The 144,179-nt window shown below is 38.1% G+C and overlaps 1 protein-coding gene across 1 annotated transcript; it reads right to left on the bottom strand.

The window, feature by feature from the left end:
• Positions 1-56,595: 56,595 nt before the first annotated feature.
• On the bottom strand, positions 56,596-143,796 carry INSC (INSC spindle orientation adaptor protein). The gene is made up of 11 exons (XM_036384545.1): positions 143,746-143,796; positions 111,847-112,192; positions 111,288-111,340; positions 109,559-109,682; positions 107,046-107,159; positions 73,488-73,659; positions 71,136-71,314; positions 60,612-60,678; positions 58,871-59,026; positions 58,151-58,227; positions 56,596-56,777 (listed from the first exon to the last, which is right to left on the bottom strand). Exons 2-11 carry the CDS (start codon positions 112,189-112,191, stop codon positions 56,649-56,651), a joined length of 1,416 nt encoding a protein of 471 aa, XP_036240438.1. The 5' UTR covers position 112,192; positions 143,746-143,796; the 3' UTR covers positions 56,596-56,648.
• Positions 143,797-144,179: the final 383 nt, after the last annotated feature.

The raw sequence follows: 144,179 nt of genomic DNA, 5'->3' as shown, positions 1-144,179 counted from the left end.
TTTGGAGCTATCAATAACCTCCTTAAAAATAAAGATATCATAGCCAGATAATTCATTTCATTCTAGCAATAATTGATCTTTATCACTGCATACCACCAGAGCAGTCTGGATACCATCTAGGAGCTTCACTAAAGTATTTGCATAAATCATCAGCATGGAGCCCCTCTAGGCATCTGTTGGGTTTGAAGTAACTAAGAGGCAAAAAATCCTCTTTGACTAATAGTCAAGAGACAGCCACTGACACCAGTCAATGTCTGTAACTGAATCAGGTGCCACAGATTTCTCCAGAAGCCTGGGCAAATACAATCTGGGAACATGGAAAGAAATCAGGAATGGCACTGGGAACATGGAAGAGAAGAAAATGCTTGCTGAAAGTACTAGCAGGGAGTGTAAAATGTATGTGAGAATGCCAAAATAGTATGGATTAACCAGAGGAAGCCAGAAGAGATCAGAATTCAGTTTCTGTACTCAAAGAAGCTTTTAGTCTTTCTTCTCCATCTTCCTCTGATGCATCAGAATTGGCCACAGCTACAAAGAACATCTTAGGTAAAGGTGGACAGCTCTTAGACTACACAGAATACTAATTTTCCTAGACACGTAGCTTGAGGTATAAAAACCAATAAATTAAAAGCCTCTGCTACTTAGAGAGTCACGTTAGATCATCAAACCATTTCTCTTCTCCTGATTCTAGTGGTTAATCATGCCATTTAGCCACTTTCCTGTCTGCTTCATTCACTGTGGCTGTGACACATCATATATTGGGTATGGAGAACAGGGGCACTCAGAGCAGAAGCAGCAAGAAACATTAAGGATTTGAATTCCATCTTGCACCAATATCCTTCCATTGCCTTGAAGTGTAAAACCAAGTATGCCACAGGTTTACAAAGGTTAGAGTATTCAGATTTACCAAGTTTGAACCCAGAGCAGGCATCCTGCACAATACTAGCTTAGTGTTTGTGGCAATCTTTCACAAAACCTAGGGCTGTTCTTGTTTCTGTAAAAGGTATTGCCTCCAGGTGCACAAAGCCCACAAAATATGCTTACCTTCCTCCCAGCACAAAAAAGGGGTTGGCAACAATCTGAGACGCAAAAAAAAAAATAAATTAGGGAAGTAGTTTTGAGACCTGTAAATCTGGGTGCCTCACAAACCATTTGATTAGAAGAAGGTTTGACCCACACTGGCAGATATACAGTGAAGACATCAACATGCTGTAGGATCATCCCTCCACTACAGAAGGGAAGCTCAGCTCACAGTCCTAGGACTCCGCTGGGGAAAGGATGAGCACCAAGCAGTTCCTGCTGTTGCTGGACTTCAAACTGCCAGGCCAGCCCATGGCATTTTTCAAACACCACTAAATCAGTTCACATCTGTACAGCAGGCTATCAAGGGAGTTCAATGAGGCCACTGACTGCAGGTGCTGAGCTTTGACTTGCCAGTCTCTTTCTCTCCACCTGGACTACCATAGTCTGCATAGCCATGGGGGGAAGCCTCTCCTGAGGAGCAGTTTCTGGGCAGCTCAAGTGAACTCAAACTCACTGCAGGTTCCATGTGGCAAAAGAGTCAACTCTGCTGGACAACTTGGAACTTGCAGAAATGGCTCAGATTGAAACATACCCAACTTCTGTGCATGAACCCAGTATGTGCCAAACCTCAAGTCTTGTGGGAGCAAGGGGAGGCACTTGAAAGATATTTTTTGGGAGAAGAGAAAGAAAGAAAGAGCAGCTACTTCTATGATCAGCTTCAGATGACAAAGCTATTGTCACAAGAAGAAAAAAAGCTAGGGAGTTGTTTCACTTCAAAATATTAAATTTAGATGAACCTTGACGTTTCTAGGTGAGAAACCAAAGTCTAGCTCCAGGTAATAGCATGTATGCTATGAATGTCACCAATGAAATATACACAACAACTAAGACACATTAGTTAAGAGAGGCCCATTAGTCATTTGTGTGTTTACAGCACAGTTCCTGCTGCTTGAACGTAGCTCCTCTGACTTGATGAAGTATATGCAGAACACCATGGCGATTTTTCTACAGAACACTGTAGAGCTGGTACTGAGGAAATGCAAATACCACATAGCGCCGCGAGATCCAGATTCACAGAGTACTGTGGTAGCTGAATTGTTTGAAAAGACATATGGCATCCCAAGTGTAACAGATAGTTGAATCTCAAGGGGGAACCATTGTTCATTCATCTGGACCAAGTGACATTCTTTATGCAAGAATAATTCCTGATTAAAGGGTGAGTTTTAATGGAAACTAATTAGGCAACCTCTTTAGCCTGGGCATAATGATCAAATGAGCTGTCACACAGTACCTGATACAATGATCTCACTTGGTACAAGATTTTATTCCTTAGCAATTACACTCCCACGTTGCACTGCATGTGTTTATTGCCTGGAGCACACATGTCAAATTAAAGAGCAGCTTATGCACCTGATATTTAATTATTGCCTAGCGCTACAGACAACCGGGAAATGTCAAAGCGAGCAGTCCTGCACTGGAGCAACTAAAACAGATATCTTCTCTGGCAAAGAAAAAAATAGAGATAAAATATGTATGGATGATTCAGTTGTCTTACAATTCACAGTTACAAAAAATGGCCTCCCAAATCTTAAATAATTTACCATCCTGCTCAATGCAGAGAATAATCCCTGAGCAGAAGGGTATGTGAAACAGGTTCATCAACTCACACGATTATTTGTATTAGATGCATTTTTGCATGATTAGAGTGTTTAAAAGAAAATGTTGAAATTTGAGCTGGTTTATATCAACTTCAAATACCAAAGGGATCATTTATTTATTCAGGTATGGACTAATTCACAGGTGTTAAAAGAAACATTCATTTCTACAACCCTGTTATCCTGCAGTTAACTTAAAATCATCCTTAGCTTACTGGAAATTTTCCTAAATTCCTTCATAGTCAAATCACCTCCTTAATCCTAGCTGTAATAAGGCTGAAATGAAAAGCCAGCAATACTAAAAGAGATGCAAGCAAAGGGTTTCCAGCAAATTGAGACAAGCTAATCAAAAAGGAAAGTTTTATAGCTCCAACAGAGGTGATGACAATAAGGTGAGGAAAAATCCATACCGCCCCAAGTCTGGAGCACAATTTTTAATAAAGAAAAAATGTGTGCAATACAAAAGAGTTTCTCTTAGTCATTGATCTGTACTGGAACACCCAAATAGAGATACGATGCTATCCTGTGGCTAAGAAAGTTGCGCGTGTGTATCTTGGACCATTCTACTCCCAATAAAGGAATCTAATTACCCGTAGTCTTAATTGCACAGTCTAATACTAAAAAGGCTTAATAAGAGTGCTTTTGTATTTACAAAACTGCACAGCTTGTGAAAGAACCCTCAAAACATTTGGCAGGAATCCCAGCCGAGGTATGACTGACTGGAACCTCTAATGACTACAACATGTAAACAAGTGTTTTGTTTCGACTGATAATCATTAACTTCCAGTGTCAGACTTATCCCACAAGGTTTTGTTCACTCCTTCACCAGGCTGCTTTACAAAGGCATCTGGTGCTAAGGGAAAGGATGAGGGGGGGGAGGAGGAAAGTGCAGAGTGCTATACAGTGTTGTCACTCTTAAACTAAAGTGGCAGTAGGCAAATGAAAGGGTCATGAGGTAAATGCTTCTAACAAGGAGCAAGCTGCTGTGATAATTCCCACCATTCTTTGATGGTCCCTCTTACTGTGTGACTTAGTGACATAATGTGCTAGACCTCCTGGTTATTTTATTTTATTTTTTAATGAAGAAAGGTCATTTGAAACAGAGGCTCTCTGAATTATTGTTTCACGCCAAGGTGGCTTACAAAATTAAACATGGGCAAAAAGAAAAAAGAAAGAAAATGGAAATTTGGTTTCCCTTACTACTGTAGTACTGGAACAATCTGCCTCTAAGTGCTGCGTTAAAATAAAAGAGGAGCTGTTGAATACAAGTCCTATTAGCACAAATCTGGTTACACACAGAACAGAAGGGAAGCAGGTCAGATATTACACAAACTGCTCTGACTTGCTAAGCAACAGTCATTTTAAACATGAATTTCAGATGTCCAGATCCTCAGCTAAAATGCAGGCATCATGGAGAAGCCTAACCTGGACGTCTCATCATACACTTACTTTATTATTAAACTACTTCCCATTCAAATAATTTCATGTAGAAACACTGAAAAAGTTGTAAGAAATTACGCCCATTATGTAGAGCATTTAGTAAAACATCGCAGTCTACAAACAAAACACTGACTAGCCCATATTCACATTCTCAACCCTTTCTTAGCCTGAGAAGTGCAGCTATTTTGGAGATTTTTAACCACAGGGCTGTGGGCAGCCAGTGGTTTCCAAACCAGCAGGAGTAGCTTGCAGCCTGCAGATCTAATGCTTCTGTGGCTACCTGCGAGCAGAAGGTCGTTTGCAACACCCCTTTAACTATCGGGGCCACGGAGGCTCCTTTCAAAGGTTTACACTCATTTTGTGCCCTGTGAAGGGAGCATCTCCTGCCCAGCCTCAGCAGAGCACGGGAGCCCTGTGAGGAGCAGGCTGCCCCCAGCTCTCACCAGTGCACCCAGGAATTCCTGCCTGCAGCTCCCCAGCAGCTCTGCTATAAACCCCGCAGAATCAGGTAGGAGCTGTGAAGCAGCTCAGCTGAATTTATTTGAAAAACACTTGGCAAAGCAAGTTTGCCATTGTTTAATTTTCATCATAACTGCTGCCTCACGAGATAATGAGCCCTCATAACAGTGTTTTATATAAAAGCACATTATGCCTTTACCCAGCACACACAAATGGCCAGCGATTATTAACAATGTTAAAATGTCAGTAGAACCAAACCAGCAGAAAGGCATAGATTTAGATGCCATAAAAGCTGCAAATGACTGTTACATTGTTTAAAGAAAGCATCTTTAAAAGGCTCTAATAAACAGAGAAAAAGAAATATTTGTTACGTGGAATAGAAATTTATGATGAAATGTCAATCAAATTTGACTTCACGACAAGCATTAGGCACAAGAAGCAGCTAAGCTCATCCCTGCTGCCACTTTTCAGTTTTAGGATTAGAGACAAAATGCTCCATAAATAATTTTTGATTTTACCTTTGGCTTGAATTTTTTTTCCCTTGCCATTCCAGGATTTCAGTGTTTTGGAATGCTTTAATAAAACATTCTCAAAGTAAAACTTCAGAAAGTCCAAATCTGCACATTTGCCACTGATTTACAGTCAGGGAAAAAAAAAAAAAAGATTCAACATTTAAATGAAAGTCTAGTAAAGAGTGTGAGGTCTAGACAGGATAATCACTATCTAAATTATTACAAATATTTTAGAGACTTTTAGCCTCAAAATGTCACTCACAGCATCATCTCAGATACAAGTGGGTCTTATTCCCATTCACTGAGGGGAAAATTAGTGTGGTAAAAAGTCAGATTGACAAAGGATTTATGTTTGGCTGTTGTTGGTTATTTATGTCGATTCTCCAAAGTTATTCACACGAATTTGAGATCATTAAACTCAGTCGGCTCTGTTTAAGTTATTTCAATTTTTAAATTAGAAAGAAAGAAGAATCGTGGGGTGGGGTTTTGGGGGTATTTTTTTCTTTGCTTTGGATTTGAAGTTTTGGGGGGAGTGAGGGAGTTTGCTTATTTATTTGTGTTTTTAAGTTACCACTACCTGGCAAAGAATACAGTATCTTCCAGGATTTGTCAGAAAAATTACTGTGTTTGTCTCCATGTAACTCCAAAAGCTCTACAAATGCATGTAAGTTAAATAATTTTTAATTTTAGCTAGTTCAGTTGCCAGGCCACATGCTACATTTCATTACATACATTAACAAAAGGTGTTCAAGAGCAAATGAGTTGTGAATGTCAATGTTTTCCTCACTAAAGACATACTTCTATAAATATAAACCTTCAACCTCTTTATTAAATGTGAACACAAACAGAAATGTGAAATCAAGAATTTTAGACTTGATCTATGTAATTTACTGCCAATTATATTATTTTTTTCATTTCCAACTATTATTATTTTATCTTACACAGACAGTAGCCTTTTCAAATGCAATATTCAATAAATATTTGTACATCCCTCTCACTAACCACAGGCCTAATTTCTTCTCCTCAGTTATTATAAACCAAATACTTTAGAAACTGATTTAGATAGCTCAAAGAATAAATTGGTATGTCTGTATAATTAATATAATATAGATTTTTGAACCAGATAGATGGGAGATATTTCAAACATTACTCTAAAATATTAATATTTCATTGCTTTCATTGGGCACTCAATTGTGAGCTTAGTTTAAGGCAATAAACTAGTCTTCCTTAACATGCATTAGATAGATATTGTTTCTTTAAAGTTGGAAATCTATCATTCGTCTCCAGTCAGCTTTAACACTTAACAGGTCTGTAATAAATACACACACAAACAACCAAAGTCTGAACATTAGCAGAGATGCTAAGAGGGCTATTAATTAAGCCACATTAGTACAATGTGATCAAAAACAAGGCATCAGTATCCTTAGGGCAAAACCACATTTCAGGTCAAACTTTACACACATGCACGCATATAAATATATTAAATAGATATAGATATATACACCCCCACAAACAGGCACACATAAAGAAGTATATACCAGACAGACCCTTCCTTTATGCTAAGTATAAAAAAAAAAAAGGCTTCAAAGTAACTATTTGCACTGGCTGCTTCGTTTATTTGCACTGTGTATTATTTGAGATCAGATTTTAAAGCTCGTTTGGTTTCTGATCTGCTCAAAGCCCAAACCATTGTCTCGTACTGGATATACTGATGGCCTGGCACCACCCTATGGCAGCCATCAGAAATGCAGATGGAAGCTCTTCCAGATGCATGGAGAGACATTAGCAACAACTAAACATATTAGAGAAAAGAATCAGTGAGTGTTTTCTCAAAAATAATCAGCAGGTATTTATTCAAAACTAACTAGCTTTTCTTAAATATGTTTTAAAGTGGTTCAACAAGTGTGATTCTTGCTAAGAGTTTAGTGCTGCCTAAAACCCATAGCAAAGAAAATTTGTTAGTGAATGCTGTATTTGGTTGGTTTGTTTGCTTTTTTTTAAATACCATTAAATAATCACAGTTCTTGTGGTATCAAAGCTCATAACCAGATGGGAATTATTGTCAGGCCTTCTGTGACAGGAATGCTGACCTACAGTGTGTAACTACAGAGTAAAGGGTAAAAGTTAATTAATTCTAGCAACTAGGGAAAGAGAAATAGGTGGCTTCAAAGCAGACAAGGAAAAAAAGTCTTTAGTGATTTCTTAGCCACAGCAAATTTATTCAGTCCTTACTTGCTCCATGACATATATTATGGATAACTTATAAAAAGACACAACAAAATGCCAAACTCCCTCCTCCTGCAAAAAAACCCCAATGCACCGACTCCTCAATCAGATGTAAGAGGGTAAACAAGTCCCATGGCTCCTCCATTCCTCAGACAGAATAACAAACATTACTGCACTATCAGGAAAGCTGGCCATTCCCAAAGAGGAGGTGAAGTCACAGCTTCACGCCCAGACATCCTACTCTGTCACAGCCTTTGTGCAAATCTAAATTAGATTTCCAGTGCACAGAATTACAACAAAATGTAAAGGCAACATAAGAAGCCAGCAAAGCTTGCTCAAAAATCCTTTGAAACAAGTCAGGTTCTTTTTCTCAGAAAAGGTTCTTCTAGAAACCTACTTGGTATTGCAAGTTTAAGCTGTCTTATGCTCTGGTGCATAGTTTACTCTTCATTGCCTTCATTATGAAGGTTGAGCTTTATCAAGTGTGAAAATAATTTCCTGCTGCTCCCAGAAAATTATAAAAGAGAGCAAACAGCATTTGGGCTTACACTTTTTTTTGTTTTGTTTTTCTTTTTCTTTTTTTTTTTTTTGTTTAAACACATACGTAGGAAACTTGAAAAGGATGAACTGGTGAGGCATTTTCTTTAATTGACAGATTGCTTTACTATAGGCTTTGCATGAAACTGACTGTAACAAGCATCTCTAAATTTAAGACCTCCTGGATTTCACAAACACAGAGCACCTGCAGGATTCCACAGAAACTAACAGTGCTTTCACAGGAGAAATTAAGTCTCAAATGCCATCATAGACTAAAAATGCTGTGGAAGCTTTATCCAATTTCAGATAAACTGGATTTTTCACATGTAAAATGAAGTGAATGGAATAATGTGTAAAATTTACTTGCTCCTGTTCCTGTGTTTAGAGAGATTTTTCTGGACATTTGAGTGCTAGAAAAGGAAATATTTGCACAATATTTTTTTGCTGCTGTTCAATGCTGACAATTAAACCATAGATTCTTGACCACAACTCCCCATAAGGAGAGTGTTTTTCAAGAGAATTCAGAAAACCACAAAACACCTGTGCTCGTGAGAGTAGCACTTGTATTTTTAGAAAAGCTTTCTTAGGACAGAATCAGTTTTCTTCAACAAATTAAGACACAAACAACACTCCAGAATGAGCAGATCCTACTACTTGCCTTTCATGGATAGAATGGAGGTGCACAGGGATTTAATACTTCCTCTGGATGAAATGGCAGATCTGAACTATCTTGTGCCTCACTCACAGAAACAGCCTTTCTCTCTTTTCTTTATTCTCTAGGCAATAAACACACTAATGACAGAGGTTCACTGAGAAAAATGGAAAAGATACAGAATGTGTTCCTTCTATGGTGGATTTTAACTCATAAGATATTACTTGACAGAAATTCCACATCTTCAAAAGGACAAAAAAGCTAAACAGCAAGAGCAAAGCTTGCAACACTAAATATACTAGTACAATTTATATGTTATTTTCACAAGGATAAGCTGTTTTCTAAGGACAAGACAAAATAATCAACTCTATAGAAGCAGCTTGAGTAGTCTAAATATGTCCCAGTTAAAATTTTTAATGAAGCTGCAGAGTGAATGCAAATCTACAAGTCCCAGAGCTGGTGTAGCACCACGTAATTTCTAAGTAGCAGTGCCTGAGCAGTCCCCTAGCACACCACAGCTCCTGCTGAAGAACTGAGTACCCTTGTCACACATTAGGGTCTGCACAGCAGCATCCAATCAGTCCCTTTAATCTGAGCAGTGCCTTTTCACTTTGTGAGGAACCTAAGTCTGCTGGGCAGGGGGGGGGGGCGTTGAACTGGAGGCTTTGGGACCCAAAAGCAGCAGCATTATCAATGCCAGCAAAGGCAAACCTCCAGGACCTTTCAGGGGGAGTCCTGAGAGGACTGTAAAAACAGTGAGAGTCTCTCCCTTGCAGGGATACCAGTCATAAAGGATAAACCCCTCAGCCAGGTTTAACCGTAACAAACAGGGCAGGGAGAAAAACCCACACAGGAAAAAGGGATGCTAAATTATAGAGGAACAGTAGCACATATGTTGTATTCATTCCAGGTCAGAGTTCACATGGAATTAAATCCTGGCAGAGCCTGAGTGCTTTTCAGCTACCATCAGGCCAAATCCTCCTGTCTTTCATGTTTCCTTAAAAAACAGCAAAACTGCCAGGGACTCCCAAATTATTTTTCCCTACTTAGAAGAATAGCTGGAGTGCTAAAATGAGAGGAAGATATGACAGAACTATTCTGGCTTAGTGACAGAGGTTTCTTGGCATATCTTCTTCCCCTTAAAAAGCAGGAAAGTCAGAGGCATAATAGAACAAGCCAACAGGAGAACAAACATTTCTCATAAAAAGTCAAGGCAAAAGATGCCTTGTTTCCCTGCTAGCTGGGAGGACAGGTTTCCCTGGCTGCTGGAGGACTTGGAGACCTTGCACACTGCTTCCTTGGAAAGAGCTGTCCCTTCCCCCAGCCTCGTGCTGCTGTCCTATTCCAGGTGAGATCAGCAGCTCTGAACCCCAGCACGCTGGGCTGACGGGAAAGCTGAAAGGCTTTCCTGGGGTTTTTGGCTCACGACCTCTAACTTTTTGGGATGATGCCAAAGTACAGCTCTTTCTGTGCTTGTTGGCTCAGCAGCCCTAAGAGGGTGAGCTAAAGCCCAGGCCTCTAAAGGACAATTACTCATTTATGCACATTGAACCTACAACCTCATAACAACCAGGACAAATACAGCACTTCAGGGTCAGACTCTGCTTTTGGGTAAACACGAGGCGAGTAGCACAGAGTGCGTGTCATTCAGATGGCTTTGAGCAAGCCCACAAAAAGCACGTGCTTGTACAGAGAAGGGAGCCTTACCCCCACTTGACACCACACAGCAAACATGGCTCTGGCCATGCTCTGTTTCTGCATGGAATCTGTGGCATCAAAAGGAGAAGTTTTCACTGCCAGCCAGAGCTCTCCAAGAGACACCCAGGTTCAGGGAACAGAGGTCATGCTCTGACAGACAGCCCGATGGCTCCTCAAAACCCCTCTGAAAAGGCTGCACGATAAATAGGGAGCACTTGGACCCAACATTTATGTAGTAATATAAAATATTAACTACTCCAGCCAGGGTGTGCAGACTTTGCCAAAGCTTGATTGGCGTTAGGTGATTTTGGCACCGTGGCTTATAAAGGATTTCAATAGAAACCTGGGCAACTGAAAATTAAGTGTAAAAAAATTATAGAGACTGGAATCTACCTTCAAGTCCTTGTGCAGCAGAAGGGGTCAAATAGGTAGCTGCTATTCTAAAGGCAAGGAGGTAAATTTGAAAGCAGCTTGAAAGCTTTGAATAAAGAAATTATTGGTACAGAAAATACCATGAAACCTCACCTGGCTAACAGCTTATTCTGAAAAGCAAAACCAAAGAAGGGAAAAAATGTCAGAGGACATGGGAAACCAAGCAAAAAAATATGTAGCTGTCATTTCAGTTAATTTCTGTGTTCGTTATTCATTAAGTCTTTTGTCTACATCTACTGATAAAAGGCTTTAATCTCTACACTTCAATTCCAGATCTCTATGAATGACAATTTAAGGCATTTTATTTACCCCATATTTTTAAAGATGTGGTAATTAAAATAATCTGTTTTACACTTATTAAAAATAAATTATTGCATATTTTAATGTTTTTCCTCCCTGCAACTTTTTCTTAATTAGTTATTTAAACTGCGTTGAAAATCCCAAGCCAATACATTTCAATATTCATTTTTCTATTTTAATTTTTCAAACAAGAAGAAAAGTTTCCCTCTTTAAGCTGAAAATTCAATTTAAAAAGCAGATTAAATACTCATTGGTGTTATTTTACATCGTTCACAGAGAGCTTTTTTTTTTTTCTTCAATATTTATTAATGACGACATTCTTGCATGTACACATTATCTTACATCTATTAGCATCTTTTATCTGGAAGGAACTTGGAGAGCTCTAACAAACAGACACTTTTGTAACTACGATCAGGGACTCATTCACTATTCGAACCCAAACCTCCCTGGAACAGAAATCCTCCAAGTGTTTAAAAGTCCTCAGCAATGCTGTGAGAAGCAGCAAAGAGCACCTTAGTGAACATCAGCAGAATTTAGAGCAACGTAGACCCAGTGAATTCTATTGAATCTTACCATAGAACTCACAAGGTAAATAATTCAACTATTGAGGCTGATTTATTTGTTCTGTTGGATATCAAGCCTTGTTTACCTAAATAAAGGATTTGTAAACTGCACATTCCCCAATCAGAAATGGCTGCACATACTTTACATAATTTTGTAGCACATATCTTCAATCACATTGCTGTTTTACCCTCTGAAGAGCACTGGACTACTTCACTATTAGCAAATAATAACCAAAAATACAACAAAATTCTGGCTGCTATCTCAGCCAAGATCCTCAGCAGATGTCAGCATGTTCTAGGTGTATGCCATGGCCACACAGCAATGCTAGAGAAGAGGCTTCACAAGGATACACATATATATGTATGTGCTTTAAACTTAATTGTAATTACAGACTTTGTGAAAACAAAGCTTCAGGGGAAGACAGAGGCTTAATTTCAGCTCAGCTGGAACTGAAGCAATCATTACACAGTGGGAATTGGTACAAAGAATGAACTCAGTAAACTTATGCAGAAATTGACTGAGTTTAAAGGGTCACTCTACATCTTAAAAAATAAAACCATTTTTCTCTTTGACTGTCTGTGTTTTTCCACCATGACATAGACTTCTTCCAAAGTGAGACACATGCTACACTGTGTTTGGCTGGGATAGAGTTAATTTTCTCACATCTATAAGCATGAATATTGAACGCAGCATGTATTTTCTACAGTGCAGCAATACATGTTTTTCATAATATCTGGTTTTCTAAGTAATGTGCTATTAGAACAGCCAGTGTGTGATTTTGGCCCCATGATATCAGTGGTGACTGAAATACTTCTAGTTTGGCCAGCCTGTTTCTAGTTTTTCAGGTAGACACCCAGGCCAAATTTGGGGAGGGGGGGAAGGTGGGTGGAGTTGGTTTAGGTGTGGTTTTATATTGTTTGGGTTTGAATTTGATTTGGGATTTTTGTCCCTTCTATTCCACTGGTTTCCCTTGTGCAGACTGGTGTTTTATTCACATAGGCAGTAACGAGGTGAAGTATGAAAACACTGCCTTGGCACAGGGTGTTTCCCAACTATCAGCATCGTTTTTACTACCTGCACTGTCTAATGCTTCCCTAATAAATATTGTCCTGCTCTTTTACACTAATCATATAGTGGGCAGTGTACATCTCTCTCTCTTCAGCTGCCTTGATCTCTTCAGAGTTTGACTGGTACAGTATCTTTCCACGTCAAACACAGTTTAATTCAGGGCAAGATGCCACAACTAAAGATTAAACTTTTACTTAATTGCTGTGAAGAACATTCCAGAGGTATATAAATTCAAAGTTTTTGTGTTCCAATGCCTCCTTCCCAGTTGTCATAGAATTGTTTATGTTGGAAAAGACCTTTAAGATCATTGAGTCCAACCATTTACTCAGCACTGCCAGGGCCACCACTAAACCAAGTCCCCAGGTACCACATCTGCAGGACTTGTAAATACCTTGAGAGGTGGTGACCAGTGCCAGAAAGAAGCAGCAGTTTTCTCAAGTTCACTTTAGAAAGGAGGAGCAGAGAGAACCCAGTACTTGCTAACACATCTATCTACAGCAGTGCAAACTCCACATCAATCTGACACTCAACAGTTCAGCAACAGGAAAATTGGAGCCACACAGCTATGAATTCCTTGTTGGGACTGAAGAGACCTCCCATATCCTGATGAAGTAATCACAGCAATCCTCTTTGCTCATACTTCGAGCACACAGAATAAATATCTTTTCTGATGCCCAGGGCTAAGGGTTAAAGAGCAAGGCAAAAGAACCCTGATTAAGTTTTGTTCAACTTGGGATGCATTATTGCATATAATTTTCCAGAAGTGCACATTGTACTAAACCTGGAAAAAAAGAGGAAATAAGAGATTTATAAATTTATTATATTGCTCAGTAAGCGATGTCTTCTCAGTCATCAGCCTTACTTCCTCTCAAAAAGGGAAAGTGTGATGGTCTAGCCACAGGGAAATGACAGAGCACATTATATCCACAAAAAACAACTTTAAAGCCCAACAGCATTCCCAAGCCAATGATTATTTTACTTTATATGTTCAACATGTTATTCCTGCTTTTGACTCCAAATTAACTCCCAATAATTTTGCACATTTCTTTCTATCTATCCATCTATGTATCTATCTCAAATGTAATACTTGTAAGAGAATGGTAGCTAAAAAACTTGGGTTAGAACTGGACCAAAAGTTTCAGTCTAATGCGGAAGATCTGGGTTTAAAGGTTTTGATTTCTGCACTGTGACCAGCTGTCTGCTCCAGTAATTTTGTGAATTTACAACTTTGAATGAGAGCAGAGAGCTGCAGATTCCATTGCCAAATCAAAGCCAAATATATCAACTGTCATCATAATGTCTTTATTCACAGAAACGGGGGCACATTTGTGCACACAGATATTCTATGCTCTTCATGCAAACTCTCTTTCTATAGGAATTACATTGTTCCAAAGCAGAGCTAGGAAAGCTCTACACTAAGGCTACATCCCTGTGGAAATACTGGATGAAAAGGCTTTTCATTTTTAAAGATAAATTAATTTTTTTTGTATAATTGAGTCACACTTTTCATGTAGCACTCAGCCTAAGGATGTCTGCAGGAGAAAAGAACAATATCTTACTAAATCCTTTTAGGATCATTAAATTTAGATCACAAAACTCTCACAGGCATGCAATTCCAAACATGTCACAGAAACAAAAGGAACAACAACAAAAAATGACAAGCTTCTCTTACATTATTTTCCTTCTTTACAATGATGTTTAAGGTAGCAAAGTGTTAATGAATTCAGTACAATGTATCATGCATTGTGTTAGAACTTTTATATTGTTGAAAAATTGTCATATTTGGCTAGGCAGCTGCATGGAGAAAAAAGCTCTGACAATATCTAATTGAGTCTATTTTTACTGTCTTTCAGATAACATTGTTAGAATTATGTACTGTACATATTTCTTATTTTTAGTTTCATACTCCCTGCCCCCCCTTCACAGCCCTTCTCTGCAACAGTATTTTATTACTGCTTATATAAATCCAGGTCATTTTCACAAAAAAAAAAAAAAAAAGAGTGAGTCCTATTCTGTAATATTGAAATGGGGCTACAAGCTGTTATGTAAATCACTATTAATAACAGAGTATTCAGGACATGTGCCTCTAAAAAGCTGGTCCCTCTTTAGAAGGCTGACTGGGACACAAAGGCTTCGAGCTCTGTCTCCTGCTTTATCATGGGCTTCCTGGGCATTTCTGAGCTGAGCATCTCATACCTCACTTGCACTTTTCAGTAAAATGGGATAGCAGAATATTTCCTTAGGTTTTTTCTGCCTTTGGAAACAAAGAGTGCCTCAATGCAAAGCCTGCCTGGGATACTTTCAGCACAACAACCTTGAATCCCTCATCCTTCCCAATCAGCCTATTCACTGGGGATTTTTCATGAGTTTCCAAAGCCCCCACAGCCTTGTAGGAAAATCAGGTAGGTAGGTTAGTCACACAGACAGAACAGTTTTCTTCAAGGATAGAGAAAGAATGTCATGAGCCTCTTCCTTTGCAGTAGCCTGGTTAAGAATGTGGCAGGACACTAAGCAGGGATTGTCAGAAAGTCTTTTTAAGAGGAATCAAATTGTCTGGGGCAGCACACACCAAGCAGCACCTCCACTGATGAAGGCCAGGAGCAGAAAATTACTCCACAGCCAGCCAAGAGGACTGGCTCTTCAGCCTTTGCAAATGGAAACAACATAGCCTGCTTCCATGCAGGAGAACAGCGCACCAAACTAGATAAAGTGAGCTAGCCAGGGGAAACAGCCTCAGGTCTCCCCATAGAAATATATATATATATATATATATATATATATATATATATATATATATATATATATATATATATATATAAAATATATATATATATATTCTATATATAGAATATATTATATCTATATATGATATATATATGATTATAGATATATATATATAATATGGGGAGAATACATTTGTTTAAAAATACTACTGTTGAAGAGAAAGTACTTTAAAAATATCACACAAATTAAAGACAACATAAAACTTCACACCAACATCACCCCATTCCCCACAATTGTTGTTTATACATTATTTTATACCCAAAGGCTCAAGAAACAGACTTCTGGGGACAAAACTTTTTATGAAAATTTCAACCAGCCATGACCCAAGAGAGCATTTTGCTATGTGTGCAGTAGGGACACTATCAGTAACTGGGGATCACTAGGCTTTGGAGGAAAACATTGTACTGAGAAGAAAAAGAATTATTTCAGCGACAAGGTACAGGAGAATAAAGGAAGCAAATGGGACTTTAAAGATGGGAAAGAAAACCACATCACTAAAAAAACCCCAAAACCACCAAAAAACACTTCTCAGCTTCTTTGGTTAGCTCCTGTTAACACCACCAGGATTTCCCCCCAGAATTCAGAGAAAAATATCTCCTCTTGAAATCTGAATGACATACATTCATGTGGGTAAAATTAAACACTGAGCAAAAAGTCAAAATTCCAGAAACTGAAACTAGTACATTTAGTAGAAAAACTAAACTTTTCCTTTCTATTACTTTTTTCCTCCCAACAATAGAAACATTGAGTTTAGAATGAAAAGCAAGGTACCATTTTGCAGAGGACTGACAAAGTAAAATACATTTTCTCTATACCTTTCCCTTGGCCCTTACCCTCCAATTCTGTCTCTATAAAAACATATTTTTATTATTTTTCTGCATGACACCTCAGAGTCTCATGACAGGAACCTAATACTGAGACATTGTTCTGAGTGATTTAAGCTTGTGTAAGCTTTTAGGTGCCCACGGGGGCACTGATTATTAGAGAAACAGGAGTGAAAAAAAAGGAATGAAAATAGAACTTGGAAAGCATGGCATTCTCAGGGAAGAATAGTTGGGATCTAATGAGGAGCTGTACCTGTGAAACCTAATGGCCAGAACAGAATTGGCCATTCAGGAGGACTTACTCAAAATAGTTCTTAGAGCAGGTTTAACAGCAGAAGTGCTCCAAACCAATATAAAGTGCAGCTGCAGATACGAGTAACAAGTGCATGAGTTAGTAGGACCTGCTCCTCTGTTACAGATGCCCAGAGGCTATGGTCAGACATCCAGGATATGAAAATGGATACACCATATAATCAAGACCATAATGCCCACAGCATTCACTTCCATTTAGCCTGCAGGCTTCTGAAAGTACAGGGAAAAGTCTGGTTGATTATGGGAACTGGCATTATGCATGTATGGCCAAAGAGAGCAAAATTCTCTAATATGATAACATCACTTTTCATTTTTCATGAGTTTCCTGATTTACAGTGCATAACATACTGGTTTGAACAGATGGATTTAGGAATCAATTGGCTTGTGCACAAACTTTCCCATTATTAAAAAAAAGAAATCAGTATAATTTTCATGTGTGGATCCACACAAAGACTCAAAATGGAATGTCACCAACTTTGCAGGCTGAACTATAACAACCTTAATAAAGATTCTGCCCATGTACCTCTGCCACCAGAGGTGAGGACTGGGTCTCACATGAAAAGTTCTTAAAAAAACCTAATTAAATCTGCTTGACTACTACCACTTACTGTCTAGAGTTACTGTGTGACTGCATATAAAATAGCAACTGCTAATGACAAAAACCCAGAAATCTTAGTAAAGGAGGTTTCCACTTTCTGAATGCAAGATGAGCTGTAGCCTCATAATGATTGCTATGGCATTTATTATTAATCGCATATTTTTGGAAATAAATTACTATTTTGAGGGGGGGGTTGTGCAACATTCAGTCTAACCCTTACCTGTCTACAGTTCATACTCACGTTTGCAGTTTAACATGGGAAAATAAGTACAATATGGTCGTTTTCTGTTCAGTTTCAAGCTAGACACACAACAACCATATGGACAAACCTCCTGCAGAAACACAGAGTGTGAGAGTGCTACCTGGACTATCAGCTCCGGGCCTCACAGGTGTACACTTCACATAAATCATTCCAGAAGGGGCTAAATGTCCATCTTAGAAACTGCACCTTTGGTCCACAGGGCTGGTGGGAGGAGGTTCTAATCTCCCACTGGTCTGATAGTTTAGTTCCTGATTTTAAACCTGAATTTACTCATGGCCAACTCATCCCATTTGTTCCCAAGTGTTCAGTGTTCTCAAAGCTTCACTTCCTCTACTGTAAAATTTTTCTCCCTCTTCTTTCCTTCCTGTTTCCCTGCTGTCCTTGAGAGTTTCTAGGGTAAATTACTGTTTGCAAGGACCTACTTGGCAACAAATTATTCATTTCCATTTTCCACAATTATGCAAGTAATTTATTTAAGGATCCTGTTGAATGTGTGTACATGTAACACGCACAATTGTTACTAGTTACTGAATTATCAAACAGCTCAACATGACACAAGCCAAAATAGAGAATTTATTTTTGTGTCATTAAGAACACTTACACTCACTAAAATGGGAAAAATATTTTTTTGGTCTTAGTTCTGTTTATGGCAAAGTCTGACTTCAGGGTGGTTTCCTACCACAGCGGAGTCACAGAAACAAAGACTCTTCTCTGAATTATCTCTGCTTCTGGCAATTGTCAAAGAAAATACACCGAAATAACAGACCATTCATTTGCCCCAGCAAGTGTCATGCAAGCAGCTAATACTGCAGTGTCAGTCCTGGGCCAATGCTCAGATCTGTGAATAAGTTCCTGACACAAGTGTCAGTCCCACACCATCCTTCATTTTGAGAACTACCTTTAATAAAATTAGCAGAGACTGACTGTACATTCGTCTCTCTCTAAATACTGAAAAATCATTACAAGGAAACAAGAACATCCATAAAGTGGCAAAGGTTCAAAGAAGCATCTATAAGAGGATGTAACCATTTCTGTATTATTGTCGCTGCTTGTAACCCTGGAAACTAACTTGGTAGGACATGAAAGATGTACTAGAAAGTAAACTCAACTCTAAAACATCAGAAGCAAAGTTGAACTTCATTAGCCAATGTACAAGCCATCTTGAAAATATGGAAAAATTAAGCCCTGTGCATGGTTTGAGGCTTTATGAAATTTACACCCTTAATATTTAAAATTATGCAATTGCTGCAAGGCCTCCCTCTATCTCTTTTGGAAAGTCTAAAACAAAACTTTCATTAAAGGAGACTGCAAGCTTGCCTGTGGAGCCAAATAATTTTCTCATATCCCATTTAAGAAAGCTCTTATTTTACAGGTCAGCTTACCATACATGCCCATTTTGTAAGGGATACAAGTCCTGCCAACTAGACTAGTAGATGGGATGCAATAGAATAAGGAGATGATCCTGGTAATTTGGGAGAAAGGAGTTAATCTGACAGCTCCATCTGATTAGAAAAATGTATATTTTACATTTTAGAATGACTTCATTTCTCCCATTACAGTTGCTTTTCCTTTTTTTTGTTCTTTCTTCTGTTCACCTTCCTCTCTTCTAATGAAATACTCTTCTCCTGACTCTGTACACTCTGTATCGTCGCCCTTCCACCCTGCCATGTGCTGTCTCACTGGAGACACTCATTTCTTGCCCTTCTCTCTCTTTCAAGTGATTCCCACAAAAGTGAGTCCTCCTTCCAGGAGCATCTCATTCCCACCAAGAAGGGAAGGGCTTCCAGCCCGATAACCACCTTTCATCACACACACAGCACAAAGAACCCCCTGGATTTCACTCTGACCTTCTCCACACCAGGTCTCTGGATTTGCCCAGCACTGGGGTGTCCCATGCATTGTGAAGGTATCAGCAAGACTTTTTCTCCTACAGGCCAGGTCCTTCCCTGCCAGGATGGAGAGCGAGTAAGAGTACATGATATTATGTCACTGCTGCTTTGATTCACCAGATTCCCCGGATGTGGTGCCAGAAATAAATGCCAATTTTGTTCTTCAACCAGAGGTCTTACAGCCCACAGAAGGGGCTGCTAAGTAGGAGTTTTGGAATGTATTTTCTAAAACTAGGAATTTTTCCATGGAGGGCAGCCCAAGAAAGAGAAGGAAAAGCCAACACCCTTCCATCGAACCCCAAATTCTGCTCCACTGAAGTGAAAACAGACTTCAGTCTCAGGCTACCATGTTTGATGCCCCTAGAGATCATTGACCAAACGCAGACTACAACTGTTGTACCATTCTCTCTTCTCACATCCCCTCTTCTCACCAGGAGAAGCCCCATGTACTGGAGCTTACACAGAATAAAACCCCTCTGGGCTCTCTCTCTGCGTCTGCGTCCAGATGGGGTGGCTTTTGTCCCTTTCTGCTGCTTGAAAACAAAGCAAAGAATCTTCCCCACTTATTGATTTCCAGAACCCTAAAGGTTTTGAAATAATGCCTTTGCCTTTCAAGCCAGAAGGGTTGGAAACCAGGGCATAGGAAACTGGCAACAAAGAAAACATTTTTTGAAAGCATTCACTCAGCAATTCAGAATCGATCTACAGAGTGTGTTCCACTTGTGCTTGCTTTTCACAGCCATTAGAGCAAGAAAGCTCTTTTTGCACTCATGCCCTGCCTAAGGGCTGGGAGGCTGCAGGCTGTGGCCTCGCGGACTGTGCACACCCCAGCTCGTAGGGCAGCCTGGCAGAGTTGGTGCCTTTGCACAGAAAGGAGCCAAGGTCTGGGCGAGAAACCCACCCTGGTTAAAGTGGAAAAGCAAACAAAAAGGTCACATGTTAGGGAATTTCTGTAAATTAGGGCCATGCTCTCTCAGATAAGAAAAAAAGAGGAAAAGGCAGATGAACCTTTCCTTACATCACCTGTTTGTTTATACCTGGAAATTCAAACAAAAAATTACAGCATGGAAACACACATCTGCCCCAAGGCAAGTAAGGGAATAACCATCTGTTTAACCCCTAATCAAGGCCAGCTCAAATCACATCTACAACATGCAATCAACCACAGAAAATAAGTTATTTATCTCAATGATCTCCTGCAAACTTCACATTTTCTGTTGTAATCTGAAAAGACTGCCAAGATACTGTTTGTTTATTTCCTAACACAGAGGCTGCTTCAGTGGACCTTCCACAGGCAGAAGAAAAAACCAAGCAAGCAACCCTTTCCCTGGTCACAGAGCAGACAACTTCCTCACTTCTGGAATGCAGGACCCCAAACTTCCTTGACATATCTCCTGCACATTGAGACAAAACAGCACAGGAAGGAATAGCTGTTTGACCTCTCTCTCTACTGACAATAAGCACAACAAACATATGGGATGTATCTCTGTGGTTAGAAGAGCAGACAAATTCTTAATTTATTTAATGTTATCAGAGGCTGGAAGCATTCTGTGACTTAAAGGTCCCCTAAAACCTCAGGCTTTTGTTAAGAGATTATTTTATCACCATGGAAAGAAATGCATTCAGAGATCTGTTGCCCTGAGACTTAGGAGAAGTGTCAAGTTACAACCATCTTCAGGAAATTAGAATCAAATGGGACTCAAAAGTACAGCTTCTCAGAATCCATTTCCTACTTGAAAATTTCTAGAGAAAAAGAAAAGAAGTGTGCAGATTTCAATTTTTTAAAAAATAGATGTTTCTCTAACTAGTAGTCCAAGACTCCATGGCAGGAATATTTGACAGCACTCCCTCATCTTTGCTCTGTAGTCTTTATACCATGCCCATGGCACATCAGAAACCTTCATCCTTCACAGCTGCCACTCTTTCAGCAACCATTACTGAAAATATAAGAATACTGTAAAAAAATAAAATATAAGTATAAAATATAATATATGAATATTGTAATAGACAAAAATCAAACAATGCAATCACTGGAAAGACTCACTAAAGAGTTGGACATGTGAAATTCCATTGCAGCAATCAATTTGTAGGCACCTGATCTTCAAGGTGGAATCCATAACCCTAAATTACACCTCTGGGTAATGACTAAGGAAAGGAAATCTTATCAAAAAGACAATCTTCAAAATAACTGTCACCTTGCAGGGAGCTGCTGAAGCCAGGGAAGGGTGTTTGCTCCCATTCTGCAGCTATTGCAGTGTAAGGTCCCAGGGGATGGGGAGAGGCTGCCATCCATGGAGATCCCCATTGCAGATGGGCTCATTACACATATGTAAAATATTGAGTGTGACATCTATGTATTCTGCTGCATAATTTGTCACACAGAGTCAAGTCAAGTCTCTTGTACACTTGCTGACTATGCTGCATAGGTTTTTGGCATCCCATTCACACTATTACCTGGCATTTTTCAAGTTTGTTCCCTCTGTTGGCCTAAGAAACATCAATGTGACAAACAAAGGACAAGAAGTAATTTCAAACAGGTTAATTTCTACATTTGCATCTACTCACAAATATTCCTATTTTTACAGAAAAAAGTCATCATTAAAATTCCACGGAACAACCACTGTTGTCAATAACTGTAATGGAATTTCAGAAGATGTGCTGTTTCTCAACAGAGTCTAGGTCATAGGACTAAACTTTGTTATCAGCTCTAGGAGAACAAACCAGAAACCAGTTAAACAAACCTGAATTTATGCTTTCTTCCTGACAAGTTGTGACTGTGCAGAAAGATCTTTTTAATGCTTTGGTGCTACCACCATAATTAAACATCACAGATGTTCACTCAGATTTACAGCAACACAAGTGTAATTTTCACCATGTCAAAAATACAATATTGTACTTCCTACTCATCCTCTGGCCACAGCACGACCACAAATGAAAAACAAGAGAGAGAAAAAAAAGAAAAACGGAAAACAAAAAACAAAACCCCGTTGTGGGAACTGTCTCCTTGGGAAAAGGCTGGAATTTCAAGTCTTGTCACTATTTATGCATGCTGTGATTTCTTATGCACAGTCTCTATAGCATGAAAAAGCCTACATCAAATATGACCATCTTCTGAAGATTCTGTGTGGGTTTCGAAAAATCACTTTGCACATTCCAGTGCTCGTAGGTACCCACACTGAGTTATGAATAACTCCCAACATGTCTCAAAGCCAGCAAGCCTCTGGCACTACTTCAGGATATTCCTGGCAAGGGAGAGTTTTCCTACAACCACCATATTAGACTCAGGTAACATTTTGGAAAAGGATATTCTACCTACTGAGCAATTTATTTTTTTTTTTTAGGAAGGGGTCATCCAAAGCCCTCTTCTTTGTATATAGAGATATGCAAATAGATTTTTAATCCTGGTTTCCCCAGAAAACAAGGCTGATGCAATCACATTTGTTTATCTGTTTTTCAGGAAAGCTTCCCACATCAGCACATTTGCAAGTAGAACTAGTATCAAAGACATGTTGAGTGAAAACAGGCTGTCAATAGAAGGAAAAGTTCCAGGCTGGGCTTGTGCACTGGTCCCTAGAAAAGTTTACACTCAGGAGACCAAAATAATTTTCTCCTGTTTAAAAAATATGGATGATAACCCTAGAGTAAAAACAGGGGATCCTTCCAAGCCATGGGAAAATGTTGGATTTCACCGACAAGCACTTTTTGCAGTTCCATTGCAAACCAGTCCACAATCATTCTGGTACTCCTGAAATTATTTGGTTTTAGCTTTTATGTTGTTCTTTTGCATCAGAGTAGCACAGCAATATTAGAGCTCAGAAACAGCCTGTTCTTGGTGCACTTGTGCATGTCTGTACATTGGCAAAGCTACCTCATTGTTCGGTTTTTTGGTTTTTTCCCCCATTTAGAAAGAGAATTTGCACCAGATCCACCAAGAAGCAATCTGGGCAGACAAGTCCTGTGCATCAACCTCATTTATTACACAGGCCTCCAGGAAAGAGCCCACATTTTCTAGTTCCTTTATGCATAAACATTTTCTGAGGATTTGTTTTTATAAAACGTATTTCAGTGACACTACAAATGGGCAACGCTCTCAGGCATGGGGTGTGATTTTTGGGGACTCCTGTGCAGGGCCACAAGTTGGGTTCAGACACTCTGATGGGTCCCTTCCAGCTCAGCACATTCAGTGATTCTATATGACCTTTCTTCCTTCTCAGTCAACGTGGTAAAATCAGTATGACCTGACTTCCAAAAAGCAAGGCCCAACACCAGTGTTTTGTAGCATAGAGGAGAAATAATCAAGAGCCTTAATTCACTCTTAAATCTAGTTTAGAGCTCTGAAAATACATCTATATTTGCACTGAGTTCTGGTTTTGCAGATAAGTGATAAAAACTCAGTTTTCTTCATGCTTTCAGCTGATGGTAGGCAGATTTTACATGGTTTTCTTCATCTGATTCTTACTTTAAAAATATATATATATCCAGGAATGAATGAGAGCATTAGCCTCCACACATTCTGTACTTTATGCTATTTACTACCGGATAGCCCTGGAATATTTGCAGCTGGCTGTACTGTGTTTTGTACAATGTAGCTCTTTATCATGTTTTTTATCAAAGAGCTGTGGTTTAGCACAGAATGAGGCAGAGATGCATTGAAGCTGTAATGTGGTTCAGGTTACCAGATTGCATTTTTGATGATTTGGTATTAAAGTGCTCAACATACACACACAAAAAAAATCAACATTTAAGAAATGCAAGTGAGAAAAGCTCTAAAGGGAGGCTGTATAAACTATACCATTATGGAGATTTTGCCTTACTTTCTATATTAAAACAAGTAGCTTTGAATCAATACAAGTGAATCTCCCTATTATTTTCTTTCTGAGGCAAATCTTACACTAAACTTTTGCTAGCAAAAAGTCAGGGGTGTGAGGACATGGGATTTGCAACCAGCACAGCTGTGCTGGCAAAAGGCCCTAACATAGATGTGGTTTTACTGGCAAAATTGAACTTTTGCCAGCACAGCTAATTTCTCTCTTGGGAGTTAGTTTTGCCAGTACAGCTGCGTCCAGACTCAGGATCACTGAGTTAGAGGCATTTACAGAGCTGCTTTCCAAGCATGGGCACGCTCTCAGCCTCAGCAGAGCACTGGTTTGTCAACACCTTGGGCTGATACTGCAACCATGACTGTCTAAGAAGGAAACAGCCAACCCAACAAAAGACTTACCTGGCTCCTCCAGGGCCATGAAGCTCACTCCCTTTTTCTCTCCTTTCTTTCTTGTCCTGACTCCTTGCTGTAGGTGCAACCCAGAATAACTAATTTAGAAGTTAAATTACCCTATTACCACTTCCCTCTCTGGCAACCTCAAGCACATCACTTTCTCCCCATTCCCTTAAGCCTCCATGAAGCCTTTGTGTTCCTCAGCTCAGCTCTGATTTCAGCTGCTGCCTGTGATAAAAATTGCTATCAGCTGCAGTTCCATCACCTCGTTATGGTCCTTGCACAGCTGCCCGTCTCTCATCCTGAAGGACTTCTGCAGCATGGCATTTCTTGTGTGCTGCTGAAAGTGCTCATCTACTACCACCTACACGCCCTTATTCAGCTTTTCTGTCTTTCTCAAGCATTATACCAGCTTGTAGTCCTCTTTCAAACTGGGATCTCTCCTTTTCCAGTGGGAAACAATTGTGGCTCCTGCATCAGATATCAGGCAGGACTGCTCCCCCTGCACATTTAACACAGTATTTTGCTCTAGTCAGAGTGCAGCTTTTGTAGTTGGATGATGCAGAATATAATTTCCCCCAGTGCCTCTTCATCACTAAAAATCTGAAGAACTTGCTCCACATCAGTATTTGCAGAACAGTATTCTGATTTTTCAATAATTCCTCTGACCTTAACCTTCAGTTAAAAAAACCCCACCATGGTACTATTCCTGCTGGAAGAGAGAAAGACCAATCATAAAGTAAGGGATTATTTTACACCAAAATAAGTCCAAAAAAGTGTGAATATTCTGTTTTTTACCACTACTATGAGCAGACCCTAGTGAAAATGGGAAGCTGTCTTAAAAAGAGATTTCAGCATCTTAAGCAGTTGGCAGCAGGAAAACAATGACACTGTTAAAATATTGAATGTTTTTCCTTGAAATATTATTTTCAGTGCTTCTATGTTTAGCTGATTTAAACAACTATGACATACTCTACCTTTTAAAAAACTGTTCTGTTCTTTCTTGTGATTTAAACTGACCCGTTTAAATATGTCATTTAACTTGAAGTTTTGATAATCAGAGCAGTGTGCAATCATAATTCCTAGCATCTTTTGAGGACACCTGTTTTTGTGTTTGGTTTCATACACAAACACACAGGCAACAATTAAATTCCAGCAGGGCACTTTGTTCTGTGTCAGCCACCACTGAGAGTGGCATAGCCAGCAACTCCAAAGAGCTCCCATACTCAGCAGCTGTTGAGCTGCTCTGCAAACACGCTCAAAAGGTTGCTTTGTTAAAGTCCCTCAGCACAGCAAACAAATGCCTTGGTTGCTGATGTCCTCAAACAAACAAAATCAACAAGTTGCAGTGATAAAGAGTAAAAGTCTTGAGCGGGATTTGAAAATGTATCAAGTGTTTAATAAAAGGCAATTCAGAAAAATATTTTTCCCCCTATCCCAGATATGTCATTGTAGGTAATTTACAAAATTGTTCCTTAAGAGACCAAACTAAACTAAAGTATAAAAAACAAAAAGAATTTAAGAATAAAGTATAAAACATAAAGAATTCAGCTCTGATGCCAAGCACCTTGCATTGGTTTTGGCACAGGGGTACAGAGATGACAGAATAGTGCTTGCCCTGACCTTGACATTTTTATCACCATGACTAGGATAATCTCCCAGGAGATGAGCAATGTGTTTGCACATCATCTGTATGTGAACTGGCAAGGAGAGCCAGCCCTCAGTGAGGCTGCACTGATCCTGAAAGGCAGCTGGAGGCACCACTCTGCAATGGGGATCCCCATGGATGGAAGATGGAAGCCTTTCCCCATCCCCTGGGACCTGACACTGGAACAGCTGCAGAATGGGAGCAAACACCCTTCCCTGGCTTCAGCAGCTCCCTGCACAATGACAGTTATTTCGAAGACTGTATTTTTTTGAGATAATTGACTTTCCTTAGTCATTACCCAGAGGTGTAATTTAGGGTTATGGATTCCACCTTGAAGATCAGGTGCCTACAAATTGATTGCTGCAATGGAATTTCACATGTCCAACTCTTTAGTGGGTCTTTCCAATGATTGCACTGTTTGATTTTTGCTTATTACAATATTCATATATTACATCTGCCTCTTTGAAATTGCTGCCATATAATCTTGACCCTAGCTCTGCTTTCTGCAGTGTTTTTTCAGAGAAGCCCCACAGTTATTTAATATCCAAACAAAAGCAGTAAACAAGCACAGGGAACAAGCCTGCAATGCTTTCAATTATTTGCTATTTAGTATTGGCATTGAAAAAATTTTATTCATTTTGGAGGTTATTAACTAATTTGCTAAACACACCAATAGCTTGTTGGTTATCAATAAGGCTTATGGCATTTTAGATATTATAGCAAGCACATAAGACTACCACACTGCACAGGTAAATCTGGCCTTTAAAATGTAAATCTATTTTCTTCTCCCTTTTTTTGCAAACAATGGAGTTTGTTCTAATTCCATTGTGCATGTGCTTTTCAGAGCACGCGGACAATGGAGTTAGAACAAAGCCAGTTTCCCTGTTTGAATTTTTTTTTACTTTTAAACTTTTTTTTTTTAATGCTACCAAGCAGTGATTGTGTAGCCTTGAAGACTTAAAAACCAAGGGAAACCATCCAAAAAAATCTACCAGGAAAAACACTGCGTGCTATGTGTATGTTGCCCTCCACCCCCTGGAGCTCTTAGAGCAGAATGTGATGCTGTGTTTCCTTTAGCCCCAGGAAAAGGGCACTGAGAGAGTCACAGAGGCTCAGCTTGGGAATCCTCCACTCAGAGTTCTCCAGGCTACTGGCCTGGGCTGGGCTGTGAACAGCTTGGCTTTATCACACTTTCTTTTCTCCAGATTTAGTGAAGATGCACAACTGCTACCAAGTAACAGTTATTCAGTGTTTTAAATGCTTTCCATTACGCATTGTCAAAACCGTTTGAGGAAATTAAACATATTATAATGTTGTGTGATTTGGTTTGTTTTGCTGGGTATTTTTTTTTTCCTTAGGGAAGTTTTCATTTATATTAATTGCAAAGAAATTAAGGCACTGATTTATCAATTCTTAGATATTTATTCCTACCTTCAAGAAAAAAATACTGCATGTCCAGGGAGGATATTCTGCCTTTTTGGGGGCTAAAATGAAAAGTTGAATTCTAGCCTAAACCTCACCAGTTCATCAATTTATGTTTTTTGGCCATGTGAAAATGCACACTTGATTACATATAGCTTATCACATGGGACAGGTAAGGACAGACCTGTAGTTCAGACCAACAAATACTAACAGATTTTTTGATAATTCTAGGACTTTTTACATGTATTTGTGAGAGAGTCTCACATGAGACACACCCGCAGTAGCAACCATATATTCCCCAAGTATCTTAAAAGTACAGGCTGCAGATTCAATTTCTCCTGAGCTTTGCACTTCTCAGCTATTGTCAATTTGCATCACAAGCATAAAGTTATTTAATATACAAAAGCTTTAATGCTCTTTCCACATCATATAACAACACATGTTATCTGAGTGCTAAATAAAAGCTTTCAGAACTTTAAAGTGACTTTATGAATTGTATGTACCATAAAATAAACATTAGAGTATAATAATATTCCGTAATTTGGAAAACAGCAACAGAAACCAGTAGAAGACAAAAGAACAAATGCTTGAATAATCTGCTGCATGTCAGAAACATTAAATTAATTTATGCAATAATGTAAGCACAGTGATGTTAAGGTAATATGGAGACATAAATTATACATTATTATTGTCAGTTCTAGCACTTATCTTAGTGGTATGTCAAAATAAATCCTGATGTGTTAATATTTATAGAAATGAACAAGTGTTACAGCTCAGGGATTCATCTGTGATATTTTTATATATAATTTGCATTCGCATATATGGGTGTCATTGTCTTTTCTGTAATTTGAGAGGTAAGCATCATGCAATTCATTTCTAATGCATTTTACATTACCATGAAAGCACATTATGCTTCCTCCACTAACACTTTTCAAATAGATGGCCTGCAATGATTTAGAGATTGCACAAAACCACTCAGCAAATGGGTGACAATCTACCTGCGAAATCTGCAGTAACAATGGGTTACGGTGAGCAAAGTGCACAATTTGCTAACAACAGATTGTCTCTGTAGAATAAATACCTCCCAAACTTCTTGCAGTGGCACATTTGTTAGGGATTAATATCTCCAAAGGATGCATCTTTCCATTCTTCATACTTTCACACAAATTGGGGGAATAATTCACCCTTCTTCACATAAAATATGAGAATCTGTGTTTGCCTCCTTTTATCATGCCCATTTTCATCCAGCATATCAGTTTCTGGATGAAGATAACTGTAAGTGCAATACAACAGATAACTGGACCCCACTTGGTATTTGAAGCTGACAGGAGAAGTTTCCATGAAAAAATGAAGATTTTCCCCCCTGGATTAAGTACAGTCCCATTTGTTGGCTACCTCAGAAGCAAGAGGCACACATTCTTCCCTCAGCAAGAGACCTTGAGTAAGGGTGGTTGGGGGTTTGGCCCTGGGCCACGTCTTCTGGGTTCTGGGAACCATGCTTTGGACAAAAAGGTAGCTGTAGAGTTCATACACTGCTGAGTCTACAAGTAAGGCTACTGTTTCTAATTACCCAAGATCGTTTTGGTGTTTTCCAGAAAAGAAGTGTGAAAATACTTATACTCCCTGGTTCAGCAGTAAAAGACTTATTCTGACCCTTGGGTTCATGTTCTGGTTTTGCAAGGACTGCCATGTCAAAATGATTTGGCTAAGTCTGATGATCTTGCCTTTTTCCAATTGCCTCATGCACAACTGAAGTTTTTTGCTCTGAAGTTCATCTGTCAAGATTTTCAGTATGCAAGAGTTTAAATTCAGATTTTTGTATTTTTATTAGGGAGATGCCTATCTTTAAAAAACTCAAAAACCCAGTACCAACCCTTATGCTTCATCCTGTCTTCTGAAAGAGCTTATCTGGAAAAACAGCTTCATGTCTTTCTTTTTGCTTCCCTCCAAAGGTATTTCTAGGGTCTATCTACAAACATCAGCCTAAAGAGTCATTTTGATGCCACCATAGGCACAGAATCCAGAGGACTGGAGAAACTTAAAGAATAAGCCACAAAAAACTTGTAGGCTGTGGCCTTATGCACAACCAACTCCACTGGGCACAGTATGAGCATTCAAGAAGCTGCAAGAGAAAATATGGGGAAGTGTCAGAGGATAGTTTCAGATCAACATGCTGTAAAATCAGCCTTGAATGAAGAGAAGGGGCTGCACAGCCATGAATTGAGAGTATGAATCATCCCTGTAAGCCTTTTGTCAGACAACATGGACAAAAAGTCCTGCTTGATTTCACTCTCGAACAGGAAACAAAAATAAAAGAATTCAATGACCACATTCTTGCAAAACCCATGTACAATTCAGGAGAGTGAAAAATGACACAAGAAGTACAGTCTTTTCACATATGAAAGCCATACCTGAAAGAATATTGCCATGCCAGTACAGGCAGCACACTGTATACACAGAAAATATGCAAGTAAAACATAGTGTGTGGGTCCAATTTATCACTTGCCTTTTGTTTATAACATTTTATGCTCTACAGAAGTATAGGATTCTCTTCCATCACTGAAATGGAACTCGTGTCAGCACTCCAGTGAAATGAAATACTATAAAAGGCTTCTTGAAGGTTCTGGGAACAGAGAGGAAATAGTCTTGGGGTAAATGTGGAAAAAGCTTCTAAGCATGCAACTTTACAATAGCATTCAGTCTCTATGGAATATGTCTTCAGCTACAATAAATGTTATCACTTCACTGAAATCAGTGGAAGAGTAGCAATCGATATCAGCTGAGGATTTGTCCTACTGACTTCAATGGACATACTTACAGTGTACACATCTAAAGGAAATGTATCAACCTTCCCAGCACTGGGGACTTCCATGTAAGCACACCAAATCCTGAAATCCTTACTTCATATTTTAAACTACTTTTATTCAGAAAACTCTCATTGGAATCAATCAGGATAAGTAACAAACAGAGCACTAAAAGGTATTTTCAGACCAAGATAGTACATATAAGATTCTTGCATGTCAAAGATCTTTAGCAGAAAAAAGTGCTTAGTCTCATGTAAATTTGTACTCTGGAAATAAAGTATTCTTTATTTCTTTGGCTTACAAAAGAAGGGGATTTTTTATTATTATTTATTATAACTTTCCCATTGTAGCTGAAGCAAAGAAGAGAGACTGAGAGCAGGAGAAAAGTTGGAAGTAAGCATGTGTAGACAGTATGGATTTTAATGGACTCAGTACAAAAAGGGAAAAATATGAGCAACAGGGAAAAAATTGATTTGTAAAACAGTGACTGTGTTTTGAAAACAGTATGCATTTTTCTACCTTATAAAACAGAAATTATGTCAAATATTTTATAGTATTCCATAAACTGTTCTTCTACTTTCCAACCAGATCTTAAACACATAACTTATAGATTTTACCTTTACTTTTAGTAAAACTTCAGGAAAATATAAGATAATGTTAAAGGTGTTTAGTGTGGGCCTTTCCTTCTTGAACATTCATAAATCCTGATAAGGGAATGGGGGCTTTAAGTATAAGAGCATATTGTGTATTCCCACTACTTTCTTACTACCTTGGTTTCAGCCAGAGTTCTGCTTTATATATTTATATGAATTCTGCAAAGTTACTGGAAAATTCCAATAATGAGCATACAGAAAAACAGAGTAACTAGCATTTGCCAGACAGAGGGGAGGGAAGGAAATGTGCAACTTATAGTGTGCTGTAGTGCTAGAACTGCTTCTCTGTCCTAAATCTAAAGGACCCTTTACAAAATGGTCACTACAGCATATTTCATCTTGCTGCCTAGTGGGGTTAAGTGGCAGCCTGATGCTTGTTGCTTGTTTCTTAGCTTTCATTTCAGCTTGCTACCACTGCACTGCAATATATTTTTTCACTCATTTCTTCTCCCCTCTGCAATGTCTCTAGTTTTTTTGTTTGTTTGTTTGTTTTCACTGCTGCTTAATACGGCTTCCTTGTTGCCTCTGGCTCTGTCCATCACACAGCTTCTCTATTTCATCTTCCTTATCCTCCTAAACTCCTTTTTTCTTACTTTCTCACATATGACCTTTCTTCTTGTTTATCAAACAAAGTGGGCATGCTAAAGTACCCCACAGTGTCCAACAGCACTCTTACTCAAAATCTAACAGGACACACCCTAAGCTGTGAGGAAACCAGTAGGGCCTCCCAGGAAATGCTCCTGCATGGAGAAAATCCTTAACTGGCATAAAGCTATTAAATCATTACATAAGCACTGGCCTTTCCTGACCATGGAATACAGGATATGTTTAGTGTAAATCCTGACTGGACAATCCTGATGCAGCCATCACTCCTGGAAGAATCTGCAGGCAGTCAGCCAGCCATGAGTTAGCACAGTCTGATGTTATCCTAAATTATACTGGCCACCAGAAAAGGGCTATGTGATTTGGGATGGGCAAACACACACAAACCCACTGCTGCTTCAGCATTGCCAGCTTCTAAAAGCATTTCCTTCTGCCTCCCCACATGCAGCCATCACAAATCTGATTATTTAGTCTGATACAGTGCTCTCTCCCCAGAAGAATTCTGTTCTTCTTTCTCTCCACAAAACAGATTGCCCTGGCTTTCTGTTCTCAAGCACAATTTTCAGTAGATCACCTCTTAGATCTCTTCAGGGTCTCCTGACTGTTCTAGCTTGTCTAGACAAAAGCAGTTGAACACCACAGGGCCGAGAAGCACATGTGTGGCTAGAGAGGAGGATGAGAAGTCAGAAAAAAACAGAAAAGGTCTAATAATCCAGCTACAAAACAAGCTCTCCTCTAGACAGTACCTACTGTAGTACCAAATCTCTATGTAGTGAGCTCTAAAGTGACACATCCCTTTGTGAAGGAGAGCAACAACATTTCTCAATTTCACATTTATTTATCCTCTTTTACAATTCTCTCCACTCTCACCTGTGGCTATGTTGAGACAAATCAGTTTGCTATACTGCTTCACAGTCTCACAGTTACTTTTCTCCCTTCCTTTTTTTTTGATCTGTCATAAATATGGTATAAATATGGAGCAGTCCTAATACCACTGGTAAAAAAAAAAAAGAAAGAAATAAAAAATTAAAACAGAAATACAAGTTCACACTGAGTTTATTTTATTCCAGCTAGAGAAGCAGCATGCTTAGTCATGTCACATGCACCTGTAGCTCTCCCTTTTCCTGTCTTTCACAGGTATCAGGCTTTGGCTGTAAACACACACACTCCAGACTTTCCCAGGGTGGTATGGGATGGGAAGGGGGTGGTGACATAGCCTGTGGGTGCTGAGAGCAGCCAGGCAGGGTTGTGTGTGTCAGCACCAGCTGTTCCCTGCAAAGAATGCGTGTTATCATGCTAAACAGGATGCATCTTTTCTGCATTTGGCTGGTAAAGCTTTGCAACTTTGTCAACCTTTTTAGAATTCAACAAATTCTTTTAAACATATGACTTTTAGTAAGTTAATCCATTCATTGTCTGGAACTGTGCAAAGTGACATAAAAGCACAATGAAGCCTAATTAAACTTGTTCTGTGAAAGCTAATTTGTCAAACCCAGAAGCATAGTTCATAGATAAATGCTAATATTTGAAAGTCAAATTAAAGTTGAAAAGGTTTGTAATAACAGTTAATTAACTCTTGTTTTGTTTTCCTCTCACAAACTTGAACCAGCTGAAATATTGCTCAGTTCATCTTTAACATTTTGGACCACAAAGATAAAATTCAAAGCTTTGAGATAAGCCTTTGATGTTGGTATTCTCTACAGATTATATATTATTTTAAGATCTCTTTGTTTAAAAATTCATTTTTATTATCCCTGCATGAAATGCATGGCAATTCCCCAAATAACTAACCATCAGGGCAATTAACATCTTCGATCGACACCATATTCCTGATAATTAATACAGACTTTGTACCTCCCCTGTGATAGCTGCAAGGGTTTGATTTTTCAGAGCAACTGTTCATTTACAGAATCAGTTTCATCCTAATGAAAATGGATTGTGAAACTTTAATGAACAAGACTTTGCTGTCATAATAATAAAGACTTTGAAACAACACGAAGACCTACATAACAAGCATCCCTCTACCCTTGTGTTGCTATTCTGTATCCAACCAATTAAGCCATACAATGAATATTAACACCAGTGTTTGTCTAAAGTATGTGACATCAGGTAAACTCATAAAAACATGCATTATTTTGCTCTGACAACTTCTGGCATGGTGGCTTAATAAACTTAAAGCATCTGTAGAGCAGGATGCTTTGGTCTGCTCTCCTCCCTTTGGTTTAACACAGGTAAATCAAAGTCTGGAAAATCAGTTTACACACAGTGCCATTGTGTGTTTGCTGTGACAGGCAGAGGATTGCCTCTCCTGCTTGATTCCAGCACCTTAGGAAATACTCACTAAAGCAAAAATGCTGTTTCTGGCACACATCTAAGCACCTTTACCAGCACCTTGCAGGATAAATAACTCAACTATTAACAAGTAGGCTCTCCTGAGGAAGGGGTTTGCTGTTCCAACACTAGTCTTGGATGGCCTTGCCAAGGATTCCCTGTCTGAACCCTGAAGGGTTTTCAGCTAGCTGCTGACCCCATCAGCCTGTGGTTCATCTTGAAAACCAACCAACCAAGCAACCACCTGCTGAAAAAATAAAATAACTGGGGGGCAGAGACGATTAATATTTTCATCTGCTGAACCAAGATGTCAGGGTTTCTCTCCAGCTCATCTGACCCTTGTGCAGGGCTCCCTGGAAAACTCAGAAAGGAGTTTTATGCAACCTCTAATATCTTGGCAAAAGGCCTTTCAAAGTTGTGATCTGAGCTATAATATGCTCATAGTTTTCCTTTGGCTAAATCCCCTCAAACATGGAAACGGCTGATAGTTCCCACTTTTAAAAAATGGTGCACAGGAGAGAAGGGATAGAGTCATTAGTAAATAAATGAATGGGATGATTTTAAAAAAGAATAATTTGCTCAATCAAGAATAATTTGAGCAGCATCTAAGTAGTCATGGAAAATCATAAACTATTACCCTACATAGTGCTCTGTTGACTATTAAATGCCTCCTTTTTCACACCACTGGCCTGAATGAATAACTTGGCAGCACAAAATTAGCCAGGTGGCAAAATGTGCTTGTGTCAGCTATTGGCCAAACAAAACAGCAAATAGCAAAGCTCATTTTGCAATGTCACATTAACTCCTTCAACACTGGGGGCACATATTTTATATCTGCTGTTTGGAAGTACCTGGGAGCAGGCCAGGAGAGAGCTGCTCACTCCCTGCAGCACAGGTGGCCCTGCTCTTGCTCCACTCGTTGCTGTCGCAGGTTGAGCTGATGTTCGTGGCTGTTTCCAGATGTGGCATCTGAGATTGCATGGAAAGGGCTCCTCTGTAACATCTGTGTCAGCTTAACATCCCAGTTTAGAAAAACTGTATTCTGAGATGCTTTCTACTGGAGGGGATTTTATGCACAACTTCCTTTACCTTTATTAGAGCCATCTCTTCACATTATCATAATACTTACCCATTTTTATGTTTTCATACTGCCATTATCTTGTGTTTGTCTTCAGCTTCCAAGTGACCTTCAGGAAACTGATGTAAGCAGCATGAAGAGAAGAGTTAGATGACCAAACTTAACTGTGATCATGTTCCCAGTAGCTTCACTGGAATCACCTCAGGGATTAATCTGGAGTTTCACTTACACAGCATTACTAAAATATTATATATGACAAAAGCAGCTTATCTCATTGATGTCAGCAGGATCCTTTTGAGAGATTTCACAGAATTTATCAAGAGCAACCAATGACCTTTTTCATTCTAGAGGTTAATACAGGGGAACAAAACATGTTCTTTTATAATTAGCAGTCTTTCCTGCTACAGAAACTCACCTTCCCATTGCACAGCTAACAGTCAATCCCTAAAGTTAAGACTGGGCCTGGTTTTTGTTAGCAGAGAATTTATTTAACCTTAGTATGTAATATTTCCCCGAAGTACCATGGAATCCATTAAGAAAATAAAGGCAGTATTTCATAATTAAGTTGCTGGTTTAATATTTTTTTTACATGAGACATGCTTTATTGATAAAACTGCCCATGTCATTCACTGTGAACCCAAAGCAGAGAAGGGTGGGATATTGGCAGCTGTATTTTTTACAAAGGATATTTATAGATTTTTCTTGGTCCACAACATATATATCTCATATTTCAGATCCACTTTATTTCCAAAAATTATAAACACATTGTACCTAGCCAAGGATGATGTCCTGTTCTCATCCAGGCAGTCTCTTTTCCACAGGGTTATTTCACATGCCCTAGGAGAAAGACGTGTGAATATTTTCCATTAAAAACACCAGTGGTGGGAGGAGGGAATCACCAGTACTGTAAGTTAATGAGATGGGGGGCTTTAAATACACTTAATAAACAGTCACTTAGGCTGAGCATAATAAGTCATGGAAATTTATAAACTATTACCCACTATAGTACTTCATTGACTATTAAACATCTATTTTTCACACCACAAGCCTGAGTGAATAGCTTGGCAGGAAAAAAAATTGGCCAGGTGGCAAAACGTGCTCAGTACAACCCATGTCAGATATTGGCCAAACAAAATAGTCAAATAGAAGCTGATTTTCGAATGCTTTTTAACCCTTGATAGCCTACAATGAAAATTTCTGGTAGCAAGCACACTTATTTTCCTGGAAAGAGTAATCTGTATAAGAACTATACACTTTTTCCAATTTTGGTTTTGCTTATCCTGGATACCTGTTCTCAGTACAGCCCCTCTGTGATCTCCTGTCCTGCTGATAGTCACAGCCTGGGGACAGAGGCACTCTCTGTCACCCAAGGTGTGAGGGTGCACCTGACAAAGTTTTCATTGCAGGTCTTTAATGCTGGGGTTTGGACTGTGCTCTAATTTGGGTTCTCTCCTGTTTAATAACAAATTCCGAGGAGGACTGGGGAATTTCCAGGCTTGTTAAACACATGGCAACCCCTAATCACTCCCCCATGAGCAAATGGACTTTTTCTGGTGTAGAAGCAAGGGTCTACCTGTGGATTTAAGACTGTGATGTGCCTGGAGTCACACGGGACAAGGAATGTCTGAGGAAATCTCTGAGCTCGGTTACATTGCTGTATATTAGCTCTGCTGATCTCTGTGGAGGGACCAAACCACCCCATTTTTAGAAATTCATCAAACTTGAGCCACTCCCAGGCTGTTTAAGCATTCTGAGGTATCTCATGCCTGGCTGAAGAGCCCCTCCATAAAGTAGGGTAGAAGGGCTGAAGCTGGTGCCATACAGCACATTGGAAACTATTCAGTGTAGATGAAAAATGAGAGGTTTACACTGTGTCTGACCTTTCATCATCCTTTGTGACTTCAATTAGGCACAGCAGCAGAAAGGCAGCAACCTTGTTTTCCATTATGTCCTCATATCTGTCAGAGTATAAGATATAAGATTTGATTCAGCTTCTAATGCATTTCATGTGCCTTGTGTCTCTTCCTTTCTCCCACCTAACACTGTACTTTTGCCTTCAGTTTGCTTATCTCCTATCTCCTCTCCGATGAATTTTGGAAGTGTTTTACCAGATTACACAGAGAGACAGAATTATCTTTATTTCTTGCTGATACCACCCATCACTACAAATCCAGCACACAGTGGGTTACACCTCCTGCCACAAGCTGACTTGAGAGTGTCCCTGTGTACAGAGCTAAAAATCAGTGTCAGAAGAATGGTTGAGCCACCAGTGTCCTGTCCCTAATAGATAATCCATTCACCTTTTGAGTTCCTACTGAATATGGCCTTCTAGAAATGTCCCCCTATCAAATATTGCTGGAGAGGTGGTAGAGACACACTATTGAAAGCACATCTGAAAAAACTTTGTTAAGCAGTAATTGTGTTCTTGGGATAAGGGGCTATATGGGAGGGGAAAGAGAGCTTACAGTTGTCTTAGTGTCTGTTTGCATCAGTCTGGCTAAAAAAAAAAAAAAAAGAGGGCCAATGTGGCAGCACTGAACTGAGCCCAGCACACAGAACTAAATGAAACTGCTGAAGGAATGTGTGTAAGTTAAAAAAAAAAAAATAAAAAAAAAATCCAATTACTGGCACTGGAATTAGGCCAGAACACCTTCACTAACACCTCTATTCATGAAAAAGGAAAAAAAAGTTATCCTTAATGACCGCAAATGATCACAGACTCTGTTTTACATCTCTTACAAAAGCCAGCATATTCAGCAGCATTACATTCCCCAGAGCTAGATGGATAAAGGGGGAAATATGTCATTGATTTTTTTCCCCCCAAGAAACCCATGATACTGTTTGCACTAATTTGAACAGTACAGTGATTTTCAAAAAGGGAATCAGTCTTGTTTAACCTGGAAGCTAACAGTATTGAAAACCTATGTTGTCTCACCGCTTTCATTTGCAGAGGCAATCAGGATCTGCGTCTTCTCAAGTTGTATTCATAAAAAGCCTCTTGACTCTTGGACTGTAACACTATTACCTGCAGCAGAGGAGAAACAGCCTCTCTTAAGGTTCCTTGTAGCCTCATTCAAACAGGGTGATGTCTGCACTGTCCCAAAGCCCACTGATGTAGATGGATAGGGTTCTCTGGGTCTCAGTAGTAGATACATGTAGAAAAGAATCCATGTTTTTAATTTCTACTAATGAACTGTCAATTTATACCTATATCCTTCCTTTCTCCATATATCTATTATTCAGTTCCTTGCTGCCTGAATTTTGGGTACACAGGAACAAGGATTAACTTTCTTTACTCACCCATCCTCTGCTCCACTGGAAAAGAGGAATGAAGAATTAGGAGATGACCTTTTCCCCTCACTCATTTGCCAGCCTTACTTGTATTCAATGTCTTGCAGGACATTTCTTGGCACAGTGTAATCTTTTTCCCAATAATTTGCTCATTCTATTGCCTACTAAAACCTCACCTTTGCTTTACATGAAAGTTACTGAATCGAAACTAAGAGAACAGCTCACATGGTTCTACATAAATTCCTTGGATTACTTGTTCAAAGAGATTGATATAATTCTGCTGTCAAACTTACAATTGGCTTAACTCAGCTTGGAGCCTGTAGTGTTGTTCCAACATGTGCTACTGGGAAAGTTTTCTCTTTCTGAAATTTTATTTTCCACTGCCAAAGCACGCAATGATCCAGTACTCAGCTATGGAAACTTAATGAATGAAAGGAGAATGCTCCTGAAATCCAAATAATTTATTTTATTTCATATTCCTTTTCAAACTGGCTACTCCGAAACACTTCTTCCACTTTAATGGGCAATAAAAAATGGCCAAAATCCTGCTGTCCTTAGACCTGTGTTGGTTAAATAAAGCAAAGCAGTATTACAGCCTACTCGTTGAAAGGACACACAAGCCTTACTCCCAAGGCAGAGAAGTAATTTTGCTCACGTGCTTGCAAGGGAAGACTTTTATGGTACCATCATCATAAGGTTTGGTTTAAAGTTTCTTCAGCCTGTTTTCATTATTAGGCTCACCATTCTTAGGAAAAAAATCCTACATTTGACACACTAGGCTGGCAGGAGAAGTAAGCATGAGGACTTCTTGCTTAATTGCTGAGAGGGGTCATCTTGCTGCTGCTCTACCAGGGCTCCTGTGATCGATCTGACCAAAATGTTGGTGAATTTTTAGAGTGAAGACCCACTGAGCCCCTTCTAGGAAATGGTGCTCTGAAATGGAGTGTTTGTTTTGTATTTAGCTTTTCTATTAGCTTTTTCATTTCATCTTTTGTCAAAGGAAATAATTAGTAGCATTGACCAGATATTATCAAATTGAATAATTTCTAACCCTGACCATGCATTCCTGGTTCTGGCAACATGATTTTTTCCTTACCCTTTATTTACTGTTATCCTGGAACCCAATGCATTCTGGATTTCATTTAACCAAAATTCAGAAGATTTATGCTATGATGCTTGTGGTATTCCCTTTTTTTCCCTTATTGTATGCCATTTGTGGCATCTACACAAACTTGCTGTTTCAGCTATGGAACAAATCCGTAAGACACCACTGTAGATGCAAACCATGTACCCAAATGAGTTGATTTTGGCACCCAACTTGCTGATGAAATTTATGCTTCATTAACAAATGCCTAATGTATATAATGCACATATTTTAGAATTGACCTCAACCTGGCCAGGGAGGCTGGCTGACCCCATGAAAATACAATTACCTAATGAGAGATTAGAGTTTTGCTTATTGTATTTGCTATTTGTAGGAAATTACTTTTTGTCTCTGTAGCTGCGTCAGCCTTCTTGCTTAAAGTATGTTTTAATGTTGTTAGAGCTTGCAAGCTAAACTAGTGGAAAGACAGGGAAAGGCAGCACAATTTCCTTTCAGATCAGAGCCAATGTTTCTCCAGAACCTTAGCAGGCTGGGTTTGCCACAAGATCAATGCAGCTGAACACTCCACCTGCAGAATGAGCTCACTGTCTGTGCATTACACCAGCCCTCTGCCAGTCCAAGTACTGAGACTCCTGGGGTTGGTCCTGAACCTGCTACTCCCCACACTGGAGTGCTAAGCTTTGCTGCCAAGACACCAGGCCAGGTATTAAATGCATTCTTGTTCCTATTACTTTCCAGCACTCCAGAGGACCACATTAGAAACACCAGGAAACTTAATTGGAAATCAAGGAGAATGCAGAATGCTTAAAGGCCTTTTACAGACAGAAATATGTTCTTAAAAAAAAAAAAAAAAACAACAACAAAAAAAACCACTTCAACCAACAACCCAACCCATATATGTATTTAAGTATTCAGCTCACCTTTTCCTTACAGAGGCATCAAAATGATAAATCCTATTTGAAGCAAACAAAAAAAAAAAGTATCAGGACTAATTTCATCTTTGTCACTGTGTTAAATTTTATGTGGGCTGCTCATTTCAGCATTGTAAAGCCCCCATCTTTTGGAGAAGGGGACTTTGTGGACACTGTAGCTCAAATCCCCAGGTGTAGGAGCCCTGGGCTATGAGCTAACCAAGGACCTCCAGTTTGGTCTCACTCAGGACTTTGGATGGAGCATGTGCACCTTGTGAATTCCTTGGAAACCACAGTGAAGGGCAGAAGTGCTGCTTTTAATTATTTGGAGTAAAACTAGTGAACAGGAAAGTGAGGTCCCCATAAAAGTGATTTGGCAGGATGGTTTACCTTGGTTTTTATAGCTCTTGCAAGGGAGAAATGAAAAGCCCATTTGTGGTTTTCTAGTTGTGATTATTGGAGGTAAAAACTCGAGCACCTCAGGTTTATCATTGTATAGACTGCAGGCATGGGAAATAATGCATAGTAGAGATTGACCACTATGCTAAGTAAAGCTTTTTATAGGTTTTCTTAGGATCAAGCTACCAAAAAGAAGCAATTCAAAGATTGTGAGATGCCATGAGGAACTCAGAGGCACATAGGCATGAGGATACATTCTTTCAATATAGCAGATTGTTTAAAAAACAATTAGTAATTTAGTGTTTCCGAATCAGAGCTAAATGTTAGTCTTCCATTTTTTCACAGGAGAGTTGAAAGTAGCAGTTTGTTTGTTCCACTACAAGGGGTTTCTCTACTATCTGTGCTTCTCTCTCTGTACATTTCTCTAGCCAAAGAGGAAAAAGAAGTAAAAAAAGACAAAGGAAAAAAATAAAAAGAAGACAAAGAAGAAAACCCTTCCATTTCTAGTAATAAGTCTTAAGAGAAATATTTTCATGCTACTTTAAGCTCTCCTAAACATGACAGTCCCTTCAAATAAGCCATACAAGTCAGGGGGAATAAAGAGGAAGCAGTTACATAAATTTATATAACTCCCCTTTTAATAAGGGAACTGCATTGGTATATCCCTTTAACTGTGTTGTTGGGTATGGCAGGGAGACACTACACTAAAAAATTATTTAACATGCAAATAACAAACATTTGTGAAATCTATAAACCTTCTTCAAAATACATGTCCGCTGCTCTAAACAGCAATTTCAAGTTCTGTACGCCTTGGTTTGGAAAGGTTTTCCATCTTGAACAAGAAATGATGAATGAACAATAATTAATCTGATGGCTTTGACAGCTGCTGCTTATGTTGAAGTTTGATATACAGCCCAGGTCCCTTACTGGTGGCTCCACAATAAGGTAATTGATGTGGATCCAGACAGAAAGGCAACTGTGTCTCATCCCAGCCCTGCCATGTCAGTCCTCAGTGCAGAGGGCAGCAGTAGCTCAGAGAGCCTGTCAATATTTTTGAATAACTTACTTGAAGTGTAAGCTGATAAAGTTTTGCTATTAACCCTAATATATCAATCAATTTTCATCTGGAGGAGAATAATGACTCTGCTTTCTCCCTGAGTCAGCAAGGAACAATGCCAAAGCTTGGGGTGTTTGCACGTTAGTGCAAGGAGAGGGGAGAGCATTGCAGCACAGCTGCTCTACACACTTGGAGGAACCATGGAGAGGAACATTTCTCAACAGGATTGATGCGCCTGTCTCCTTGGGTAAGTAGGAAAATACCAAGAAAGAACACCACAGGTGCTTTGTTCTCAGACCTGACATTAGTGAGGTCTTTAGATCTAAAACAAACAAACAAAAAAACCCCACCAAAAAAATCCCCCAAAAATGCAGAGTGGAAATATTGAAATGGTTATAAAATTATAGAAATTGATATCAAAAGGAAAAGACACACAATGAGAAACACCAGAATCTTTATCTGTGTCATTCAAAGATTTTGATTACAGCCCAGTCACACTTAGGGAAAGTTCTCCACTAACACAAGGTTCTCTGATGCAGCATGACAAGACCTCAAAGATGATTAACTCCAACTTTTAGCTGAAAGAAACTCACATTAGAAATAGAAGGGATTTTTTTTTTTTTTTTTTTTTTTTTAAGCATAGATCACCATCAATCACTGAAGCAATTTAAGAAAGTAATCAATTTACTGTTAACCCTACAGTAGTTCAGACAATCTAGGAGGATGCCTCTCTAAACAACTCAGGACATGTAGAATAGATCAAATTTGTTGTCTTCAAGTGGCAAGACAGACCAAAACATCCTAAAATATCCCTCCAAAACCCATGAAACCAAGCAAAACAAAATCAGTTTAAATCAGTGGAGTTATGTACATGATGCCCCTTAAACATGAGAATCATTAAAGAAAAAAAAAAAGAGAAAACAACACAAAACCCCACATAGTCACTGGTTTTGTGTACTTGTGAAAAGAGACACTGAAAAATATTCCTAGGGTTATGTACTAGGCAAGGGACCTCCCATCCTATTCTGAGTATTGCAGTGTTTGGATGTTGACAAATAAATTACATTAATTGCATTCATTCTAGCAACCACTTAAACACCATTAGGGCTTATGCATACAATAACTGTGCCATTAGTCAAATCTGGATACCTCACTGCTGGTAATCAACATTCTGTCTTCTTCTAGTACAACTATCTTAATTTCTTTTTGCAAGCCTCCTTCAGAACCATTCAGCTTTTGAACATGAAATTAAGGACATTATCATTTTGCCTAATAACATTACATGGTGTTCTCTCAGAGTTACAGTCTACTGAGCTACTTGTAATTACTTGCAGTGAAAAGCTGAGGTTTTCTGACTATTCTACTATTCTTTTTTTTTTTGCCATGCTGCAAACACCTGCTGCAATACCATTCTCATATTACTGTTATAATTGTTGCTTTGCTTCTTTCTTAATCCAGGGGGAAGTAAGAATCCTTCTTTTCCTATCTCTCTACCACAGGACTGACAGCCTAGGCCAGAAGGGACATGAGATACAAAGGACCAAATACTGGGAAAATATTTGTCCCTTGTATACACTTTGAAATAAAAAATAGTGGACAGTGATTTCTTAAAATCTGTTTTCCTTCCTTACTCTTCAGCTGGCAGTAGGAACTGCCACCACAGTCCTGGGATTAGGAAGCTGATTCCTTGCCAAAGCTGCTTGTGCATCCTCTCCCAAGGGCTGATCCAGGGACATGTGGTCCCAGCAGTGCCAGGGTACCATCTCCAGGAGTTCCCAGCTTTGTCACCAGTACAGCTGCTTCTGCACACAATGACCAGGGGACTGTGAGCCTTCTTTAAAGAGCAGGCTTGGAAAATTCACCAGTCCTGCATCAGTCCATAATCACAGGACTAAGCTGATTTATTTTTAATATTGACACCAAAAACTCATCAATGCACCAGGGAGGAATTCCTTGATTACTTGAGTTAGAGAGCTCCTTTGTATAAATGCGGGAAAAAATTAAAAAGCAGGCTAAGAAGTTATAAAACTGATTATTCAGGTCACAAAGATCTCTATTTTTATCATTTCATTAGCATTTGTTTGTGTTTGATCAAGGCAATAAAGAAAGGGATGAGCACACTCAGCATAGCAAGAAACATTTGAGAGTGTGGTTTGCCCACAGCTTTCAGAGAAGCTCAGCAATAAATCAGCAAACCAGAAAAGGTGAATCTTAGGGAAAACATCTCACTATTAGTTCAAACTCTTCATTCCACAGCCAACACCTGGCCGAGATTCCTAAATTAAGCATTGATACAGCATGGCCCTAAATGTAACAGTTGTTCACTAAAATCAAGTTCTTTCATTTATGTTCATTCTCCCCCCTCTTGTGGTTCATTATAAAATCACAATTGTTGCTTTCAGAAACCTTCCATAGTTGGGCTTTTGTGCAGAAAGGACAGAAAAGAATCCACAAAATCTAAACAAATTAATACAAAGTACAAAAAATGAACTCAACAAAATACAAATATAGTAAATAATGAGCTTGTTATTCAGGGTAATTCTCACAGATAATTTAAATGTTCTCTGAAACCTCCTATTGAAAGCAACTCTTGCCAGAAATTATATGGAATACATTTCAGACAGATTTACCACAACTATTAATTGGATGTTATGTGCTATTGTCTGGGGAAGATTTTAGCACTTGCACCCTCAATCATTTAGTCTTACTAGCTTAACATAGGAGTATTTTTACTTTAATGCCTTCAGCCACATCTTCAGCTTGTGTAAGTTCATGTAGTACTAAAATACCACTGAACTTGTGCCAAAAGTTCTGCCAGCATCATTGTGCAGGCAGCTTCTGGCATTTCCAATATACAGGTATGTTTCCCCAGCAATGACCTGATCCAGTAAAGTGTAATTATGAAAAGTACTAATTGAAAATACGCAAGGACTTTGTCCACACATCTTGGATATTGGAGGGTCTGCAATAGGAGTAGGTTTAAGCCTCAAAAATGGTTAGAAATAGATGTGGATATGCATACAGACTCAGGGAATGTCTTTTCAATTAAAAACATGTTATTTTGGATAAATGTAGGAAACTTGGGAGCAGCAGGCCAACCAAATGAGACTGATATATTGATAGAAACATGTCAGTTTAGTAAATCAGAGACACAGTGCAGGAAAGTCAACACTTACTAACAAATCTGGAGGATTAAAACTTATTATTAAAGTCAGAAAACAGTCATGTGAGCATTTCTCACCATGATGCTGACAGCCAAACTGTCCCTAATGAGCAGCAGGTAAGTGAGATTGTCACTTGTGATCTCTTTAACCAAACAGTCTCAGAACCAGAGCACACTGCAAACAGTGTGCAAAACAACCCCCACTTCTGAGAAAGCTGTGGTGACTGGGATCTCCTTTGAGTCCCAGGACCCAACTGAAGGTTGAAAGAATAGAATATTAAGGGTAAGACTGATGGTAAATGTATGTTTTGATGAGCTTTTGTCATTCCAGCAGAAAATCCTTAAGAACAGTTTGGTAGAAAGCTTTACAGAAAGTTTCTCACAGATCTGACAATTTTTAACCAACAAACAAAAATATATATATATATAAAATGAGTAAAAAACCTAGCACAATTATATGAACCAGTAATATGAATATTACGATGTGTAATATTTAAAGCAATTCTTAGTAAGAAAGAAAGAAAAATGGTGATGGGACTTACAGGAACGACATCTTCCATTTTGCACGTGGCATTTCTTGTGCCTGTTACTCTAAATATTGCTGAGCAATCATTTCACATTACCCACCAGAAATCACACAATTTATTTAGTCCATCAGATGCAAAGGTTGAAAATGCAGAGCCCAGTAAAACAGAGAGTTTGTGAAACTCTGTGGACCAGTCTGTGAAGTACCAATGTACTTCAAACATTGGTAATTTGGCTTTTAGTTTAAGCTGAGTAGGAAAACTCCTGCTTCTCATTTTCAACAACTTTTAATTGCATGACACAATCACATCATTCAATCAGGTCATAAACTTTGTAAAGACATAAAAGGTCTTTGAACTTTAAGGATTAAAATAAAGCATAGACTGAAGGGCATGGGACAGGCAAATTGCAGTGGCACACAGATAACACTGGAAAACATCCCTTCAGGCCAATTTCATCGACACCTTCCTTGTCCCAGCAGGAATTATTTATTCACTGGTTCATAGCAGTAAAATTTTGGGAAACCCTGACCTCCATCCAAATGGATGGAGTTTGTCAGAATTTTTTGGAGCAAGTCAGAATTTCTGTATGAAGAGGGACAGCTTCCCCTTCTGCAATCTTATTCCCCTTTCCCTCCCTTCCCCAGGGTCTCTCTGAGGAGAGAAAGGGAGCACATCCATAACACTGCTGCTCCTGCAGGCCCCAGTCCCAAGGTCCAAGCAACTTACATCAGGATGCAGGAACAGCCTTCACACTCTTATTGGGCATGCAGGACACATCTCAATCTAGCCCCAAGAAATTAGGAGATTAAAGTTAGAACATGCTTTAAATGGATCTGAGTGAATAATTTTTAATGAATGCATTTAATGATGGATGAGTTTCCTTCCTTCTTACCATGAAATGTGGGGAGTGGGTTGCAATTTCCTTCACATATTCCTTCCTCATTGAATTCTTTTTTAATTTCTTTTAAACTAAGGGGTTGATACTCCAAGCACAGACTCACTGTTCAATTGCAGTTAGTCCCATAAATCACTTAATATTGTTTCCATCCTCCAGTCTAATGAACGTAACTCATGGAATCAGCTTTGTGGTACACAGGCTTACAGAAAGCACATTAGAAATTCACTTTTCATAGTATTCCTGTGTGAGCTTAACATTTATTTTCTGCCAACAGTTATGCAATTAAAGTTTAATAACTCTGAGTGTGTGCAGGAAACTACACCAAAAGCAACCCCAAGATGGCTGAAGATTTGCTTCCAAATTTGCACAAATATAAGTAGAAATTGTTTCTGCATTATTCATCCAACTTTAGACCTAAACCAAATATGTCTCACTAGCAGCCTTGGAAACATATGATGAAGTGTTTTAAAATTCCAGTAGATGTCCCCACTTCTCCCCCAGTAAGTCCTTAAGTACATCTAAAAGGAGCTTTTGAAAACTCAGTTTGCACTTCATCATGAGTCATGAAAGCACAGAGACTCCTTTTGCTTTGGGTTACATTGTGTTTTGACAGAAAAAGAATATATCCATTTTTCTAATCTGTGCCAATGAATTAATGAGCTTCCAGAACTCCTGCCACTATTGCAAACCAAGGCACGTGCAGATCAGCAGCCAATGGTGATGTTGTTGCTAATACAAAACAGCACCTAGTGTTGTATTAATTTTTTTCATTTTTCACTTGATACTTCATAAATATCAAAGTTTTAAATGATACTTTGATTGTAACTGTAACTCTGATTGTGACTGCAGTTAGTTTTCCAGCTCTCATAACCACTCCCTGCAACGTTTCATTTGCTTTTGTTTCCCAAGTTTCAACAGGCCCCAATAGTGTCTCCTTCCTAAACATTTGGGTTCAATTCTTTTCAGCTTTTCCTTTCTGTTATCCTCTCCTCTCATGAAAAACGAGGCCTCGTGCTTCAGTTCACCTGATATTCATGGCTACATTTTTCTCCAGTCCCACTGGGAACAGGACACCCATGAGGCCTGGAGTTCTCACATCATGGAAGAAGGCTCATGCTTCTGGTCAGCTACATCCAGACAGACATTCCCAGTACTTCCCCTCTTCTTGCACACTAAGTCTCTATGGAAGAAAATATCTTTAAATTAAATTAATATCAATGATGAAACGCAATTCCAGATAAAATCTGCATCCTTGAGAAACAACATAAATGGATATTCATTGCTTACACTGACCTTGACTACTCATATCTGGCAATTAATACATTTTCTTAATTAACTTATAATAATTATTCTAAATTTAATAATTAGCAAATCCCTTTATATTTCTCTGCATCATGAAATAAAACAAAAAAAAATTACTCTGCTCTTTTTTAAAAGCAACTCAGATCCACAGGACATTGTAATGCAAAAAAGCAAATTAAGAAAACCTTATTCTGCTACAGAAAAAAATCTTTAGTCTACACTTCATTTTCTGAAGAGATTTTAATAATCTTTTTCTTTAGAGACAAATTTTACATTTTCTAAAGAATATTAGAGGACAAAATTAATTCTCAGCAGTTCCCAGGGCAAGAAAATGTTTTGTGTGGCTTCTTTTTGTCACTTTAGCAGGTGGCCCCAAGGGAAGCTGATGTTCTGGCTACATTCACCCCTCAAGACTTGGAAGAGAGTTTGGATGCATAACAGTATATAATGATCATATATTTCTGATGAGTTCAGCAGTGGTTTAAAGATTTCTGAAAGGTTCATTTGCAGGTCTCTAGATTACTTGCTCTCATTCAGATTTCACCCAGATTAAAACAGCCAAACTGACTAAAGACATTCCAGATGTAAGGAAAATTGGTTCTTAAGTATTTTAGGAAGTGAGATAAGATTCAAATGCATCCCTTAAACTTTTTAAAATGTCTTTATTCATGGGATCAGGTCACCAGAACAAGTTAAAAAACCATCAAGCACTTTTTAAGAATATTTAAACCATTATTGTTGCAATTCCTTTCCCACCCAGCTGCAAAGGGGCCTCTAAATTACCCTATTGTCCATGGGATTTGTAGAATAGCAGCCAGAACTAACATGAAACTGAACAATAGCAACACTGTACTCCTTCTCAAGAAAAAAGAAAAATGCAGTCTGGGGCAAAACATTGGGGCTGCTACATGACAATTGACTCTTTTGGAAGATTCTCTAATTGCTTTCTAATTTTTAAAGAAACAAGCTTTCATGTTAAGCATTTTGAAATTTTTTCCGTGTTTGAAAATAAGTTAAATTTGAAGAGAGATTTTTTGCTTGAACTGTTAAAAGCAGCTTATTGATAAGATTATGTAAATGGAGGAGAATAATATGAGCAACTGTTCTGATAAAGTTAAGTTTTTGCAGAAAAGGCTTTAGTATTACCAAAATAATGCTGTCTTTACACAGAAGAAAGGGTATTTTATTAATTATGTGGTGAGTTTGACTGCAGTTTTGTTAGATCTCAGAAAAGCCTGTCATGAGTAAACAAACAGTAAGGAAGATGATTCTTCAGCAGGCAAGTGTTACAAATAAAGCAGAAAGAAAGAGCTATGCAGACAAAATCAGAATTATCCACAGGGTTGCAGCTCTCAGCTGTCATGATGGGAACAGAGAGAAGTTACCACTCAAGGTTTTTTGAAAAACTGAATAAGCCCAGAGGGTACTGAGTGAAGGCAGGGGACACCTGAACTCCACAGGGGCCATGGGGCACTCTCCAAAGGATAAGGGCTTTCTGAATCTTCAGCAAGAGGAAACACTTTGAGCAAGATCTTGGCTTTTGCTTGTATTTCATACATTTCCTGTCCCTTGGTCTCACACCCAGAGCACACCTCCAGTCTGCAGCACAGAACTACCACAGTGCTGCAAGTAAAACCATACATATGGTGTTTGGTCATTTGCTTGGAAAAGTAGCCCCTGGGTGAAATTAGATTTTTTTTTTTCTGAAAACACTGTCATTTCTGGATTCAAGGTTAAAAGGGACATTAAAACTTTTTAAATGTCATGAAAGAAAATAAAATATAAGAACCACTTAGGTAAAATATTTTGCAAAATTTTTATGGTGTTTTTAATAGAAACATTTCTAATTTTTTAAAAAATCCAACTATTTAAGAAAGATTTTTTCAATAAAAAATATATCCATACTTCATAGTGAAAGACACTCTACCTTAAAAGTACCTTCAAAATACTTAAAGCCTGAGATCCTAGTGTCAATAACACCTCTCTTCCAAAACCATATTTTAATGATTACATTTTCAAGAGCCTTTTTGATTATTGCTCACAACAACTGATAGCATTTAAATCTGAATTAAAACAGCTGCAATATTTTATTGATACACAAAACGAGAAAAGTGAACAAATTAAAAATGTGATCAAAGGATAAATGAAGAAGGCAGAACTTTCACTGAGGATGAGAAGCAACAAAAGTATTGCCATATGAAAGGGGCTCTGAGATGAGCTTGCAAGCAACAGAAGTGCTGAAATAATTTTCTATAAATGAAAACAAAAGTTTGAAATCAGCTGTTTTTATTCAATGAAAGCTGCAGATGAACAGGTGCTGGACACAAAAGGCATTTCTATTACAGCCATGTCAGATTATTAACTGCAAAAAAGCTCCAAAGACATTTGCACACAAAGAATATCCAAGGGTCACAAAAAAAAAAAGACCATACTGATACTGTCAAAAGAATTGGTCTTTGTTTTTAATATTTTTCAAAATAAATTCACTTTAAGTGGCCTCAAATGAAAGGAACAATCTTAGAGACCTCAGTATCATACAAAAGGATGGAGAGGAACACTTCACTCCTGTAGTTTTTAGCTTAGATAGGCAAGAGAAACAAAAAATGAGAATGGCAACAATTAATGAACATTCATCTGGTCTTTGCAGCAGAATCCCAAAATTCCATCTGAGTGCACTACCCAGTGTTGGTTACTGTAAGTATGATGCTTTCAAAAAAGAAAAATAAATAATATTTGAGGAGAAATAGTTGTGAGATGGTGATAACAGTGCAAGTTAGGAAACAGACAAAATTTTAGCCAAGGTGTTACACCCAGAGATTGCCTTGATGCAGATGTAAGAGAGCAGTGAGACAGCACCTGCAAATACCTCGTAAAAAACGTCCTGTCCAGTTTCACAGATGTTGGGTTTGAGCTCTCAGTAGCTTTCCCTTGTACTGAGCTGAGCTAATCCTTCACCTGCCATTCACTCTCAAGGGGAGCATTAATCTGTTGCCATCAGGAGGAAAGGCCTAGAGAAAATTAGAGAGGAATGAAGTTTTGAACTACCACGTATCTGTCATCTGCAACATTGATGGAAAGCATATTCTTGACTCAAGAAAGGGTTCCCAACATTTGCCAGCTGAAAGATTAAGCCACAGTAAGCACAGCAACAGAGACTTCTATGGGTTTAGCAATGGTCTGGATAGTAAGCAACTTCCAAGCCAGCATGGGATGCTATAGGATAGCCTGGAGCACCTGGAAATAGTCCTCATTTATCTGTGTCTTACCTGTGATGCTGTTTTGTTCCAGGCTCCACCTTGTAATGAAGTGTCCTTTCTTCTTCTTCCAGCTCAGCTGATTACTTTTGGGAAAGAAGGTGCACTGGGTTTGAGGGGATTTGTTTGAGGGGATTTGTGTTTGTTCTCTTGTTTTCTGGGGAGCAGTAGCTTTCCTGGCATGTGCAATACTATTGATGAGTGCAGTGGTATTTCAAATATTGTCTAGAATAGCTCACTTTGGAGTTCTTACTTAGCGTCTGTTTTTTTTCTCCCTTATTTTCAAATACAATATATTTTTCTGTAACAATAAACCTATAATCTGGTACATTATCATGAGCTTTATCAATGAGTTGGTGCAGCTATTCCTTGTTTTAAAACAGTGGCAAACAGAATTCATCAGTTAGCACATACCAAACAAGCAAATTATGTCTTTGTCATTTTAAAAGTCTGATCTTGCAAACTTTTCTGGTTTGAGGGAAATTGTGCTTGATATGTAAACAGCATGTAAAACCCCAGTTCGAAAAGTGCCTCCCATTTGTCTCCAGACTGAGCCTGGAATTCATCTCCCCTGACCTGAACTAAGAGTCAGATGTCAGGGTGTTTAGACAGCTCCCTCAAAGAAATCATTATTTCTTTGAGGGCTATCATTATTTCTTTGAGCACTATTTTTCCATACTTCTCTCTGTGGTCTACAGAAAGGACCTAAATTACTTGTCTGGACTATGCTTGCACAACTGAACTTCTAACAGTTCATAATCCCCCCCTAGATAAAGCACATGATAATTTCTTCTACTGATAGGATTAACTTTAAAATCATTGATTTTTGTTAATTGCTGCTCTGAAAAAAAAAAAAAAAAAAGGGGTTTTATTCTTAGTTTCATATTGTAAGATTTATTTACACTTATTTTATGTGTTAGACCTCTACACATCTAATTCTAGCAAGATCCTGGAAACCTTGGGTTACCTCTGGCTCTTCTTTACTTCAGTGCAAGCAAACTGACTTATAGAAGTCAAAAAAGCAGCATCAAATAAGATTCCCCTAGATTATTTGGACCCATAATTATTCTTTTGATGCTAGTGAAAACATATATGTCTGGTTTTGGATCCTTTTAGATATACCTGCTTGATTTATCATAATCTTTGTCTCACCTGAGGAGCATACATAAGAGACAAAAATTGTTAGGTTTATCCTTTCAGAACTATTCAAAAAAGGAAATTTTTACAATATGGGGTATTAAATATAAATAAATCAGACTAGATCACTTAGAAGACATATGCATTATTAGGCCACATTGTAAATGTTGTGAGGAATGTAGACAAAATCTGGTTAAAACCCAGAGGTAATCCAGAAAGTTTGAAGAGGATATGATCAGTGATTTGTAGCACAGGTGATCAAACAGTGATAGGTGAGGCACTGCATTATACACGCCTCCTTCTTCACATCATTTAAGCCTTTTGATCCTTTTAAATTCCTTTCCAAAGCAAATTAGCAGCATTACTAGCTACTTTTTTTTCCCCCACTGGTTTCCCATAGGTTTCTTTGGGTTCTAGGCACACTTCAGTTATTAAAAGAAGTCAGCAATTGGCTGTTGAAAATTAAAGAGAAAAATCTTTGATTTTTCAGCGTTTGGTCTGTAGGTCTAGTGGCCTTACTTTTATTTCTCTGATTCAATGATTATTTGGTTGAAAACTGATTAATTCATAAAATCTTAGTTAGCAGGTCTGCTTGTAAAAGTACCAAAAACATGAAAGTATAAGCTGACATCCCATGCTTTCTCTCAGGCTTTTTGGAGGATATGTTGTCCTTCCTCTTGTTGTAAGAACAATAAACATTTCTTTATGTTCTAGGTGATCCTAATTACATTTATTTAACAAGGTATTTTTGTTACTTAGTTTCTCAGCAAAAACCTTATCAAGATAATAATTAGCAGGACTAGACCTAGGAATGCAAGTCTCTTAGATAGCTAGCAATTACACAAATACACTCCCAAGAGGAAGAAATTTGTCACAGCTGGAAAAAGAAACTCAGATCCAAGAGCAAGCCAGAAAATAGAGATAAGCATGTCCACAAAGCACATAAGTATCTAGAATAGATGATCCTGTGTTTTTCTTGTTCCCAGTTCTTTAGCTTGTCAAGGGCCAAAAGTATTCACTCACCTTCCCACCAGTTCTGCACTTCCAGCTCCAATTAACAAATTCACTCTGGACCTTTCTTTCAATGCTTAATGCCATCTTCCCTCCCTCCCCTTAAAAATGAGAACATTGGTGAATAATTTACATTGTCTAGTGTGCTTCTTTAAATACATTAAATTTAATATAAATCAGAAGTGAATATCAAAGCAGATTCCTCAAAATACAAAAGCCAAGGTTATTTTGACTGTTCATTGCTGTTATCTAAAAGGAGATAGTTGACACAAAAATTTGGAACAAGCCATATAAGAGAACAGAATCAGTCTTGTACAAAGGCAAACCCTACAAATGAAGTAATCTTTTGGATACTAACAGGCAAACCCAAAAAGTAGTTAAGATATGCAACTTACAAAGACATTGTTTTATTCTTTGTAAATACAATTTTAAATTGAAAAGGTCAGACGAGTAAAATTCCACATAAGTGATTCATGTACCAAGTACACAATAAACAGAGAATAACCAAACTATTCTATGAATGAAACATCTGGGCCCTGAATATCTGTAAACAGTTTGAAACCAAAGCTGAAATTTGAAGACATTGTCCAAAGTTTCTGGAGTGTAAATCAAAATTACAAAGAATCCTGTAGCTCACTGCATGTTTGTTTAGCATTTCTAATCTCATACAAAACTGAAAATGTTCAGAAGAATTTAACGGAAACAAGAACATTTCTAACAAGTTTGACATTCATTTTCCAGGAAGAGTAAACCAATACCTAACCTACATTCCAGCTCTATAGGTCAATGAGTCCACATAAATGAGCTGATTTGGGAATGTATTACACATACTCTCCACTCTTACTCCTACCTGTATTTGTATATACGCAGGGAGTCCGCGGATTAAGCCATCACAATACTTATTTTAGTGAACATTTCTTGATATTAAATATTGTATTTTATACTACATTTTGAAAGCAAAAATTTTTATTCTGGCTTAAACTGTTCTTTTTTGTTTGTTTTGTTTAAAAGCTGAAGAGCCACTTTCAAAGCGAACGTTTCAAATCAAGAATTCATTCGGAATCCAGAATTCTCATTCAGAAGTAATGAGAAAAATAAATCGACATTTTTAATGACTTATTATTTCCAAGTGAATCAAGAAGTAAAATTAAAGGTATGTTTATCTTCCCATAAACTTTAGCATATACAAAAATAAAGTGCACAGCTCTAGGTGAAAAAAATCAAAGCCTAAAATGTTTTTGAGGACACTTAGGTGACAAGAGGTCTGCTAAAATGGCTCTTTCAAGATATATTTTCTGCTGCAAATATGAGTTTCACCTAAAAGTTCTCTTCTTCTGTAATATAAACAGCCACATCTGTAACATGAACACATTTAAATGGAAAATATGGGCCTAGAATTATGGACCCATATTGCAGATTGAGAGTGTCTGTAGTAAATTCAATCAATGTGGGTTCACATTCCTGTATTTAAGAGCAAATTAGTTGTTACCAACCTGCTCACTGAATATTTGATTGATCTGTTAGAAATTACATTAAAACATTATGAGCCATGATGGCATCTTCTTAATAGCCCTTTCAGTTCACTATGCATGCATGTGTGGAAAATTTCTTTAAAAGAGATTTTAAATTTACCTATTATGGGATAAACCCTACTCTATCTAGAAACTCCTACCTCTGCTGTTCTGAAGCTGACAGAATGAGGTTCTGTACAGAAATTCAGTACAGAATTTGATGTGTTTTATCAGGGACTGCCATGCTATCAGAATGATAACAAGATTTTTTTTTTATTAGTTTTTTTTATGAAATTTATTAATTTATTGTTTCTACCAAGACAACCATGGCTCACACATGTATTTCTGCTTAGGAAGGAAAGTGTTGAAGTCCATCACTAATACAATATTTTCATAGCTTTACAGTATCATACATTTCAATAATCTTAGAAACTTAAGAAGCTGTCTCAAAGTAAGCAAAAAATCAGAATTCATCTCTGTGCTTACTAGAACATCTGATCCAACACTTTCCTTTGAACAGCTGCTCATGACAGAGGTTATTGTAAGTTTTGTAAGGTTTTAAAATTCAGTCAAGATAGAGCTGATTATATGAAGAGCTCATAAGAAAGACATTAAGGCAGAGACTTCTTAACTCATACAATCACAGGAGAAAAAAGGAACCACCTTTGTCTCACTGCTTAAAGCAAGACAGATTTCTCATATACAGAAAATGTGGAAGGCAATCACAGCTTCACAATTTCCTGGTGCTTTTCATCCAAACACCACATAACACTAAAGAAACATTAATTAATTAAGCTGCTTAATATATCTACAAGATACAGCAAGAAAAGAATGTGGGGGGGTTTTGGCAGATATCCTAGAACCCTGAAAATGCTGATCATAAAGTGATCCAAAGCAATGTTTGGAAGCCATGAAAAAAAAATCACAACTTTTTTCATAATCTACAGAGCGCTTTGTGAAAAATCAAGGAAAAAAAACCCACTACCAGATATTGTTGGTTGAGTAATTTTCAGTAGATGTAGTTTTTCAATGAAAGGAAAAAGAAAGAATTAAAAAGAATGCTCATGGAAAAAAAAGTTGATTTCAAAAATCACATCTGTTATTTATGTTATCATCCATTTCTCAACTTCCAGAGCTCCTAAGAGTCCCATTAAAGTTTTAAAAATACAGAACTAGTTAACAAGCCAGAAAAATGAAAATTCAAGTTACAATTGATTAAACTCTTCAGATTATTTAGTGTAGATGTAAAAAACTTTTCACAAAAACAGTAGCTTGGAATGTTAAAAACATGTCTGGACATTAGCACTTCCAGTTCTTGTAAGGCTTGGAAAGGAGAGAAAATTGTCATTGTATAATGGTTTTAAATCATAGGAGGAAAATATTACATTATGAGATAAAATACACATAGATCATCCAAGATTTTTCTAGAATTCTATGGACTTCTTTAGGATATTTCAGTCAATGTAAATAAAGAGCTTTCTGTCAGTGTGTATCCTCTGATGGAACACATCTTTATACAGACTAAGAATGTATTCAAGCATCATTTGAAGCCAGTACTTGAACATTTTTTGGAAATTTTTCTCTCAGTTACTTGATTCTATTAAAAGATAACAACAGTTAAGAACTGGACTCAGACTGTAACATCCCTTTCATTTCAAAGTATATACTTGCAGCTTTTAGGATTATTTTTCTCCTAATACAGATGAGGCTAACACATTTATTAAAAAACCTACAAAATTTCTTAACTATAGAAAAATATCAGTGAAAAAACATCATCAGAAGCATTTAACATTAAAACAAAAAATTCTTGGCTTCATTACCTTAATTCAACTATATGAAACAAAACATTGTGCTAGATGGCAGTGATAAGGTATTGTGTGTCTTGGCAGGAAAATAAAATAAAAAATACCTTTGCAAACCATAGTAACAAGTTTTCTCATTCTGTGCCTTTGCTCTGACAAACCACATTGTCATGGGTTTAGAATAAATAAGTCATAAATAAAAATAGGACTAAACCAAAATAAAATTGTACATGTGTTATCATACTGTGTACCTATCACCTTCATCATTGTTCAAAGGTTTTTGGCTCCCATTTATACAAAGCTCTCTTCCATATTTGTGCACAGCAGAAAAGAATCCACGAGTCTGGGCTTTACCAGCTGCTGAAAATCGGAATCCTCCAGCCCATCAGGACTCATAACTGCCAACCTCCTCAGGGCTGCCTAGAAAAACAAAACAGCATCATTGCAATGCAGTTTGGCAAAGGTTTCATTTCAGTTTGGCAAAGCCTTCATTGCAGAAATCCATTATGACCATACCTAAACAACAGCCAGAACTCAAACCTGAACTCTGCAGGTCTATGAGTTCTGCTGCCTGGGTAATCTCTTCTCACTGTCTTCATCTGTCAGATGACTCTTCCCTCATGCAAAGTTATTCAATGGCAATTATTTTGGGGCACTTTACTTTTAGACCTGAGCAGCATGTCTAAGTACAGAGCAAGCCCTCAGACACCAGTGACAATACCTATCAGAGCCTGAAGCAGCTTACGTCTCAAGAATAATATTTTTGCCACATTTTTATCAGAAACATCTTCAGGCAATTACTAAAATATCAGGAGAAGCAGAGTTTCTGAGAGAGGGAGGTAGGAAACGTCTCAAGCAATAGGCATGGATTCAAGGAATGTGCAGCAACAACTTCAGTGAGACAGAAAAATCATAGTCTGGTGTGCTGCCATTGCTCTGTGGTCTCTGCTCTGACCACACAAGATTAACAAGTCTTCCTGGCATGTAGGAAGAATAATCACAGCATTTTCTATGTTCCCATTTATACTTTCTGCATCCTGAATGCGACCTGCTTAAATGAACAAGCTGCAATAACCAAGCATTACTTTCACATTTAAAATAACATTAATATCACAAAGCACTGTCAAATGATATTCTTCAGCCTTCATTCACCAGAGCTTGTTCTCCAGCCCTAGATCACCCATGTCCCCAGAGGCCTCTCACAGAAAGCTTGGTGCAATCATTCAGCTCTGGCATTTGGCTCACAGTGCATGCAGTGCAGGGCCAGCAGATGGGATCTTTCTCCCAAGCAGAGACAGTCTTAAGCTTCTTCTGCCCAGTCTTTGCTGGGCACTGTATTGTCTTGGTGACACAAATAGAAAAAAATGGATTGGAGTGGAAGCAAGAAATATCTTTTCCTCTTTTTGGATGCTTTACATAAGTATTTTCAAATATATGAGTGAGTGCAGATAAAGGGCTGCTACCCCTGTGACTCAAGGCTAATTTCAACAAACATAGAACCATCACAGAATGGAATTTAGGAATTAATGAATCCTTAAATTCCAAAGTGTTCCAAGGAAATTTTTTTGGTGCCCAATAATGTGAGGATGAAGCCATTTTTCCTGATGTGCTTAAATCTTCAATCTGAGGATGAATAATTGACAGTGTACAGGATGATGCTTAAGGGGAAAAGCAGGAGACCCTGACATGAATTTAAAACATTTCTGCAATACTTATGCATTTTGAAATCTAGAGGGATGTTTTTTCCTTAATTTTCCAGTATAAGCATGAAAGGAAGGCTAAAATGTACATACCAGACATGCCACTAAGACAGAATCACTATTATTTCTTTCTGTTGGCGATCTGCAAAGTTTAATCAGGCGAGGAATACCTGAGAGCAACAAAAGAGTGTCAGGAGAAATAATTTAGAAAAACAACTTCTTATTTTGTGATATTTTTTTAGATGCATCATATTTCTCTTTTTTTAGTAGATATGATCTCTAATGCAAAGATGATATGCAAATACTTAAGGGACCTTCCATGGAGCTATGCAGTTCAGAGCAGTCATAATTAATAGTTGTAAAGCATAAACAAATAAATTGGGTTTACTTGCTGCTGCAATTTCAGAGTGGAAATTGTGACCTCCATTTCTTCCCTACCAATCCTCCCACACACCCTTAAAAATTCCTACCCGAAGAACACATTCCCTCCCATTGGATTCATCACATCTGGGCCTGCTGGGGTCCCAGTTTTCTGTGCCCTGACAGATCCTGCATAAAGGAGTGAGGAGGCAGCAGTGTCAGTTGGCACAGCAAGGCACAGCTCTGTGCTGAGTGGATGCTGCACCTCAGGCTCCTCTGGGAAACAAGCCAGAGGTTCATTTAGCTCCATCTCTTCTGTCATCCTCTGGACAGACTCTATAGGGAATATCTCTCACAAAGTTCACCAAGTGAGGCTAAAAATTACAAAGAGCTTCTCCATGACTGGCAGTTGCTCCCTCTTTCAGTGCCATTAAGCAGGGGACACATCCTTACAGCTGAGTTTTACAGCTGCCTCTGCCACCTCGGGATCCCGGCTGAGCCGTGCCAGGGTCACCGCAGATTTCTGCTGGACTCGCTCACAAGCTGCAGCTTCTGCTGGGTTTCCAGAGGAGGATTTCTCAAAGAGCATCTCCATTAAAAGCTGAACACCTGAAAGAATACAAGGGCTATCATTATCCACTCTCCATCAAAAATCTCAGTGCAAAAAAGTAAAGGGGAAAGGAAAGCTGGGCTAAAACAGACCAGCCACTGCCCAAAAAGGGAGAATGGAGAATACATAAATGAAGGCTGCAATTTTTACTTCAGCACCCAGGCACATCTGATCTATGCATAAGTTTGTCTTCACTAGGAAGCTACAGAACTTCTGGAACTAAAAAATGCTCTAACTCTTCCCTCCTCTAAAAGTTGGAATCTTAAATTTCACTAATTTATTTCAGTCAACCAAATGTAATTCCTTATTTGCTTCTAAATTAACCTGAAGGCAATCACTAACTGAAAAACCTGTAGTGACATATTTCAGGTCACTAAATGAAGTTTCACTCTCAATTCAAGTAATTAGTTTTTTGTTTACTTACATATTTTTAAGCAAGCCTTTAAAAGTTTCCTTCTCAAACTGTTTAAGGCTATTTTAGAATGAGGAATCCTTTAATAAAGGAAATTATTAAATTCTGTTTCTTGAATTTACTGTATAACACTTCACTCCAGAAAAGACAATGTTATCCCTGTCAAAGTGGCTTCATTAACTTATTATTGCCTGTAGAAGTTGATATTCTTCTTGTAGCACCACAAAAAAAAGAAGATGATTTCTCTTTTCTAGATTATTTTAAGTGTAAAGACAATTATGTGCTATTAGACTCCATATGCTATTAGGCATTCAGATTACATCAGGTAGCATCAGAGGATTTTAACTGTTAGAACATTTGCATAAATAATTCAGAGAATTATCATCAGAACCATGCAGCTAGATAATAATCAATCAACATACAAAAAAGTCAGAGTTGAGAAGAAAGTACCTAAATTCTCCAGCATTCGAAGACCATTCTCAAAATGTGGCCTCTGACTAGCACCTGCTTATTATAACATGAGACAGACACAAAAAACATTTTACACACAGGATGAGTGCCAACCCCCCTCAAAAGCCAGGGGGCAAATGCTTCTTGTGAAATTCCATGGCAAAGTGTGTGCACAAATTTTACTTGCTGTCATTGTCCCTGACAATCCACTGCAGTACTCAGCATGAGTTAGGCCTACTTGACCTAGCAAAGCAAGATATGTGAATTTTCACTGTAATTTAATGTTTCCCAACAAAACCAAAAAAAAAAAATCACCCATCTTACTCTATTGCTTGGCCTTGAATTTGCTGGTAGGTGTACTAATAAGGCATTTGCATCTTACCACAATATTACCTGTATTACCACAATACAGGTTGCTGAAACACTTTTTACTTTTTTACTGCTTTCCTTTGCATCTAGGAGTAAGTCACACACACAGAACACCAACAATGTGGTCACAAATGCAAAGTTTCCTTAAACAGTGGCATTTTATTTTGTTTGTGTGGAACCAACCCTAGGACTCATTTTGCACCCTGCAGCAATGTGCAATATGCAGCAGAGACAGGATGTAAAATGAAGCTTTATTAGTGAAGCCTTTCTCCTCTACCTTGTAAGTACTACATTCTCATCTACTCTCACTCTCCAGAAAGAAATAAAAACTATAATTCAGCTAAAATACATACCATTTCCTTGAATGATTTCTGAAGCACACTGGTCCAACACAGACATGTTTGCCAATATTGTTACCACCTGTTGTTAAAAAGAGAAGGAAATATGAAGTCCAGTCCTACAATTCAGTAATATTAAATATCATTGTAGTTCATAAAATAAATATGGCAGAAATAAGGCAACTTGCACTGAATCTGTTCAGGTGAAATGCTAAGAAATCCTTGAAAGAGATTTGGAGTTTTGAGCTTTGATTCAAGGGGATATTTAAGGAATATTTTCCAGTTTTGTTGAAGTCAAGAATTTTCTGCATGTCAAGGCACTGTCTCAAAAGTAACTGGACTTAAAATTCTGTTCATACCTTTCTAGAGGTAAAAACCATGGTTAGGCTTTGTACCAACACGTTCTCTGTTAGTATATGTGGCACAAGCCCATTCTGAGATCTTGATTTACAGAATTTCTTGTACCAAATAGCTTTAACTGTTTTTGAGACTAGGTGTAAGTCAACTTGCTTAAAGTGATGCAGCAAGCCACTGACAGAGCCTGCACCCTGTGGTGCTGTTGGCTTTCAGTCAGCCATTCCCTCATTGATGTCACATGCTTTCTCACACATCCTGAAAGACATTCTTCTCAGCCCTTCAAATACTTTGCTTTTTGCATGCAGATGCATCCCAATATTAACAGCATATGTGAGAGACCAAATAATAAATGCTAGAGATCTTCAGAATGCAAAACAGAAATAATATTCTTTCTTAAGAGGTTTTAAACTTTCTCTAATCTAATTCAGGAAAACTGACCAGCCTCAAAAATAATGGTCAGTTTTGGAATTGGTTATCAGCTTTTAACAGTACAGTGTCACTTCAGAAACCAGCAAACTTCTTAGATGTAAGGAGGCATGAGATCAAATCACCATTCTGATCTCACTTTGCCATTTTAAAAACAAGGATGACTCATTTCCAATGCTGTGACATAAAGGTCTTCCACTTTTGAAGGTGGTGTTACAGTGTCATCTCCCTGAATAAATATACTTACTTAGCATGCAAATGAGTTGCTGAAACTCTACAGAGTGACAGGTAGAAATATGGTAACTCAGTGTATGTCTATGTATTTATTCCATATTAATTATTAACTGTGTTGCAGGCAGAGTGTATATGTTTTCTCATTCTAAATTATATCCCGTTAATGAAAATTGCTTCCTCCGTGCAGAGTCTGTACCCCATGTGGCTCTCTAAGCCACAGATGAAGAATTCAATTAACCACAATTTGAATACATGCCAATTATTCCACTGCTTCAAGTTATTTTGTCTAATAAGTATTTTCATACATAAAAATAGTTTGTGTGCATCTTTTGACACCAAAAAATTATTTGAGGTTATAGCTATACTTCCTTTGTGTTGATTATGTGGCCCCCATATTTTGCAATATTTATGGACTAGCTTAGAGGGTTTATTTGTAACATTCTCCAGAGGGGTGTAAAAAAGATCCTTATGATCAATGACCATCAAGTTCTACCTAGTATTATCTTCTAAAATCTTAGTAGGACTCAAAAGGTAGTTAAGCCATAGATTAGCTCATTCCATATAGATAACCCTTTTTTTTCTCAAGAAAATCTATTTTCCTGTGATGTAAACATCGTAACAAAATAGGATAATGTAAAAATATAATAGGCAAGCAGAATAAAGAGTTGACTTTAAATGCTCTATTTCCCCTACATTTTCCTCTTTTAAAGTTCATGCAACTTACATGAAAATTTCCTCGTTAACACAAACCAAAGTTCAAGGAAGTTTCCTATTAAGGATGAACTCTCTAGAGGAAAACACAAACAAATGTAGACTCAATTTCCTTCAGAAAGTAACACTTCTGTGAGCACTGGTATTAATGACGTCTCATCTCTTTTGCATTTATACTTGATCAAAAAACATAAATAGATGTTTGCCAGAAGGTTCTCTCCCACTGTAGATTTTTTTTTTCTTTTTGTATACAGAAGCTTATACTGCAGTCTTTATCTTTGCTTCTCTTCCCATTATCTGGCTCCAAATTCCATGAAGCCTTAGGCAGTCTCAAAAATAGCTATGAAGTCCTGTTGAATCAGCAGACCAGTTCAGATGTTATGGTGAGACATGGAGCACAAAAACAGATACAGATAAAAGTGACTGCCTGAGCCTCATTTCAGACTTGAAAATTATTGGAAAAGAATACATACCAAAACCTCTTTCAGAACTGAAATTACTTTGAAATAATTGTAAGGCTTGAAGATGTTTAACATGGATTCTCTACTGTTCAACTGCAATTTTTAGTATCAATTTCATTAATTGCTCAAATAATTGATCCTTTAAAAGAGCACATTCTGTGATTACAAAGCACTGGGATCTGACACAATTTATGATTCTTGCAATTATTTTGGATTCCTAAGCCATGCAATGAACTTGTGGTCAACTCAAAGTGTAAGAAAGAAGACATCCTGAAGACAGGATGCATGAGCTCTGGTCATCTGTCATTGCCTCCCTACCATGGAGAAGGAAAGTGCTGAAGCCACACACCAATTCTTGACCTGTGGGATTTGTAGATGTGCTATGAAGCAAGTTTTGTCAGGGAACCCAGCATAATTCTCTTCCCCAGCACCTGTATCTCTGCTAAGCAGATCTGCTTTGGAGGTGGATCTTGACCTATGCATTTCCAATATCTGTATTTTAGCAGTGCTCTCCAATAGACTGACACAGGCTGGCCCACACTCCTTTCTCTGATCTCCAAATCCATCAAGAATTGCAGCTGCCTCTCTCTGCTAAACCTGGTGGCTGCAGTTTGTGAACTGGCAGCCCTAAATCCACTGTACTAATGAAGACCACAGAAAAATAGACTTGATCAACAAATAATCAGCATAGAAACTTAGAACAGCTTGGGTTGGAAGGGACCTTGTGGATCATCTAATGCCCATCCCTGTTATAGGTAGTGACACTTCCCACTTGACCAAGTTTCTCAGAGCTCCATCCAGCCTGGCATCCCTGGACACTTCCAGGGATGGGACATCCTCAGCTTCTCTTGGCAACCTGCTCCTGTGCCTCACCACCCTCACAGCAAAGAATTTCTCCCTGATATCTAATCTAACCCAAACCTACTCTTGTTCCATTTGAAGCCATTCCCCTTGTCCTGTAACTACATGCCCTTGTAAAAAGTCCTTCTCCACCTTCCCTGTTGGCTCCCTCGGGTCCTGGAAGCCCTATGACATTTGTTTGCCATCAGAAGGGAGCTGGATGGATGATTCAGGTCAGTGTCACGAGTAGCACTGCTAAAAACAACCAGAGGAACAGACCTGCAGGGCTCCTCCTGTGCTCAACACCTGCCTGCTTGCCTGTGCTCTGCACACCTGACCCACGGGGCACCAAGACACAGGGCAAGGCAGAACGTCAGCAAAGGAATTCTCAGCTAAAGCTCATGCCTTAGCACCTTCTGAAAGGGACACCAGCTTAGCAAAATAGCAACATGCAGAGATTTCACTGGGAGTAGTTAGATTTTTCACAAGAGTGAGAGATTAAGCAGTGAAAACTGAACTTAAAAACTTTAAATTTTTAAGTTAATTTTTAATTTATAAATTAAAATTGAACTTAAAAACTTCAGAACTTTAAAAAGCACATCCAAAATCAAGAAGCTTTGAAGGTTCATCTGTAAATGGTTTGTTGGTGAGCTGAGTACACAGGGATATTTGAGGGCCCCTTAGGACCCATGTAAAACTTCCCTGTTTAAAAAATAAAATTAAAAGATAATAGTGTTATTTTATATTTTTCAAATGGCAATAGAGCATCATCTTCTTAGTCCTGAAATTTCCTTGGAAATTAATCTGAAATCCAATTAAAAATCTCCAATTTTGCAAGAAAAATAAGTAAAGAGATATTAAACACAGATACAGCTCTAGTGACAATAGCAGATATTATTATAAAATTGGCAGTGTTTATTTTTTTTTGTTATTCTATATTTCATAATTTAAAATTTGTTTCTATTCCCACATAATTTCCTTCCACTCCCTCAGACTTTCACACATATTGAATTTATGAGTGGTGAACCTTCCTTTTAAGTTCTGTAGTCTGCTTTGCCCTGAACTGTAGGAATTTCAGTTGTCAAGAGCAATTCAAATTTGAGAAACCATGGTTGATTAAGAACCTTTAAAATAATTTTCTTCAAACAACAGTCACCTTGGAATTTTTTTTGGTTAAAATATGAAATTAATAATACTATAATAAAACTTTCCTAAACAACTAATGGTGACTAATGCTCATCAACCACTGTACAAAGGTACTAAATCTTTGCTGCAAAAGTAAAAACTAGATACAAATGCTTTGCTATAAAATAAGATACACTGGGAGTGTAAATCTGTAGTTATCAAAGAGATTTAAACTTAAAGAACACCTAAGAACAGAAGGCTTCTCTGAAAACTTTCCCTTAGTGAGAGATTTAAAAAAGGTTTTCTCTTTATTGTAAAACCAACTACTAAGGAAGAAAGATGCACATATTGGCCCTTTAGGAGGCTAAAATTTTCCATAACTGAGGGTCCCTTACCTCATTTGTGGGAGGGGGAAGTGTCTGCAGATGTGGAAGGTGTGGTGCTAATATACCTTTATTGATAATAAAGGCACACTGCTCAGGAGGCTTTTAGCAACAGTCCCAACATCAAAAGAAAGACACAAGCTCAAAATAAGAATTAGCAAGTAATTTAATAGAGTGGCAAAGTAGATCAATACAGAACTGCTAATTCTCTTAGTTAATTACTCCTTTAAGGCTGATTCATCGCTAAGTAATATTAATTTTTGGACATATTATAAGAGCATTTTGTAATTCATTCAAATAAATGAGACAAGCATAAATCATAGTGTGTCTGCAAAGTTCCAGATAGTCATCTTCAGAAACAAAGTGGCACCTGAATACTACTCAGAAGCAAAATAGTCTCTGTGTCTGAAGGTAAGTTAAAATCATCTCAACATCACAATTCAAGATCCATCCACAGGGAGACAGCAAAAGAGTGCATTTAGGAGGCATCAAGAACAGGCATTACAGCAAGTTGAGGTAGAAAAAGCCTTTCAAGATATTATCTATCAGGAGGAAAAACTTCAGTGAGAAATCTCTGGATATTCTCTCTGGGACATTATAATGCTTGAAAATAGAAAATAACTCCAATGGTTTCTGATAGCCATTTTTGTGATTGGGAACTTAGTTTTTCTTCCTGAAAACAGACAACAAATACAGCCAGATGAGCAGAAGAAGCTAATATCCCCCAAAAATAATAACAGTGGTTGGAGACAGGATCTGCTTGCAAAGTCTAGGTTTATTCTGAGACTGTGCCAGGGAAATGTATTTTTGGCATGCTGAGGCAGAGCAACAGAGACTAAAGCTGTAGGAAACTTACATTTTGGAATGAAGGAAGTCTTTACTACATTTTTATTTACGTTACTTCCTACTGCTGACTAATGCAGATAAGGAGTAGGCAGAATAGCCAGGTTCTCACATTATTGTTTTAAAGAAGCACATAGGACATGCACCCTGTATGGGTCACATTGTGAAAATACACATCCCATAAACCAGGGCATAGAACTAACAATGACTGAGCTGGTGGCCACACTTTTGTGTCTTTCAGGTTAAAACCTGGGGGGGAAAGAATCTCTCAGACTTCCTTCAAGGCATTGAAAAGCTTCTCGTGTTTTTCAAACAGCTAAAGGCACCTAAGAGATCTGATCTCCCCAGAGCAGAGCACAAATGAGCCTTTCAACACAAATTAGTTTTTCAACTGAGCTGAGATTTTATTCTTCCAACTGAACCCCTTGCTTTGCAAGTGGGGGCACACTGTCTTATCCTGCACAGAATCTAAAACATGAGAGGCAGAATTGTAACTAAGCAGGAATTTTGTCCCAAAAATCTTAGCTTTTAAGATAGATAGTCAGTTTTGGACCCCTAAAATATAACAATCTGTAACATTGACCATATAATGCCACTCAGTACTCTTATTTATTTATGCTGGTCACGTTGCATGAAAAGACAGAGATAAGCAGTTAAACAGAAAAACAAAAGACATCAGGAAAATTATTACAATCTTACATAGGAAACTAACTGGAATATCATTAATATAATGGTGTGGTTAAAATTCAGATAGTCAAGTGACTTTGGCCTAATTTTCATTTTTGCATCTGTTACCAGCAGTCATGTTTCTTTCTTGATTTCTTAAGCTTTTTAAAATAACTTAAGTTTTTTAATTTACCAGTTCTCTTTATAGCTATATTAGTTGAAATCATGTTTTCTCAGTGTGATTTAGTCAATACTGGAAAGGATCCTACAGTTTTAATGTACAGTTTACCATCCACAGAGCACAGTCAGGCCTCTCAGAGGGAAGGGAATTCCAACCACATGTCTAGTGATCATGGTCTTAATGTCAGAGCTGGATATTAACAGAGACCTGTGCAAGAAAACAGGGCAGATACCCTTTTATGAACTTGTCCACATGTAAAGGCTTTGTTAATAAACTCCCCAGTATTCAAGAAATTTAGACTGAGAAGTAGTACTGCAAGTTTCTTTCATACAGACAGGGATTTTCAAAGGAAATCTAAAAGAACTGTCAACAGTCTTCTCATTAAAAACATTATTCTCAAGGTCTTTCACTAGGAATTCAGCAACATTTAGAAATCAAAACTTCTTTATATTATAGAAACATCTGTCTCTAATCTCCTTTTGACACTACAATCTTCATTTAAGGGGGGGAGAAGTGAGGAAGGACAGTAAAAATAAACAGAATTGCCTGATAAGGAACAAAAGGTGAAGAGCAGAGAAAAGAATGTGGAACCTAGAGGAAGAAGACTTAAAATCTTAAATGACATGGAAAATCTCAGTGTCTAAACCAGCAGCATCTCCCAAATACCAAGGAACAGGAAAGAATTTATTAGGGAAAAAAAAAATCAGCAATCATTTCCAATTTTTATTCCAGCTTAAGAGCCTTTCTCCACCTCAAACAGTTTTGAAACATAACTCACTGATTTTAGACCTAGGAATAACCACTTTAAAATGGATGTGTTCACTGCACATTAATTCTTTGTCTGCCTGAGTAAGAGAAGCTCAGAAGGTGTTAGGCTATACCTCCACAGCTTCACAGGTAAGGTGAGAATACTAACAACACTGAAGAGACAAGTGGGAATGCAGAGAGAAAAATTGTATTATACATAAACATACTGTGCCCAAACATACATATTTCATATTTTTCTATGTAGAGTCTAAGATGATGGTTAAAGCCAAGAAGATCCTGGATGATAAGGGGTTTAGTTAAACCCCTCTTTTGACAGATCTCAAACTCCATTAAGACTGCATACACTAACACTGCTTAGTGTTATGAATTTAGGCATAAACCCTTCTGAAAGGATATTTTGATGGTTTTTTGAAGTAAAAATCTGCTCTTCAGAGAACAACTATCTGCAGAAAGAAACAGAACATGGGACATTCATATCCATTTTGACCCAAAATTGGGGAATACGGAGTCTGGAAAATAATAACTGTTATTATACGATGTATTTTGTTACAAAACTAAGGAATCTCAGTATAATGTTGCTGGCTACAGAAACAGTCACATGCTTCTGTAAAATGGGCAATGATAATCTTGTTTATCAGTAAGTCCAGTTCTCAGTTCCAGATTTCTTTCCTGACCTAATCTAACACTGCCTGGGAAATGAAAGAAGAAGGAGGTTGGTTTTTGGATAGCAAAGACAGAAAAGGTTTGGTTTTTTTTAGTTTAAGTTTTTTAAAATGTTTTTTTTGTCATCTGGACAAAAAAAAACTTTCCAGAAGTCAAAAGACAGAACAATTTTAAAGGTGCTTGAGCAGTAAAATATTTTTTGCAGCCAGTGCACAATCTATATCCAAATCCTGGGCAGAATGTTATTTATTTGTACCATCACAGAAGGTGATAATTAATAATAATTTTATGTCCTGCATAGAAGGGCATGGTTTGAATTTAAGATGAGATAAAATGGCACAAAGGAAAATAAATTTCAATGTTCCTTTGCACCATTTCAGCTGTCTTCCTCCCAGGTTTGGTTTACAGTAAAGCACACTTCAGTCTAGCAGAATATAATTTTCTTAAATTAGCATTAATACTAAAGTAGTAATATACTTAGAAGTATTAGGTAGTTTTCTATAAGTAGTTGCACTACTTAAATATTTGTATGAAAAACAGAGCATTTGAGTTTGAAGGGTCTTTTATACAATTTTCTAATATTCAGACCACATTTTGTATCAGCTATGTAACTTCTTACTTTGTTTAATCATTTCAACATTTAGTATAACTTATTTCCAAATTATCTTTTTTACTGACCAGGATGACTTGGTCATTCAGAATGGGCATCAGTGAATGAAAATATATTTCACAGTGGTTCCATAATCCAAAATAAAATCTTGAATCAAAAAATTTTCAAGCCTATGCATCTTTAATGCACATCTCCCTAGGCAAATTTCTACTGCCTGGGACATAATACTATATATTCTAGGAAAAGATTCCAACTACATTACTTACCTAAAAGGATTTCCTGTCAAAAGCCAAAAATCACAGTTTATGATACCATTATAAAATATAGTATTGTAGTGCTGTTTTTCTTTTCAGCTGAGTGTATTTTCCTCGTTGCAGTGATAGACACAGAGCAAATTAAAAGGCAAAATATTCCATGAGACTGCTGTAATTGGCAGGCACCATCCCCACCCCCAAATACAAGACTGAAGCAAGGGGAACAATTCACTCAAACACATTTGTTCAGGAATTGGAAGGAAGACTTCTCTCAAGTTTTGGCATTACCAAAACTGCTTGACTGGCAGCTCTTAAAGACAAGATGAGCAGTGCTCAGATTCCACCTGGACATTCAGTGCTCAGTAAAAACCTCAAGGGAGGATTTTATAGCTCCCATTGCTGCAGGAGCCAAGGAGGCAGCTCAGAATCTCCCTGCAGCACAACTCAGAGAACACCACCCTTGCTGCTCTAGTTCCTTGTTCTGAGAAGGAAGGTGAGGTGTCTGGGGGATGAGATCTCAGCTCTTGGAAGGAAGCCATTCAGTTTGCTGTTCATCTAGCTAGTGAGATGAACTTACAGCTCACAAGCTGCAAAAGGCCTGGAACGAGCCTGTCACCTAAAAAAATTCATACCTATTTCTTTCAAGATCTACCTTCCTCAAAAAAAGAAGGGGCTTGCTCTGCTACCCACAGAGCAAACTGCAAACTCACAGCTGACAGCAGAATCCAGATGAGGACACTAAAAAATAGGGAAATCAAAACTATAAGAGCATACAGGAAGAATTTTTAAAAAAGACTGAGAGGATTGTACATATGTAATAGTACACAGCCATGACAACACCACAACTGATGTCTCTGACTTTGCCCAAAGAGCACTACAGTAATTATGGCTTAATTCCATCTTTTTATACATAGACCTGAGCTGAAAAACTACTAAGTGCTATTAGTAGAAGCTAAAGCAGCCCCAGTAATCCCTCTAGAATACCAATAATCAGTTTCTAGGGTCCTCTGTGCCTCGATTTCCAAGGCCTGGCTGCGGGTTAAGGATGAGCAAAGCCTTCTATGGCAGTGCAGATCCTAAATCTATCATAAGTCATCTTTTGTAATCTAAATCTACCATAAGTCATCTTTTGGCTCCTTCAGAGCTGTGAAAGGGAAGGTTGTGAGGCCTGAATGGTGGACTTCTAATTACAGTCACAAAGTCTCATGGACAGAAGTAGGTTAAGTTTGCTTAGTACCAGCCTCCATCCCTCAGTAGCCACTACTGAACCCTCAGGCCTCATTCACATCACTGCTGAGGCAAAATTAATCACTGAGATGCCAAATAAGCAATGCCTCTGCACCACCCCAATGCACTGGAGTGCCTGAGAGGAGCAAAAGAATTCCCCCTGATTTCGTCTGTGCATTAGCATAGACCTTTAGTATTCTGTGTCCCTTTACCAAAAAAAATTTTAAAATACTGGTGAGAAGGAAAGAGAAAGGCAAAAGCACATTAGCAGTATTTGCCAATAGAAATTTGCAAACCATCTACCAGGCAGACAGGACTTGGTCCAAAGCCCACCGACGTCAATGGGCTGGGGATCAGGTCTTTATTCAGCTTTTGGATCTAATTCCTCTTTGAACTGACAACTGTATATTTAGGCTCTATATTTATCTTTGCCTCAAAACTCTGTCCAGTCAAGTTTTGAATTCTACAAAGACAGAAATCCCATAACCTCTCTGGATCTCTGTGTCACTGGCCTAATTCATGATGAAAAACAATAAATTCTGCTATCTTAGATATATGGAACTCAACTTCTTTTTTTTTTTTTTTTACTCTTTGAAAATCACATTAAAGCTGTCATATTTTATAATTCTCATTTTAAAAAAATTAAAAAACGACCAAAACCAAAGAAGGAACTGAAGCAGATAAAGAGGCAATACAATGAAAAGAACCAAGAAGGGATTGGCTATGTCAAAATAGACACAGTGCTGAAACCTTTTGGCTTTTACACAAATGTGACAGAGAAATTCCTCACCTGATCCCTGGAATATGGAGTATCCACTATGTGTCTGTCTGAGCACGCTGCTAGGAGAATCTTCATTGCATTTAACTGGAGCAATATTTCACAAGCCATGGTATCAAAGAAAGTGATATTGGCAAGAGCTGCTGAAGCCAGCAGGAAAACTTCACCTGATGAGGCTTCTTGGCACAGTTCTAGGAATGCAGAAAATAAGCTGAATAAAAGTCATTCCTTCAATGCAGCTGTTTAAGGCAATATTTAAGCATCTGCAGCTTGCAATAATGATCTGATTAGCCAATATCAAGTTCATAAACATGGAGATTAAAAAAAGGAAACAAAAATATAAACTTAATTTTTTTCAGTTATGTAACATCACAGAGGGGTTTAGGGTGGAAAAGACTTCTAAGATCATCAGCTCCAACCAAACCCATCTCTGCCAAGTCCATCACTAAACCGTGGGCCCAAGTGCCACATCCACACAGCTTTTAAATACCTCCAGGGATGGCGACTCAACCACTTCCCCAGGCAGAGTGCTCCAGCATTTAACAGCTCTCTCCATGAAATATTTTTTTCCTAATATCCAATCTAAAACTCCCCTGGCACAACTTGAGGCCATTTACTCTTGTTCTATCACCTGTTATTTGGAGGAGACCAACATCCACCTCACCAGAACCCCTGATGAACGATATACTCTACCTAGTATACCGTTCCACTGGGAATATTTCACTGCATGTTGTTCAAAATAAAGCTTGATATAACGAAATAAAATCAAATACAGGAGGCAGAAAGCTAAAAGTAAATTACCCATATGAGAATAATTCTATCCTCTTCTTTAGAACAAGGTACATGTTGCTTATCTCTAAATCTAATTCTCTGTAGTTGAAAATAATCCTGCATATTTTTCAACTTCAATAAGTGCTGAAGCGACAGCTACCTTTTAATCCCTTGTACATATGTACTTTAACTAAGATGTGAATCACCTGGTAATGGGATTTCTGCATGGTTTAAAATTAAACCTATTACAGTAATTCAATTACTGAGTTATAAATATTACAAGGAAAGTGGTGTGTGATTACCAAAACGGCTCTTGCAAAATTATACATGTTCTATTTTTAACACTTACATTTCTTGGGCAGAATATGTATAGCTAAAATTCCTATGGAACTTAAGGAGCAACAACTGAGGAATGATCCACCAGCTAATACATTCTGGATAAACTGTTCAGATTGGCCCTTGACTGCAGTTCACTAAAATAACCCAGAAAATAATCTGAAACAAATCAGGTCAGATGCTGCTACCTACAACAGAACCAAGCTCAGCACAGGTTAATTCCACCCATTGGATTCCGGGCAGTGTCAGGGCAAAAGCTTCTCCATTTGTTGCTGGACACGAGGAATAAATTGTTCCCTTGATTTCTGCATCATTAGTTCTGTTTTGGCCTACTGAGGAATGCCTAAATACAGCTCAGATAATTCCCAGCCACAGCAGAGTCCTCAAGCACTCATACTACTCTTTTTTTCTTCTTTAAAAAGCAAACGAGCAAACAAACAAAAAAACCCCAACTGTATTCAAATTGAAGTTCTGCAGTTTAACCACTGGGTTCACTAGAAAAAAATTCTAAATGTACTTATCTATTGTACATGAGAAATCAAACCAGAAAATCCAAACAGTACATTCTGACTTGGAGCTCTGGGAAACTGAATTTCTAGACCAGAGAGAAAAGAATGCTTGAATGAAAGCTCCTGGTATTTGAGAGGGAGGGAGCACACTGCCAGAAATAAGAAATTCCTCTCTTTAGAAAACAATGAGAAATGTCATCTTATTTTTCTAAAGTATCCTCACTGACCCAGGTTAAGGAAAGTCTTGCTGCTACCTTTGTCTCACTTTACCATGGATCAGGGACCTAGACAAGAAAGACAGATCTTTCATTTTCTTGTAACAATACCCATAGATTATATCACACTCCACTTTTCCTCTGAATTATCATACAAATGCAGATGTAGCGGTGAGCTTGAGTCCTAGCAAGTTTGGAAAATACAACAGGCATAAGGGCTATCAGCTCTCAATATTCCTCTTTTATAGACAAAAACCAGACAAAAGCATGCTTTGCTGAGTCCTCCCTGGAGGCTCTTAAGATATACTTTCACACAGATACTATTTTTACAAATATGCATAAATTCTATTCACATGAGGCCTGGAGTAAAAAAATATTATGTAATTGCAGAATTCTCTGGTTCAGAATTTAAAATTGTTATTTTATCTGTTAAGGGAAGGATGGTAAACATTATTTAGGGAATATTTTTAACATAAGACTCATACCCTAACCTGTTACTTTAACGGGACTCAGAAGTCCTGTAGAAAACTTACTGACAAGTGCTGTCACAATTTCTTCCATATTTTCCAGGAAGCTGCTGAGATGCTGAGTGAATGTGAGATGTGGAGATGTGATCTGGGCAATTACTGCTGCTGCTTCTGCATGGGTTGCTTCAGAATGGCTGGTATCAGTGAGGATGTCAGCCAGGCACAGTATCCCATCCACCTATGGAGAAACAAGAGGTAGAAGTTAGAAATATTATAGGAAGCACTTTTGCAACCAAAGATGGTTTTCTATTTGTCTTTTCTTGGCAGTGACTAAACCCCTCCATTTATTTTCAAAAATAACTTAAACTTGGTGGCCTTTGTGTCACAGGAAGTTTCAGTTTAGCAACTACAAATGAGTTCAGCATATGAGTTTGTTGTCCTGCCAAAAGTCTTGCGGTTCCTTCTCCCTTAATGTTTTTGTGAAATCAGTTTTGGTCCAACAAAGTCTTCTCTGACAGACATCTAAAGTTAAATATAAATCCAAAAGTAAGCTCTGATAAGCAAATGTTAATTGCTACTATGCCTCATTTGAGTTCTACTACAAGACTCAAACCTCAATGCGCACTAACGTCTAAACAGACAAATTTTTTTTGCCACTTTTCCCTGAAATTGTCACAAAGCCAACAAAGGATCAAGAAGAATACTATTAACATGACTCTGGCCAAGCTGCTCCTGATGAGCTTGCACAGTACTTCTACCAAAGCCAGGTCCAGACATGCATACTTCAAAGGGAAACAGAATAATGAGAGCTGACTTAAGTTTATGCTTTTAGAGTGTTTGAAGTACTCTTACACACTTCAGGCAGATAGATCATATATACACATATTGGTTTAAATTATTGGAGACCCACTGGCACAACAAAAGACAGCAACAGGGCACATCCATTGGACTCATTGTGAGCAACAAAACACAGCAAGGGAGTGTTCTCTGTGCACAGGGGCATCATCTGGGAACTTTCAAATTAAAAGCAATGTGTTTCTCCCCATTTAACATAGCCCTGAATAACTTATCTTGTTGACAAGCAAGTAGTTAGACCATAGGATCATTTAGGATGTGAAAGGCCCCGAAGATCCCTGAGTGCAGCCTACGACTGACCACCTTGTCAAGCAGACATGGCATTCAGTGCTGCTCAGTCATGGTGGCTGCACCACCTCCCCTGGGCAGTACAGTCCAAAGTTTGACAACCCTTTTCACATAGGAATTTTCTTGATGTCCAGCCTGACCCTTCCCTGGTGCGGCTTGAGGCCATTTCACCTTGTCCTGTCACTGGCTGCCTGGGAGAAGAGGCCGAGTCCCACCTTGCTCCATCTTCCTTTCACTGAGTTGTAGAGCGATAAAGTCTCTCCCCTGAGCCTCCTTTTCTCCAGGCTAAACACCCCCAGCCCTGGACAATTTAGAGATACAAGGAGGTGTTAAGAAGGCTTAGTACTGAAATATGCTTCAACACTCAAACAAAAACCCACATTTGTGTTGCACACCCACTCTTGGCTCTGTCAACTCAAAGCTTCCTCACAACATCCATGTTAAGTTCTACCCATTATCTTCAAAAAGGGCATTTAGCAAATCTCTTATTCTCATTTTTGTTATTTATTAATAGGGAATGTTGCGTTATCTTAATTACTTATCCTGCAATGGCCATGAATTAAATTATTTGATAAGTACTGACAGTTACTGTATTTTATGAGAAAAGCTCTCAGGTAGATAGGAATAAAAATCACCCTCTGTAAGATTATTCACTGGGATGGAGTTTTTAATAAGAAATGGACTATATCATTGAAACTCTAATAACATAGACAAATAGAAAAGAAATTATATCTCTATTTTTCCCCAGATCACAAATGGTATTTATTGTAGATGCTCTAGCACTGGCAAAAAGAGAAAGAATAAATTTTCAATGTTGAATTTTTTTCTTGACAAGCTTTCAACATTAATCTACCTACAGCAAAATATTTCCTTCTAGTTATGGCAGAATTCTACAGCTTGAAACAGCAGAGTCACATAATTCACTGGGCTTCAAGGTATATTAATAGATCTCAGTGTCAAGAATTAATCTATGTCCTCACAAGATGATTTAGTACCCAAAGTGTGCTAGACAATATCATATGCAAAACCCCACAATTTTGTCACCTTGAAATCTCCCCAGATCACACCTTGTCTGGGGTCCAAAGGATGTTAATAACAACAGGCAGTATAAAAAGTTAAACATATTCCAAGACATTCAAAAAATACTTCACAAGAAAGTTCTTCTAAGATCCACTTCAGTCTTCAGCTCTAAATTTACCGGTTAAAATTCACTTGGCCTACTTATATTCAATGCCCTTGACAAATGACTTAAGAGTACTTTTATGCTGTTTGAGAACAGGTAATGGCTTATGAAAGACAGGTACAAGTACATGGTTAGATTTTTCTATCACCAGTAATTGTGTAAATCTACATTAATGATATAAGCTTCTACTGCTGTACTCAAATTTTAAATCACATATTTGATTTCATTATTTGCTAAGTGATAGGTGCTGGAAATTGGGAGTAGCTGAAATGAGAATAAAAAAAGCAGATACAATTTTATTCAACACAGAGATAAATTACATATTTTGGGTCTGTGAAACCCAGCACTAGTTATTCTCCTTCCTTTTCAGAAACACGTAAAATACTAACAAATTCAGCCTAAAATTTTCTCCATACACTTTTTCCTCCCATCTTAAATATAGAAAATAAAATAATTCTACTTCAGCAGGCAACCCCATTTATAAGTGTCTAGCAATAAATTTTAAAATGACAGGGGAACAATCTAATAAAAGCACTTTAACATCCAAAAAGAAATTGCTGCTCAAAGCATTTTTATAATTAGGTTTCACACTGAAAGGAACTTTGGATGGCTGCCCTGTTTTCTGTTTAATTTTGGTGAAGTAATCAGCTAAATGTCAAATCTGTTCATCACCTTGGCAATACAAAAGAACCAGTTAGCCAGATAATGCAAACAAATGAATTCCATGAATGCAACAAGATGCTGTGAAGCCCCTGCATTTGAGGAATGGCGTTCAGTAAATGCTTGATCACTAATATTTCAGTATTGATAACTGGAAACATGCCAGGAACTTACATCCTTATGAACATAGCCCTGTTGTAGAAACTTAATCCAAGTGACAAAATAAATGTCTGACCATGTTACTGCATAGATCAAGTCTTCTGAAAGGATATAATTTCTTTTTTTCTACAACAGGAATGAATGAGTTCTGGGGCAAAAGTCTTGTTTCTTCAGTATACCTATCCTTCCTCCTAAAAACATTAAATAAAACTAGGCATTTGTTAAAGATACCGATACAGAACTTGGGATGAATTGCATTAATGATTTCATGATTTGAAATATTACACACAACAGCAATCTTAACTCTCTGCGTCCCACAAGGGGGTTTAAGGCAGTTTTTCCATGCCACTCTGGGAACCAAGACCCATTGCCTTCCTTTTAGAAATATCTATGTTCATTTGTATAAAATGCTGCTCAAATCCTTTTCTCATAGCATGATTTTCCCTACCATTCCTGTTTGCTCACTTAACATTCAGATGATCCCTACATATTGGTAAAACTTTGGTCAAAACACTTTTTTGTCTTCTCTAAATTGATCACCAGAGTCACTTAGTGAGACTGGAAAGTCTTACAGGCTTCTGTCAGCTGATTTCCCACTGTGAATTCCATGGATAACATTATCAGCCCAAATCTGGGTGCCTCTGGTAAGAACAACCAGCAGATTTCAAAGCAGTTTTACAGAAGAGTAAAATGAAGATGCTGAGATCCAGAGGTAGGGCAGCAAATGTGGAAACAATATCACAAAAGGGATTACCCCTTAAACAACTTTCCCAGAAGAGAATTTCAAAAGCAGAGGCTGCACCCAACAGTCAAGAACTGATAGATCAGAGCTTTGTGCCTTCTCTCCTTTCACCCATGCTGTGTAATAACACCTCCTACCTGAAGCCAGGACAGGTTTACTATGTAGGTGAAGACATGAATATTAGCAGGGCAAACCAAATATATAAATGTGGATAAAAACCCAAACACATCAAAATTTATAGGATGAGAAAGAGGGTAACTGACAAAGGTAGCAGGAAGGGAGGATTATCATATTCATCCAGCAAAACCCATGTATTGTTATTTTGATGACTTGTTACTGAGTAATGGAATTGAATGAGATGATATAGTAACAAAGTGATGCCATTAAAGCATTCCCAAATATAATCCTGAATAATCCAAATTACTTCAACAATTCCATGGCAGCAGCAGAGACCAGTGAACAAAACTGCAATGATTTTATAACTAATGCTGTACAGCAGTGGCCATGGCACCTAATTTAAAAGCCCTGTTGTGTACACCATGGAATAGTGTGTGGCTGAATAGAAGTTGACCAGTTCCCAACTCAGTAGCTTTGAAACTTCTGTCAATAACTTTAGCTTTGTATCTAAACTGGCAGTATTTGTGCTTTGGTTTACAGCAACTTTGACTACAACTTCCCTTTAAAACTCCCTTCCTTCTGATGGGGTCAAGCTGATGAAGACGTATTTGTTCTTTCTGACGTTTATCCACCAAGGAGAAGTGTAAAGTTGATCCAGGAATATTGTTATGTGCATAAGAGAAAAGACATCTGGCTGTATCAGCTTGAAGGATGCATTAAATGTGGCAATGCCTGAATAGCAACTTTACATCAATGTTGCAGGGAGAAGCAAAGTGCAGAGCAAGATGAAATAAGTTCCTTACTCTGGATTGTCTAGGAGTCAAAAGATTAATCCTGTGCAAACCCTTTCTCCCTATGAAACCAAGAGGAAGCAGCCCTGCACCTTAAAATTCATGTTCCTCAGCACTCAGAGATGCTCTAAGCCCGTTGCAGATAAAAAGTACAAGTAGTTGTCAAAGAGATAATAGAGAATAATTAATTTTACAAGAAGGATGGACAAAATCAGTAAGGCTGATATCCAAGACAAGACTTCTCTCTTGTCTTTGCTTCAAGGATAAGAGAATAGCTGGCTTTGAACTCCCTCAATATTGAGGACTACTATGAAAAGTAAAACAGTCTTTTAAAGTATTTTTGTGGTTGATAAAAGAAACCAGGCACTGCACTGCTATTAGCCTAGCAATATTCACATATCCCCATTCCCATAAATCACAGCTTACATTGCTTCAAACTACTCCCCACAAATATAAGTGAAATATCCAAGGATAAACTCACCTTTCCTGATCTACTCCTCCAATGTGATATCCCTCCTTTTCTACAGGATAAACCCTGAGTGGCTACAAAGGGCAGGAGCAGAGACTGCAAAGGAATTCACTTTCAGTTATGCAGAAGTCACTGTAGTGCAGGTAGGTGTTCACAAAATCAGGTTACATTGATAAAGCCACTGGGGAAACCACAGGGCAAACCACTGGTCACAAATGAGCGCAGTGGCTTAGGGGGGAAAGAAAAGGAATTTGCAATTATCCTTTGACAATACTCAACATTTGTTACATTTTCTTTCTCCTATTCTGTCAAACAATCCCAATAATGACTATGTCACCTGTAGAGTCAAAACCCTGTAAGAATAAGAAAGAACTATTTATGATACATATTCTGATACATATTTAAGGAAGAACTATTTATTATATATATGATAAAGATTAAATATGATAAAGATTAAATTCTTGAAGTTATGTGACACATGACACCAAATGTTTCTCAGGTTCTTGTGCCCTACATTTTTGAGGGCTGGATGCACCAGCTTGTTTTTAAGCTGCAAGAATCTATTCCTATTTGTAGGGTTTTCTTGGTATCTGCATCTGCATTACAAATTCCAGAAAGTACATGCTTGTTTCTTTTAAATAATGGATAAGGCTTTATACGTTATATTTTGGGGTCTGAAATCCATTAAAATGAAGCCACACAGACCCAAAAAAGGACTTGTCAACAAGATGAGAGGAACTGTCAAGTGGTGTACAAGAATGCTGAACAAGATACTGGGACCTGAAGTCTGAATTAAGGAGAGACCATACATTAGTAATTTTCACATAGCCCTCATTTTTATTTACCCTGGGGGGTCATAGTCTGAGAAAAGGAAAAACACCCACCTCAACTACTCCTATAAACAAACAGGGGCTCTGGGTTATGCGTAGCAGGGCACTCCAGAAAATGAGATGTGCTCCCTGAAAAAAAATATGCACCAGTCATCTACTTCTAAATAAATAATGTCACAGCCACTTCATGGTGTGAGGGTAAATTCTCCAACACCTGGTGCCTGGCATTTAAAAACAAGAACACTCTTTCAACATGTTTGATTATTTTGTATCATTTAGGTTTGGTGTGACACCATGGTTTTTATTTTCTAGTGTCTCTTAGTCTAGCTTTTCATGATTAAAAAAAAACCTCATGCACATTGCACTTTTGGAGGACCCTCATTTTATTACGATAATGAGAAAGGGTCTCTATCCAAAAAAAGCAGCATGGAGGTCACAGCCACTCATTATCACCTAATCTAACTCTTCAGAGTGTCTTTCCTCTCTCAGGAAAAGTATCTGATAATCTTCCTGCTAGAATTCTTGATTTGTTCATGTCAAAAATTTGAAGCCTTAATTATGCTGCGGATTTAATTAATAATTTTAATAATCCCTATTGCTATTATTACTGTAATTCCACATAAAATTTCTCTCATTTAATTAAAATTCTTGACCAGCTATATAGCATGGTCAAGACCATGACTTTCACACAAATACAACCCTACTCTATTCTCAAATTACAGCAATGGAAACACCACAGTAGAAAGCAGAGTTACATTAGAGAGGTAGAGAAAGTGAGCTATGGACATGCATAGGCTTTTCTGCTTTTTTTAACTCTTATTTTAAATATGAGATTTTTGCAAACTCTTTTAAGAAAAAGATCCTTCTGCAAACAATTTTCCTGTATTTCTCATTTCAATGGTGTCAGTTTAGCCTAAAAAATATCCACTCTCTAAAATGCAAGGCTTCTGCAGTAGTTCAGTTATGTGTACACTAATCAAAGGCACTACACAGTTGAATATTTGTATAATGTACTAAATATACACAGTAACTTGCTCAGAAAAAAGGTTTTCCATCTAAATTCATATAGATACCAAAACTGACTCAGTGTTTTACTCATAGTTCTCTTCCCAAGATTTCTGTTGCTTTTAAGAACAGCTCTATGAGGCTCCAGGCATTAATAGGATTGTTTGCAACATTCATTACTTCACAATGACTGTTCAATTTTTTTAATAAATTATTTTAAATAAATTAGCTCCAGAACCAACCTTGGATGTGCCAGATTTTTATTGGCAGAAACTTTTTACAAGCAAGTTATAGAGTTTTATGATACCCATTTATAATGAAAACACTCAGAGTACTTTTGCTATAAAACTTTTAGTGAGCAACTCAATAAGAGTTCATTCATGTTGTAATAACAACAAAGGAAATTTCTACCCTTATTTAAATAAAAAATTCACAAAAATTGAAAAAGGGGTAGTTTTCATCTGGTGAGAAATGATAGAACTTTATTGGCTACAGCAGACCCAAGTTATTTGGTCTTAAGATTCCTCTCTTGACAGTTTGGTAAATCTCCTTGGGTATCCTGCATTGATTTATGTCTATGACTGCAGTGGCAATAAAATAATTTCAGAATTGCTTTAAGCCTAAGAAATTCAAGTTTAAGATCAGCTGTTCCCATACAGTCTTTATGAGAAGTCAGAGGTCTACTAGGAGTCATCAGGTAAAATGATCTCAGATGTTTTTCTCTCCATTAGCACCTTCCAGTGCTGCTCTTTGGTCAAATACAGTTGCTACATTGATTCTATATTAGAAGAAATAAGAGCAATCCTAAGATGCTGAGAAAATTGAATATTTTTACAAGGTAAATTTTGATTTTTCTTCTACTCAATATTCTTTGTTGCCTTAACAGGTCTCAACATAAAGAACCCCTATTATGAAGAATAATAAATACATATTTTTAAAGTTAAGCTAGTGTTTGAACTAGGAGGAACAAAACCACAAATTTTGTAACACTTTCAGTAGAGATTGTTCTTCCAACATATGAAAATCCAAGGATAAGTACCATACAGCACTTTGATACAGGGACAGTTACATTCTGCATTCCAAATCATATTTCCAAGTCAGCTTATTTTCATAAGCTGATCTAACATCAGAAAAACGGGTCAGAACTGCCTGAAATTGAATTTACCTAATGAGCAGTTGCCAGCTTCAATAGCCCAGAATCTTCTCAGGGTATTTTGGATAGATAAATGTGGGAGTGTTATGTTATGGCAAAGATAAAACCTCCATTTGCCTTATTTTAGCTGCTTATTTTAGATCTGGGAAAACAAATATGTTTTTTAGGAAAATCCCAAACATTGTTCTGACATTGTTCTGATTCTGTCATCCAGTCACTGCCTGTTTTTCTAATATTTTTCCTAATCCATAAACCAGTTTTCTCATTCTTAGAAAAATGCAAGGGATGTTTTGGCAGAAGGAATGTAACAGCTCCAAAATACTAAATATTCGTGTTCCCCAACAAGGCTCACTTCTCATAAGCAGTAAAAACTCTCATTCCATACTCCAAACCAACTGAATCCCCCAGATCAGTAAAGCTCAAGTCTGGGCTAGAAATTTCACATGACCAAGCTGCATTCTGCCATCTGCCAGTCCATAAAGAACAGAAGAAGAGCCACTGCAGGTCTGCATAGAATGTTATTGACTTTCTCCTGGATCCAAGAGAGCTCCCAGGATTAGGATCTGTTCTGGTTAACAAGGAATCAAAGATAACATAACTGGACATCTAGAAGTGGTACTAGAAAAGGGTGACAGCTAGGATTCTGAGGTATACAAACATCATTCTGAAACCAGAGCTACTGAATCCTTCAGGCCAAAGAATATAACTTGAAATCAAAATGTACCAGACTTTTAGAAAGAACTCAAATTTGAGGCATCCAAAAGAAGGAAAATGTTGTTTTGAAGGACAGTGCTTTGCCCAGAATGGAACGGTGGTTTACTGGACTTTCTCCTGAAACTTGCCTTCTGTGCACTCTCCATTCCCAAAAGGGTTAACAAACAAAATCTATATAATTTTCTAGGCAATCTAATCTAGAATAATTCAGACTGTAAATAAAATATTTCAATAGAAGTATTTTTCCAATATTTAATCTCTACAGCTGACAAAGAACAAAAGGAAGAAAGAACTGTGGACATTCTATTTATATTGGCATCACATCTCAGAGTACAAATATGTCCAGCTCCACTGGGCAGCAGGCAGAGTCCTGGTCACATCCTTCTCACCCTTGGGAAAGTGCAACAAGCCAGAACTGCCACTGGAAGAGATGATAGCAGCTGCTAGGGAAAAGCCACAGCAAAGTCGGTGCTACATCTTTCCCACTATTTTTTACCAAAGATTAATTTAGCATATGAATTTAATTATTTTTTTTTAATTTACTTTGACTGATGTCAGATGAGGAAAGTAAACCATATAAAACAGGATTCAACATAAACAAATTATACCAAATTCAAAGCCAACAAGGAACCTGGAGGAAAAAAATGATCAGTGCAAATGACTTTTAAAAATATCCCCCATGTTGCTTATAATTAGATTAGTAGCCTCCAAATAAAAAAATCAGGCCAATCTTTCATACATGGTTTTTTTTCCTCTCTACATAAGAGGAAGAGATGTTCTAGTAAAGATTATTTAAAATTGTCTTGAAGTGAGTCTCTTGTGCGCTGAGAACTGCTGGCTCGCTCACGCTCCACAAATAAAGAGCATGCCTCAGGCTTTATTTTACCCAAAATGTGTGAAAAGTGCCTTGCAATTGAGGCATATTAATGATATGACAAACTGAAGGTTTAACATTCTTCAGTGAAATTAGGTGCCATCAATAAAAGTCCTTGCACCTAGACCTAGTTAAGCTGAGAACTGTTCCACATCCCATGTTGTCCCAAAAGTAACTCTAGGTCTTTAAAGGTATGAATACTCTCAGACTGCCTGGGCATTTAGGTGTTCTGTACACAACATCTGCTCTAAAATTCTGTATAAAAACCTAAATAGCAGTTGTTTCACTGAACACAAGGGCTTTTGTTTTCAAAATATTTATAGAATTGCCAGTTTTTGAAGCAACTCTATGCGTGTACATACAACGGGATACATACAAGGGAATACAGTGGGGAGGGCTTGCATAGGTTATTTTTTTTTTAATCTTAATTTGCCTAATCTGAATTGCTTGGCAGCCAAATTTGGTGTTTTTTACATTAAGTTTCTGCCATTAAAAACCCATTTCAAATTGCACTGATATTTTAATGTATTAGATGTCATAATGATATTCATATTAGAGAAATTAGGTGATTCACCAGCACCCAAATACTTTGTTGGATAAAATTAGCCACCCTTTCTGCCACATAAGAAGTGGCCTCCTTCATTGGGGTTTTGTCTGTGACTGTGATTTTTACTAACACCCATATCAAATACCAATAACATTTATTTCCATATTGCTTCCCTTAAAAATAACTTCCATATTGCCAACAGCAAAGATTCACCACAAACTCTGGAGATTCATTAGCCCCGCCACTGAGCAAAGATATTTCTAAAGCAAGGTAGATCTAAACCACCTTTTCAATGATCCTTGCCATGACAGAAAACTGATGTTTCCCACTCCTAATGCACAAAACCTGCAGGATAACTCTGTCATCTCCACTGCCAACCACCATGGACAGGTTGCCCAGAGATGCTGGCTGGCCTTCTACTGACACTCATGGCTTAGATCCTTAGCTGTTTTAGGGAAGAGCAACTTTAACCAGAAGTAAAATACAGGAATCACTACAAAGATGAACGGCCAAAGTAAATGGAAGTACTCATTCCAAAACCCTAAGGATTTTTAAGGAAAGTGCAAATGTTTTTGTTCAAAATAAGTGGCCACAAACCATTCTTCTAAAAGAAAAGAATAAAAACACCAGCAGTCTAATCAGTTGGCTTTTAATGAGTTTTAGATGATCTCTCTTAATTCAATTGTAAATCTTAGAATCTATGTTACTGAAAAGGTCTTTGACTGTTATATCCTTGCCTATCTCTCTCTCTGTGTTATTTTCCCTTTATTTAAATGAAAAAATACTAATTATTGGTATAAATTTACTCTTCTTTTTAGGACTAGAAGGATCAGAAATCAGCACTCATATCTTCTTCAAAAAACAAGAGAGAAAAAGAAGGAAAAAAGCCAGTGTCATCTTGACTTAAAATCACTTCCTTGCCATTACCACTTTCAGCAATTGTCATTCTTTGTCTTTTGAGGGTTTTTTTCTGTAAGAAAAATCAATTGTAACTACATGAGTATGTCTCAATTACCTGTCCCTTTTTTTGGGGCTGGATGTCCTGGTCTGATTAATTGGACTTCTCTGTCCTAATGTCTTCTCCAATGTCCCAGGTTTTAAGTGCCTTACCTTCTTCATACATTTTGTGGCTTCATTTTTACGGGTTAATACAAGACATAAATTCTTCTAGCAGAGAAATGTGCCAAAAATTAGATGCAAGTGTGTTATTTCATGTTTAAAGGAGCTTGAAGGGAAGACAAACCAAAGGAGAGCAGAAAACAGAATTTTTACTCAGATTAACATCAATATCATTAATACACTGGCAAAGCTGGTAAAATAAAGGTGCAGGGTGTGTTTCTCAACCTCATCTGATACAGCCACACAGAAATCCATGGGCTGGAAAATTCAAACACCATCAGTTCCCTGGGGCACAAATCATCAAAAATCCTTTTCTGAGTGAGGAGAAAGGCAATTTGTCATGGCCTTTAAATACGTAAATAAATTTAGCTAACTGGAGCAGGAAGTCAGTCATGTGTCTTCATCCATGAATATTTCCTAGGTGAGATCCTGTTACTTGTAACCCAGTTCTTCCTCCAGGATACAGGATGAGACAGGAGCAATCTTTAGTAACTAAAAGGTGACTTATGCCTTCTATCTACTTTTCTCAGAACAAATCAGGTATCTCGCTCAAAAATAAATTGCAAGACTATTCTAATAGTTCTTTTGCCTTCCCTTTAGTTATATTGCTTCCTCAGCCTAGAGAGTAGTAAAACACCATGCTTGGATGAGCCATGAGGTTCACATTACACATCTGGGGGAGATTCTTACTCCTGAGTGACTTCATTTCCCTTTCATACCCTGTGCTATGATAAAAAAATGAAGATAAAAACTTACTCACCTACAGCCACATGGTATGTGGCTATAGGCCATTCAATAATGCTATTTATTATGTTTCAAATGAACTTTCATTTCTCCAGAAATTGAGTGTTTCTCAGACTGAATAATAACCAGACAAACAGAAAGTCCTGGAAGGTGTTTTTCTGCATCCAGCCACTCTTTGCAGATCTAGAATAATTCCAGCAGGGACAAAATGCCAAAGCCTGTGGTGCTTATAACAAAATGCTAAAATAAATGCAAAGGGCAGAGAGTGTTAAAGCAGTTCAGGATGGACATTTTCTAGGAACTCAGATCACCATTCTAATTCATCACATTTTTGTGATCTTATGAGTAAGGCCTATACAGAACAGGAACTGAAATCTGAGCTCAACAGCACCTTGAGTGCAGGAACATTATTCTAACTCACTCCATTCTCTTTAGCACAACATGTCAGTTATTCCCAAATCCCTGCTCATCAGAGCTATTTGCAATACATGATCCCTGAGAAAGCAATAGCCAGAAGATGGCAAGCGCAGATAGGCTCATTCCCCATGGAGCAGCATGTTGAGCACCCATTGCAAATAATACATTCTTTACAGAAATCTGATAGACAATTATTTTGTAGCATAGGTTTTTTTGAGGTTGTTCTGCTTACAGCTTATTACTAGCACCCATTTATTTTAGTGGTGCTGCTGTTAGCATTACCTGAATTTAAAGCTTGAATACTTTTTTCCCTTGATAATTCCTTCTGTACGTGACACTCCTGGCATTCCTCCTGTTCTCAACTCCTCTCTCATGCACCTTACAGCCTTTTCAGATTGAAACTGAGCAAGGACCTATGCTTTCCTTCTGATCCCTCTTTCCCCTCCATGCACACATCGTGCTCCTCACATTCTCTCCAAGTTTTTCAGGCTGATACTCTCCCTATCCAGGCAGTACTCTCAGGGCAGTGGGAATAGAAGGCATTTTTCCCCACTCCCCCAAGGATGCTCTTGCATTAGATGTTGCTTCAAGATTTTTTTTTAATTAATGCAGGTAAGGCAGAGGGTCTATCCTGTAGGAAAACAGGCCATTCAGGTTGTTGTGAATAGATAAGAGAACCTTAATTTTTCAGATTAAAAGTCTGTTTGCCATGGCTTACCTTGATTTAGGAGGATGCTTCAGTGGTGCATAGCTTTGGTCCCCATAAACCTGTCTTCCCAAATCCTCTGCTGCCTTCCTAAACACAGGATAGGTTTGGGCAGACCATACCCAGGAGCAGCACAAACTTTGCTGTAATTCCAATCTCCACTGGGTGCCACTATTGCATAGTATAATGTGCATTTACTGCGGGGAGTTAACAGCCTGGCAAAACTGACTTATAACTTGGGCTTCCCCGTCGTGAAGTTTTCAGACCATATGTAGAGAATTATCACTTCGTTTTTATGACCCTAAAACACCACATGATGATCATTTTAGCACAGAAATACGAGGATGATTTAATTCTTCCTAGATCACTACAGCTGAAAAGCTCTAATGCAAAGGTGCTCAGATTCTTTCCTGATTTTGTGCTGGAATAAGCCTTTCTGCTCCATGTGTGGATCTCTTCCTCCATGCTGACTGATAATCAATTTAGCCCTATTTTGCCCTATCTTTTTTAATCTCACTGCAGAGGGCCTGGATTAGATGACCTTTAAAAGTCCTTTCCAGTCCAAATTATTCTATTGCTCTATGTCTCCATCTAAAGTTCTTTGATGACATCTTAATCAGCACAAGGGTAAAATCCTACCACAGACCTACAGACACCTTAAAAACACTCACTCAGTGCTTTTAAACTTTGTGCACATCTCAAGGATGGCAGTAACACTGAAAATACATTATCAGCCCACTTTTAAATTAATAGCAATTAAGTATTAGTTTTATGGAGTGGATTTAATTGCCATTTGATGGTGCATGGATATCCACAACTTGATAGATACCATTCTGGTGATTCAAGCTGTAATCTAAAAAGACTGAAATTTAATCTTATGAATCACTTTTTTAAATCATGGGCAGACAATTCAATCACCTTTGGTCTATGCCACATTATCCCTGTTCTTGTATTTTGCTTTATTTCCTTTTCCCATGCCTCAATTAAGTAACTAATTAAATAACTAAGCAATATCAACTAATATTATATTAATAAATAAAAATATTTAAATGTATACATGATATTAATATACTCAATAACCTATGTAATTAGATAAATAAATATTACCTAATGGATACTTTGAGAACTTACAGAAAACATGCAAAATTCTTCCAGGCAAAACACTGCTACAAGGAGATTTTCATGCCAGCCTCCTATCCTGGAATGATTTGTTATCCTACTCATTTGGCAGAGCTGACATAACCACAACTGTTGCAAATTGCTGAAGATGAGGGAAGCAGTGTCTCAGTGTTTATGAAGTCTACTTTTGTAACTTGGTCTTTCCTCTCACTCTTCTCAATACTCATAGACAGTGACACCAAGAAGTACAGAAATGTCTATAGTCACTGGCCTTTGAAAGGATCTCAGCCTTTTCTAGCAGAGATCCAAAATACTTCCTTGAAAATCTGCTCTATTCTGACACAGGCTTTATTGCAAACAGAAGCTCAAGCAACTCTGCCCAATATTGCTTATATTAAAAGAGAGGTGGGCAAAAAAAGAGCATTTAAGCATTAATCTGGCAGTCTAGAATTTTCTAAGGCCTGAAGATGCAGCAGCAAGAGAGAACAAGACTATCCAATAAAGCAGGGAAATCAACAACAATGAATCTTAATCTGACCCACAGCTGTTCAAATACAGCTAAATCACTGGCACCAGCAGCTACATAGATCTGTGGTGCAGGCCTGGAGGCAACAGGTAAGACCTGTGCCCTGCAGCCTGGACATTCCTGCACTGCTGGAGACTCAGAACTGGCTGTTTGTGGCTAAGGAGAAACACTCATTTGGCAAGGTAAACTAATAAGGTCAAGATATTCACCCAGGGCAGGAAATAGAAACACCTGCAAAAGAAGATGGAGACAGAGGCAGAATTTCACTCTATTAGAGCAGCTCTGCTCTAATGCTCTCTCAGTGCTCCAGCTGCTGTTCATCAGAGATGTCAAACTCTGCAGCAGTGACCATCACCCATGTGGTTGCCTCTGTTATGCCTTTGTAGTAAATCATGTCAGAAACAGCGACAGGACAAAAGAACTGTCTACCTGCTCTTTAAATGGATCTGTGTCTATCAGGCATACCCATGAGGATGTGAAGAAAAGGTCACAGATGGAAAGAAGTTCAGGTTTATAAACCAATTTGTGCTATAAAAATCTGGGAAATCCCTGTGTTTCTATTAACAGCTGAACTAAAAATTTCTGGGTAGGGGAGCCCAACCCCACTTTCAGCAATTTCATACACTTTCAGGAATCTAGGATGTGTATGGCCTTTTCTACCTCACTAACAGTTCAGGAAAGTGCCTGTGCACAACCACCAGGAATACTTCGCCAAGGGGACTTGTGCTGCCTTCAGAATTCTTCTGGGCAATTGTCAGGGTATAAAAGGCTTTAAGCTGAGTATAGCTTTCCAATTTTATTTAATTTTTTAGGGTTTGATATGTTTCTTTGTTTTAACTTTCATTTCTTTCCCTTATTTTATAAATTGTAGTTAATCAGGGACTCTGACCAGTAAAGCTGAGGATTAATAGACAATAGGGTGACCAGGAAATTATGTCATCACAGGCAGATCTTTCATGGCTCTTGCTGTTCATCTTTATGTGGCACAGTACATCTTTATGTGGCACAGGGCTCAGCTTTGTGAGCATCCAGCTCTGCACTGCCTTCAGTCAGACTGAGGCTGTCACAAACTCTTTTCAGAAAGGGCTTCTTTGAAAATTCAAGATATATGTAGAAGATGCTTGTCTCCATACAAAATGTAGCTGTACATATAGGTGAGAGGAAAGGATATAAAGTCCTGAGGGACAGAGGGAGCATCTGTGGTTGGTATATTGACCTCTCTGTTGTAAGCAAGAACAGCAGTGTAGGGACTAGTAAACATAATTAGACAGTTCTGCTCTACTGTCAGATACCACTGTAGTAATGACATCACAGAAGTTCATGGCACATTGAATAGAAAAAAAAAATCAACTTCTTCAGTGACAGATGTTATAGGTCCCCTATTGAGTGTCAACAAGTCTTCATGGGATGTATGTAAGAGAAAATTTGGCCTCCCTTCAAAATCCAATTTTCTGAAGTGTTCATGCAAGAACTGCCCATTTTTAGCAACCCAGCTAAGCCCATTTTTAAACAAAGACAGAAAAGAAGACATGGGGACTCTGGCAGAGACACACAAGTGTGTCATTATGGAGGCACAACAAAAGCTAGGAACAAACATTGGTTACAGCAGCTGGCTTGGGATTAGACATGGACTGTTTGTTGGATGATGCATTGGCTGGATTGTCACAACCAGAAAGTAGCAATCAACTCCTTGGGGTCCAGATGGAGAGCAGTGATGAGTGGGGTCCCTCAGGAGCCCATATTTGGACCAGTACTGTTTGATATCTTCCTTCAATATTATTTTCTTGAGCTTGAATCTAACAGAAAGTTTCAAATAAAAAGTGGTGACTGTAAAATAATGTTATCTGTCAGCTCTATATGAAGCATAAAGGAAGTGCACACATGTCCAGTGTGACAGGATTGTCAGTATGAGGACATCATGTCAAAAGCCTTACAGAAGTCCAGATAAATGATATCAGTGGATCTTCCCTTGTCCATGAGTGTAGTCACTCCATCACAGAAGCCATTCCTCTGGTCAGGCAGGACTGGTCCTTGGCTAATTTAAGTCACTTTGAAAACTATCCCACACCTTCTTTGTGAGAACAAAGAAGCAAAGATGAGTTCCTACAAAAACTGGAAAGTCTTCTGCCTTCTTGATTCTACTTGCTGGTCCCATGAGGATTCCTTCTTCATCTCAGCTGAAGATCCTTGTCAGACAAGCATATGAGTATGCCCTGACCCATACAAAACTTTCTGATCCATTCCCAGGGACTGCAAAGGAGCAAACTGAAAGCCCTCATAAAGGAAAAGCTCAAGACAGGACTGCAAGGGAAGGAACAGTCAGTGAAAGAGCTACTGGCTGGGAACTTAATGAAAGGCAAGAGAAGAAAGGTACAGGTCAGGTAAATATACAAGCAATGCTGTTAGATGTTTAGCTAACAGGATTATTATCTTTACCAGAAGAGGTTGTTTTTCCAACAGCTCTTTAAGTGTTTTCAAAGATGCTTTATGAAACATGAAAGTTTTAGTGTAAATCAGGCAGTGTGCCAGACCTAAGAAGTTTCCTGCAAAAGAGCCTAAGCAAAAAAATCCAGTGACACACAAACACATCTCTACATCATCTGCCATTAATTATTGTTTACCCTTCCCTTATTTTAAGAAATACATGGAGATTCCTACTTATCATGGGTGAGCTACAGGTAAGTCACATGGTAGCTCTGAGCTCATTACAAGGCTGGAGTAAGAAAAATCTCACACAATTAACTTCCTTTGGTTTGTTAGGGGTACAGGCAAGACACTTCACCTGAGTAAAGCCAGCCCTGACCTCAAATGTACATCACAAGGAAAGGATACCAGGTTTCATCTAATTAGGCAGCTGGATTACACTGGGTTTGATTTCCTTTGTTTCTTTTTCACACCTACCTCTGGGAAACAGTCATCTCCACTAAGGACTAGTTTTTGGCTTATGTAGTCAGAATATTACCACCAGGAAAATCCTGAGTGAGTTTTTTGTTTTTATAATGCTGTTTGAAGGGTAAAGTTAAACTGCTAAGCACTCATTTAAACCAAGCAAGCCAACTGGTAGAATGTTTAATAGCAACCAGAGCTAGAATTGGCCAATGCTGGGGTTGTAAAAGTTTCCTGCATGTATATTTTTCTTGTTTTCTAAAGAGCTTTCTTACTTTTTTGCAGTGATAGGTACTGAGGACAAAGAAGGAGAAAAGCGGGTTTTACCAAATATTTTGACTGTAATTTTGGCAAACATTGTGTGAAACCAAACAAAAACCACAAGCAACTGTATAAAATTAAAATTTGCAAAATAGAAACTTGTGGATTTCCCTTTTGATAACAATATCCAGATTTTTCACATTTTGGGAGCCCTCCTTGGACCTGATTTGCAAAGGTTCCTTAGTATCTGCAGCTAGAAAAGATTCCCAGCTTATAGCTGCACTGAATTGTGTCACAGCAAGGACTCTTGGAGCCTCCCTGCCTAAGTGTGAGCCCTGGGAAGTGCTGTGAGGCAAGGGCTTGTCAGCACCACTGCACTGGAGGAAGGGCAGTAGCACTCGTGGGAGTACAAGAGTGGCAGAAGTGGTTTTGGAAAAGAGCCAAGTTGTAAGCTGAACACAAGCTGAGGTTTATGTGTTTTGCTAGCTTCAGCTACTACCAAAAAGCAAGCACAAGGAAGTGGTCAAGATGAGAAGGTGATTCAGAATATGGATGCTTTTGTGATGAAAACCAGTTTTCTGTGGTGCTCTCATGTCCTGTAACCCCAATATGTAACCAATGTCTACTTCCAGACCAAGTAAGCCAGTGACTTTGTCTGGCAGCCTCCATCATGTTACCCTCATGTATGACTGAGATCAGCTCCTTTATGAACATACAGAGCTATTTGCTTCTTACTGGAATGACCTAAAGAAAATAAATAAAAATTACCTGGAACCAGGAGAAAAAATTCCCTATTTTTGATAGCTTTGGTCACGCAGTACTTCTGTAAGCATAGTTTAATATTAGTAAAGAATCCCATAGCTGCAGTTAGATGAATGAAGAAAGGATTTTCTCCTTTTGCTTTTTGGTAATGTGCATCTGAGAATTCAGTCCTTCAAAATTAAAAGTGTATTAACATTTTTGAAAATCAATGTTATGCAAGCAAAAAAAAAACCATATAGAACACTAGAAAACTCTTGGAGCAAGTTGGTAAAGGTGGGAAAATAAACATGAGAGAAGGATTAGAAGGAAAAATAATGCTGGTAATGAATCCTCAGGCTCCAGAGGCATTTAAATCCCTGATTTGTTACCAGATCTCTGCAGGAAGGTACCTGCTCTCCTTCCTGCAGAGGTCTCAGAAACCAGTGAGGTTTTGGGTAAGCTCAAGGATCAGCCAAACAAGAAAGGGAAGTTCTGAGCAATAAACTCTTTGGACTTTTCTATGATCCAGAAAATTCATCCACAGTACTGAGTCATAAAATCTGCAGCAGGATGGATTGGTTATATCAGCACAACTTTATTATTATTAGCAGAGATTTTATAGAGGGGAACTATCTACTCTGAGTTTGTCTCCTTTTACAAGCATTTTCACTCCTATCTCTCCTTTATCATGGTTACAGATAAGCTATTTAGAAAGTGCAACCTAAACACATTCTATACATGTATTTACACCTGGCTACAGATGCAGATATGAGATGCAACAGTTTCCTGGTGAGTGAGGAGAAAAGGTTTATCAAGTTATTCATCTGTTAGGTCCTTCTGTAAGACCATCTCTTTCCAGATTTCTGCCTCTGTCAGGGACAAGGGGAATACTTGAGGTCCAAAATAGCTCTCTGCTTGCACTCTTTTTAAATGCTTCAATTGATTGTCATTAATCTTTGCCTTCAGTTTAGGAGCTGAGTAAGCTGTTTCTTTCATCTTAAAATTAAATTTTCTTGATAGATGATGATGATGATTATTATTAGGTAGGGAAAACCCACCTGTTATTTGATGTGCTGGCTTCTGTTCCTTCGGACATCATTCGTGGATAATTCTCTGCCCTGATCACTGTCATCACTTTAGGTATTACTTTAAATTGTTACAGAAAAATCATCATCTGGTGATTTCCAAATTATTTCTCATTTATAAAATTCTCTTAACATCCTGACTTTTGAAACAAAAATCTGGAGCTATTTGGAGAGCTTGAAATAAAATACTTAGCGAAATATAAAATCAATAGATAGCATAAAATACTAACAGAACTGACTGCAAAAACCATGTGTAAATTATATGGGAGCCAAACAACTGCAGAGCAGTAACCTGGCACCAGTCCAATTTTTCAAAATGAAGTTGGAGGGAATGGCTATCCACAGGCACTGCTCCAAGTTGATCTTGCTCTTTGAAGTGTACACCTCAGTAACCTGGCATAGTCCAGAGTCTTTCCTTTTCAGCTTTTAAAATCTATTTCAATGAAATTTATCTTTTTAAAACAAGAAGAAAAAAGAGATCTTTAGAGTCTCTCCTGCAGCTCAATTAATATCCCTGAGGTGTATAAAAAGGCAGAGCTGAGGGATAGATTAGAAGAGTGGTTGCTCCTCCTTCAGTAACTGCATCCTGTATGGAAACCAAATGCCAAGTACACCTCATTCTATCAGCTCTCACTTGCTGATGGAGTTCTCACTGCTCTGAAGCCATGAAAAAAGTCTAACAGTGGCAAGATTTACTACCAGAACAGCAGTGATAATACCTGAATGCTGCTGCAATGCCTTCTTCTGATCAGGTCTTGCTGAAACATGGAAAAAACCCAATAAAACAGGGCTGCTTTGACTGCTGTGAAATTTTTGCATGTGGACACATTATCACAGACCCATGCTTAAGCAATATACCACTTTAAGTACAGGACAAACTTCACAAAGCCTAAATCTGTGGGTGATGTGAAAAGACTCACACTACAGGGAAGGGACTTCAAGTATTCATTGTGGGGTTAGAAGATAGCTCACTTTAAATTGATGTACAAATATATTCATAAATTGTTAACATTAACAATTTGCAGGTAGATTTTTATGTCAACTCACAGATTGCCTGTTGCACTCCATTGAAAAGACAGACAAAATTTATCAAAAAGTTCTTTTACCTATTTAACTCTAAAAACTTTTCCTTTGTGCCACAGCACTGCGTTCAGTAGTCAACAAATTAATATTTACTTAATGAAATTTATTGCCATCAGAAATCTCAGTCATGAACAGACAAACAGATGTGCATGTCTGCTGACATTTTTAGCAGGTAGTGGCTCTCTTGTTTTTTCAATTTCTTTACTCAGATGTTTAAGCCTGAGTGCACATTTATATGTTTGCAGAATCTGGGCAAGGCCAGATATCTAAATGAGGATCTGCTAACAAACAATAGAATCTGTGTCCTCCAAAGCCCAAGGCAGGTATTCACCAACTCCTTAGCCAAGTCTCACACTGTCCTCCTTCATCTGTATTATCAACATTCTTCTCTTATTGCTACACTTGCTGCTCCTTTCTTCCTCTTTTAAAAAACCTATAATATGATTTAAGTGAAGCAAGGTCTGTAAGGAGAGATCATATCTTTTATCAGAGCAACAGATACATATGTCTTTAAAGCATCAGGACTACAACAACACAACCACCATAATTTCATTAGTCATTTTAACAGAATTGAAATCATGTCCATGACCTCAGCCAAAGCAGTTTGTGTATAATTTTTTCCTATGGAAATCTGGCAACTCACCATAATCTTGCACCAAGTTGTCTGTCTTTATTCAATTCTATGTCTCTTAAATGAGGCATTAAAAAAGCTCCTTGCTTTCCTTTTTGCATGATGAAATGGGCACTACCATAAAGTGAACAAATTTTAATCTGCTGTGTAACTGGCAGAAGGTTTTCAACATATCAAATTCTACTTCAGAGACTAGCTCCCGGTTGGTTTTTGGGTTTTTTTCTTTTGATGCTGTTGTTGTGAGGTTTTTGGGGAGAGGGAGGGGAATTTCTTAAACCTCTTTTCACAGTGTTTCTCAGTATTCACAAATATCACTACCATTACTTATTTCACCTTAGAACTGCAACCTGTTCCACCAAAGATGGTCAGATTCTGCAGTGACCTAGGAAGTCTTGCTGTTCTTGCCTGGGAAGGTGCTGAAAGAGGCTACACTTACTAATTTCATGCACACAGATGTGTACTCAGAGGTAAAACTTGAACCACCTAATACACACAAAGCCAGTACTTGAGGGAGAGCAGCTCCTGTGCTCTCAGTTATGATTTAGTGAATCTTGCAGGGGCTTTGACAGAAATGTAATTTGCCAAATACTGCACATTTTTCACTGCCAATTAATTAAACAGCCTTAGTCAGAAGAAGTGTCCAGTAAATTAAAGAGCTGCAAGCGTAGAACTTTGCATTATCTAATTGTACCACAAACTCAGCTACTGAAACAGATATGCCTGGTTATCTAAAAGGCTATGTGAAAAGCAGCTTCAAGATGTTGTCCCTCCTGCTATTCCTTAAGTATGACTTATATTTCTTTCTCATTGCTCTTCATTCTCATGTGACTTTCACACTTACCCACTGAGAGCAGTGAAACAATTCCCAGGTCCAGCTATCAATGCCATCAACTTTCAGTGTGCTGTGCTCTGTCAAAAGTTGCCAGAATTAGTCTTTAAAGTGTTATCCTTCTCTCTCAAAATTCAGAAACCTCTTTATCCATCCCTGCTCACTGTTTGTAACTTCACAAGTATGATTTCAAGGCCTGGCTATAAACAGCCATGGAAGATGAGCCAAAAGAGTGTTCCAGGACAAAAAGAAGTGAATTATGCAGACCAGAAGAGTTGATTCTCCAGCCAAAGGGCTGTAAAAGCAATGCATCATTTGAGCCCTATCCACCTAAATCATTTCACATGTTTCCAGCACACAAGCCAGTGCTCTGGTTTTGAGCATGCAGAAAGTAAGTTTCCAGGCTCTTCCAAACCATGAAGCTTCACAAGTTTCTCCTGTAAACAAGCACTGCTTTAGGAAACATAAAAGAAAGGTATTCCTCTTTATAAAACAGCATTAAGAATGTGTTTGCCAACATGAGCTGTGAAAAATTCAGAAAGGGTTGTAACACTGCATGTTACCTGTTTTTGTGGGAAAGAGAAAAGAGAAGGGCTCCTTGACAACTTGACACCTTCCAATGGCTTCTAAAAATCCTGTATTTTGTTGTTATTACCCAGCTTTATCTTGTCTCCCTCAGGAAACAGAAAAATATGAAATTTGACTCTCCATGTATTAAAACTAAACTTGGAAAATTATGGCCATTATGATTTTTTTTTTAATCTTAATCACCTGAGTTCTTGAACTCAACTAATTTTAGAATGAAATAACCATGCAATTTTTATCATCTTGAGACCATCAAATCCTTGTTCTGAAACTACTAAAATAGGCCATGAAAATTTTTTGTCTAAGAGACAAACACTAACACAAAGCTCTTCTCTGAGGAGTTATAAGGGCTAAAAGGCTGAGGCAGAGATATGAATTTCTGAAAATTTCTCATTGTTGGAAGTCCTGTAAATAGGCCACCATTTGCCACAATAAAAATCAAAATTTCCCCGTTTCTCAGAAAACTTGCACTTCTTAAAAGAAGCAAACAATCTGCAGAAATGCTTTCAAATGTAGCAACCCAAGGGTTTCCCCTACCTAAACTGGCAATCTCACATACCTTTTCTAGAAGAGAAATAATATTTCTCCTAATTAAGAGAATTAATGTTAATAATAAAATAGTAATAATATCCCTGGTCATTCTGCAATTGGAATAATTAAATATGAAGGCAGCTAAACAGTTCGTTCAGATCAGGAAAATTTTCTATCTCTTGCACTGTTCAAAGTTACTTCCACTGTATACCAGGTACTATGAAAATTAAAACATTCACAATTCTGGAGCATTTCCATGCTGGGACAATGAAACCCATGGGCCACCAGCTAACTTTTACACTCAGCCTTTGAATTAATGACTTTACTTTTACACCATCCAAGCTCTCATAATCAAAGCCCCCTCCAAAATTCACAGAATAGTTTGGGTTGGAAGTGACCTGAAAGACCATCTACTTCCAACCCCCCTGACATAGGCAGGAACATATTCCATTAGACCAGGCTGCTCAAAGCCTCATCCAACCTGGCCTTGAACATTTCCAGGGATGGGACATCCTCAGCTTCTCTAGGAAATCTCTTCTGCTGCTCTACCACTCTCACAGTGAGGAATTTCTTCCTAATACAGAGTTCTCATTTCTGTCTCCCCCTGGTCACACAGACTTTGGTGGCTTTAGTAGCTGAGACTTCACCTCAGACAAAGTTACTCCATGATTTTAACTGAGGTTAATGTCTGAAACTGAAAGTTCAAAGTGGTTAGAGCTGAATTAAGCAATCAACATATATGCACCCAAAAACTACGAATAAGTTGGAGGAGGAGGTTCTGTAATATACATTTAACTTCATTCCCCAGAAAAACTTGTTTTTTCAGCAGTATTATGGACAGACTGCATTACCATCATGCAGAAATTATTACTGTGTATAAGAATATGGTTATTCTGAGGCTCAGACTGGGTTCACAGTGACTAATAAATTTTTAGGTCACTCATGTTTTAGAAGTCTTCGTAAAATTCATATATTTTCCCAGCCACAAATAATGTACACTTCATACTTTCTTTACTCTTCCTCTTCTGGAGGCAATTTGATTTAGTGCGCTTTAAATGAAGAATTCAAAGTAATTTGTAATCTATTCCTAGGCAATTTTGGTTAAAGCACAATGATAAAAGCTGTGTCACTTATTAAAAAGGTTTTACTAATGAAAGTAACAGCTGTTGTCACCAGTGTCTCTGGATTATCTCCTCCTAATGAGCTGATTCCAGGTGTCTTGCTTTCTGGAGTAGTTTAAATAATCTAAGTAACCATACTTAGCACACTGTTAAAATTTAGGCAGCTGGCTGTTTGTAAAATCTTCCTGATTTTGTGGCAGTTAACCCTTGATCCAGGTCCCAGCTAAGCAGCATTTTTTTAATGTGATAACATTTCACATGCACAGTAAAAAAATGCAGTACATTGCACCGTTTGCTATTTATTTCTGAACCAGCTCTGCATTTCTTTTACTGCAGCAGGAAGTTTATTGTCACAGAAGCCTCAGTGAAAAACCACACAACTGGGCTTCAAGGAGGGCAAAAATTGGAAAGCCATGCCTTTTAGTACCACCACCACCAACTTTTGTACAGACAGCCCTGAAGCAAGGAAACTGCCACAGATTTTAGACTTTAATGAGGATGCAAGTCACCAAATGTGTGGGAGAACCTTTGCTCAGACAGCTCTGCAAAACAAGGACCTAATGTATGCTCACAGGGGTAAGGCCTGAAGAATTGCTTTAGAAAAAAAAATCTATTTAAACACAAATCCCATTTCCAGGCAAGGTTGTTCCATGTTGAAAACCAGATCTGTTAGATTTTGTGTGTGTCTTCATAACAAAAGCATTAATTGAAGCACAGTTACTCCTAATGCAATTTGCAGGATAAATGTCACCAAGATCAAAATTTTTACTTTTTCTGAACCTTAAGTGTCACTAAATACACACAAATGTCAATCCCAACTCTGTGTCTCCAACTGTCTTTGCTATATTGAGGTGAATTAAGTTTGCAAAACACATTCATGAAGGCTCAGATATTCTTTTCTCCAGAACCCGTAACGAATCTAGAGAACCAATCTCCTGCTACATCACTGCATTTCTGTCCTAAACCTCAGAGCAGGACACAGCATCAGGTCTGTCTGCATGTGCAGCACTAACATTGTTCTTCAGTTTCAGTCATGCTCAGCTCTCACAAATTCCTTTCAGTTCAAGGTTTAGGGATTTTATCTATTTTTTCCTGTTCCCTACTACCTGTATTACTTATTGTGTCTGTATAAACTCTGGAATGCCCAGATTAAGAAAAATCAACTTTTCTGGTGCTGTGAGCTTTCCCCTAAAAATGCTTGAGTGCCAGAAGACACAGATGACAAAGTTCTCTTGGGTACAGGGACAAACAGCTATAGGAATAATATGTTTGGGTTGCTTTTCCAGGGTCTCACCACTCCACTCTAAAGTAGGAAGCTCTGACCAAATAATGATCTCAAATCTGCTGTGGTCACACTGGATTACAAAATTAAAGTGTATCAAACAACCAGACACCCATAAGCAGCTTGAAGCACCTTGAAGCACAAAAATTACCACTTGTTGAGCACAGCTTACAGAGAACATTTATTTATGCAGTCCTCAGGCACACAATGAGACTATTTCTTCACCATTTTTCTACTTTAACTGTCTAATTTGTCATTCTTGAGTTCCTGGAGCTCTGCACTTCAATGTACAGCAAAGAGTACTAGTATATTATCAAAATTCAGTGGAGAATTTGCAAGTGAAATAATTGCTCCAAAATCCCATTTTAACCAAGTGATTTTACATCACTGTACACAGACCCAACTAGATTCACCTAAAAGAGGAAAAGCTAATCATTGCAACTACCTTATCACTGCAATTATAGCAAAGATCAGCTTGTTTATCAAGATGATAAAAAGGTGATAATGGCTTTTTCCAGTGTGATATATTTATAGATGTGTCACTGGAAAGAACTTTTTTTTAAATTGAAAGAAATACTTTTTTATTAAAATAGGCAATTTTCTACATGTTTAGAAATGAGCACTGAATTGGCAAGATCAAATAGCATTGGATAAATAAATATTCCTGACGTCTTTAGTAATCAAGCACTGCAATTACTGCAGAAAGAGTACCACCCCCTTTCAGTTCACCTTTCAGATAAGTGTTTCATAAGAAATTACAGCAATTGCTGCTTTCTTTTAAATGGTCTTTTAAACACTGCAATGGCTGTACAATCTAATTTTAAAATTACAGGAGGGAAGGCTTGCATAGTTTTTTGTTTTGTTTTTTTAATCTTGATTTGCCTAATCTGAATTGCTCAGTAGCCAAGTTTGGGTTTTTTTAAGCGAGGTTTCTGTCATTAAAAACCCAGTTCAAATTGCACTGATACTTTAATGCACTAGGTGGCATAATGATATTCATACTAGAGAAATTAAATGATTCACCAGCACCCAGATACTTCATTGGATAAAAGATGCCACCTTTTCTGGCACATAAGAAGTCCTGTGATAACTTCTGTAATTATAGGATTGTAAATACTTTTAACTCTCTTTTGTGTTCTTCAGAAGAGTACTTCAAATTGTGAAAGAAAAAAGCTATTCACATTTAAAGACGATGATTTAATTGAAACCCCTTGAAGGTGGAGATTTCAGTTAAAAATCCTTTAAACTCTGCTCCAATCCTGATTTTGATGGAGTTTACCCTGAACACTTTTACTTGTGGCCAACTTTAAAGCAGATCAAAGAAACATGAGCTTGAGAGTGTTCACTATTTCTGGGACACTGTTCCATCAGCTTTGATACGGGCCATGTCAAACACGTGCTGATGCTGCCAGGAATTGGACCTGGTGACTTGAATCAATCTTTTCCACTTCTACCTCTATTAACTCAACCATTATAATGGACATAATGAAAGACACTTTTAGACTGATTCTGGTGTTAGTCTGAACCAGCATGATGTCAAAAAAAAATTAAGTCATCTTCATTTACTGTAAACTCAGAGACTTGCTTTTTGCTGCAGGTGTTCTGTCACAGTTTACTTGAATTCAGGGAAGTAAATTACAAGATATGTCAGAGTAAAGGGGCAGTGAAATCATTTATCATTAACTTCAAGAGGCCATTATTCAGCTGAGGAAGATGACTCTTTTATGAAATACAAAAGATGAGATCATGATTTAGTGACCAGAAGTGTTCATTTTCCAAAACATAGCAGTACATAGAGAATGTGAGAAAGGAAAGGAGCCTAAGTTGATATAATTTTCTCTGGATAATGTTTTGATGTTGGCCATTGCAGTTAAAAGTGGCTTTTATGAAAGCTGTTGCTGATTAGCAGACACATTTTTTGATTGACTAATGACTGTATCTGTCCCACTTCTTTCTGTGCAACTACAACTCTCACGAGCTGCAGCACTGCCACAAGCAGGAGCCCTATCAGACCAACAGGAAAGGATTTAAAGAGGTATAAAGCTTTCTGTATTTTAAGGATGGTTTGAAACAGCAGAGTTTCTAAACACTTTAGAAACTCCAGAAAACATAATTTCCCTCGTTTTTGTTCTCCTTTTTTGATGTAGTTGCTAATATGTTTACCTGTTTTACAAAATTATCGCCAATTTGTGCAAAGATTATATGATAATGCTATTGCTGAGATTAATTTTTTGAAAACTGAAGATGTGTTCAGCACAGAAAAGGTGAGCATAGTATGGAACACCAGTATCAAACACCACCAAATTATCAATTTCTGGAAGAGATTAAAGACAGGGCTTCTCTATTTTATGACACAGTCAGTAAGGAACCCTGAAGTGCCCACCTTTTCCAGCTGGTGCATCCCTTCCTCTACACAGCAAATTGACGCCAGTGTTCTCAGGGTCTGGGGATAAAGGCACCTGAAACAATCCTGGCGACAGATCTTGAAGAGAGCAACAACACCTCCTTCCTGCAGGGGAAAAACAGCCATCAGGACAGTAGGACTAGAGGTTTCCCTAGTACTTAATCAAGGTTGGGATGGGGAGGGTGTTAAGCTCACACAGAGAACTCAAGTGGATTAATGCTTGTACACTAAGTGATGAAAAAGTAATACAACCTCAGCAGGAGGTGTGCTTAAGTGATTGACTCCTACCAGTTACAAGCTCCATTTAAATTAAACCTGACATTCCTGCAAAAATTACAAAGAACCATCAATAGGTGGCAATTAGAGTAACATTTAACTGACCCTTCAGCCATATTATTAGTATAAAACAGGTTTTTGTTACCATATATTTCCTGTTCCTCTACATTTCTGAGCTCCACACAAAATTTGCTTTATGCTAGAATTATGAACAGGAAGGTCATATGTTTGAAGAGGTACTGAAAAGCAGGTGGAAATAACTGTCAAATTCTAAACAGGTACAATCCAAATCTTCATCCTCTAACAAATAAAATCTGCATCCCTAAAAGTTTTTCTTTAAATACTATATTGGTAAAGACTTGAGTACATACTGGAGTAGCTATCCTTAATTAATTTCCAATACAGCTTGTAAATATAAGTTTTAGCAAATTTCATATAACAAACGTAAATATATAAATAAATGCCAACAATGTTGCAATTTGTGTGGTGGGGTTTTTAAAATTATTTTTCATTTCAAAATGTTGTGCTATCAGGTAGACTACATATGTCTTTTATGATGTAGGATCAGACATATGTTGAAGATGAAAGCATTTAAATTATTGATGACAGATGAAAGAGCTCAGCCTGAAGTGTTCAGATTACAGCAGTAAATTAAAAATAGTTGAAATCATGGACCAAGTGAAAAGTACATCCTTTTTTTAAGCCTGCTTCATTAGACTCTGTTTAAAAATATTTTTAGATTCACAGAAATTATCTATTTTTTCCTCAGCCATTTTCTTCTCAACCATTATTTGAAAGCTCAACAGGTTATACTGACTTAAAACCCTGGGCTACAATTCAGCCTTTATTCATTTTCAGAATTCTATATTTTTATACTAGTTTTGCTTGAATACAGTAGAGAATAATAGAGGAAGCAAAGCCCTCTGTTCAGTTTAACAAAAAATTTATACCAAGTCATAGAGAATTAGACAAAATTAACTCTTCAACATATTTTCCAGATAGAAATTTTAGATCATGTCTTTACACAAATACATGGAATTTCTGTGGCATTAGTGAAAATAATAGCCTCACTTAAATTTTTTAGGAATAAAACTTATTTCTGAAATTGTAAGAAGCATTCATGTGTCTGTTATTTTATATCTAATACTACTATTTAAAGCCTAATACAGAAAGATATTTCTGAGCCTTTAAATTAAAAAAGAGGCTGTACACTAACAAAAAAGTTTCAGTCATACTTTCCCTTCCACAAAAGGATACTGATATTTCACACAAGCAGAAATTAAATTATCTATTAAAAATATAAGGAAAAACATTTGAAAAGTATTTATGTCAGTCCTAAGCCAAAGGTAACAGTTTTGTTGGGATCTTTGCTCAAATTTCATTATCAATTTGAATTTTCCCACAGTTCAATTGAATCAGGGATGATCTGATTCTCTGCTTCGGCCATAATAAGCCGAAGTTTGTGGATAAATCTAGTAATGATCAAGTGATGTTGGCACATTGCTTTAAGCCTTTTCTATGCCAAATGGGGGCCCTGATTTTGCTTTTGATGGACAGGAAGTGATTTATCACTGCATTTGTCAAGAGGAGATCTGTACTCTTTATTTTGTGCTCCATGTGCCATCACTAAGCTGTAAAATATTGACCATGAGTAATGAACCGAGAGATGTGTAAGTGAAATATTGGAGGGGTGGAAAATACTGAGCCTGATTCCATGGCTTGTCAAAACCAGACCCCTCACTGGGATCAGAGCATTTCTCAGAATTTATTCACCTTTTTCAAGATTCATCCCCTGTATCTTTTGCAATGATGCCAAACCATTCCATCTGACAGGGACATAAATAAACTGGTCCAGTGGGTAACATTGAGAGGAAGAGAGGGACACTTGCTTTACCACGTGATGAACTACTTCTCTCCTATATTGGATTAACAGGAATTCAATTTTGTGAGATGCTGTTCAGAAGGGCTAGTTTTAGGTAATATAATCACCTGAAATACAATCACCAAAACTACGTGGATTGAGTGAATAAAGAGGGGAAGAAAAAAGGCAGCTAATTCTAAGGTGGAATATTTTGTGGTTTCAGCCTGAAATGACAACAGGTGCAGTAAATACTCATCAAGGCTTTGACAAAATTTATAATTAATTATCTTGACAGATGACCTCCAAAGAGATCTTCATAGTAAATAGTTGCTAGAAAAGGAACTGGCATATAAAGAAAGGAAGACAAGATGCATTAGAAGCTTCTCAGAGCAAATGATCTGCTGTACAGCCATGAGGAATGCCAGTAGTCAAGTATTCTCCAGGGGGGCTGTTATGAGGTATGAATATCTTCATTTTTGTTCCTCTCTCCTGTACAAGCCTATTATCACAGCACTCTGTTCAGTACAGTTGGAATTGGACTCTATCATCAGTAAAATGATTTTTTTTAATATTTTCTTTATCACTCTATGATCTATTTATTTTAACTCATAAACAGATTTTTACAAATTCTTCTGGTTGTTACAAATCCAAATCTATTTATAACCCATATGCTCCAAGTAATGCTAATTTTCTTATCTTGTCCATGCTACTACTCATTTTTGTTGCAGACCTTAGGTTTGATGTCTCTGACAGCTAGTGAGAACTACTACTGGCTGCCAGGGTGAGTCAGCAGCATCATTTTTTCACAGCAGATTACAAAGTTACATGCTAAAAAAGAAAGTGTCAAAGAATGCCTGTAGGTGGAATAAAATTATGGGTGATGCTTCATCACAGAAAATTTTATTTTTTTAATATCTGTAAAATATTAGCAGGGGATGAGGTAGAAGGAGAGAAATGACTGAAACCCTTACCAAACTGTAAAATGAGAGACCAGCTCCCATAATATTGTAGCTTTACAACACTATCTTGGTTCATTTTTTGCACCTCTGAGATTGGTGTGCTTTAGGGTTGTACCTTATAGCTTGGGACTGGAAAAAACCTAACAGCAGTGTTCCACAAGATCACACTTTGTCATGAAGAGTAAGACTTCAAGGATACATAGACAAATTTTTTGATTTTGCTTTCACAGTAAACAATCTCTGGCTAGTTTTTATCAAGGATACTATGAGAGCTCTCGAGGGAAATATGGATTCAATAGAAGCTTTTGAGATCTTTGCATAACTTCAATCTTTTTTCACCCTCATAATGACTGAGAACAATTTCAGATTTTGTTGTTGTTTATTTTTTGTTAGGAAATCACCCTGAATTTTTACTGTCACAGCTAACCATTCATGTCATAGCTAACCTGAGCCAGTGCCCCTCTCTCCCTTTCTGCTTCAGAGATTGTGAAACCTGCTACAAGTGAAACTTGAATGACAGCACAAGCAACATTTATGTGTTATTTGGACAAAAACTGGAAACTCCAAAAAGTCTGCACACAATAAATAAAAGCATATTTTATTCACTTTGGGAGCTTTTGGAAAGGAGCAAGTTAACCTCCAAAGCAAGCAAAGCTCAGTGCTGTTAAGTTTCTTTGTCTGAACAGAGCTCATGTGAAATTGTGGTCTGTCACAGTTCCTCTGCCCCTTTGGTCACTGATGCTGTGACCAACTGAGGCAGTGCAGAGGGGGAAGGATAATGGTCAGCCTGGACAAATGCATTTCCCAGTGCACAGGGCAGGCAGAGGCACAGCACAGGTGATGCAATCACTGCTGTAACTTGTAGCCAAACACCACTTGGGGCTCTTTGCATAGGGCGATGCATTTCCTCAGTTGAAAACCTGTGACACACCCAGGTTTTAGCAATATATTAACTTAGTGAGTCATGAAAGTTCAGACTTCACTTCTGCTAAGTTAAACTCTTATGGAAGCCATAAAATTACAAAAAGACCAATTTACTTTGTTAATTCTGCACTACCTCAATACTCAGCATTTTAACATTGTTTTTGGGTACCACTGAGTGGAGCTCAAATACCAATTTAGAAAAAACTAAACCTCTCAAGCTGTTGACAGAATCCACTACAGGTTTCTGAGTCTGACTTGTCCTCAGCCTTCAGAACAGAGGAGTACCTTCTATGGTGTAAATATCCATCTAAGGGTACATCAGAAGTAATTAAATGCTGCTGTCTAACCCTGCCTCTGAGTGGGACGAGGAACTGGCACAGCAGTAGCTGGGGGAGGGAGGTTTTCCTCATTCTGCATGCCCTGTGGTTGTGATTATCCTATCCTCAACAAGACACCATGTCCCACCATTCTCACTTCTTCAAGATCCAAGTGTCCTCGAAGGTGCAAACTCTGCAGGGATTTCCAGTATCATGGATCTTGACAGAATGACTCATTTATACCAAAAGTCAGTACCAACTACTCAGTAAATGAGAACACTCACTGACAGAAGGAACTGCAATGATGGGTCTTTTGTAAAAGGATAACAATTAATGCAAAGTATTAAAAATTTTACATCTTTAGTAATACCTTTAGCCTCCCCTACACACAGCTGAAGAGGTCTTGCTGTTTCTCTGCACAGTCTGACACAGTCCATTGTAAAGTTTCTCTCCGTTTCCATGGCTGATAGTTAAAAAGTACTGTCAGGAGAGACCCTACAAAAGTTCCCAGAATTATGGAGTGATAATACCTTAGATGGCACAAGGACAACTGCAACGGAAGCAATGCTGAGAAGCCTTTTGGAGCTGACCTATTGAAGTTGCTTGCACAGATACTGGGCATTATTAAATTAAAAATCGGGGGGATGTGGCCCTCTTAAGAAAAAAACCTCTAATGCAATAGTTCTGGTAGTAAACTCTGTAGATTACAACTTGCAAAAGCACCACAAGAAGAGAGAAATGTAGTTTCTCTGAGTAAATTTTGTTTCTCTTTAGTGAAATAAGTTTCTTGTTTTGCCAGTCTGCTCTGGGTTACTGCATGGATCCCTTACCTTGGCTATGATGCGGCAGAGGTGAGCTCCCTCCTGGGCAAGGCTGAACAAACCGCTGATGGCCGACTCCGTCACGTACAGGCTGCCCGAGAGCTCTACCTGCCTCAGCAGGTTCTGGGGGATACAGGACACAAAAGTGGGGCAGTCAGACTGGCAGCACACATTTAGCACTGCATTTGAGTACACAGAACCAAGGACAGGGATATTTAAAAATAAATATTAACAGAGCAAGACAATGGGTACGTGCTTGAGAATGTGCGGTATGGAGCACTCCAGTAAATATTAATAATAATATTTAATTATTGTATTTTGTCTGGGATTGAACCAGAATTTTCAGAAGGCAACCAATTTGATGTAGAAGCTGAATCATGTGGTGATACAAGATTTCCACTTGATTTATAAGAAATATTGCTATACCCTGTCTTACACTACCTTCTAATGCTCTGGGTTCATCATTACTCTCAGTCAAAACGTCACTGACAAATAGACATTCTTATAAAGAAATACAGTTTATTTCTCCCATGTAGGAAATAGATTAAATATTTTTTAATCTTTGTAAAAAATTGTCTTGCTTTTGCATTTGTGTCAATGCAGCTTTAGAGAAGCACAGCTGTGAAAAGAACATGAAGTCCATTTCATTTTATGTTTCTGAAAAAAGACATAGAATCACTAGAGTAATGTAATTCTATTGCCTAGGAGGAGGAAGGTAAGCATTTTTGCATTTAATCCAACTTTGAAAGAAAAGCAAGGAAGTATCCCACATTTTACAGTGTTATTTATACAAAATTCAATTACCTTGCCTTTAAGAGGCTCTGTTCTTCCACCTTTAGCATTAGAAAAATGCTCCATAATAATGCATTAGAAAAATGCTCCATAAAAGACATAGCTTAAGAGTTCACAATTTGGTATGAACCTATCCTGAATTATATCCTGATACACTGATTAGAAAAAAGGCTCTTTACACAATTTAAGCTGAAACCTCTCACACAGACACTTGGTCTGCTTCAGAGCAGCAAACTATCCCCAGACATTGTGGTTTTATGACAGAAGTGGGCACACAGCCTGACTGAATGGCTCAGAAAACTGTTCATAAAAAATTTTTTATTAATGAGTTCTATATCCTTCAGTCACACAAATACACATAAGATGATGTGGCATCAATAATTCCACTCCCCTAAAAGAAGAAGAGAGTAGGATTTCAGGTGTGTCACTAGGTGCCAAGATGCCCAAAGGCAGAAATATCAGTAGGGATGATATTCAGACTTCTCTTCAGACTGAAATAATAAACATCCTAACAATAGTTACCTACTCACTGAATTTGAAATATGCAAAGTTATTTACACACTCCAACTCATACATTTCATGGAGTTCTCATAAATCCCACCAAAGAACATTAGGAGGTAGCTGGTTAGTTTGACTGCAATTCTGCAAATATATTTGGGATACTCTCACCTCCTAGTGATAACCCTTTAAAACTAGAAGGAATTTTTCTGAAACTACCACAACTTTTTTTGCCATCTTAACACATCAGGGTATGCTAGATTTTTACCAATAGCATTCATTAATTTTGTTTCGTCACTGTAATAAATACTTTTTTAACTATTTGTGCTCACTAAGCTTCTCCTTTCCTCTTTTTCTGCTGCAAGAACACAAAATTTCAGCATAAAATTACCTCTAAAACATGGACAAGTTATTTGAGTAGAATTACATTTGAGAGGGAAGGGAAGGGAAGGGAAGGGAAGGGAAGGGAAGGGAAGGGAAGGGAAGGGAAGGGAAGGGAAGGGAAGGGAAGGGAAGGGAAGGGAAGGGAAGGGAAGGGAAGGGAAGGGAAGGGAAGGGAAGGGAAGGGAAGGGAAGGGAAGGGAAGGGAAGGGAAGGGAAGGGAAGGGAAGGGAAGGGAAGGGAAGGGAAGAGAAGGGAAGAGAAGGGAAGAGAAGGGAAGAGAAGGGTCAAGATAGGTTGGCTAGACTTGCAAATTGCAATTATTTCAATAATGATCTAATGGAAAAGAATTAATGCATTTGCAGCCTCAGAGTAATTATTCCGTATATAATACTTTACAGATTCAGAATCACAGAATGGGTAAGCCTAGAAGGGACAATCAGAAGTCATCATTTAGAGCCTTGCAAGAAAGAGACATCAGGAAAAATAAATAACATCGTGAGCCAAAAGATGATTTTGTTTGGGATTTGAGTTTATTGGAGAATTTGAGAATGTGAACACCTAAATCTCACTGCAACATATTTGAGTTCTTGATCATAAATTTGTTGAATATTGAGAGCTGTAATTCTAATCCTCCTCTTAATAACAGAATTAGAGAATGGCTTGGGTTGGAAGGGGCTTCTAAAATAATTTAGTTGCTGTCTCTCTGCTATGAGCAGTGACACCTTCCACTAGATCAGGTGTCAAGCCTCATCCAACCCAGCCTTGGATCATTAATGGATTGTTGCCCTCAAGATCCAACTATTTTGAAAGAGCTTTTCGGTTTGGAGCTTTTTTAACTATAAACTAACCTGTGCCTCTTGTGTTAAAACCAGCTCTATCAACTGGCCAAAATATTGGGCCACGGTCGTGAGTGTTTCGTTAACACAAGATTTCATGGACTTCAGTATCTCTTCATCTTCAGTCTGCAAGCACCTGAAAAGAAAGAGATGGGAAAGGGATGAAGGAAAAAAAGATACAAAAGATGATTATCAGAGGTGAGCTCCATGTTAATCACAGGATATAACTGGAATTCAGCTGTTCACAAGGACTTTGTGTCATTAGCATCATTCCAGAGTTCAGTCAAAGCTTTGTCTACACAGAGTAAATACACCATGAAAGGATGGACACTACTGAATAATTTTGGGATCCCACTTTACCTCACAGAGTGCAGGCTAAATTTTGCTGCAGATGCTGTGTGTTTCTACAGTGCAGCACTGCTCTTTTCCTATTATGCTGATAGTTTCATTCTTGGATGCCTGCATTTCAACTGCTGCTGTGCATACCCACCCATTTTTCATAATCAATATTTCAGCAATTTTCATTTCTTTACCTCCTTTGTCATAGTTTAATGATAAGGATAAGGACGAAGAAAGAAATGTGTGCCCAGATGAGCTAAACAGCATAATCAAAAATAAAATTTGGCCTTCTCTACAGAAAGATACATAAAGCACCTTTACAGAGTTAGAAAAGTCATCCTGTAACCAGTGATGCTTGGCTGTCATTGAAGAAATGAGATAAAGATGGAAAACTTTAAACAATTCAAATGAAATAACAAATGCTTCCTCATAGAAACACATTCATTTGTATTGTCAAAACATCTTCCACTCAGGCAGGCCACTGTAATGGAAGATATAGCTTGGGTGATCAGCCTCTACCTGCACACAGGTTACATTTTCAGCTTTACCTGTCTGTCAGACACCTATATCAATTTTTTGTCAAAAAAAGACAAGAAGGGAGAGGTCCGATTTAGGGCAGACACTTTGGGACTGGAGCTCATTATTAAATCCATGTGTCTTATAGTAAAATATAAAACACAAATGTGAGCTCTGTGGGTTTGGCACAAAGCAATAGTGCTGCAAAAAATGTTATTTCCTGATAATTAGATGGTGCTTTTTCCCTGATGATATCCCTAAAACAGAATGACTTGCACAATGTTTAAAGCAAACCAAAAAAGTGTGATTGAATTGTGCTGGAGGAAATGGGTAACTTATGTTAGAAAGCAAAAATAGCATGAGAAGAAATACAGAGATTTTTATTTTCCAGTCTCAGCATTCTAGAGTGCAGGGACATGAGTAAACCTACAACTACAATTTAAAGGAATGTGTATTTGTTTTGGTTTGATTTACAGTACATGGATATGTTCATACAGGAACACGTAGTACAAGTCTCAAACTCCAAGTTTTCACACCATCTGAAATCCTGACTCCACAGAACTAGAAGGGAACTTTGTCACCAATATCTGTCACAGCCAGATTTTCTCCCTTGATGTCTAAAAGTCTTGAAAAATCCACTTGTGTGTAACTTTGTGTCTATATCAGACTCTTTGTGCAACAGCAGATCCCATCTTTCACTAGGATGCAGTTTGGGTAAGAGTGACTCCCTTCATCCACCAGAGATTAACACTTGGAAAGCCTTGCAGAGTTACAGCAGCCTAGTTCAAACAATTGAGGGGGTGCCAATGGATTTGTGCTTCTCATTAGAAGTTCTACAACATAATAAAAAGCAAAATTTATATTTCAACTACAAAATTTAAGTTACCTTTCTGTGAATGCTGTAAATTCTGAACACTTGTCTATTAAGAGTTTTTCAAGCTGCAGAGAGAGCAAGAGAAAGTGGTTTTAAAGTTATATCCATACACACGACTGCTTTATAAAAATAAATAATACTTGTTTGCTAATTGAAAACTCTCTCAAAACATGATATTTCATATGAACACCCTTCATCTACTTTTCTGAATAAAACTGGTAGAGAAAAAACTGAGGTTTACCAAAAAAGTAGCATTTTCTACATTTTAAATGCAAAGGAACTCACAGATGGGGTGTCAAAATACTTTAGTTCTGCAGTCCTCAAAAGCAAAACATTTTTTTCCATGTCATTTGTCAACATTATTAACATTCAGAATAGGCTATGATAAAATAGGACCCAAAGTAAGTCAAGAAGGCTTCCATTGCTGAAAAGGGATTGGAAAGTCTTAAACAAGGGACCAGTATCAGTATGTAAGAACTTCTTACAGATTGTTTAAAGCAAGTTTTAATTATTACAATAGAATAAAAATTCCAAAAGCGAAAGAAACACATCAAGTAAGGCATCCTCTCACCTGGTGCATTTCTTCTGAAGAGCTCCTGGGGAAGGTGTTGTACTCGTTTACCATGGAGTGCACGTGGCAGTTGACTCTCACTGTCATGCTGTGGACCCTCTGCCACCTGTTCTTCTCCAGCTTCTGGGCAATCCTGGTCAGCTCGGTGCTGATGATCCAAGCTCTCTTCAGCAGGAGCTGCAAGTTATCACAAGTGCTGTACTGTGAGGAGAGGATGAGTTCATTTTGTTCATCCTTCTCAATGCTGATGGGCTTGGACTGGAGAATGCACATGCATTCGCAGTCTGTCATCAGCTTCAGGTCCTCCATCCATCGCTGAACAGAGTCCACCTGGATTAGGTGCATGCTGCAAGGCAGACAAAGAGAGGGAAGAATGAGGGAAAGCAAAACAACCTTAGAATAACCACCAGCTGCAGCACCACACAGCTGGTGGTAACCAGCTGTAACCACACATCACCCACTACTAGATTGCTTGATTGACCAATTGATTGGCCAAAGCCAAATAATTGAACAAACAATTTGCTTGCAGTAAGTAACACAGTGACACATTTAGCTCTTTTTTCCAAAAGCAAGTTCTGGATTTCTAATCACTTTTATAGCACACACCCCACTATAAAATTATGTCTGAGAAATCAGTGGATATTAGAGATAAGTAAAAAGTTTTGATCATGGTTTTTGGGGAAAGTGTTTCTTGCAAGTTCAGAGTTTTATATGGGAGAAGGAGCAGAGTTATGGGTGTGTTTGCTTGTTGTTTATGGGCCTGTTATGTTTTCCTAGACACTTGGCCTATCAAGCACTTAAAATATAATTCTACCTTGCAGCACCTCTCCAAAGCCCTTCCAAACTTATGCAGCCAAACCAAGACAGTGAACAATACTGCAATATCTGTTCCCTATCATAATCCCTGCAACTAGAGCTGGATTCTACTCCCTGATCAGACTTTTACCTTCCCCCTTTTTTCTCACTGTTCTCTGTACATTTTGCACACTGACTTCCAATGCGCATTTTTTTACAACAAATGTGATGCGAACCAGCAAGGCTGAAAAGCTCCTTGACAAGCGTCCCCGTGACAGAAGGGCAGTGAGCCTGCATTTTGTGCCCTTGCACCTTCCAGCCAGTAAAATGTGGTACCTGAGGCAGAAGTTGCACTGATTCTGAGCTCATTTTTTGAGGCATCACAAATTTCATAGAGTCTTGAGAAGAAGATGCCTAGATTTTTTTTCTTATAAGGCACCCAGATCCTAATAAAAACATTTTAATCCTCACCCCTACCATACTAAAATTTTCCAAAGAATTGAAAATAAAAGGTAAGGAAGAGATTAGATTAGTGAAAGCAAGAGAAAATGGATTTAACTATTTTTTCAAACTTCTCTTAGTATCCTACAGTTAATATGACAGATTAGTCATAGTAGATTGTTGTCTACTTTCTGGATACACATGCAGATTTTATGATACTATGCCAGAAAGGATAAAAAGAAAGTCCATATTCTTTTAATTCAGATACTGATTTATTTTAATATGTAGCAGTAACATTCTCTGCTGTTATATAAAGCCTTACTGCTAGAATAAAATCTGCAATCACATTAGCTAAGCTAAGGAGGAGCAGGTGGAAGCCTTTTTCAAATCTTGTGCTTCCATTTATACCATGAGCATCAGCTGAACTCCAGAAATCTCCTGCCAGACTACTCCAGTAATATTCCATAAATAAACAAAATATATTTACATATATAGGAAAAGGAGGCTCACCTCAAGTATCATTTCATGTAAATTGACAGCAAACAAGATACAAGAGATCTGTTTCATTGATTCAATCTCCCTTTTCACAATATATGATGAAACTACTTTTAATTTTGAACTTTACAGGCTACTGCTATTTAAGGTCTTTATTTCACTCAGCTCTGAATATTGTGTAATTGCATTTCATGATCGATTGAGGCCCACTTTCTCTTTGCTATGTGTAGTCTCCTTATTGCCTTTTTGGATCTGAAGCAAGGTTTCCTAATAAACAAAAACAACAACTTTAGAAGTTTGAGACCATGATTTATAACAATGTGCATAGTTTGCATGCAGAACAGGATAAACTCATTTGACACAGAGTAATGTATCTTTCATTTCCAAAGTGCACTGTGATGATTAATTAAATTTCTGTTTAGTAAGTAGAAATAAACTTCTACATTATAAATTCCCATGGACAAAAATCTAGAATAGAAAGTTAGTGAGGAAAAAAACAAAACAAAAACAGACAAACAAAAAACCCCAAGAAAAAAAGTAATTCATATTTCCTTTAGTCCCAAAAAGCCATTCTTCACTCTAAGGAGGAGAAACGGAGGAAATAAGATTTGCACAATGAAAAAAATAAAAAAGCATGGATGTTAAAGAAACTCTCCTTGTTTGCTTCTGTTCCTACTAATTGCCAGAAGTATAACTGTAGAATGTAGGATATTTTTTCACTGAAACTTAATATTCCTTAACTGACAAGAGCAAAAAATGATACCATTCATCTCCTTCTAGAGGACCATAGAAAACTATCCCTGCTTACTGTTAGCTTTTCTGACACATTGTTGTTTAAATTAGACACACACCATTATCACTCAAATTAAATACATAAATTATTCACCTTCATCCAAATCTCACTGTATGTAAAGAAAATCATCTTAAGCATTCCACAGATGAATTTGTATACTCATTTTTACATATTAAAATGAAGAAAGCAAAAAAGTGTGATCATCCCTAATTAGCTGTTAAGAATCATATTCCAGATGGCATTTACAGAGCTCAAATAACAAGTTGGAAATTTCCATTTTGTCTCCCCATTACTGAAAAAAAAACAAACCCTACGCCTACAAAATAAAAACAACCATAATGGTTCAGACAAAAAAAACAAATAAACTCTGTTTAGCCCATTATCCTGGTCCCAACATGCCCATTAGGAGATGCATAAGGAAAGATTATAAGAAGTGTGGCAAGAGCTGAGCAACCCCTCCTTCCCATCTTCTGGCAATTAGTGGTTTAGGAACTTCCTCAGCCAGAAGCTGTGTCTGAGTAGGATGTTTTTACAATTCATGAAACAAAAGTAGCCATTAATCCCTTTTTGAACTCAGTTAAACTTTTGGCCTTTGCAACATCTAGTGGCAGTGTCTCACATTGTTTATTTTTTTTGTATGAAAAAGTGTTTCTTATTGTTTATTTTAAACTTGCTACCAGGAGATATGAACACAAATACTTTAGTTGCTATATTCTAAGAGATAGTGTAAATGAAATTATGGTTCTGTATTCACCCTCTTCATGCAATTCAGTGTTTTGTTTGCTCTACCCCATCTTCTCTAGGTTGTTTAATTTCCATGGAATAGAAACTCAGTCTATCTAGTCTGTCCCCTATAGACAGCATTCCAACCCTCTGATCATTCATTACTCTTCCCACTTTTTCCCAGTTTCCCTATGTCTCAAGATGTAATGGGGAAAACAGGACACAATATACAAGATTCAGGTAAATTTATGCATTTGAAACACATTTTCTTTACAGTCCCTATTTTCCAACAATTCTTAATTTATTTTTTTTTTTACTAAAGTGTTTTTCAAAGAGCTGTTTCATCTTTACCTTTCTGAAAATACACTTATTTTGATTTCAGAATCTTTTTCATGAGTGATAATAAATAATGTATTCACTATACATGTGAAGAAAGAAATTGTGCTTCAGTTCCCTTTACCGCCTCACATGTACTATTTTATGTTCATTAACAGATTTCTTCTAGTATTTTACAGTTTCGTATTGTCCTGCTTTTATAACTATTTTTTCAGGTATTAAATACATTAAACAAGATTTGCCCAACCATAAGAGACCTTACTTGTGTGATTTGCCACAGTTCTCTCTAATTCAGCAAAAGTATCTGGTTAACTGGCTAAGACCCTGATGTTTATAGAATCATAGAATCATTTAGGTTGGAAAAGACTTCTAACACCATCAGGCCCAACTATGAACCTAGCACTGCCAGGTCCGTCACTCAATCCTGTCTTTAAGTACCACTTTTACACAGCTTTTAAATACCTCCAGGGATGGTGACTCAAGCACTTCCATGGGGAGTCCATTCCAGTGCTTGACAACACTTCCAGTGAAGAAATTTTCCCTAATTTTCAATCTAAACCTCCCCTGGGTTACTTTGGGGACATTTCTTCTTGTTCTACCTCTGGTTATTTGGGAGAAGAGATCAGCCCTCACCTTGCTCCATCCCTCTTTCAGGCAATAATAAAAAGAGATCTGTTAATCCTCAGCCTCCTTCTCTTCAGGCTGAGCACCACCGAGCTGCTCCTCACAGGACTTGTGCTCCAGACCCTCTCCAGGCTCTGTTGCCCTTCTCTGGACTGTCTCCAGCCCCTCAATGTCTGTCTTGCAGTGAGGGGCCCAGAACTGGACACAGCACTCAAGGTGTGGCCTCACCAGTGCCCAGCACAGGGGGACAATCCCTGCCCTGGTCTGCCACACACAATATTCATCCAAGCCATGAATGGTCACTTTCTCCAGCAGAATGCTGTGGGAAACAGTCTCAAGGTCTTTCCTGCAGTCCAGGCAGACAGACAAACAGCTACAGCCTTTCCCTCATCCACCTAGTGGGTCACCTTGTCAGAGGAAGTCAGGTTGGTCAAGCAGGACCTGCCTTTTCTGAAGCCTTGTCAGATCCCCTGGTTGTCCAGATGTGCTGCATGATGGCACTCAGGATGACCTTTCCATAACCTTCCCTGGCTCTGAGGTGAGGCTGACAGGCCTGTAGCTCCCTGTATGCACCTTGTGGCTTTTCTGGAAGATAAGTGTCACATTGGCTAAAAACCCACTGAGCACTTCTAGCAGGACCCCCTCAGTATTCTTTCGTAGACCCCATCCATCCTGTAGACTTTTGTCATCATTTCCCCTTGGAATATGGGGGCTTCATTCTGTTCCCTGCCCATCTTCCATCTCAGGGGGCTGAGAAGCTGCAGAACAGCTGCTCTTACTATGGAAGACTGAGGCAAGAAGGCGTTGGATGCCCTGAGACTTTTCTCCTTTCTCTGTGTTTTCCCCCCACATCTGATAAAGAAGAGGTCCCCCTTAGCCTCCCTTTTGTTGCCAATGTATTTATAGAACCATTTTTTATTGTCTTTTACAGCAGTAGCCAGATTAATTCTGATTGGGCTTTAGCCCTTCTATTTTTCTCCCTGCATAACCCATGGTATCCTTGTAGCTCACAAAAGTGGCTCTCACTTTTCTCCAGAGGTGATAAACTTGCCCTTTTTTTTCCTGAATTCCAGCCAAGGCTCTCTGTTCAGCCAGGCCAGACTTCTTCCCTGCTGGCTCATCTTTTGGCAGCACATAGTCCCAGCCTGCTCCTGTGCCTTTAGGATTTCCTTCTTGAAAGGGAGATGTATAGATACATAGATGGATAGTAGCTACCCACTAGTTAAAATTACTGAATTTAGTATGCCGTGGCATATTGACAAAAAAGCAATTTATCTAGACTCTACATTATAAAGGCAGCATTTAATATAAAAACAGTTGTAAAATAATTCAGTGCAAAAAGAAAATTCAAGAGAAAGTCTCCAATATTCCTTAAAAGTCATTCTGTTTTAATTGAGGTTGTAAAGTATTTGACACAGTTTTCAAGAGCACTCAACTGAACTTGACTGAGAAGCAATTTGAATACTCTGAATTCTAGTGTGCTTTCCAAAAAACATAGTCTTTAAAAAATTGTGTCATTTGGAAAAAATCCTCTGGTGTCACTGGCTGAGGCCAGCTTAGAGCAACAGCCCATTAGAAGTGTGTTAGTTCAAAAGATGTTTGGACCTTGTTTAATAGAGATGTTTCTGCGCTACACAACACATTGCAGATAAATTTCCTCCTGGGTAAAGACATTAAAAAAATACTCCTATTTTAAATATCTAAGAAGAGACATATGATATTCAAAGCTCTCTTACCAGCATTTCTCTTCTCCCTCCTCTTCTTCTTTTTTTTTTTTTTTTTTTCTACTTTCTATCATCTCTTAAGTAGTTTGTTAACTAACAAATCAAGATTTTTAGGACAGGGAAGGTGGATTGATATCAAAATGATTGATCTCTCTCATGTTGATGTTACATGAACACAAAAGTCAAGAGTTAATGACTAGATCATCTGTTTAAAATTTCCATCTTGAAGATCTTTACCACCATTTTACTGGCAGCATGCACACTTGTGTTTTAAATTGCAAATGTTATCATGAAAAAGAGTTATACCTCCAATTTAGCACTGAGTTTCACTAAGTGCAAAAGTTTCACGTTTTATAACATTGTGTCGAAGTCGGAGCTGATCAATTCATGTGAATAATTCCAGTGGTCATATTTATAAAGTGTAAAGACTTCTGCTCAGTCAAATTATGTTTCCAAGGCTTCTTAGCCTTTTTATCCATTTTCACCTAATATGACAGATTTATTACCAATGCTAATGATAGCATTTAGTACTGCTTCCAGATAAGCCTATGGTGAAAGTCAATGCCAAATCTTACAACTGTGTGCAAATTTATTATTCTAATTAGTGGTAGGTAATTAATTGGCAACAAACAACTTATTGAATGAATTTCACCCCCTCTTTGAACATAAATAATCTCTAATTTTTTCCTAATTCATCTTTTCAAAATTATTCATGGGTATGCAATATAGCCAGGGCCAATTTCCACATCAATACAATGGCCAGCAGAGCTCAACTCTCAGTGGAAGGAGAGAGTGAAGAGCCATAGAGACAGTGCTCATTTTTATTCAATTGCTTTACATGATATTAATCACATAAAAGAGCCCTGTAGATACACAATATTGCATTTGCACTGATTTGGGCAAAATTTTGTAGAGCTAGCTGGAGAGATAGCTTAAAACACACAGAGTAGCTTTAAGGTAGATAAGAATCGGATTCCTGTTTTTTAAGTGAGTGCGTTTACTGTGTAGATCATTCCTAAGGTAATAGAATCCTACAAATATTTAGGTTTTGTACTCAATGCAGCAAGATAAAAGTACAGCCAGATGGTTTGCAGGGTATTCTTTTTCCTCTTAATTTTACCTACTTCTTTTCCAATAGGACACTAGCAATCCAACCTCACTGTGACAAAAGGTGACTTTAGTATGAATTATTTAAACCTTTAGAACACAAGGATAAAAGCTAGTTTCTAGGTTTTAAAAAAGTTAACAGGCTATATTGAAAGGGTTATTCTAATTAGCCTCAATGATTACTCAAAATTGTTACAGTTACCAAAATCTGAAAACTTCCCCAATTTAGTCAGTATAATGAATAATGCAAAATTACTCAAAGATCACCACTGTAGAAAAGTCTATAAGGAAAGCAAAAACACAGTAATCACTTGTAATATATAAGGTGTGATGTGTGAACTTACAGTTGTTCCATCAGGCCTCTTTTAAAGGCCATATAAATAATTTAGTGTTAAATGCTGCACCAGTGTTCTCCTCAGATCTTTACATTTTTCTGAGAAAGCCTCATTGTAAGTTGTCCCTCTAAAGATGTCTGGAAATATTATACCAGTCCAGAATTGCTGGCACACTGCAGAACTTAAGGAAGTCACTCTGTAAAACCACAGCCTAGCTAAGCTTGCTGATTAGTTCATGTAAAGTCTAGGATAAACTTATGTACTAATTTTCTGTACATGGGAAGAGTTAAGTAGGTCCAGTCCCATCCAACCTCCATCAGCTGAAGGGATACTAAGGCAATGTTCAAGCTGGTTTTGAGGAGTTTTACTTCCTGCCTGGCACATTAAGTTGCTAAAACAGTAGTTATCTTGACAAACACACAAGCCACTGAGCTCACAGAAGTTAAAGACCACCGCTAAAGAATATAATTTCCTGAGAGAAAGAAGGAAAATTCAAAAAAGCCCCACTATCAGCAAGTTAATGGCAAGTTAACATAAGGCTGTTAATTAGCCTCTTTTCAGGCAAAGCTGAACAAAACATGATACTATTGTCACAATGCTTACCATCCAAAATGTCTGTTGAATTTGTACTTGTATAGTATAATTAATTCATACTAAAAATGAATATTATTGCATTTCAGTGAAATGTTGTTTAAGATAGTAAACCAAGGAAAGCTTTCAAAACAACCAAGTTTGTTGGACCCTGTGATATTGGCATATTCAGATTTAACAAACTGTTAAGGACTCAAATCAGACTTAATGAGCTTTGATCCAATTTAAGGAATCCACCAGACTTAGAAACAGGCAATTATAGCCACTCTAAAATTTGGACATGAGGGATGGGGCAAAAAATAATCTGCCAACCCAGCTTTGTGAAGGATATTGGTTTGTGAAGGATATTGGTGCTTTTGATCAGCATGTTACCTGATGATTTGTTCTCCAGTGCACAGACAAAAGTAGAAATGAAGATGAAGGATTCCATGACTCAATCTCTTTGCAAATGACAGGCTGGGTCTTGCAAAAAAGTGCAGCAATTATAGTTTTCCTGAGAGATGAGACAGCAGAGCTGAGTGAGTTTAGCTTTGTGCACAATGGCAAAATCCGTGACTTTTGACTTCATTTAGCCCAAAGTAAGAGGAATGTGCCTCATGGAACATTGCATGACAAATCTTCTCAGAACTTCCTTGCAGATTCTTCCAGGAGTTTAAAATCTCACACGGTGACTGAAGCACAATGATAATCCTGAAGGGATGCTGCCATCAGCACACGTTTAAATTGCAGATTCCTGAGTACACACACAGTTCTCACTCCCATAATTACCAGGGCATGTTTCCTGTGTTGTGAAGGAGAAAAGTGAACAAGGCCAGCAACAGGAGAGAATGTGCTCAAGAGAGCTTACCCTGGCTCACTGCTTCCCTGGCTCACTGCTCAGGCTGCACTTGTAATTGAAGGGGACAATATTCCTCATGGCCTTATAAGATTATGCTACAAGAGAGAGACACCTGGCAGGGAGGGAGAACTAGTAATGAAAGTGAAAAGGAGAAAAACAACCCCGGACATAATTTGGGGCCACAGGCAGTGGAAGTGCTCAGACACAATCGCAAGCAATGACTAATTTGGAGACTAACATGAGAGTCCATGAAAATAGCACTAGTACCTCATTGAACGTTGTTTTTTTCTTCCTCCAAATCTGCCTTAATTTGTAGTTTAATAACAAACACTACAGCTCTCTGTGCCTTATTCAAAGGAGTTATGACATGCATTATGAGCAGCAGCATTAGCCCTTCACCTTCTACTATTTACTCATTTAAGGTCCTAACCCTTCTGATTAAGTAAAGCCTGGATTACTTAATGAAGGGAGCAACAAGCATTTTACAGGGAGCTATGAGATCAGTATCACTCAGGAGACTAGAGAAATTTGGAGACCCTTGTTCACATCTATTATACAGCAGCTCCACCTAAAACTGTCAAAAAAAAGGTGAGAAAAGGACAGTCTGATGTTAGCTTTTCTAAGATTCCCATCAGAATATTAACCCTTCAACAGACAAATTTAAAATATTAGAAGTAGCAACACAGTGTCACAAATACTGGAATGAGAAGGCAAAAACACTTTAGGTGGTCTCATTCAAATAAGAAAGCAGGTTCCATTCAAACAAATTCAATATTTGTGCACAGGTTTATATGTTTCTGTAGAAGTCAGAAGATGGAAAAAGAAATCTATGCCATCAAACCTACACATCTGATACTAGAAGCAACCAGATCAGATGACTTGCTCATAAATGGCTTAAAAATCACTCTAAAAATAATTTAGAGGGCTCAAATATGTTCTATTAAATGGCTATTCTAAAATCACAGTGGAAGTTTGGTTAGAAGTTTCTTATTTTTAATCTGAATTTCTTAAAAGCCAGTTCATTCCCATTTGGTTTCATCTTTCCTTTTAAACAAGATTTTATCTTTGAATGCATTTCTAGAAAGCAAGCACATGTTCCCAGCTTCTGATTTGCAAGACTTGACAAGCAAAATTCTTCAGATTCCTTTTATGAAACTACGTCCTTTCCAGACCTCTGCTTTGAATAAATTTGTAGTTCCTGTAAAATTAATTTTTTACTGAAAGACTTGATGTCATGCTAGATAGAAAACAAAGTCTAACAGCAATTTTGAGTGATACTAGTTCGACCTTATCTCAGCCAGAAATCTCATTTCACACAGCCTAGGACTGAGCTTCCTGCTTTCATCACCACATCTTACTGGCAAAGGCAGTCACAGTCATCTCAATCAGCCAGCATATATAGGTCCTCCTCCTCCTATTTTGTTTTCCATAGAATTAACTACAGGTTGTTGCAGACTTTCTTGTCCCCAGCCTCCAAATGCATAACATTGATATTGCAATTACTGCCTCCTTTTCTTCAATACTTCAAGCTCACTTCTAATTGTGTACTTTCAAAAGTACCCTTTGTCATTACCCCTTTGTCTAATCGCTAGTTTTTTGTATTTAATGGTAAATACCATGTATCGAATCACTGAACTTCCTTTGTTTAGAGGGAAAGGGATAAATTAATTTTGTTTGCCCTAGAGAATGATAGATTATTCGTTATTATGCATCTTTGGCAGGTCCAGGTATTGGCATCTCATTTCCTGTTTTATTCCAAACCTTTAACTACTCCTTAGTAGAAGGTCTTCATGTTGCTTTCCAATTAAATCTTATTCCACCCTTTTTCACTTCTTAGACACAAACATTTCATGTTGCTATTTTATACTTGGAGTCACTACAAAATTTTTTTAGTAAGTTCAGCAGCTTAAATAGAGTAATTTTCCTGCCTCTTGTATATTGTGTTTTGCTTCTATCTCAGATGCATTCCCTTCTCTTTCCATTCACATTGCAGTCAGAACTAGGTGGTTAGTGTTCCTGGATGCTTTAATTTTCCTTTGTGCAGGTGTTGAACCTACAAAAGCCAGGCTAACTGAAGGTTTAAATGCAAACAAAGCAGGTTCAATAATTACAACCAACAGGAAAAGCCAAACTCACACCGTATCTCCACTGCAAGCCACCTCTTGAAACAGCAATGACTCAGGCTATACTATCACTTTGTCCATCATGCTTTGCCCGTGATGGCATTGTACTTTATCACAAAACATTTGAGGCAAAAATGTTTTCACAATATAGTCCAGTATTTTTCAATTGAAAATGGGAATTCTGAGCCACCTTGCTATAAAGCATATTTCTGTGGAACAGCTGAAATGTAATGGGGCATTGGCTTCTGGGCGATAATCCTGGATACCTGAGGATTGTAACATAAGCAGTAAACATGAACCACCAACTTAAAATTAAGAAATGTCATTCCTACACTCCTTAAAACTGAAATTAAATTCCTCCTCTGTCTTCGGTGGACTTTGGATGAGGCTTGGGTGTGTAGCACTCATGATTCTTTTGACAAGGCTTATAGTAAATTCCCCAAGGGCAAAGAATTTTAAGAACAACATAATCCCAACACTGGAATTGACAAGAGACTAGAAACTGACTGAAAATGAAATTAATGAAGAATGCTCTCAGGAATCTGACAGCTTAGCATCATCTCAAAGGAGGTGGTGGAGTCACCATGCCTGGATGTCTTTAAAAAAAGACTGGATGTGGCACTTGGTGCCATGGTTTAGTTAAGGTGTTAGGGCATGGGTTGGAGTCAATGATCTTTAAGGTCTCTTCCAACCTAGTCATTCTGGGAATTCTTTGAAAGTTAAAAAATCGGCCCCAGAATCTGTGGTTCCCTAGGATTCCAGTATTGAGCAACTCCAGGATTCCATGACCCTGGAACCCAACCGCTCCAGGAGTGTCTCCAAGGCAACAAGAGCAGGTTGGAGTCAGAGGGAGGTGCTGCAGCACAGCTGCACCCACTGTTCAGAGGTACCTGCTGGTAAGTGAGCTCCCACCAGCCCCGCAGGTTCAGGCAAGGTCATGCCAACGTCTCTAGGCCTTCAGTGACAAACTCTTTTGAGATTTAAAACTCACGTGAACAAGTGACAGTGTGTGAGCTCTGTAGCAGCAGCTCCTTCACAGAACTTCATCATTCCTTGCCTCCCAGCAGAGGGTCTTGCTGTATCCAGCCTGTCCTGAGCCCCCCTGGCACAGCAGCTGGGGAGTGTCTCCCTTATCGGCCTGCACCAGCTTGTTAGGCCCCTCTTCTCCTCCTGCTGCTTGGGGGACTTTGTTTCCCCTTTCATTTCAAAATTCTGGACTCCTCTCTCTTCAAACATGGCCATTTCTGTTTTGCCTCCCTGTGTGCCACACCTTCCCCCTCATCTCATGCTGATGGAGCCTCTTTGGGCAGCTGAGTTTGGAACCTGCAGCAACAGGCCCGCACTGAGGAGCTCCTCTGGCCTGAAGCTTTTTTCAGGGCTAGAAAGGACAAGAAAGCTTTTATTCCAGTGTGAAGCTTCTTTTTCTTCTTGAGAATCTGACTCTTGGCTTATTCCACCTTTCTTTCTCTTCCAAGGAAGGATCTGCCATGGCAATCTTCTGGGTACTCCTTTTGCTGATGGCAGCTGTTGACATCAACCAGCTGCTCTTCTCCTCTGAAGGGAAGGGAACTATTCGTGAGAACGAAAGAAGGGAAGAAATCCTTCAGAAGTTGAAGGAGCAGGAGGAGAGCCTTCAGCTGCTGTCCTCACACTTGAAGAAGGAAATTGCAAACCTGGAAGGCGGACAGGAGGCTGTGGCAAAACCTGCATTGGCACTGGATACAAAGATCCAACAGTGGATATGCAAAGTCCTTTTCTTGGCTGCCATCACGCTGTTCAAGCTCTGGGGATAACATTTGCAGGAAGTCACTTGTCAGCACAGTGGAGAAGGAGAGACTGACACAGTATTCCTGGGGAAAGCATGGAAAGGAGTGACCTTCCCTAACACTCTTTGTGCTAAATTGGGGAATTCGCATCCACATGGACAGAACTCTAGCAAATCTATAGTTACAAGGATACTGGTTCCATTACCTTTGAAATTACTTCAGTCCACTAACAAAAACTTGGTTCTTTAATGTATTAAGACTTTCCTCTTTTTTGTATCAATTGTTATAAATCCTAGGGTTCTGTAAATGAAATAAAATGGATTAAAGCAAAGGAATAAATTTATCAGAATTGTTTGCTTGCACCCAAACAACTTCATTTCATCTTTTGACTCTGGCTTTGTGCATTGCTATTACAGGCCAAACCAAACACCATAGAAATAGAGACCATGTTTGCTAAACAATACTATGGATGTGCAACACAACTTTACCATGCTAAATGGATGGGAACTTAGAGGAAGATGGTTCAGAAAGAGGCTATAGATATTTTGACTGGAAAGCAGGAAAAAGTAGTTTAGCACTGTTTCCTCCAGACAGTTTTTTGTTTAGAATGAAGTCTTTTACTGGCACCCAATGCTGGCAAGAAAGATAAGAGTAAATAATACAAAAGCTTACTTATGTTTAAAGCTGATGACTTAAACAATGATGACAAACATTCCTAATCCAAACATTAAATCTCAAGACCATACAATTTTAGGAAGGAATTTTAGGAAATACTTTCTTCACTGGTATCAATAGATTCTCCTACCCTTGGCAGTTAAAAAAGGATTTCACTCCTTGAATGTATTAATGGAAATTTGAATGCATAGTGAATTGCTGTGAAATTCCAGGGTTTGGAGGGTGCACTGCGGGATCCAAGGAAACATTGCCCTGGCATGGTGTAGATTGTACATCTGTTTAAACAAAAGATGTTTAATGGGATTATTTCCAACTTTGATTTCTTTCCATTCCATAAGCAGTGCTCTTCACCGAATTCACTTTTCCAGAACAAATACCATCATTGTACCAAGACGGACAGAATGGCGCAAGAACCACCACCCAACAGACAGAGGCACCCAGGCAAATCCCTTTTTTCCATGGGTCTAGACTGACCACAAGGTTCAGTAGCATAATATGCCCTTCTCAACATTTTCTGAGTAACTCTTGTCAAAGGTTGTAAGCTTTGTGCTTAATTTCACATCAGAAAGTGCAATGCAATATTTTTCTTTTTGCCCTACTTATCTATACAGACTCGATGGGCTGCTGTGCACAGCCAGACTTTTATTTGCTGAATTTCTTAAAACTTATGTGGCTTTCCAAGCACGATTATGTTACTCAGAGCAAAAGACCAAACTAATGGATACATTCAAGCAGAAATTTCAAAAGCTGAGCTGCTCTCTTGGCTTTCCTACTAATATTCTGAGACATTTTATTACTTCCTGCCATCCTCCTCTCAGGCTAAACTCTCTTCTCTTCTTAGCCTAAGTGGCACTTCCTTGGTTTTACACTGAGCATTGCACACAGTGTTCTCATCTTGATTGAGGCTTCCAGATGCTACTGTAACACAAAAGTGGAGAAAGGCAAAAAACTAAAATTTTTCCAAGCAATTCTGAGAAGCATTCTGAGGGCCAAATAGGTAAAGCAAAAAGGAAATGAATGGTTATTTTTACTACTGTAGAGTTGCTTTTTAAGGATGGACAACAGCTGAAGTGTGAAGAATGCCTGAACTAGAACACTCTCATTAAAATATAAAATCCAAAGCAATTGGATTCCAAGACCTGAAATAGACAAGAGTTCAGGAGGGTCCTTCACAAGACTGAATGAGGTGAAGAAACAAACACAGCCTGGTTTCCTGGCAAAAGTAAAGATGAGTGGGTTAGGAATCCCACAGATTGCTCCTTCCTGGGAAATAATTCATTAGTGAGGACTTTTCACCTCACTGCTGTTCATAGCAACTCAGAATTATCAGGTGTAAAAGAGGAGCAAGGGAGGGAGAAAATCTGGCTGACATTGCCCAGGTGTCAATCTCCACCTTCACAAGAGAGCAAGTGAAAAGAATTACAAACCCCTGAGGATAGAACCAAGTGGCTTTTACACAGACCCAGAGAAAAGATAATGAGTAGAATGAAACAGAATATCTATTTATTTCTCTTCATTTAGCAAGAGCAGGTTTTGGATCACTATCAGTGAATTTCTGGCACAAATGAGCCAACTAACCATGATTCATAAGGGCATGCAGGCTCCACATTCTGCAGTGCATTACAAACAGAACAATGATGTTTTCAAAAAAAAAAAAAGCACATCATTCTGGTATCATTCTACAAAAATAAGCCAATTATCCCTCCTTAATTATTTATTTAGCAATAATAAATGCTTAGTGGCCATCAAAGAACCTGGAAGACAGCTAACAGAGCACAGAAGTCTAGTGAACACCATTGTTTAGCAATAATACATGCCAGGTTCAATGAATTGGCCTCTGGCACCAAATATGAATAAATGGATGTTTTATAGGAGTACAGTCTTTTGCATTTAAAAAAAAACAACTAAAGGATGAGTGGAACTAGGTTTTTTTCCTCTTATAGTCCCTTATGGCACCTCACAGCACATCAAGCATTTTCAAATCAGATTTGAAAATATATCAGAAATGGAAGCAAGGAAATATTGCATCATATTAAGTCTGCTATTGCCATCAGCTTTAGCTAAAGGAATTTATTTCATACAAATTACTGTGAGATAACAGAATTTCCACACAAATGGAAAATGCATGTGTGAAACACACTCAAAATAGTTACTTATTCACTGAATATTCTTTTAGTTTCTCTTTTGCAGCCTGTATTATGAGAGTAAGGTCTTCACGGGAAAGAAAAAGTTCTGTGTCTGTCTGATTAAAAATCTTCTGCTGCCATCATGTGAACAGAAAATAAGATAACTGACTTCACTGTATAGGGAAGCAAATAAAATAGATCCAGTTTTCTATGTGATTTCTATGTTCTACTGTTATCCAAAGTACAAGGATAAATCAATTTAGCTTTATTAAAGGCTTTTCATCACTTCATAAAATTTTCAAAGCACCTGCTCAACTGCTTTTCAAGCTTCAATTGTCAAGCAAGATGTACTTTCCTGTAGCTGCCCTTAATACAAAAAGTTCAGGCAGAAATCTCAGCACTAACTTGGTCACATTGTTTGCAAGCAAAAAAATGTGTTATTTAGATTCCACTTCTCACCTGACACCTGTTCCTGGAAGGACTCAAACAATGCCCTGAAAGCCAAGTACTTAAATTTAAAACATCTTACAGGCTTAACACTGTATATTTTGGGCCATCTCTAACTTGGAGGAAAATGTAGTTTCCTTCTCTAGTGTCCCTCTCCCCCAAAATTTTTATTTCACTAAATTCATTCTTAGACTGAACATTATCCAACTAAAAGAAAAGCAGCTGAACCTTCCTTCAGAGTTCAGGAGACAAGATCCAATCATTCAATTCCTACTTGGGGAAAGATTAATCATTCCTCTTCAATATACTGCAGAAATTAATACTTTGAATAGACACACTCTGCAAAAGGTACTGATAGGTACCTCTATTCCTCAGACCAAACAAGATAATCTCTCTGATTTCCTGCCTCTCACTACTGCTGTGTACTGAAGGCAAAGACCACCCATTTCCAGTGGAGAGCAGAAAAGAAATACCAATGAACTTAATTTAAGGCAGATCAAAAAACATGCATTGAAAGATATAAAGAAAGCACGAGCAAAAAAAGCGCAGTTCAACACAATTTCACACTTTAAATTTACATTGAATTCTCCATGTAGGATGCAGGGGTGGAGAGAATCAATGCTACGTGCTGCAAACTTACTTCAATTGGATCAGCAAAAACATCATTAAATAACTTCTGCCTGTTTTTGTCAGATGTATACTGACAAGCAAAGTTGTGTGCTTAGGTTTTTTCCCTTCCCACCTTTTTTCACACCGCTGCAACCCCACAGACATCTGACCTGAACTTGGAAGTTTTGAGGGCTTGAGATATCCCAGACTGCACTACTCAGGTCAAAGTCTCATAGTGAGGTTTGGAAGAGCAATATTGATAAAAGTGCCATTGGTTCCATGAAAATGGAGAGGGATGAGACCATCCTCTTTCTCTATTCATGAAATATCACCTTGGTATCACAGCACCCTTGATCTGTTAAATATACAGTTGGATTTTGCACCAAGCATAACCTTATTGAAACTAGATTTTCCTGCACTTCACAGCTGCCTGGAATGATAGCTGGTGAGAGCAGGAGTGCAACCATGACAGGGCACATGCAAATGAAGCCATTATGTTATTTGTGTCCATACACACATAGTTGAAATCAAATGTCATGATACTTCACAGAAAAAAGTAACTACAGGTGCATGAGACTACAAATCATATTCCAAAATGCTGTTTAATACATCAGAACTATAAGTGGCTGGCTGTTTTCTGAGCTATTTTATTCCTTCACTCTTTCCCTATCCCATTCTGCCCATTTGTTTGGGTTTTTTTAAATCAGATCAGTTTTTATTTATCAGACCTTGCAGTCCCAATTAAGGGAGAACATATATGTATGTGTGTATACCTGGGGGTAAATATCTGTCCATATATCTCCTCATTCAGATCATTAAGTTGTGTTTTTAACATATTTTAACTTCATATTTCATTTGCTAGATATTTGCCGTTCAAACATTTGTCTCATGCCATAAATTCAGCTGGAACAATTTGCCTATCAATACACATATGCATATTTATCCAGGAAAATATTAGGGCATTTATAATGAACTGGTGCTCAAGTCCCCACTTTGAGGGATATTTTTACAGATAGAAGCTCTCAGCCGAAGATCTTCCTCTGCTGGTTTCAAATTATTAAGTGGAACAAGAAACATCTTTATGCAGAGGTAAAACAAATACATTTACAATCACAACTACTTGAACAGAAGAACAATTTGTAAGCCAACTGTACTCAGAACTCCATTTAATTTGTTCTGCAGCTTCACCTTTTGGAAAAACAAATGCAATACTTTGATAACCAATCCTAGAAACCCTATTTCCCTTTTACTTAATTTGCAGACCTAAGTTATTGAAAAATAATCTCCTTGCACAGGCATACAAAATTGATTCAACTTTCTGACTTTGTATTTCCTGAAAACTGAAGAAGAGTTTCCCAAAGGAAAGCTCTAGGTCACGCTGAATAATGGTGTCACTCTACCATTGGTCAGGATGTCCTTTCATAACTTTTTTGCACGTGGGTCAGTGAACCACTTGGTCACCCCTGGGACAAGTGTCTAACAGTGACAGCATTTTGAGCTTTCCAAACAAGCAGAGAAAAAAAGCTTGGAGAACTGTGTTAAGGCAAATATCAGCAGCATTTTGCTGCCTATTAGCAAAAAGTTTTACTATTTCTGACACGAAGGAATGCCTGAAATCCTAACATATCTTCTCTTATACAACTGTAGTAAATAAGCTCATCTGTGCCACATTTATCTGATTGGAGTAGAAAACTCTGTCCTAACGAGCTGCAGGGATGTACACAGAGCTGTTAATGGGCTGTTTTCACCACTGATGCTCTTTGACATATAAGACTAAACTCACTTCTAGTTATAGATTACTTAAGGACCTTAATTGAGAAGTAGCACTGTTTTACTCTGGGGGCAAGAGTGATTGGAGACTCTTTATGGGTTCAAATAAAACAAAGGTTAATATACCTGCTGCAGGAAGCAGGTACAGTTCCTGTATCACATTTGTGAAATATTATGTGTGCTCCATCATATCCATTTCCTCTTTCCTGATTCATTTAATGCTGAGGTGATCATATTCGCCAAAGGCATTTCTTCAGAGTATGAAACAGGAAGAGGCATATGAAAAGTGCAAAAGGTGGCTTTGCCTGGCCTTCATACAGGGTGTCCATGTAAGCATTGTTTTACAAGAGCACAGGTGTGCAAGGACATATTGAGGGGGATCCAAATGAAATGCTGAAGAGGGAGGGAAAAAAGAGATTCAACACTCAAAGCTGTGTGAAATAATTGTAGACTTCCAATACCTAAAGGGAGCCCACAAAAAAGATGGAGAGAGACTATTTACAAGAGCATGACACGATAAGAGGAATGGCTTCAAACTGAAAGAGAGTTTTAGATTAGATATTAGGAAAATAGGAAAGCCAATTCTTCACTGTGAGGGTGCTGAGGCACTGGCACAGGTTGCCCAAAGAAGCTCTGGATGCCCCATCCCTGGCAATGTTCAAAGCCAGGCTGGGTGGGGCTGTGAGCAATCTGGCCTAGTGAAAGATGTGCCTGTTCAGGGGATTGGAACCAGATCATCTTTAAGGTCCCTTCCAGTTCAAGCCATTCTATGACTCCAACAAGGGCACAGTCTCCCCCATAACTTTGGTTTTCTTTGCAACTTGTCCTTGTAAGCAATTCTAATAAAAACTGATCTTCAGTGTCATTGTCAAAAGGATGGTGAACACAAAGTGGAAAGAGCAATAATGCTGAAACATTTCATGAGACACATTAGGGAGAGAAAGAAGGTTATATGTAAAAAATAAGTTATACTCCTTACAGAGGATGGATCATTGGACAAATGCCGACAAAAGACAGAGGTAAACAGAACACGGAGAAAGGCCATAAGTTTCTGAAATGTATGGAGCCCATTTTACTTCTTCCAAATTTAGTTTTAGGCTTCTTTCTGGAAACACAAAGCCCTGCACTGGCTTGCTAGAAGAGTAAGCTGAAATCAAATTTTCTGTGCTTTTGCACTACAACCAGTATATTAATGTATGCCATATACATCCCTATTCTGTGTCAAATTAAAAGCATAGAAAATGCTGACCTAAATTTTAATTGAAAAAACATCAGAACTGTCCAAAAAGCTTCCCTGTTTCTTCCACAAACACATAAATACACACACTGAAATTTAATTTGCGAGCAAAGAGCAGTATCACTTCTTAGACGCTGGAAAATCCATCAAGATTGTTGTGGAATGTGTTGAGGTATTTAAAATTATATCAAGCTGTTACCTTAAGTAGTAAAAAAATCTTCAATTTAAGCATTGACTGAGCACCTTGCTTTTGCAGCAAGCAGAACTGCAGTAGAACAATAGTGGGACCAATGTGCATTTTAAAATACCTCCTCTTTCACAGCAGGGCAGCTGTGCAGCAGTTCAGTCAGTTGGACTGTTTGCACATTTTACCAAGGAAAAAAAAAATTTCAAAGTTACTGAGATCAACCTCGCATCCAGCAGTTAAACAGAGAACGTCCAGTACAATTCCAGCCCTTTGGAGCAGGACAAAATATCTTTTTTTCCCCTGGCAGTAACAGCTGATTGCTTTCCAGGTTGCTCCTGACACTTTGGCCAAGAGCAATAGGGGGTTAGACTAAGCCAGCTTAGATGGGTGTTCCCATCTAATGGCTTCCTGATTCACCCTCACGACATAAACACAGCCCTTACGCCTCCACATAGGGACTGTGCCACAGGAAGACAGGCTTGAGGAAAGTTTGTTTGCTTCTAAATGAGAGGGAAAAAAATTAGCTTTGTGCCTGACCCACTATTGAGAGAAGTTTCTGTCAAAATGGCATAAAATTATGCAGATATATGGCTCTTCCATAATTCTCTCCCCAGCTTCCTGCTGAGTGCACCGGACTATAAGAAAGTGTTAAACAATAGTAGCTGTAAAGGATTGTTACTTGGAATCTGGAAGTCTGAGGACTCAAGACTGAGAAACCAACTCAAACACCTGTGAATAAAGGGCTCTTCACTGCTGCAGACTGGATACTTGCAATATTCAGAAGACCACTTCCTTTAAGCCTCAAAGACAGGCCAGCATAGCAAATTTTAGGCTTGAAATATTAACTTAAAATACTAAAGTGAATTCAATTTGAAACTTGGAATTTAAACTTTAAACTTTCAAAGTTTCAAAAATAAAGTAAAAGTGTCATTTTGCATGAATGGCACAAAGCATAAGAATCTCTGGCCCAGAATTCAAGTCAGCCTACAAACAAATGAAGGCTCCCTTACTCTGGGATCCTGGCAAGCAAGGTTAACAACCTGAATACACATCATTAGTGGATTTCTCTGCTTTCCAATTAGAGTATTTGCCTGCCCTTTGCTTTCATCCCTTCCCACTACCACAGTTATCCCAGAGTTAAGTTGTGTAACACACAATACATCAGACTTCTGATTTGTGCACAGCTGATACTGAACAAGATATTTTTTGCTCTATAGCACTTCCCAAAAGTTTGCTTTCAGCCATGGTGTCACCCATTGAACAGCCTCAGTTACTTGGATACCATTACCTAGTTCTTCCTTTTTTACTTTGATAATTTTCTCAGCTTTTCCCTGGTTTGCTCTTGTTTAATCTTTATCCTGACATCAGTGCTGCTGACATTTAAGATATTGAAAAAATATTTCCATAACCTTAGCTGAAGAGAATATTATATTCTTGATGTAGACATTTTCTATACTTCCAAATTGACCAAATTGGACCAATGTTCTATAGTTCCAGACCAATTCAACAATAAAGTATCAACAATTAGCAAAATGCAAAATTCAAATACCTGAAGCATAGTTTACATATGCAGGACAATTAAAAGTGGTTTCTTTAGAAACAAGTAAAATATTACATATAGTCCTTCATGTATATTTCCCTAAATAAAGCAATATGTATGTTTATGTGTGTGTATATATATTTTCACTTTACCACATCTCTGAAATACTGTGAGAAGAAAAACAAAACAACGGGAATTGTTAACAGTCACACTTCAGCTTAATATTAAATTCCTGTTTGCACTCCAAATCCCTCAGGGTTAATATGAGCTCATAAACCCAGCCACTAACAGACACAAGCCAATTTAATGAGACCAGAAATGGGGTCACACCAACCAGCACATTTTTTAAGATCATTATATTATTTGTCAAAAAGAGAAAATAACAAAGAAAAATATTTACAAAGTTGAAACATGATCCTTATAGCTTTTTTAAATTTGCTCATTACAGGCTACTGAACAACTGATTACAAGATCCTCCCAACCATCCCCAGGCAACAGTGAACCAGATTAAGAGAGACCAGGCAACTAAATAAGGAAGACATTACCAGGAAACATAAACTGAAGAGAAAAATACTGTATTTAACACAGTATGGTACTAGTATTTATCCTAAACAGCTGAACAGACAAGCCATAGTTAAACCATTGAAATACCTTTAATGAAGGAATTAATTTTTAAAAAATTAATTGTGGAAAAACACCACAGAAATACCAAGGCACAGATACTTATTCATCAGTCTCTGTTATGGCCATGGTTGTAAAGAGAGTTTAATGAACTCAGCACTGTGAAAATGATGACAAAATGTAACATATGGAAGGAACAAGCTGGGTTTTGTGAACAGAAACATATTCTTTTCATTTACTGGAAGCAGTTTCTAGGTAATATTCAACATTTCCCACCTGCCACAGTTCAGAAGGATGCTGCACCCACAGCAGGCAGAACAAAGCACACAATCCCATAACATAGTGCTGTGTAAGAACCACTGAAATAAAAATATATGGAGATAGGCTAGTAAGGACTTCTTGGTGTTTCCCCAGCTGAGGTGGAGCACAAAGACAAGGGAAGGTAAAGTGGTTTGCCTGAGGCAAGAAGAGTAATCAGCATTATGACCAGGAGAGAATCAGGAGGAATGATAGCTAGTGCTAAATCAAAGCTTAAACAAACCATACTGCCCTTTTGAAGATATACACAGCACCATCTTTTTGCAGAATAAGTCAAGAACTAATTCAGTGAACCTGAGTCCTTGAGCTTTAGGATCCCTTCATTAGTCTGATCATTGTTTTCAAGTTTCATGAAGAGTTGTATTTCTGTTAAGGAGGGCAACTTGGTTTTTTTCCCTGTCTTAGTACAGTAAAGGGGAAGGTCCATAGAATGCTTCAAAGCAGCTTGAATGTTGTACAGGAAAGATATATTGGATATACTGAGCAAAAAGACAGGATTTCATCCTTAATTTCCTTCCAGGACTAACTACAATAATTCCAGCTACATTACCAATGTGATAACAACAGCAATATGGCCTAAATGCTAAAAGGAGAGAAAACTATGGAACTTTTCGTTCCATGGAATGCCATTTGATTTCAGCATAGTCTACCTATTATGATAAAAATTTACACTTTTAACTCCCTTAGCATTAACAATTTTCTCTTTTAGTTCAAAGGTGGTGTCCTATATGCTTCCCTTCTTAAAAAAAACCAAACCAAACTACTATTTTTTCCAATATTATGCCATCAAGAATACTAAATTTAGATTACCTGATATATATACTTGAATAGAAAGTCAAAGTGACTCAGTAAAACAAGTAACTAATAATTTCATTATGTAAAAGGAAAAGCACAGACACAGTCTTTACTATAATTTGCAAAGTTCACAAAGACTTGGAACGCAAAGAAGTCAAAGATTAGACACTGCAAGCTCTATGTTTTTCTTGTAAAATGCACTGTTTACAGATAATGCTACTTAACTTTGCCATCCTGAAGACTCCAACTTGCAAGTTCTTCCCTGAATGACCGAATTCTCAGAGCAGGACAAGACCAGACCACCAGGGTAACTTGATATGGTTTTTTTTTGCTAGGAGAGGTTCCTTTTGCATGTCCCTTCCCCCACAGCAAATACTCTGGGTTCAGAAAGTGCACACTTGGTGTTCAGGACTATTTAACACCAGGAAGCTCACCAAGACAATGCAGAAGTCAAGACTGTGGTTTCTAGAAGTTACCAATGGCTAAAATACTATTATGTAAAAGCATAACATGACTGCACAGCAACTCGACCAAAAGAGGGGTTATAGTAGGGTTTTAGGATTTTTTTTTCCAAAGGATGTATGGCAAATAAGCAAGATACCTATGTACTTCACTTAGCATTGCACCAAAATTAAACAGATTCAGGTTTTGACTTTTGCCCTTCCTTTTTTTCTCTTTTCTTTTTTTTTGAGAGAGAGAGAGAATTTATGAGACACCATCTGTGAACTAAAAAGGAATACTGTCAATGCTAAGTGAAATATAAAGTACATTATCATAATAGAAAATTGCAAAATAAAATTCTGACTAAAACTACTAACATGTCAGTATGAATACAATTACTTTACAATTTTAAAAATTCCATGAGATCCTCATACTACATTTAAAATATCCTAAATTTCTAAAAATCCCTCTACTTCCTTCATAAAGCAGAAAAGTATCAAATTGCAATAAAAATATTTGGTAGACTAAAGGAAATCAGAGAATTTTTGTCAATGCATCATTCACATTTTTAGATTAAGAAACCAGAAAAAAGGCTCCCATGTTCAAGGTAAAGTCTTTAATTTAACATAGAAATAACCATCAAGTCTGTCTTCTGAAAACAGAGAACTCCAACAGGAGTGGTGGCAGATGTTTAGCCTGCTCAGCATCTGTTCTGAAATGTGCTACGGAAAAATAACTGTGATAAAGATTAGAATTCATGTAAACAAAGACCACAAACAACACCTGAATTGTTTGAAAATTTTTTGTTTCACTAACATCAGTGAAAGCAGAGAAACACAAACCATGGAGCCAAAGCCATAAACCAATGGCTAGAAGAGCAAGATACAGGGTGTAAAGTTGACAAGATCACTAACTCGATGTCACAATAAAAACTTCATGCAACACTTGTGAAGATACAATCAGAACCTATCAATCATGCAAGGCAGATAAGGTAACCTGACATTCAGGCACAGCCCTGTCACTGTGATTTCAAAGACATTAATTTGAGGGTTCATTAAAATTAACTTCTGAAAAGGACGCCCCAGCCTGAACACAAGATATCCACTCTGTACACAGCAACTGCTTTCTCTCTAAGACACAAAAAGGGAGGAGCCTCCTCTACAAAATCCCACATTTCCAAAGTATGCATTCTCAAAATAATAGGCAGAGTTTCTTCCATAATAAAGGCTACAGCAGCACTACCTTGAGCTCTTTACAGTGCTTGTGTGCCACAAGATATGAAATGTTACTGACCCTTATGAGGGATTCAGAATAAAATCTTAATTGTCTTTAAGGATGAAAGATGGTCCTTGATCTTTTAAAAGTATTTTCCAACTTACAGCAAGCCACAAATATGAAATATCAAGTTAATGAAAGAAAGGTCTAGTGAGGCCAGTCAGACAGATCGTTTAAATTCATCAATTTGTTCACATTTTCAAGTCACCATAACTTGACAATTATTATAGTGGACAAACTCAAATCTCTTTCAGGTTAAAAGCCAAAATTCTCTTGTGACTTCTACAGTTAAACATACAATATTTTACAGCACAGCTCTGGGAAGTAGTATAACATATTTCTACAGAACATTATATAACTAAATATAAAGATGTAATGATAAAACTATCGGAAGGAAAAGGTTAGGAAATATCTGGAATTCTGGCAGACTTACAGACCCCAAAAATGCCCAAAGTACAAGTGAAAAGCAATTATTTTTGCTGCTTGCTAGCTAAACTGCTGACCTACATTTTAACATCCTGAATAGAGGAACAGAGATATTTTACCCATGGATTCAAAGGAAAAGAAAAAATCTGTTGAGTTCATATTCCTCATGAATGCCTCCAAATGATGGCAAATCAATAGTTGCTGCTTTACTAACATCACCCTTTGGACTTAGTCAGCTAGCATGCCTGAAAATTCTTCCCAGAAGAACCATACAGATTCACAAATCTGTTTTACAACCACCATCAAAACTCCATACAAACAACTCAGCTTTCAGTTTGGTTACAGGTACAACATAAATCACTAAAGTCAAAAATACTTCATAGTAAGGTGAACTCCATTTCTGAAGCTATAAAATTATTTGCTGAATTCTTGTAGGGTAAACTGAGTGAAAGGAAAGGAATACAAGGTCATTAAATGAGACATCATTAGGGCCTTGAACTATGCAATAACTGATTTTACTTCTTGTCACCAGAAGGTAATTTTATTGCATTATTGGCAAAGCACCCTCCTTTCTTCTGTTATAATCTTTTCCTAGAGCCTGTTGCAAAAGGAAGTATTTCAAAACACATTTTCAATTCCCCAGAAAGCAGTCAATTCTCAAATGGTTTTTAAAAACTCAAAGCAGCGATTCATAGAACCAAGTAAGAACCTTGAACTTGGAACTCTGAAAATTTTCTGCTCTAGCTCTTATACTACAAATAAATTGGGTTTTTTTTTCTTCTAGAGTTTCTTCCACTCTTTATCTGACAACTTTCATGGAGCCACAACAACAAAGTTCCTGATGGAATCCAAATAAAACTGATCACAGGGGAATGTAGGATTCAAATTGACAGGGCAAGACCTATGCACAGCAAGTAGCTTGTACAATACAAAAACCAGAAATAGAAATGTTATTTTCTGCTTTTCATGGAGTTCTTGTTAGACAGGAAGTTCAGTCTGCAGACATAGGTGGGAAAAGCCAGAAACACAGAACAAACCCTTAGTTATCAGCAGCAAACACTGTAGGAAACTGAAACAGAACAAATTCAGCACTTACAGAAGACATCCCTGAACAGACAAAGCAATTAAAGCACTTTTACTTAAACATGATTTCATGACTAATTATAACTGGAGCACAGTCTTACAATTGAAGACTAAAAGAAGTGCTATTAAAAAAAAAATAAAAACAAGAACTCAGATGTAGCAACAAACTACAGAAGCCATGCAGACTGGAAATAGAAAGGTAAGAAGAACTGAGGTGGTTTAAAGAAAAATAGACCAAAATGAGAAAAAAAGAGAACAACCTTTATTTGTGTTTATTCACAGAAGTCACATCCCTAGAAATCCTTCACTTGGGAATTCATAGCTAAGAAAATAGGGAGAAAATGAAACAGCAAACATTTCAATGAGCTGCCATGCAACCAAACAACTCACTGCCCAGAATTCAGGGCCAGGAGAACAATGGCATCAAAACCTACAGATTCCAATCACCTGCAGAACACAAGGGGTAAGACATCACTGGCAAGGGGAAAAAACAAAACAGATATTTTGGTCAGAATTCACTTTCTATGACAGGATAACAAAAAGTCACTGCCTTTGATTCAGAGCACTAAATCATATATTGAGAAATTTTAGACATTCTGCAGAGAGAGACCAATGGATGGATCCATTCTTTTCCTAACAGCCCCATAAGAACACAATCTTAAACACATTGAGGGGTTCTGCACGTCTTACCCCCCAAAATACCTCTTTTCAGCTGTATAGAGACCACATGAACTCTAAAAGTAGAAGCAAAATGCAATGTGAATGATCCCTGAAATTATTCAGCTACTGATTAGGTAGAAATCCTCTTACTTTATAAAGGGTTTTTTTTTCCCGTTTTTCTTTTTTTTTTTTTTTTTTAACAATATTCACTTCTGGGACTATAGACCTATCTGGTTTTCATCTCATATGTCCATATATTTCATGAAGTTCTACAAATTTGTCATCCTGATGAGGCAGAAAAACAAGCAGATTCAATGCAGTTCCTGCAGTATAAAATGCTGAATTTTTCTTGCTTCTGTTTCAAGTCACAGCTTTCAACAAACATTATCTAAATGCCAACTAATGCCAAATACAGACAATTATTTTTCCTTCTATTTCCATAAAGGTTTCTGCATCACTTCAAGTAGTACTTCTATCCCCACTGGGCACACAGCAATGTACTGAACAGAGTTGTGAAAAAAAAAAAAACTTTTTGCCCAGTGTCTCGGTCTCTCTGTGAGCCTCTCAGGAACCCTCGGCCGGCCCTGAGTCGGCAGACACCGGGGGGCAGCCCCGACACGGGGAGACACTGTCTGTGTGTGCCCCGAGGGTGCTGAGGGCACCTGGGCTGACAGCGGGGAGACACTCTCTGTGTGTGTGCCCCGAGGGTGCTGAGGGCACCTGGGCTGGGGGGGAGACACTCTCTGTGTGTGTGCCCCGAGGGTGCTGAGGGCACCTGGGCTGGGGGGAGACACTCTCTGTGTGTGCCCCGAGGGTGCTGAGGGCACCTGGGCTGACAGCAGGGAGACACTCTGTGTGTGCCCCGAGGGTGCTGAGGGCACCTGGGCTGACAGCAGGCAGACACTCTCTGTGTGTGCCCCGAGGGTGCTGAGGGCACCTGGGCTGGTCGCCTTTGCAGCAGAAGAGACACCAGAGACATCAGTAGAAGAGAAAGGGCCGACTCTGAGCAGGGGTTAATCCAAAGTTTTATTAGGAGTCCCAAAGGAGCTCCTGCACCTCAGGGGCCTCCTGCCCAGAGCCCCGGGAGATGTGCAAAGGTCACATTTAAAGGGAGGTGGAAACCAAAAGTAGATAACATTTTACCAACCAATAAGTAACTCTAAGGGATGGGTACTGGGGGATAGACATATAGGACAGCGTATGGGGCAAGGCTTGGGGGGCTGACCCCTGGCCTCTGGCTGATCACTCGACGACCTGGACCGAAACTTCTGGATGGAGGGGATGGGATGCTGAGTGATTGACAGAGAGGCAGGGTGGGGCTTTGGGGATGATCTCATCCAGGGAGAGGGATAACACAGGTAAAGGGAGGGGGGTACAGTCTGGGATAAACCATTTGGGAAAAATATGGGAATACAAAACAAAACTACTTCAAAGTATTACAAAGTATAAAAACGCACTACAACAGCCAAGCCCTTCATGTATGCTCCTGGAGTTCTGGAAGTAGCCTTAGTTTGCTACCTGAAAACCAGCAAGCTATTTTAGTCAATTCATGGGATCATGGAATGGCTTGGGTTGGAAGAGCCTTAATAGATGATCTGGATCCATCCCACCTGTCATGGGCAGGGATATCTCCCACCAGACCAGGTTGCTCAAAGCCCCATCCCACTTCTTTTGAGGTAGCCCAAGACACAACTAGTTTAATAAACTACTAGTGCATGTTTCTGACTCAGGATTAGGTTTTTTGTCAGTTTGTTAATTTTATTCTGGTTTTACTTGGTTGCTGTTTTGGGGTTGGGAGGTTTATTGTGGGGAAGAGGGGAACTTGATGATGACAATTGTGGTTTGTTTTTTTAACCTAATTTTGATAAAAGATGACAATTTATTCTTTTTTTTACAAATTCTAATTATACCATATTTCTCCAGTTGAAGCCCTGAATTGAACACAATCCCAGAAGCCAAAATAGCATCTTATTTCATTTTTGGTGTTGAGTACCCTCTCTTTGGTTGAATGACTTCAGATTCAGCACTCTCTTAAGTTTCGTTTACCGTGCAATATGGAAAGTACAAAAAACCCCATGTATACAATCAAAAAATCTTGTGTAAACTACAATTTAAACTCACCAAAAACAAGCAGGGCAATGAACTTTCATTACACAGGATGAAAGGCAGGGGCATAAGGGAAAAGTAGGTTTTATTGTAGATGGAAAAGCCAATGTTAAAGCTCATTACCTCTTATAAGCAGAATACCTTATAATAATATTTTGCAAAGATAAGGAAAGCGTACTGACATTTTCCCAGAGCTACACTAAAAATAGCTATTTCAAAATGGGGTTATGTTCATTTCTAAGGAATACACACACACTTCACATGCTATAGTGAGCTGGCCCTCACTGATGAGAATAGAAATTTTTTATGGTCCTGCAAGGTGCTTTACATGGGAATACAGCTTTTGGAGAGTAAGTAAATTACTCCTTTATAAAAGTGATCTATTTCCAATTGGCTTTCTCTCCTAAGAGACAAAATCATAACTTAAGTTCCTAACTCACTGAAATAGAAAAAAAAAACTTTCTGTAACAATAAATTGTTTTTCCTTGGGATACTGCATAGCTTTAATTACTGTATCCATAGCAGTCTAGATGTCAATTAGAGACAGGAGCTCTGACAGTGTGTTAGAAAACCATTAACACCATGACTCAGTACTCTAGAGACTCCAGCACAAGTTGTGTTTTCCCATAAAATCTAAGGAAAGTGTGTAAACAACAATTCATGAGGCACAGAAACTTGGTTTAAGGCCCCAGTTTTAAATTCCTTTTACAGCCAAAATAACTGTTGACTCCAGTGACCACTGTGGAAACACTTGGAATCTGTTTGCATATTTATGGTACACTTTTCCTATGGAGACAGATGCTCTTGCTGAAGGTCCTGCCTGTTTTTACTGATGTAAGATTATGACCAACATGAAGCAAGGCATGATTGAGGTCCTACACAGGATTTACCTCAGCTGGATTTGAGCTACCTTTCCCCTGTGACAGGACCCAAGAAGTTAATTCAATCATCTCTTACAGAGAGTAGGAACATGAACTGGAATCTTGAGAGAGTCATAAATCCTAGCCTTGGATACAGGAACAATAAAGAATTAAAACTATTTGAATCTTGTTATTTTGAAAATTCCCTTAATCCTTTTAAATGCCCTATAGGAGCCATATCACTCCTTTCTCTAACCCAGAGGAATTACTTAAACTCATAAAAATTCCATTTCGTTTGAAAAGCTATTATGCTGGGGTTTTTTCCTTCTTTTAACAATTAAAAAGAGCATTTTGTACAGTTCCTGAACTTTATCTAGTCCATTCTGTGTTCCTTCTGCTGAATTCTTAGCATAAAAACACTTTTTCTTATTTTCAGTTCCAACGTTCTCTGAGCCTTCACCCTTCTGACCACTGACAACTTCAGTCTGCCTGTTTCTTACAGGGACTTTATCTGAAATAACCCTAATCTGTAGGGGGGGGGGGGAAAACCCCTTATTTCTCAAAATAAAAACAAACAAACAAAAAATTAGGAGGTTTATATTTTATTGTGGGTGAGGGAGAGTACTTATTTTTTTTAAATTTCTCTATAGAGAATTCCCCTGCTGAGTCCAGCTCTTTGTCAAAACATAATGTTTGCTATGTGGGACTTTTCCAAATCCCTTCTTGTGCTAAGATGCAGTTCAGAGTGCTTGTAGGGTGGTTGTGTTCACATAACATGGCAGAGCTTTGCTTCTCTCAACACTGCACACCTGACTCACAGGCACTTTCCTTTTCTAGAACCCCCCAGCCTATAAAATTCAGTGCTTTTCAGTGCTGTTGTTACCTCTGAAGTGCATTTTTCATACTCCACATTTCCAGCTGCTAGCATGGAGAGACTCCAGCTAATTTCCCCATTTATGTATCATAAAAAAACCTTGGCACCATCAGCCTGGATCAGCCTTTGGCCACCCCCAGGACCTGTTCCCTCAGCTCTGTTTGCAGCTAGTTTTCTACAACTGTAATTCTTAACTACCCCATTGTTCTTGGCATATCTCTATACAGTGCTTCTTACAGAAGAGAATATGTTTAGGTGTGTCACAGTGACTCTGAGTTTAATGGCAATACCAAAGTGTCTGCTGGAAGACTGAGGTAAGGAAAGGTAGAGAAATATCAAACTACCCATGAAGAAGCATGTATTTTGAGATAGTATGCCAAGTATGCCAATTACAACTGTAAGCTAATTACAAGAAAGAATTGCATTCTGACCTGAAGGAAGAAGATTAGGAAAAAGACTGAAACTTGATTACATTTTTTTCTGACTTTACTCCTGCGTTCAGCAGACCTCACCCTCCTTCCTCCCATAAACAAAAAAAACCCAGTTGTGACACATAATCACTGTAGGTTATTATATTTTTTTTTCTTTTCATAGAACCTCTATTAGGCTAGAAGCAAAACTACATTACACAGAGACAGCTACTAGATGGTAACCAAAAGACAGATTTTTTAAAAATCTGTTGGTTAGCAGAATCACCAATGTCTCCACTCCCAACAGGGTATCAGAAACCAGAGATGTTATACCACAGCCTTCCTGTCATTACCATACCTACAGCAGAAAAAAGTCAACCATGCTGAACAAATCCATATTTATAGCTTTCAGCAGTCTTCCCAGAGTGCAGAGGGTTCCAGTCATTTCCATCATGACTAAGAAGCAGTCCAGTAAGTACTGTCATATTGCTACTGCAAACATGGCAATCCATTTTAAATGATGGCCGCAGAAACACTGCCATGATTTACCACACTCCAGGTATACAAAGTTCCAAATGCCTCAAGAAATATATCTCAAATTTCCACATTCCTTCTATAAATTCCATAGGAATACTACCTGGCTTTAAAAATGAGCCTTTAAGTATCTTCAGAGCCTCAAAGGAAAGTGCAGCTGCTGCCTCAGAACCATTTAATCACTCAAAGCTGGATGATAGAGTGCACCACTTACCGCTGAACTGGGAAGGAAAGGGAATCTAAGTGGTCCTCGCCCTTAAAAGCCATATTTATCCTGTTCTCATGTGCACTTCTCCATAGGCTGGAATCTAGAAAGAAAACAGTCATTTAGTGAACCTAGGAAAACTCAGGCAACCTCAGCCCAGGCTGGCATGGCATTTTCCTGCTCTCCTGTGGAGAGAGCTCATTAAAACAAATAAGAAGTCTCCTTTTCCACAACTCCAGCAGTTAACTGTGGCCATTAAGTACATTTCACATGATAAACAATGTAGAGTTTGCATATTCCTGAAGATCCTGGACTGCTGCACCGGCAGAGCCATCTGGGTTGAACATTTCTGAGTTAGTATTATTTAGCCTCATTCATTTAATATTACCTTGAATGCTAGAGAAAATCTAATGAGTATTATAGTAATTCTTCATGTTATTGTG

The sequence above is a fragment of the Molothrus ater genome, chromosome 6 (genome assembly GCF_012460135.2).
Source record: "Molothrus ater isolate BHLD 08-10-18 breed brown headed cowbird chromosome 6, BPBGC_Mater_1.1, whole genome shotgun sequence".
Taxonomy (NCBI): Eukaryota; Metazoa; Chordata; class Aves; order Passeriformes; family Icteridae; genus Molothrus; species Molothrus ater.
The sequence above is the reverse complement of the archived record's forward strand: the minus strand, read 5'-3'. Positions and strand labels throughout refer to the sequence as shown.

Excerpts from the sequence above, each read along its gene's own strand:
- INSC (XM_036384545.1), bottom strand. The coding sequence starts at position 112,191 with ATGCACCTAATCCAGGTGGACTCTGTTCAGCGATGGATGGAGGACCTG. Across the intron at positions 59,027-60,611 it reads AGAAATCATTCAAGGAAATG|GTGTTCAGCTTTTAATGGAG; the intron begins GTATGTATTTTA and ends GTATTCTTTCAG. Across the intron at positions 58,228-58,870 it reads GGCAGCTGTAAAACTCAGCT|GTATTCCTCGCCTGATTAAA; the intron begins GTAAGGATGTGT and ends TGTTGCTCTCAG.